The following is a 144,179-nucleotide window of genomic DNA, read 5'->3' as shown; positions in this document are numbered from 1 at the left end:
ATCACTCTGCGAAGTGCCTTGTGTGAGATAGCTTGCAGTCCCTCCTTGACTGTGTCCTCTATAGTCAACTCGGTGAAAGCTAGGACAGAAGGTAAGGTAGTGCTAGCTGGGAACTCGACTGAGGTGACAATCGGTCCTTCAATTCCTCCTTCCTGAGCTGGCTTCCCGGTGCAGGTGACATTGACAAGCTCATCAGGGACTCCTAACGTGACGAGAACTCGGCAGAGGGTCTGTGCAAAACCCCCGAGCTCACATAGGTCGAAGATAAGCTTGGCATGGTCCAGAGGTAGCGGTCCTAGAGGCGGCCAGTCGACGTTCATTGCCATCTGCATGTTTTAAGGAACAGGTGTTAGCAGGTCAATAATAGAGAAGCCTTGCATAAAAATAAATGCAGGGTCGGTATATAACCGAAAGAAGGGCTGTTCACGTCCTATTCTATCGTCCATTTCTGAGGGTTTCGTCCTAGGGTCAAGTATGGCTCTGATACCAACTGAAATGACCTGATTTCCACGAAGGGAAATCCACAGAGTCAAAGTGTAATAAGACCGTTGTAGATCATATTACCCAAATTTCCAGTCAAATACCACATCCATACAACGATAATATCAGAGTACAAATAGTGCAGAATTACATAATTTATTACATCGCCGCATTGGCGGAATCAAAAGTAGCATTCATTCAGAATAGCTTGAAGATAAGATCGCCAAACTCGAGCGTAGGCACGAACCCCTCAACCATCAAACTCCTCAGAGCTATACTCCTCAGCAGAACCTGTGTGCCAAAATTTATCTGTACGATTTGTACTGGCCACTCCCACCTTATGAGCATTGCTTTGTGGAAGTTGGATGCAAGTTGGATATATTCGAAAGGAACCTATAAGGCTGGGGTTTCCTATATATATTAGCATATCAAGTATATAATAGTATAGTCAAGTTTTAATACCATCCCCACACACATTCCACCCCATCTCCGTCCAGAGCCAGGTTTTGATCCTGGGAGCGATATACCACCATCACCATACCATCACTAGACCATTACCATACCATCGCTCAGTCGACAGGCCAACTCCCTCTCGGCACTGCCTCAAGGCCCGTAGCCCCTGGCTACGACCGACACTCTCTCACGAGGAAAGAAGAGAAGGACTCATCTCACTATCTAGTTTAAGCAAAACCCAGGAAAGGTCCATAGCCGACAAGTCGGCACATGTATCGATCGATCAACCACACACTCTGCTAAGGTTTTACATAACCACAAGATTCGCCTTCCTCGCTGACCGTCGTCAACTGGGCTGATTCCGGTCGCTTGCTAGCCTAGGATAATGCCACTCTACCCTTCAGCCCTGGTACACCCCAAGTCTAGTCTGGGGCAGCTGAAACTGTGAGTCATGAGCCGGGTCCACAAGGTCTCCATGAAGTCTCGGAAGGGTGTGGGGGAAATCCTCCGCGCCCCATACCTCCTTACACTGTCCGCTATCAACCTAGCAGTAGTGGCTGAAAGGATCAAGATGCCCAAGAGGGGGGTGAATTGGGCTAATTCTAAATTCTCTTGCAATAATCAAATCCTATGGATAGCCCAATTAACCCCTTGTGCCTAGAAAAGTGTTTCTATCAAATTAACGCACAATGGACTTGCAACCTATGTTCCAAACTTACTCTAGCATGCAATTCTAAGGATGTAAAAACAAGTATTGAATTGCTCAAAGTAAATACTCAAAGTAAATGCTCAAAGTAAATAGAGAGAGAGAGAGAGAGAAATGCGGCGATGTTTTGCCGAGGTATCGGAGAGTCACCACTCCCCACTAGTCCTCGTTGGAGCACCCACGCAAGGGTGTAGCTCCCCCTTCATCCGCGCAAGGATCAAGTGCTCTCTACGGGTTGATTCTTCGACACTCCGTCGCGGCGAATCACCCAAAGCCGCTCACAACTTGAGTTGGGTCACCCACAAGCTCCGCCGGGTGATCACTAAGCTCCCAATCACCACCAAGCCGTCTAGGTGATGGCGATCACCAAGAGTAACAAGCACGAACTCTCACTTGACCACGCGAAGCCTAATGAGAAGATGGATGCACACTTTGCTACTCTTGATTTGCTAGTGAGGCTACTCTCTTGGATTCTCAAATCACAAACACCTCACTAGGACCTTGCTCTTCTTGACACTCACAAACGTGTTTCTCAGCTGTTGGAATGAGCAAAAGTTACTTCACACACGAGTGGAGCTTCTATTTATAAGGCAGCCTAAAAAACGAACCGTTATGAGCTTCTGCGGGGTGACCGGACGCTCCGGTCGTGTTGACCGAACGCTCCGGTCAGTTCAACCCACGAACCAGCGAAACTGTGTTGACCGAATGCTGACAGGGTCCGGTCACCACTGACCGGACGCGTCCGGTTGCATGAAACCCTCACTGGATGCTTACTGGACTCGATCGGACGCTGGATACTTAGGGTCCGGTCAGCACTGACCAGACGCGTCCGGTCACACTTTCTCAAGTCTAGACCCTTACTGGAGTCGACTAGACGCAGGCCCTCAGCGTCCGGTCACATTGACCTTCTAGCGTCCGGTCACACCAGACTTGTTCTCCTTGGTCAAATGAACTGACCGGACCCTACGGCCAGCGTCCGGTCGCACCGGAGCCAGCGTCCATTCAGTATTTGACCCTCCATTCACTTCCAACTCTCGATCATTTGTGAATGAAGTTTGCTCCAAAGGATCTTAGGCATTCATAGGAGCTACCTAGAGCTAGTTTTAACAAGTGTGCACCACACCTAACTCACTAGACTCAACTAGGTCAAGCTATCCGTCCATACCCCCCTTAATAGTACGGCCAAAGGAAAAACAAAGTCCTAAACTACTCTAAGTGTCTCTCCAACTCCAATCGACACTTAGAACTAGTCGTCCTTAACCTTGTCGTCAATCCTTTGAAAAACCGAAACGATTTCCATCGTAGGGGCATGACAACCTCGATTGCCCAATCGATCTCCATTACCATGACCTAACTTAATTGCCTCTGCAAAACACACGTTAGTCATAGTAATCTTGTATTGACATTGATCACCGAAATCCAACTAGGGGCCTAGATGCTTTCAATCTCCCCCTTTTTGGTGATTGATGACAATACCACCTCGAGTATGTGAAAGAGTGAGGTTTTTGATGGGCTTAATTCATATAAGCTTTTGTCGATAAGAACAAAAGAGTTAAGCAAGCTTATATGACCCAAGCCAACTCAATGTACTCAAAGGATGTGAATTAAGCATGAGTACGATTATCAAAGCTCATTTGCATCGGAGTATAAACGCGGAAGCAAAAGCAAATGAGCATTACACAAGTGATATGACATAGATAATGCAAAGTAGAAATCACACATGTCATATTTCACAATCACGTAGATAGCACTATCACATATATATAATGGTATGCATGAAAGTAAACACACGAATGCATAAGTAATAGTGTATCACACAAATAAAACTCCAAATGTATATAATAAGCTAATACTAGATAACTAGCTCCCCCTAAATGTAGCTCCCCCTGAGACTACATACTCGAACTCCCTCTCCCCCTTTGGCGTCAAACACCAAAACCTAAGAAGTGCGTGGAGCAAGCTGGAACTAAGCGCCATCATCATCTGACCCTAAGCTCTGAACTGACTGACCCTCTGTGGCAGGAAGTGTCACTGAAGCGGTCTGGGTCTGAGCTGGGGCTGGTGCTGCCTATGAAGCTGCTAGTATGTCTGTCGTAGGATCTGACGAGGCGACAGACGAGGGGAGCCTCTGAGTAGTCATAGCGACTGGGGCTGCTGTAGATGGACCGGCGATATGCATGTGAGGCAGAGTAGGCATGCCGGTGAATTCGCTGAAGGATGCTCCAAGACTCCTGGAGACTGACGTGTCAAGCACGAATAGCGAGGAAGACTGCTCTGGTGTAAAACTGAGCTGGAGGCTGTCCCTGACCCTGAAGCCCGCTGGGCTGTATAGCTGGAGTCGTCGTGGTGGAAGCAGGCTGAGCAAGCTGGGGCGAAGTCTGTGGCTGTGGGGCCCCAAGAGCTGTCACTACGTGCTACATGAAACCCATAAGCTACTACTGCAAGAGTATCTGCTGCTGATGCATCTGCTGCTGCTGCTGCTGCATGGCCTGCTGCTGCCTCTGGAACTCGTCCTGTCGAGTCTAAAACTGGGCAAAAGTAGCAGCTGTCTCCTATGCCTGTCTATCCTGGGTCTGCTGCATCCACTCAAGAATAGCAATGAGAGCGGGGTCTGTCTGCGGAGCAGGTGGAGCAGAACTAGAGCTACCGGCCTCTGCATCGTGTCTGCGTGGAGGCATCTGAGGAATAGGCAGGTAGTCGTCGTCAGAACTGTCACTGTACTTGCTCACCTCCTGCTGTGCCTCTAGCTCCTCCTTCTCAGTGGCTGCAATCCCTCTGATGATCTCATCCTGCTGAGCAGCGGACTCTGGAACGTTGGGACAACGGCTAGGCTGTCTGGGTGCCTGAGGAGTGGTGTGTCTGATCCTCTATGACAGGTTGTAAGCTGGGAACTCTGTCGTGGCACCTGTATACTCATCCATCATACCAGGGGGCTTATCAAGCACTACTCTACGGATGAGGAATGTGATCCAGTGAGCATAGGGAAGTTGCCTGCGACCCTTGAATCCCTCAGCTATAGTATCCTCCATCTCTGAAAGAAGGAGGTCCCAGATATCAAATACTGTCTGCTGCATCAGGGCATTGAGAAGCCAGAGCTGTAAGCGAGTCAGGCCCTCCCTATATCCCAACCTAGGAAGCAGTGTCCTCCTGATGATGGCCTCTAGCACTCTCGCTGTAGGAGTCAAGTCACTGGGGTTCCTACTCGACCCCTCACCAAAGGGCTCCTTGAAGCAATGTCGCACTAAATCTGTAGGGGGCACCTGCCCTCCATGAGGACGCTTGGGAGGCTCCTGCTGTCCATAACAAACCTCATGCATCTTGACAGGCTGCTCCTGTAGCCTCAGTATCTCTCTGGCCCTGCCACTCGTCACTCTGTAGTCTTTGCCTCTGAAAGCAAAGTGAATGAATCTGTGATGTGGATCGATGAAGAGTGAAGCATAAAACTGACGAACCCAAGATGGTACATATATCCCCGTCCGTCCAATCAAATCTGTCAGTCCTGGCAAATATGATAAGTAAGGCCGAATGTGCTCTCCGGCGGCTGCCACAATAGACTCTATCCGATAGACTCTCTGAGATCTGAACACTGCCCCACTGTTGAGATAAGCATTGTAGAAATCTTCCTGCAGTGGCGTGTAGAAACCCTCAACTGCTCTCTCATCCCTCCTTGGAGGAAACCAAACCTCAAACTCTACAAATCGCAGCTACTGAACCTGTCTGGCAGTGGCGGCCCTCAAGTTAAGATGCACCATAAGAGGTGGACCCTGTGGTCTAGGTGGAGGATGTGATCCCCTCCGCTGTGTTGGCGGCCTCGGCGAGACTGGTACACGGGTCCGTCCAAAGCGGTGAAGCTGGGGTGCCGGCTCTGTCTCCTCGGCCTCCTGAGTCTGCTGTGCCTGCTCGCCCTCCTGAGTCTGCTGAACTGGCTCCTACTCTACTGACAGGCCTTCCTCAATGGCAACCCATCGTCCTGCAAACATGGCAGTCCCAGCTGGACTACCATGATGACGCTCAACCTCCTCAATCGTAGCTCTGACTGCTGGTGAAACCAGCTGATCTGCAATGACAACTCCGCTACGGGCACCACCTCTCTCGGCACGCTCTGCGGCCTCTGCAACAGCTGCTGCTCTCGCTGTCTCTACGTCGGGGTACTTCCGCTTCTTGGATGTCACCTGCTTGGTTGACTTGCCCTTAGATCCGGCTGGCTAGCGAGGCGGGGGCCTCCGATCATCATCACCTGGGCCACCACCAACGTTCTTGGTGTGAGCCATCTAAACTGACAAGATGATGAACTGCCGCTGATGAAGATCAACTGTCCAACTGCCGCTTTCGAGGCTTGGCCTCGGTCCGTACTCGCGAGCTTGGCCCCGAGTTATCTGACAACTGACACACGAAACTCAGCGACACGACACGCTGCACGATAGAATAGATGGATATACAAATAAATACAATATTTCTAATAGATGCGAAACCCTAATAGAGAAAGCAATGTAGATGCGAACTTGAATCGAATGGCTTTCTACCTGATGAACAGCGATCCGAGAAAAGATGAGATGTTAGGCAGGGGATCCTCGGAACCGAGCTAGGGTTAGGGTATTCGAAGCACTACGAGGAATTTGCTGTGGATCAGTGACAATGACGAAATTCGGGTTGCAGCGCAAAGGATGAGTAGCCTGATGAATCGGCAGAAAAAGGGCTTACTAAGGGTTAGGGCTAGATGACTCTGGCAAGAGGCAGAGCAGGGGCGTGGACAGGGCGACTCCGGCGAGCTACGGTGGTGCACGGCTGGCGAGGGGGCCGAGCGTGGTGGCGTGCATGGCCGGGGCACAGAGCTCGGCTGCGGGCTAGGCTGCAGCGGCGCGCCGTGCTAGATGGCGGCGTTGGCGCGGGCTATGCTGGCGCGGTGGCGCGCGGGAAGGCTCGGGCGGAGCTAGCTGGGCGGAGGCGCGGTGAGGCTACGGCGGCGCGATTTGGCAGTGGCTTGGGCTAGGGCACGGCGGGATGCGGCGGCGCTGGAAGCTATTTGGATTAGGTCAAAGAGAAACAAGCCCGAAAGGCACGGTTAAATGAGGATCCCGAACGCGACAGAGAAGGAAACGGAAAAGAGTCCTGAAAACATGCGAGATCCACTGACCGGACGCTCCGGTGGTAGCGACCGAACGCTACCACCCAGCGTCCGGTCGATTCCAGAGAGGTCCAAATCCTCTAGAATCGGGACCGGACGCGTCCGGTGGTCCATGACCGGACGCAGGCAGGGTCCGGTCAGTACAACTTGTGCAACCTTCAATCAACCGGACGCTGGATCCCCTCCTGACCGGACGCACAGACACAGCGTCCGGTCACTCCATCGGCAGCAGTTCACCTCCTGTGAACTGACCGAACGCTGGATAGCAGCGTCCGGTGCAACGTCCGGTGCACCTTTTCCAGCAAATCTTCAAACTTCCTTTCTCGCTGCCTGTTCCCAATCAAGTCCCAACTTGAAAAAGATCCAAATAAACACCAATTGGGACTGATGTGAGTGACCTCTGTCAAACCCTCATATTTCTCAAAATATTTTGCCTTAGGCTATAATTCTTTTTAAGAAAATAGGCAACAAGAGGGCAAATGGAACAAAACGACAAAACAACATTCATGCATATGCAATACTTGTAAGTAAATCTAGTTGCTTGTCAAGTTTGATCCAAGGTTAAGCTTCTTCACACGCTTTTCGGCGGTTATCTTAACCATGTTAGACAAGCCCTATATGCATTGCCACAAATTAAGCATGTTGTATATTACAATGAATGCAAGGGACAACACAAGCTCAATTTTTAGTGAAGTTACTAAAATCAAGTACATTGAGCTCATTCCGCAGTCTACAAAATGTAGCCTCATCTAGCGGTTTAGTGAAGATATCCGCTAATTGATCTTCGGATCTTACACCTTCTAGTGATATATCATTTTTAGCCACATGATCTCTTAGAAAGTGATGGCGGATATCTATATGCTTGGTGCGAGAGTGTTGAACCGGATTATTTGCAAGTTTTACCGCACTTTCATTGTCGCACAAAAGAGGTACTTTCTCTAGAACTACTCCATAGTCTAGCAAAGTTTGTTTCATGTATAATATTTGTGCACAACAAGCACCCGCGGCAATGTATTCCGCTTCGGCGGTGGACAAAGCCACACTATTTTGTTTCTTGGAGGACCAAGACACAAGTGATCTACCAAGCAAGTGGCACCCTCCGGATGTGCTCTTTCTATCAACTTTGCATCCGGCGTAATCCGAATCGGAATAGCCAATTAATTCAAATAAAGCTCCTTTGGGATACCAAAGGCCAATGCTTGGTGTGTGCTTAAGATACCTAAGGATTCTTTTTATGGCAATTAAATGTGTTTCCTTAGGACTAGCTTGAAATCTAGCACACATACACACACTAAACATGATGTCGGGCCTAGATGCGGTTAAATATAACAAGCTACCAATCATAGAACGGTAGAGAGTTTGATCAACCGGGTTACCTCCCTCATCTAGGTCGAGATGTCCATTTGTAGGCATTGGTGTCTTGATTGGCTTACATTCATCCATCTTGAATCTCTTGAGAAGATCTTTTGTATATTTCTCTTGAGAGATGAAGATGCCTTCTTTCATTTGCTTGACTTGAAAACCAAGAAAGAATGTAAGCTCACCAATCATTGACATCTCAAACTCCTTCGACATCAATTCACCAAATTCTTTGCATGAGTCTTCATTTGATGATCCAAAGATGATATCATCAACATATATTTGACAAATGAAGATATGCCCATCAAGCTTCTTGGTGAATAGTGTAGTGTCGACCTTCCCAATGGTGAAGCCCTTCTTAATGAGGAAGTCCCGAAGGCGCTCATACCAAGCTCTTGGGGCTTGCTTAAGCCCATATAGTGCCTTGGACAACCTATAAACATGATTAGGATATCTAGGGTCTTCAAACCCGGGAGGTTGATCAACATAGACTAGTTCATTAATAAAGTCATTTAAGAATGCACTTTTCACATCCATTTGATATAGTTTCATTTCATGATGTGATGCATATGTAAGTAGGATACAAATGGCTTCTAATCTTGCAACCGGTGCAAAAGTCTCTCCAAAATCCAAGCCTTCAACTTGAGAGAACCCCTTTGCAACTAGTCTTGCCTTGTTCCTCACAACAACACCTTGATCATCTTGCTTGTTGCGGAACACCCACTTCGTTCCAATGACTCTTGCACCTTTTGGTCGCTCTTCAAGAGTCCAAACTTCATTGCGAGTGAAGTTGTTCAACTCTTCATGCATGGCATTGATCCAATCCGGATCTTTAAGAGCTTCTTCTACCTTGGTAGGCTCATAGCAAGAGACAAAAGAGTGATGAGCAATAAATGAAGTAAGTTTTTGAGATCGAGTCATTACACCCTTTGATGGACTCCCTATGATGAGATCTTGTGGATGATCTTGTAGGAGAGGTGTATTTCTTCTATTGACCACTTGAGGAGGAGGTTGTGGAGCATCAACATCTTGTGCTTGTACCACCATTTGCTCATGGGAGATATGAGTATCTTTATTTTCTACTCTCCCATCTTTTTCACCATCTTGTGGTACATTTGATGAAGAAGGTTGGTTAATGACTTGTACATCATCTTCATCATCTTTTGGCTTGATGTCTCCCACCGGAATATTCTTCATAGCCTCCCTCAATGGTTCATCACCTACATCATCAAGATTCTCATGTGCTCCTTGGGAGCCGTTAGATTCATCAAATTCCACATCATATGTTTCTTCAACCAAGCTAGTGGCATGATTAAATACTCTATATGCTTTGGACTTCAATGAGTAACCAACAAGAAAACCTATATCACAACGTCTTTGAAACTTCCCTAGGTGTTGTCGCTTCTTGTAGATGTAGCACTTGCAACCAAACACCCTAAAGAAGGAGACGTCCGGCTTCTTCCCATTGAGCAACTCATACGGTGTCTTGACAAGGAACTTTTGAAGAAATAGGCGGTTGGATGCATAACATGCGGTGTTGATTGCTTCCGCCCATAGAGCTTTGGGGGTGTTGTACTCATCTAGCATTGTCCTTGCAAGAGTGATCAAAGTCCGGTTCTTCCTCTCAACTACACCATTTTGTTGAGGAGTATAGGTTGCGGAGACGTCATGTTTGATTCCAACTTCATCACAATAAGCTTCTATGTTTGTGTTGTCAAACTCTTTGCCATTGTCACTTCTTATCTTCTTGAGCTTCACTTCAAATTCATTTTGAGCTCTCTTGGCAAACTTCTTGAAACAAGATGCAACTTCGGATTTGTCATGAAGGAAGAACACCCATGTATACCTTGAATAGTCATCCACAATCACAAGACAATAGAGACTTCCTCCCAAACTCTTGTATGTTGTTGGTCCAAATAAATCCATGTGTAGGAGTTCTAGCACTCTTGTGGTTGACATGAAAGCTTTGGTTGGATGAGTGTTTGCAACTTACTTGCCGGCTTGACATGCACTACAAAGCTTGTCCTTCTCAAACTTCACATCCTTCAACCCTCTCACCAAATCATTCTTCATAAGCTTCTTGAGTGAGCTCATCCCAACATGAGCAAGTCTTCTATGCCATAGCCACCCAAGTGTTGTTTTGGTGAATAGGCAAGTCTTCAAGTTTGCATCTTTGGAGGTGAAGTCAACTAGATATAAGTTGTTGTATCTAAATCCATTGAATATCACTTGATTGTCATCTACCTTGGATACAACAACCTCCTTCTCGGTGAATAAGCATTGAAAGCCAAGATCACACAATTGCCCAACGGATAGCAAGTTGAAGCTCAATGATGCAACATAGAGTACATTGGAGATGGAATGATCATTTGATATTGCCACTTTGCCCAATCCTTTAACCTTGCTCTTTGAATTATCTCCAAATGTTATTTTCTCTTGTCCATCTACCTCTTCATCTAGTGAGGTGAACATACGAGGATCACCAGTCATATGTTGAGTGCAACCACTATCAATAACCCAATGACTTCCACCGGTCTTGTAGTTCACCTACACACAAGAGATTCAAGCTTTAGGGATCCAAACTTGTTGAGGGCCCTTCACCTTCTCAACAAGTGACTTAGCCACCCAAATCTTCTTAGGCCTACTCTTGTTGGGGGGTCCTAAGAACATGACTTTCATCTTTCCACTAGAATCTTTTCTAAGCATGTAGTGAGCATTGAAAGCAAAGGGTCTAGCATGCTTGGGCAAGGGTTGTGGTGGTGGAGTTTGACACTCATGAGCAAAGTGGCCTTCTTGTCCACACTCAAAACATCTCTTTGGCTTTAGCTTTGGCTTTGATTGTTGGTGTTGAGCTTGAGCTTTCTCTTCTCTACACTTGCCATATATCCAATGCCACTTCTATCCATCTTCATGACGGTATTCATGAGTAACTCACTTTGGAGATGCTTGCCTCTAGCAAACTTGCTCAATCCCACCTTGAGATGCTCTTTCTCCATCTTGAGCTTCTTGTTCTCTTCCTTGAGAATATCATTGTTCTTCTCTTCCTTGAGTTTCTTGTTTTCTTCTTTGAGCTTCTCATTCTCAAGGATCAACTCTTTGTCATGATCAAGAGTTTCTAGCACAATGGTGTTGTGACTTTTCATCTCTTCAAGATCTTTCATGAGCTTCTCATTGTCACTCTTGAGCTTGACATACTCATCATAGTCATTGCACTCAACTACTTGCTTGCCTTTGCTACTAGATCCATGCTCAATGCTCTCATCAATTAAATCATCACATGATGTTGCTATATCAATCTTGACAACATGGTTAGTAGCATCATATGGCTCATTTGGTAGAAATTCTTGAGCAATAACAAGAGTATCATGATTAATCTTAAGAGTAGTGTATTCATCTTTTAGCTTGTTGTGACTAGTGATAAGCTCATTGTGCACCTACTCAAGTTTATCATGTTTATCTTTAAGCTCTTTCTTAGAAGATTTGAGCTCCTTGAGTTTGGATGATATAGAATCATTTGTTTCTTTGAGCTCATCATTAGCCTTTTCCAATGTATCACACTTAGCTAAGAGTGAATCATTTTTAGCATCAAGTTTTTCATTTGTAGCTCTACTCTTTCTAATGATCTTAGTGTATTTTCTTAGTATTTTGACAAGATCATCATATGTAGGTGAATCATCATCGCTATCGCTATCATCATCACTAGCTTGCTCATCATCACTACTATCATCACTATTAGTTACCTTGCGTTCACCCTTGGCCATAAGGCATAGGTGTGTAGAGGATGATGGCGATGGTGGCGGTGAGGATGCAAGATCAATAGCAATGGCGGCCACCTTCTCATTGTCACTCTCATCATCGGATGATCCATTTGATGAATCAATGTCCGTGAGCCAATCACCGACAATGTAGGCCTTGCCACTCTTCTTCTTCTTGTAGAAGTCCCTCTTTTTGCCATCTCTCTTCTTGTATGGCTTGTTCTTTTTCTTTTCATCTTCATCGCTTGAATCATCTTTCTTGCCCTTGTTCTTGAACTTGTCTTTCTTGGGCTTTGTGCATTGATGAGCTAGGTGGCCAAGTTCGCCACAATTGTAGCAATCCATCTCGGAGATTGGCTTTCTTCTTGAGCTAGTGAAGAACTTCTTCTTCTTGCCGTCAAACTTGATGCCACTCTTGTTTAGCTTCTTTAGCATCTTGGCGGTCTTCTTCACCATGAGAGCAAGACTTTCTTCATCATCTTCATCACTTGAGCTCTCATACTCAAGTCTTGCCTTGCCCTTATCTTGGCTAGCTTTGAATGCTAAGTCTTTCTCTTTCTTCTTTGTAGAGGATGAGCCATCTTGTGGTGTGATGTGCATATACATCTCATGAGCATTGATCTTTCCCAAGATTTGTGTCGGTGTAGCGGCGGAAAGATCACCTTGATGTAGCACGGTCACAATGTGCCCATATTTGTCAATGGGGAGGACACTCAAGATCTTTCTCACAACGTCGGATGGTGACATTTGAGTAAGTCCAAGCCCATTGACTTCCTCTACAAGAACATTTAAACGAGAATACATTTCATTAGCACTTTCTTTGGGAAGCATCTCAAAAGAATTTAGCTTTTTAATCACAAGATGATAGCGTTCCTCACGCTCACTCTTGGTTCCCTCATGGAGCGCACAAACGTCCGACCATAGTGCATGGGCGTCTTTGTGGTTCCTTACACGATTGAACACATCTTTGCAAAGGCCTCTAAAGATGGTGTTGCGAGCCTTTACATTCCATTTTTCATAGTTTACTTCATCGCCTTGAAGTTGTGCGGCATTCTTAGGTGTTGGAAACCCTTGAGAGGCGGCTCTAAGAATTCCAACATCTAGAGCTTCTAGGTATGCCTCCATGCGAATTTTCCAATATGGAAAATCATCCCCCTCGAAGATAGGAGGAGGTCCATCCCCGTGAGACATCTTGCTCTAAGCGGTTAAGCTTAAAAACGTGAGCACGAGGCTCTGATACCAATTGAAAGGATCAAGATGCCCAAGAGGGGGGGGGGGTGAATTGGGCTAATTCTAAATTCTCTTGCAATAATCAAATCCTATGGATAGCCCAATTAACCCCTTGTGCCTAGAAAAGTGTTTCTATCAAATTAACGCACAACGAACTTGCAACCTATGTTCCAAACTTACTCTAGCATGCAATTCTAAGGATGTAAAAACAAGTATTGAATTGCTCAAAGTAAATACTCAAAGTAAATGCTCAAAGTAAATAGAGAGAGAGAGAGAAACACGGCGATGTTTTGCCGAGGTATCGGAGAGTCGCCACTCCCCACTAGTCCTTGTTGGAGCACCCGCGCAAGGGTGTAGCTCCCCCTTGATCCGCGCAAGGATCAAGTGCTCTCTATGGGTTGATTCTTCGACACTCCGTCGTGGCGAATCACCCAAAGCCGCTCACAACTTGAGTTGGGTCACCCACAAGCTCCGCCGGGTGATCACCAAGCTCCCAATCACCACCAAGCCGTCTAGGTGATGGCGATCACCAAGAGTAACAAGCACGAACTCTCACTTGACAACACGAAGCCTAATGAGAAGATAGATGCACACTTTGCTACTCTTGATTTGCTAGTGAGGCTACTCTCTTGGATTCTCAAATCACAAACACCTCACTAGGACCTTGCTCTTCTTGACACTCACAAACGTGTTTCTCAGCTGTTGGAATGAGCAAAAGTTACTTCACACACGAGTGGAGCTTCTATTTATAAGGCAGCCTGAAAAATGAACCGTTATGAGCTTCTGTGGGGTGACCGGACGCTCCGGTCGTGTTGACCGGACGCTCCGGTCAGTTCAACCCGCAAACCAGCGAAACTGTGTTGACCGGACGCTGACAGGGTCCGGTCACCACTGACCGGACACGTCCGGTCGCATGAAACCCTCACTGGATGCTTACTGGACTCGACCGGACGCTGGATACTCAGGGTCCGGTCAGCACTGACCAGACGCGTCCGGTCACACTTTCTCAAGTCTGGACCTTTACTGGAGTCGACCGGACACTGGCCCTCAGCGTCCGGTCACATTGACCTTCCAGCGTCCGGTCACACCAGACTTGTTCTCCTTGGTCAAATGAACTGACCGGACCCTGCGGCCAGCGTCCGGTCGCACCGGAGCCAGCGTCCGGTCAGTATTTGACCCTCCATTCACTTCCAACTCTCGATCATTTGTGAATGAAGTTTGCTCCAAAGGATCTTAGGCATTCATAGGAACTACCTAGAGCTAGTTTTAACAAGTATGCACCACACCTAACTCACTAGACTCAACTAGGTCAAGCTACCCGTCCATACCCCCCTTAATAGTACGGCCAAAGGAAAAACAAAGTCCTAAACTACTCTAAGTGTCTCTCCAACTCCAATCAACACTTAGAACTAGTCGTCCTTAACCTTGTCGTCAATCCTTTGAAAAACCGAAACAATTTCCATCGTAGGGGCATGACAACCTCGATTGCCCAATCGATCTCCATTACCATGACCTAACTTAATTGCCTCTGCAAAACACACGTTAGTCATAGTAATCTTGTATTGACATTGATCACCGAAATCCAACTAGGGGCCTAGATGCTTTCAGTGGCAATATCCTACCAAGTAGTCCAGCCATCCTGCACCATATAGGGCGAGTGGTACGTAAGGCTTCTCGGTGAATCTGAGTACTAGTAAGTCCTTAGGAATGACCAAGCCAGAATGTCTCCATCAGGGTTTCCATTTATCGTGCCACCACAGCACCTCCATCCCGGGCTCCTTCCATCATAGGTTCACACCTAGGACCACCTCATATACCATTTACCCACCACAGGTATCCATTCCAGGGGTACCCAGGTAGCACCCCATGGCAAGACTTGCCCCAGGCTCGTCGTATACTCCAACTTGGTCGACACAACCCTCACCCTCCACACACCCAAGTCACACACGCAGCACTCTCCCCATAGTCCAGATAACACCAGTTTCCACCACGCATTAATATAGTATAAGCGTAGTAGAAGTATAAGCAATGAAATATAGCAGTAAGCGTGTGTCTAGCCTAATAGCAGGGTATGCAGGGGTAAGGTTGCGTCAAGGTAAAGGCCATCAAGTAAGCATACTACCATGCAAGTCCTATCATAGTATGATTATAATTGTAAAGTAAAGCAATAGCAGTTCTACATTAGCCATGCGTAATAGGTGCTACGAGATTGGGTGGGATATGGCACCTTCAGTGTAGTCGTCTCCGTTCTCCTCACGGTACTCACGATCCTCGTCCGTCTGGTTCTCCTCCGAGTCTGCATACGTTCGAATTATAGTCGCGTTAGCGACGTCTATAGAATAGCACAAGAAGCAATAAAAATTCAAAAGAGCCAAATGCACTCCAACATGGGTTCATTGCGTAAAGCTCGATTTTAGATGAATTTTGGTCCTGGTCTCGTATTTTTCTGAGGTCGTATGAATTAATTTATGAATTTCTGAAGTTTAAATCATCTTTGAGAATGGAAAAGGCTGAATTAATCCTAGGCTGACACGTGTCACGCTGTGACTGGTCCACGTGGCATGCTGCCATCAGCATGACATCAGCATGACGTCATCGGCTCGACTCTGAGCTGACAAGTGGGGTCCTGCTGATGTCATCTTGACGTCAGCATGACGTCATCATCGTCATTATTTCCGACAGGTGGGGCCAGAGGCTCTTGGGTCACTGCCTTGTGGGTCCGGTCAAAGTCAACGTCAAGTCAACGGGGAGTCAACGGTCAATGGGTCATAGTCACTGACGTGTGGGGCCAGAGCTGCTGACGTCAGCAGCTGACGTCACCGTGACATCATCATGACGTCACCTCGGCTGTGTTGTTTACTGACAGGTGGGACCCGCGTGACGTTGTCATGACGTCAGCATGTCGTCACTTACTGTCAAGTGGGTCCAGAGTTTCTGTGTCGCTGACATGTGGGGCCAGGTCAACCGTCAACGTTGACCGGTCAACGGTCAACCAGGTTGGGTCTCGACTGGGCTTTGGTGGGCCTGGACGGGGCTGGATTTGGGCCAGGCCGGCCCGGACATGTGGCATGCTGTGGCACTGCCACGTCGTAGCCAAGGGCCTCCACTGGGCTTCGTCCACCGTTCGGCCCACACCGCGTGGCTCACGGTGAACTCGTGTTCACGGTCCATGGACCGTTGGCTAGGTCTTCGGTGGACCGAGTCCACCCTTCTTCCCTCTGGCCTGGTCTATGTGCACCGGGTGTAGGCGCGTGCGGCCGGTGGGGGGAGTCCTCTGCTTCCATCCCCGGCGTGCTCCCATCGGTGGTGTGCTCACCGACGAGCTCCTACGGCGGTGCTGGCGTCCAATTAAGGTGGGGAAAAGCTTCGTCAGGTCTCCGCGAATACGGTGGTGGGGTCAAGGTGGCAACCAGGGCTTCCCAGGGCATTGGCCACGGTGGTCGGCGGCTTGGTCATGGCGGTGCTCGCTGGTGGGGCAGCTCGGGGCTGTTCCAGGGGTCCTGGTGCCCCGTTCCCTTTTCAGACGGCTAGCGGGCGACAGGGTAAAGTGTCGACGATGACCAAGGGGCGTGGCGGAGTCCGCGCGCGGTGGTGGTGCACGGCGGAGCTCCGGCCGGTGATCTGGTGCTCGTGGCCAAGGCGCTGCGGCCAGCTAACGGGGTCTCGGTCTACGCGGCTACCCTCCGGTCATCACGGTGGTGCTACGGCTACATCCTAGTCCAGCGAGGCGGCTGGGTGCGCAAGTGGTGGCCGCGCCATGACGGCGGCGTCGTGAGCGCGGCGTGCGCGTGCTCTGCTACGGCGTCCAAGAGCTAGGAGGAGGTCTCAGCCAAAAGACTCACCGAGCGGTGCTGGCGGCGTTCGGTGGTGGTGCGGTGGCGAGGCGCGTTGTCAGGGTAGGCGCTTGGGGCGGCGCTCCGGCTTCGGTGATCGGCGTCTCCGAGCTCACTACTCGCCTCTCCTCCTCCGAATTCCTTCTCGGCCCTCTTCTCTCGGTGCAGTGCTGTTGGGCCACCGAGCGGCGGCGTCGTGGGCTGAGGAACCCCAAGGGCGCTCTAGCGTCGCTTTATAGCCTCGGTGCCCGAGCTCCATCCATGGCGGACGGGGCGGACGGCTGGCGATGCGTCGAGGGCATCGAACGGTATCGCGGGCGCGGGTGGTTGGCGCGGAGGTTGCGTGGGCGCGGCGCCAAGGGGACAGGGCCAGGTGATTCGCGTGACCCCGGGCCCGCGCCTGTCATTTTGGTCGGGACTCGGTCGGAGGCGGTGCCGGCGTGGGATGACACTGTGCCGGGGAGTGGCTGACGGGTGGGGTCCGGTGGCAGCGGCAGCAGGCGAAGCAGGAAGGCGCGCGGGCGTGAGCAGCGCGCTGGGCTGGCTTGCTGGGCTGGTCGCGCGAGTTGAGCCGGCCTGCGCACGAAGCAGGGCTGCTTGCGGGGCCGGGTGTTGCTGCGTGCTAGCGGGCCGAGCAGGCCGAGCCAGCTGCGGGTCTTCTCCCTTTCTTTCCTTTTTCTGTTTTTATTTTTCTTCTCCTTTGTTTAAATTCAAATTTGATTTTGGAATTTGAATTCAAAATTGGTGTACCTTATTCATTAGAGTTTTAGATATGAGGCCCACAACATTCTTTTATATATATTAGGAACTTATTTAGCTATTTTGTATAACAAAAATAGGTGTAGTCTTGTTACACAAAAATAGAAATAGTTTTCTCTTTAAGCATTTATTCTTTGGTTTGATGAATAATTACTTTATGGTTTATTTCTTTAAAGGAGTTGTTAGGCATTACATAAAACAAATGGAAATCCAAATCACCATTTGAGTTAACAATGTATGCTATATTTTATTTGTCAGTATTTGAATAAACATAATTAACAAATGACATGCCATGCTCATGAAATTGTCTAGTTGGGTTACTTCTAATGTAACACCTAGGGTTGGCTCCTACATATATCACTCAACATTGCATAGGGTAACAATAAAATTTTTGTAGTTGTGATTTTTGGTGCGTGGATTTTTGGGTTGTTACACTCGACGTACGGCGGCACGCTGGTCGCCCATTAGTCGTCGTTACCGCAGGGATGCGCAGAAGCGGAGGGAGCGCAGAGAGAGGTCCGCACCAGCAGGCGACACAGGTGCTGCACGGGTTGAGGCCGAAGACTTTAGCGGCGGAGACGCCCGGCAGCCCTGTACTCGGCACCGGCGCCGAAGGCGAGCGTCGCCTGGGTGAGGCGCATGCGTGGCTAGTTGGATCGAGGATTCTGCTTTTTTATTTTTATTTTATTTTATCGGTCTTTATTACAGATGAAAAGAGGAACGGGACTCCGAGAGGGAGCTGGAAACTTCTGGTATCTCTACATGGGGAAAAAATTGGAAAAAGAAGGGAGGGCTCCGTACAGGCATGAACAGGGTAACAGTGACGGTGCGTGCCGTACATCTACGCGTGTATTAATCTTTATTGATTAGCAATTCCACAACGGGCTCTAAAGTGGCAACATGATGGAGTCGAGGAAGTCCTGCAAGTCAGTGTTGCCCACGCTGCCCAATCCCACTTTTACACGACAATCGACACAAGTCTGCCACGAGTAGCATGGGGTTTGGACCTGTCTCCATCACAGACTTCAAGATGAAGGGCCGTTCATGCTTGGCTCACACCACCCTAAGTGTTGAACCGTATATATGACCTCCAAATGCAGGGTATGCACGGCAAGACATTCGTATGACCAAACTTGAGCGTGCCCTCCAACGACCAACTGTCAGCTGAAGTTGGGGAAGATGACCTAGCCGACTTGGAGGTAGAAGCAGGTTGGAACATGGGTCCCCCACCGTGATCAGGCTCCAGAGATGTCCTGCAACCACAGGCCTCGCTAATAGAAAACATCATCATCCTTGGCCCGAGTCCAGAACGAGAATGATGGTCCACCGACCCCTTGAATGGAGCCTCGACACTGTCGGACGAGTCATCGCTGAACGTTGGCGACACTAGCAGGCTGGTGAAGCTACAGGGTGGGTAGAAATGCGCGACAGAGGGGAAGACGGAAAAGGGGGACTTGCTAAAGGCCATGGAGGAGGCCTTGGTGGACGTCGGGGCCATCGTGGTGGCCAAAAAGGAGGTTGCTCCTAGGAGAAGAGTGACGCCCTGAGGGGCGTAAGAGTGACTGAGAAAGGAAGGTGGACAACCGTGCCTGAGTGGCGATGACTGTGGGACGGGTCGTCGGGCCTGGTCAGGAGGCGACGAGTGTTGAAACACGGAGTTCATGGTGCGACGGGCTGAGCCCAACACATCAACATGTATATCTGGTAGAGGAGGTTGTAGATTTGAATCTGGCAAGGGCGAATTGGTCGGGGATGAAGAGGATATGAAGGGTTCATCGCTGGGGTGAGTGGGGAATGAGATAAGTAGGTAGAGTGGTTCCTTGTTCCTAATATATTACAAAGGGATACTTAGAGCTTGTTTGATCTAGGTTCTTGAAGCTCGGGTTCCTCCTACAATAGCAGTTATAGAACACTATTCACATGCGTTTTTCTCTCTCTCCTCATGAACTGAACTATGAGCCCGAAGAGTATAGCTTCTTGTGGCTCTGGCTCCTCCTACAATAGTACTGTAGCAGCACTATTCACATGCATTTTTCTCTCCCCTCACAAAATGAATTGAGAGCTTGAAAAAACCATGTTTTGTGGCTCCTCCGGCTCTGGCTCCTCTGGTATTGTAGTACGGAGCCAGAGTCGGAGAAAGCCCTGCCAAACATGGCCTTAACTGCCATGTGTTGCATGCTTGCTACCTCGTCGGACATATGGGTAAGGAGGGGTCGCTAGGGACACTAAATCAATTGATGGTACATATGAACATCATGATTTGATTCGAGCAATCTTACATGTGGAGCAGAGCAAGACTAGAAGTCGTGGAATGGAGGCGACGTCGGTTGAGGTATAAAAGCAATCTTTGGGAAGAATATGGGGACCATGCCACTGACGCTGCGCCCCCCTCTTGGACGCTTGCCAACGAGGACAGTCACTATTAAAAAAATTTGGGAGATAGGCCCCTAGGATTAACAGGGTTAGCAAACACAAATCTATGTGTCTCTTAAAATATCCAACGTATTTTGCAGGCGAACAAACCATTTTTGGAGGCACCAAATAAAAGATTATTTCCATAAATCAATTATAGAGGCATGCCTCATAAGTGGTCCGCCTTCTAGTCCATTAAAAACCCTAATACAGAGTCGCCTTAAGCACTTAGCCAACTTCAGCCGTCTCACTTCGTCTTGCACCCTTACTTACCCTGCGCGATGCCTTCCACACTTCCTCTCTCTCCTCCGTCTTCCACCCTCCCTTCCTCTCCCTCCGTCTTTCACACTCCCTCTGTCTCCCTATCGCCACCCCATTCACTGATGCAACAGCCGACGTGAGGCCCCGCACCTCCCCGTCGTCTCTCTCAGTGGCGGTGGATCTCGTGCACCGCACAAGGGATGAGGAGGAGGTTGTGGGCCATGGACATGGCAGTGGCAAATGTCGCTCTCGGTGCGACAGCAATGGATATCCTCTCTGTGTGGCGAGCAGATCCGGCTGCATCGGCGGCGGCCGCCGTCGCCGTATGACGTGGCGGGTAGATGTGGAGGAGCCCCGTCTCCTCCTCTCCTTATGGCGGCCATATCCAAGGTCTCCTCTTCTCTCTTCAGTCTCTCCCTCCACTACTCGATTGAAAAGGTCCTAAATGGCTAGAGGGGGAGGTGAATAGCCTAATAAAGTTTCGACAAAATCACTAGAGCAAATATGTTAGTAAAATAAAAGGCACAAAGTGAGTTTTGCTATAGCTCTACAAAGTGTCGCAAGCCACCTACCAAATACTAGTTGCTATGATCTCTATGTCACTCGAGCTAGGTTGCTACTTCTACCTCTAGTGTGAGCTAGCAAGAAAATTAACTAAAGATAATTACTACTAACTAGCTCTAACAAACAACTACTACCACTACACAAGTAAAGTAAGGAAAGTAATGCACAAAGGGAGTAGAGTGATATACCGAATCCGGCAAGAGTCCGATGAGAATACCAAAAGACAAATCAATCAAGAATACCAATTTGATGACACAATGATTTATCCTGAGGTTCACTTGCTTGCCGGCAAGCTAGTCCCCGTTGTGACGGCCGATTTACTTGGTGGCTCACGCGCTAATAGGCACCACGCCTAGCCCAACACTTGGGCGCCATAAGAACCAACACAAATGAGGGCACTCAACGTCACGAAGAATTTACTAGAGTACCTTTTCGCAAACATCTGTGGGACTAAGGTCAAGAACCCCTCACAAATCACCGAAGATGGCCACGAACAATCACCAACACGTGCCAATCCTCCACCGCTGCTCCAAGCCATCTAGGTGGCAGCAACCACCAAGAGTAACAAGCAAACCCGCAGCTCACATGATCACTAGTGCCACTAGGTGCTCAAACTCTAAGCAAACGCACTAAGATCACTCCCAATCTCACTTTGGATGAACAAATCACAAGCTAGATGAGTGGGAGGCGTGGGAGTATGCTCACAAGGTGTATCAATCAGTTAGAGAGCCAAGAGAGTGAGCAAGAGCTGGCCAAGGCCTATTTATATAGCCCCAAAGCTAAAATAGCCGTTGGCCCCTCATCCCACTTTCCACGTCCACATTGGACGCTAACTCGGGGGCATCGGACGCTACGCGCCAGTGTCTGATGCACCGCACGAAGACACGTGTACTAGACGTTTGAAGATAGTCATTGGCGCCCAACGGCTAGCTCTGTGCGCGCCCTAATCGCCAGCGTCTGATGCGATCCCAAGAGCATCCAGAGAGCTCCCAGACACATCGGACACGTCCGAGGACCCCCATCAGACGCTAACTATTGTCCGATGCTCTTTGACTCGCCTAGTCAGCATATGAACAGTGTTGTCACCGCGACCGAAGCATGTCTCCGTTATCGTCCGATGCCTTCGCATAGAGTCCGAAGAATTATTCCCAGAGACAGAGAGCAGCCAAAGTACATCGGACGCAAACACTTAGTGTCCGATGCCTTTCACCGTAGTGTCCGATGCCTCTGTCGCAGCTGCCTTGCACCTAGGGTTAGCCACCGGATGATAACACTTATCGTCCGATGCCTGCGTCTTCAGCGTCTGATGCAGGCAGAGCTCCTCCTTATCTTCTCTTCTTCATCCCTTGTGCAAAAGTGTTAACTCCAACAAGTTTCCAATACTTGTGCACGTGAATTAGCATTTTTCAAACAAGTTTTCAAGGGATGTTAGCACTCACTAGGTCCTAATGCACATGCATGGAGTTAAATCACCTAGTGGCACTTAGATAACCGCATTAGCCATGAGATCACCCCTCTTAATAGTACGACTATCTATCATAAATCCAATCACGCACTCTATTGTTTTTCCTTAGGTCCTTAGGTCTTATACCTTTGCCTTGACCACTTTTGTTTTTCTCTTTCTTCTTTTCCAAGTTGGAGCACTTGATCACCATCATCTAGGCCATCGCCTTCACTTGAGTGCCATCTAACTCCATCACTTTGGACTCGGACCACCCTACCTTAACTACACACTTAAGCATAGGGTTAGTCCAATGGGTTTCATCAATTAGCCAAAACCAAACTAGGGCTTTCATCGATCTCGTCTTCCTAATCGTGGCACCATGGTGTTTGCAGTGAGATTGGGTCGAGGAAGGAGGAGGACGTGAGGAAGGGGACACACCATGGCTGACAACGGCATGTGGGTTTGCAGCGCGGAGGGGGCGGCGCGGAGCTGTTTTTTCCTCGATTTCCAGAGGTGGGCACACATCCCACCTCTGTTTGCTCTTGTTTTCAGAGGCAGGCAAACACCCCACCTCTAGAAACGAAATATGTCGGTCTTTATTAAGCATTACTGTAGTAGTGAATGGAGATGGGGTGGCCACGAGGTGGTCACTTCACTGCACGCAAACAGTGTCACTCGAGGACCATGGGTAGTGGTCACTTTGGTGCACGCAAATGGTGTCTCTCGAAGATCGGAGAGAGGCAAGCTACACAACCAAACAGGCCAAGGCCCTAGTAAAAGTCAACGTAGTAAGTAGAAATCTGTTAGAGCAGGTACAATAATGGGCTTATAGCCAAGTTAATGCTGATGTGGAGGAGAGAAGAGAGAAGAGCGATGAGAGCTTGGCTCTCATGCAAGCAACAAGCGGGGCACGAATGCATATGCAGTGGTGGACCCAAATAGCAAGTGTTGTGAGGAGGAATAGGAAAGAAAAACTTTTTTATAGACAAATAGGAGATAACTATTGTATACTTGGCTCTTATAACTCGGCTTATAGCCAAGCACTTAGCTATTATTGATCTTGCTCTTAAAAAAAGGGCGTACGCAGTGCAGATAGCTCCCGCTCTGTGCGGGGTCTGGGAAGGGTGTCAGTGGTAAGCCTTACTCTCGCCTGTGCAATGCGAGGAGACCACGACTCGAACCCGGGACCTTCCGGTCACAGGAGGTAAGACTCTACCGCTTGCACCAGGCCCGCCCTTCGTTGATCTTGCTCTTAATGGAGGAAAAATGATACTCCTCTCTCAATAATGGCCTCGGTATAAATGAAAAGTCCAGATGGAGAACGTGGGAAGACAAATAATATAATGGATGGGTGGCTTTTATTATTAATCAGATGATAATTAATCTTTTTTTTTGCTATTAGATGATAATTAATCGGAAAGGAGGCAGATGGACGTATTCCATGCATGCATGCGGTCCATGCGGAGGGGGAGATATGAAGTTATGAACAGGCGCCCGGCGTACGTGGAGGGGAAACGATCGATGCAATGCAAATTGATGCATGCATGGCAGCATGGGGCCGTCCGGCGGTCCGACCGAAACGCCTGCCACGAGCCCACGACCCCTCGGCTTCCGCTTGGCTTTCCCGCCTCTTCCACTTCCACCACTTCAAGTACATATACTGCTAGCTCCTCGATCGATCTTCCGTCCAAATCCCTTCCACACCAACCTGCGTCGCTCTACTTACGCTCTCTAATTAACAGCCAGGAGCCAGCCATGGCGCTGCCGCCGGCGCCCTTCGCCTGCGGTAACCCATGTTCTACAAAAAATCCTAGCCGCCCCTCGCCGCGCCCCTCTTGCCTGCGGTAAGCTAACTAATCAACCAGCTTTGCCCTCGCTCCCCTGCAGGTCCCGGCGGCGCGCTGCAGCGGCGGCTCCTCCTCCAAGCGGCGGCCGATGGCAACCTCGATCTGCGTCTTCAAGAGTACGTCGTACGTCGTCTTCGCGCGCGGGCCGGCCGCGTGTCTTCTTTTAATTTTGAGCTACGTGCTCTGCAGGGATCGCGAGCGCGCTTGACGGCGGGAAGGGCCGGATAAGGGAGGCGGTGGAGGCCGTCAGGGACGAGCTCGGCGACGGAGCGCTACACGTCGCCGCCATGCACGGGAGGACACGGCTGTGTGCCTACCTACTCGAGGAGTTTCACATGGACGTCAACGCTGCTGCCGTGTCAGGTGCTACTCTACTCTACACGATCTAAACATGCTATTGTTATTTCAAAGCTTTAGATTTATATTTCATTTGTTTAATGGCATGTTGTGATAGATAAAACTCACTGTGTATTTCTATTGTTTATTATGAAAAGATTTGATTTAGTAAACTTTATTTATTTGGATGATTTCGTAGGTCAAACACCTCTCAGTTATGCAGTTTGTTCTGACGATAATGTAGATGCTGTGAGGTTTCTTCTTGATCATGATGCCGATCCAAATAAGCCTGTGGATCATGGGTGTAACTCACTACATATCGCAGCTGCAAAAGGTCCCTTTGCATTCATACATCGTCCCGTTTTTCTTATGTTTCATGTGTGGTTACTTATTATTTGATAACTTTGTATTCTACCACGGGTTGTATATAAGTTATGTTGTTTCCAATTCCTTCCTTTACCAAAATGTGAATTGTTTAATTACCATCTCTAAATCAATCTGAGATAATAATATTGGTCTGCTCATTATATCAAATCCAGCTAGATAGGTTTTATGTATAGATTCAAAAGATCGAAAGACTTTTTCATAGCTTTGTGGTAGTATGCAAAAGGTCACAAGGTAAAAATAACTCGCATCCTTTAAAGCCTTGGGGATCAGCTAATATTGACTTGTTTAGTGAATGCTTGAAATTGTAGCTTTACTCATAACATTTCAACTCGAATTCAAACCCGGAAAGGATCTAATTTGCATCCTTTTTAGGGAAAGAGAATTAAACACTGGTTGTGACACTATGACAGTTGGGTTCAATTCAAAATTTGGAATGTGCACACCATCATAGTTGATTTCCTTAATTAATATAAGACATTCTTTCAATGTTTGGGTCCATATAGGCAGGAATCAAAAGCTTAAACATCACTGTCTTCTTTATTCGATCTAATATGCAATTCGAGGTTACATAATCCACATGAAAATCATGACAGTTTGTTGCAATACCGCTAATAATTAAAATAATCTACTCAAACAAGTGTTCAATATGTTTCTATTACTAATCATATCTTTATCTAAAAAATCACTAATCATATAGATTGCAATCATTTGTTTTATTCAATGAGAGTGTATGGTATTACTGTTTCCCAGTTGATGTGTTGTGCTACATATGGATATGTCTAGATCTAATTAATATTGGATTCAGTAGCATTTGAAACACATTATTGATGCTCTAATATGCATGTTTGGTTATATATGATTTGACGTGACAAACTCTACTGTTTAAACCTAATTCTTTTATATTTATAATACAGGAGTATGTGTAATTGTAGAACTCTTGCTCTCAAAAGGAGCTGATGTTAATTCTGTGTCCTACTGCGGGACACCATTGCATGTTGCTGCAATGGAAAATAAGGGTGCTGTTATGAAGATTTTACTGGACTACAATGCAGATGTAAGGTTTATGACGTAAACATTAATTTCTTGTTTTCACATGCTGATACAGTTAACCAAGTCCCATGTCTTCAACCACTAAATTATTTTCATCCTGTTCATGAAACAAAGGTTAGTAACATTTTATGAGCAATTTACTAGTACCATGAATCTAGTACTCTCTCCATTTCGATCACAATGCTTGTCTGCTCCACATGGCTAGGCGGTACATATTGAGTAAACATTAATGGGATTGTTTGAAACTTGTACTTCTTGGATAGATCAATAGCACATCTATCTTAGGTAAGTTAAACAAATGAGCATAGTATACAAAAAGGATCAAGCTTGTAAGCTTCTCAACTCACAGCTGCTGCTTGTAGTTTATCACTCACAACACACTAGACACACACAATTGTTTGGCATTGCAAAGGATTCAGCCTTTCTGCTTATGTTGTCTATTATTTATAACTGAGTGTTTAGAAAGGAAAAGCCATGACCAAGTAACTAACAGCCGGCTTAGAAGGTCCCTAGTTCACGACTAAGCAACTGACTCACTGACCATGCATCAACCACCTGGAAACCTTGACGACTCTACAGGAGACTAGGACAACACCAACTTGAACTGAAAAATTGAAAACTGACTCTGAGCATAGGACTCGTCAGTAGCTACTGAACAAGAAGGGAGTACTCCCATCATGCCTTATTGATTTGAGGGTTTGCAGAACCAAACTGGCAGGGTTTCTTTTAGTTGTTCCCTCCACAGCACATAATGAACTGTTCTTTGATTTCTGTATGATATTTGCCTAATTTCATACCATTCTTTTATTCTGTTTTGGGATTTTGGTTTTTGACCACCAGTGATGACTGTTCACCATAGTGACGCTTTGGCAATGTACGCTAAAAGATGTTAGATAAGTTTCACACCATATTCGATTCGCACGAAATACTAATATTTGTACTTTTTGACAGTGCAACAAAGAATTGTACACCATTTTTACTCCTTTGTTAACTGCCCTCTGTGCTCGCTCATTGAGCTGTGTCAAGCTTCTGATTAAGGTAATAATCATTTTTCTTACACCTATTTGAATTTACGCTCTCTTTTTGAAGGAAACACTAATGTCCACCAAGCATCTGATTAAAGGTAATAAACGCTTGCATTGGTTCGAGGTATCTGTGATATTTTCTGTATCAGGCTGGTGCTGATGTGACAAAAGGCGCTTGTAAGTTTACCCCCTTAATATTTGCTGCAAATGAGGGCTTAACAGATTTTTACGAGTGTTTACTGGAGGCTGGTGCTGATCCCAATGTTCCTGATGATGTAAGTTTTAGTTTTTATTTTCCAGTTTTACTTATTAGATTCCATGGAGACATGTGCATGGATCTTGGGCTTGTTCTATATAGTATTGAGCTGGCTTTAGGGTTATTTTTTTGTCTTTTATATTTGTTATTTGCACTAGACTTGGTTATGCAAAATGATAGAAAATTAGCTATTACAATAAACAATAACATAAAGGGAATACATGTTTATATGTGTTACTCTTCAGTTACAGTTCACCAGGAATTGACTTTAGTTCAGTGAATTGTGGCATTATTATCTTCAATTTGGATCAGATGTTAAATGCACCTACAGCTACTACTACCTTTTTTTTACTCTACTATCCTAGCAAAGCTGACATATTTAAGGGTTCTTCTACATGCTTGAACTCTAATATCAATGTCTCCATTTTCCATAGCAGCTTTTGGTAGATGTTCATATTATTATGCCTATTTGCACTGCTCTGCAAGTAAACATAGCTTTGTGTCATTTGCAACAGTCTGGACACCTGCCAATAGAAATTGCAGCGTTTGAAAATAGACGGAAAGATGTTGAGATCCTTTTGCCCGTAACAGCTCGTATCCCATCTGTGCATGACTGGAGTGTTGATGGGGTACTTGCATATGTCAAATCAATACCAACAGATCAGGTACAGGCTAAACCTTGTTTGTCACATTAAAGATTATGCTATCATGATCAAATTCTTCACAAGAGGGTTTCCTATTCTGCAAATTCTTTGATAAATTACCCTAAGTTGAGAGAATATATTTCAAATTTGTGACTCATGTTGCCATCAGTTGTATTTGTGAAATACACTGCAATTGTTTCCGAAATAACAAGTAACTGAACTCATCAATAGTTAATATTCTATAGCATAAATGGGATGATGGTCCATTTTTAGCGTATTTTTTATCTCAATATATTTATCATATTTATTCAATTTTTTATGTCTTCATTTTGGACAATTGATAAGTTGTGATCTGGTCACTGTCTCCTTGAAACTCAAACCTGTCAGCTTTCAGTATACTATTTATGTCCTCTCTTTTTTTCAGGATGACCCAGTGTACAAAATGAATCTGGCCGATTTGAAGTTAGAAGGAAACAAGGCATACAAGAAAAAAGATTATTCTACCGCAGTAAAATTCTACTCCGTGGTATATGTTGCACCCTGCTCGTCTATCTCCACTCCTTGGAACATTAACTCAGTCTTGTGACTAGCACCAGTTTGAAACTATATATACTAAAAATTCAAAATGGGGAATGGACAACTGTGCCAATTTTTGTAGTACTGTCATTAGGAAAAAGTACAGCCATGCATGTTTAAGTGGTGGAATTAGCATATATTTATGTGGTAATTGTTGGTTTGATATGGTATAGGCTATAATGAACGCCGATTCTGGTCATGCGACATTGTTTTCGAATAGGAGCCTTTGCTTTATTAAAATGGGTGAAGGAGAGAAGGCTTTGGTTGATGCTGATGCTTGTAGGGTTATGCAGCCTTATTGGCCAAAAGCTTGCTACCGGCAAGGCGCTGCTCATATGCTCTTGAACGTGAGTTAAGCGTTTGTACTTATGGCGCTTATGTTGCTGTAGCAAATCCATTTCTCTGATGACACGGCAAATTAAACACTGTTCAGGACTATGAAAAGGCTTGTGATGCGTTTCTTGATGGTCTGAAGTTGGACCCCGCTAATGCTGAATTGGAGAACGCACTTCGGTGCCTATCCCATGCTCTTTATCGTTTGTTCTGATGATGATCTTAGGTTGTCACAAATCAAACCTTACCCTTACTGCTTTTATTAACCCCCCCCCCCCCCCCCCCCCCCCCCTCTGCATGTCGTAGTTATATAGTCTCATCCTCATCTATAGTTTCATATTGGAACACACGCACATAGATTTATATCGGTTAGGTTAATTAAATTCATATCATCATATGGATGGTGGCTCATTATTTAGTTGGATTTGAGTTAGATGATTGAATAATCCACATGCGTATTGCTAATTAAGTCAGCCCACTTTGTGTGACACTATTGTGATTATTGACCTAGTTTGATTATGCAGAGAGTCTTTGAACTCCTCGACGATATCTCGTGGCAAAACAAAGCTCTCGGAATAAATGTCCATTGCCCAAAAGAATATTATGAAGACTAGGTCTGCCTGCTTTGCACTGGGGTCCGGCTTACTATGCAGTTACCAGATATATTTCTTCACATTAGCTATCAGTTACGTTCCGAACATTTTACCAAGTTTCTTCTTTTACGAAGTATTCTGGGTGGCAACATATATATGTTTGCAAATACTGATTGTTGGATGTTTTAAGTTGGGAATACTGTTTTAAGACTTGAGGGGTATCTGTTTTTGTATGGTGTTTGGTTCCATAGATATCAATGGATGTGACATGGACATCCATGGATGAGTGTTGTTTGGTTGGATGCATAAACTAGACATGGATATGTAGAACATAAAATATTCTCATAAGATCCTAGATACCGTGGCCACCAAAAAATTGGGGGACAAGCGCATCCACCGTTGCATGGCATGGGTCTTGCTCACGTGGCAGCAACAATCAATGGTTGCATGCAACCGTGAAATGATTTTATCTCCTAAACCATTTATCTAATTTGTGACACGATTATATCATTATACCTGTTTTAATTAAATCTACAAAAAATAAGATCTCACATGGTTATGTTTTGACAATAAATAAATAAATGACAAGTGAGTCCCGTATGATATAATTAGCATGGCTATCCTCGTCTATCCAACCAAACAGAAAAATGACTCGCACTGTCTTGCCCCGTCCAACAGATATCCATCCAACCAAACAGAAAAATGGCTCGCCCCATCCATCCAACCAAACACGCACTAGTAGAGAACAGACATTTGATCCTCGACCAAAATGGGCTCTAGTCCCGGCATTTTTTGCGCCCGGGACTAGAGAGACCTTTAGTCCCGGTTGGAGCCACCAACCGGGACTAAAGGTCCCTGCCCAACGGCTACTACGCCACACAGAGGTGGCAGGGACCTTTAGTCCCGGTTGGAACCACCAACCGGGACTAAAGGTAGACTTTTACTCCCGGTTGGTGTCTCCAACCGGGAGTAAAGGTCTACTCCCGGGCCGTGGCTGCGTCGGGGGTAAAGAATTACCATACCCAGTTGCTCCTTCTCCAATATCAGTAGTGACAACATTTGCTGATTTCTTTTCCTGCTTGAACTTGCGCTCAGGACACTCACTTGCCCAGTGCTGTTCACTGCCACAAACAAAGCAGCCTCCATCTCTCTTGTTGTTGTTCTTCTTTTTAAACTGTGCTGTTTGAACAGGCTTAGTTGTGTTCTCTTGCTTGTTCTGGTTTTTCTTCTTTTTATACTTGCGGAATCCAGAGTTTCTCTTCTGTACCACATTAGCAGTAGAGATCTCAACACTCTTTCCATTGTCTTTTGCTCTCGCTCTCTGCTCAACATCAAGAGTACCAATGAGCTCTTCAACATTGAACTCCTGTCTCTTATGTTTGAGTGAGGTAGCAAAGTCCTTCCAAGAAGGTGGTAACTTGGCGATTATACCGCCAGCCACAAACTTGTCAGGTAAGACACATGGAAAGAGCTCAAGTTCCTTAGCTAGTGCCTGAATCTCATGAGCCTGTTCCACTACAGATCGGTTCTCAACCATCTTGTAGTCATACAGCTACTCCATGAGGTACAGCTCGCTACCAGCATTGGTAACTCCAAACTTTCCCACAAGTGCATCCCATAGCTCTTTCCCTGTAGGAAGGATGATATAGCTTTTCTAGAATTTTAGATCAAGTGCGCTAATCACTGCACCTCGAAAGAGGTTGTCATCAGCCTTAAATTAGCCTCATCCTCAGGAGGCAAGTTCGCAGGTTTGCCCTCAGAGACATGATAACATGACATTGCAGTGAGCCACAATTCCATCTTAGCTATCCAGATCAAGAAGTTTTTAGCATAAAAAAGGATCAGGCTTTAACACAGCAGCAAAACCTCTGACAGAAAAATGCCTAAAATTAGGTTTTTGGATTGTTAGAATAATAGGCAATTTCCATGTTATTTTAATTCCATAATTTAACAGCATGATGATGACATATAAAAAAATATTAATCATTGAAATCATGATATCGATTATATCCATGGTGAAAATACATGCTAGATCATGTATCATGTGAAACATATGAAGATCAAAAACATGTGAACTTGATTCATGAATCATAACAGAGAGAAACTGGCATGATATACATCTCATATTTGCAACAAGCATAAGGCTACATATGAAGTAACATGACTGTAAAAAGAAAACACATACGCAGAGCATATATTTGGCAGAAACAGACATACGACATCTTATAAAATGGCAAGACTAGACATATGAAACAAACTGATGGCAACATATGGAACAACACATATGAATTGCTGAAACATGTAGAAAGTAAAACAGAGAGAAGATGAAACGATCATACCCTCCCGTCCGCAATTCCGAAGTTCCAGCATTCGACATGCTGTAGGAGAAGAAAATGTTTCCTCGAGGAAGGAGACGCCGGCGATCGGGAAGAAGACGACGTTCGGAGACGGAGACTCTTGGGCAGTCGCGTAGACGCTCCCCAAAAACCTAATTGCCGATCCCCCGAGCAAGGTCCCGAACGACAAGGGCTTCGGAGGCAACTGCCCTCTCGCTTCTCCGTGCGCGCAGAGTTACGAGATGAGGAAAGCCATCGAGCAACTGAATTGTGTTTCCGGAATGTGTTCTCTCTTTAACTGGAGTTGGAAGACTAGCAGGGGAAGCCGAGAGGCCTCGGAGGCATGCGCCGGGAAGACAGAAAGACCCCCCCGGGAGATCAGGAGTCAGGCCGGCTTGGAGTTGAAAACTCCCGTGGTTAGTGGGTGCTAAAAAGTTAACACGCCACGCCACGCCCGGCCCGGCCGGCGGCGGCGCGCGCGCGTGGCACGCCTTTGTCCGTTTCTCAACTTCTCAAATTAGACGGATCAATTCCAATCATTTAAGTTGAGTCAACGTCTTTTTAACTTCCAATCCGGTACAAATAATAATACCCACAATTACAAGCCATAGCGTTATTGATTTATTAGATATATAAATGGGCCTAGCCCATAATAAATCCAACACAAACATATAGGAAAAAGAATGTAAGAAAAGAACGCAGTTCGGCTATTTGATTTGAGGCACATGGTAAAAGCCCTGTTAACATAATTCGATGAATAGACTGTTCTGTCAATACCTCCATGCACTTTTTAGATGCAATCGTACTTCTGAATAAGTGAGTGGTATAATTTCTACTGAGCGAAAAGCAAAAACAGAATAAAACTTTTGAATGACATTGGTGTTGAACTACTAAGAGTTTTACCCTCTTTGTTGTGCATGGAAGTGGCGATAGGTAGATTTGTTAAATATCTTCCTAGTACAGACTATGCTGAGGTTAGCTCGTTCGGCTGCTCCACTTTTGATTTCGGCTGGTCTGCTACTGCTACCGTGCTTGAATCAGCCCATATCAGCCTGATTTCTGCTGGTCTGCTCCTACTGCTACAGTGCTCGAATCAGCCCATATCAGCCTGATTGACTGGTTGTAGACTGCCTTTTGTGCTCGCATGCAGAAAGCACCTTCGATACAAGAACAGCCATAAGCTAGAAACGGGGAATGCCAAACTTGTCATTGATTTTCTCTGTTTATAATTTGGCAACTAGCAAACTACTGTCCACAATAAACTACGTAGAACACGTCAATAAGCAAAGAGCTACATCAAGAAAAACGAAAATCCAGGACATATTCATGGACACCACTGTCAACTATGGAGTTGACACATCTGAAAGGTCAGGCCATTTCTCATCACAATGCAACAGAGGAAGATGTAAAATCCATCAATTTTGATGCCAAAAAAAAAAGTAAAATACCAGGCGGTAGCCTGATTGAGCTAGGGACCTCTGTAAACTCACACGCATGCATGGTCGATGATTTTTGGACAAAAAATAAAATCGAAGTTGGTAGTAGGCATAACACACTTGTAAATTCAGTAATCAGATGAGGGCCTATTAGAAACAGTTCAATAGCATAGGTGCATCGGTTAGGGTTTGGGTGGCCAGCTTTCGCGCAGCAGAAGGGGTGGGCATACCTGGTGGGCGTTCGTCGCCAAAGAAGGTCCTGTCGAGAGGGCACCCGGCGTACGGCGGCACGCTGGTCGCCCATTAGTCGTCGTTACCGCAGGGATGCGCAGAAGCGGAGTGAGCGCAGAGAGAGGTCCGCACCAGCAGGCGCGGGTTGGGGCCGAAGACGGCAGCGGCGGAGACGCCCGGCAGCCCTGTACGCGGCACCGGCGCCGAAGGCGAGCGTCGCCTGGGTGAGGCGCATGCGTGGCGAGTTGGATGGAGGATTCTGTTTTTTTTTTATTATTACAGAAGAAAAGAGGAACGGGACTCCGAGAGGGAGCTGGAAACTTCTGGTATCTCTACATGGGCAGGCATGAACAGGGGTAACAGTGACGGTGCGTGCCGTACATCTACGCGTGTAGTAGGCGGTGTTTGGTAGTCGCTGTGCCATCGATCAGATATATATACATGGAGTATTAAATATAGACTAATTACGAAACTAATTGTATAGTTTACGACTAATTTGCGAGATGAATCTTTTAAACCTAATTAATTCATGATTTGATAATGGTGCTACAGTAAACATGTGCTAATGACGGATTAATTAGGCTTAAAAAATTCGTCTCATGAAGTACTGACAGATTATGTAATTTACTTTTTTATTGATATCCGAACACCCTATACAACATTCTTCCGACACATTTTCTAAATTTTAGTCACCCAAACACTACCTTGATCTTTATTGATTAGCAATTCCACAGCGGCTCTAAAGTGGCAACATGATGGAGCCGAGGAAGTCCTGCAAGTCAGTGTCGCCCACGCTGCCCAATCCCACTTTTACACGACAATCGACACAAGTCTGCCACGAGTAGCATGGGGTTTGGACCTGTCTCCATCACAGACTTCAAGATGAAGGACGGTACTGTCCGTTCATGCTTGGCTCACACCACCCTAAGTGTTGAAACGTATGACCTCCAAACGCAGGGTATGCACGTCAAGACATTCGTATGACCAAACTTGAGCGTGCCCTCCAACGACCAACTTTGGCACCAACTGTCAGCTGAAGTTGGGGAAGATGACCTAGCCGACTTGGAGGTAGAAGCAGGTTGGAACATCGGTCCCCCACCGTGATCAGGCTCCAGAGATATCCTGCAACCACAGGCCTCGCTAATAGAAAACATCATCATCCTTGGCCCGAGTCCAGAACGAGAATGATGGTCCACCGACCCCTTGAATGGAGCCTCGACACTGTCGGACGAGTCATCGCTGAACGTTGGCGACACTAGGAGGCTGGTGAAGCTACAGGGTGGGTAGAAATGCGCGACAGAGTGGAAGACGAAAAAGGGGGACTTGCTAAAGGCCATGGAGGAGGCCTTGGTGGACGTCGGGGCCATCGTGGCGGCCAAAAAGGAGGTTGCTCCTAGGAGAAGAGCGACGCCCCAAGAGAGGGGCGTAAGAGTGACTGGGAAAGGGAGGTGGACAACCGTTCCTGAGTGGCGGTGACTATGGGACGGGTTGTCGGGCCTGGTCAGGAGGCGACGAGTGTTGAAACACGGAGTTCATGGCACGACAGGCTGAGCCCAACACATCGACATGTAGATCTGGTAGAGGAGGTTGTAGATTTGAATCTGGCAAGGACGAATTGGTCGGGGATGAAGCGGATCTGAAGGGTTCATCGCTGGGGTGAGTGGGGAATGAGATAAGTAGGTAGAGTGGTTCCTTGTTCCTAATATATTACAAAGGGATACTTAGAGCTTGTTTGATCTAGGTTCTTGAGGCTCGGGCTCCTCCTACAATAGCAGTTGTAGCAACACTATTCACATGCGTTTTTCTCTCTCTCCTCATGAACTGAACTGTGAGCCCGAAGAGTATAGCTTCTTGTGGCTCTGGCTCCATCTAGAACAGGGCTGTAGCAGAACTATTCACATGCATTTTTCTCTCCCCTCACAAAATGAATTGAGAGCTCGAAAAAACCATGTTTTGTGGCTCCTCCGGCTCTGGCTCCTCTGGTATTGTAGTATGGAGCTAGAGTCGGAGAAAGCCCTGCCAAACATGGCCTTAACTGCCATGTGTTGCATGCTTGCTACCTCGTCGGACATATGGGTAAGGAGGGGTCGCTAGGGACACTAAATCAATTGATGGTACATATGAACATCATGATTTGATTCGAGCAATCTTACATGTGGAGCAGAGCAAGACTAGAAGCCGTGGAATGGAGGCGACGTCGGTTGAGGTATAAAAGCAATCTTTGGGAAGAATATGGGGAACATGCCGCTGACGCTGCACCCCCCTCTTGGACGCTTGCCAACGAGGACAGTCACTATTAAAAAAAATTGGGAGATAGGCCCCTAGGATTAACAGGGTTAGCAAACACAAATCTATGTGTCTCTTAAAATATCCAATGTATTTTGCAAGCGAACAAACCATTTTTGGAGGCACCAAATAAAAGATTATTTCCATAAATCAATTATAGAGGTAGGCCTCATAAGAGGTCCGCCTTCTGGCCCATTAAAAACCCTAATATAGAGTCGCATTAAGCACTTAGCCAACTTCAGCCGTCTCACTCCGTCTTACACCCTTACTTACCCTGCGCGATGCCTTCCACACTTCCTCTCTCTCCTCCGTCTTCCACCCTCCCTTCCTCTCCCTCCGTCTTTCACACTCCCTCTGTCTCCCTATCGCCACCCCATTCACTGATGCAACAGCCGACGTGAGGCCCCGCACCTCCCCGTCGTCTCTCTCAGCGGCGGTGGATCTCGTGCACCGCACAAGGGATGAGGAGGAGGTTGCGGGCCATGGACATGGCAGTGGCAAATGTGGCTCTCGGTGCGACAGCAATGGATATCCTCTCCGTGTGGCGAGCAGATCCGGCTGCATCAGCGGCGGCCGCCGCCGCCGTATGACATGGCGGGTAGATGTGGACAAGCCCCGTCTCCTCCTCTCCTTATGGCGGCCATATCCAGGGTCTCCTCTTCTCTCTTCGGTCTCTCCCTCCACTACTCGATTGAAAAGGTCCTAAATGGCTAGAGGGGGAGGTGAATAGCCTAATAAAGTTTCGACAAAATCACTAGAGCAAATATGTTAGTAAAATAAAAGGCACAAAGTGAGTTTTTCTCTAGCTCTACAAAGTGTCGCATGCCACCTACCAAATACTAGTTGCTATGATCTCTATGTCACTCGAGCTAGGTTGCTACTTCTACCTCTAGTGTGAGCTAGCAAGAAAATTAACTACAGATAATTACTACTAACTAGCTCTAACAAACAACTACTACCACTACACAAGTAAAGTAAGGAAAGTAATGCACAAAGGGAGTAGAGTGATATACCGAATCTGGCAAGAGTCCGATGAGAATACCAAAAGACAAATCAATCAAGAATACCAATTTGATGACACAATGATTTATCCTGAGGTTCACTTGCTTGCCGGCAAGCTAGTCCCCGTTGTGACGGCCGGTTCACTTGGTGGCTCACGCGCTAATAGGCACCACGCCTAGCCCAACACTTGGGCGCCGTAAGAACCAACACAAATGAGGGCACTCAACATCACGAAGAATTTACTAGAGTACCTTTTCGCAGACTTCCGCGGGACTAAGGTCAAGAACCCCTCACAAATCACTGAAGATGGCCACGAACAATCACCAACACGTGCCAATCCTCCACCGCTGCTCCAAGCCATCTAGGTGGCAGCAACCACCAAGAGTAACAAGCAAACCCGCAACTCACACGATCACTAGTGCCACTAGGTGCTCAAACTCTAAGCAAACGCACTAAGATCACTCCCAATCTCACTTTGGATGAACAAATCACAAGCTAGATGAGTGGGAGGCGTGGGAGTATGCTCACAAGGTGTATCAATCAGTTAGAGAGCCAAGAGAGTGAACAAGAGCTGGCCAAGGCCTATTTATACAGCCCCCAAAGCTAAAATAGCCGTTGGCCCCTCATCCCACTTTCCGCGTCCACATTGGACGCTAACTCGGGGGCATCGGACGCTACGCACCAGCTTCTGATGCACCGCACGAAGACACGTGTACTAGATGTTTGAAGATAGTCGTTGGCGCCCAACGGCTAGCTCTCTACGCGCCCTAATCGCCAGCATCTGATGCATCATTGGACGCAACTGTCCGCATCGTCCGATGCGATCCCAAGAGCATCCAGAGAGCTCCCAGACACATCGGACACGTCCAAGGACCCCCATCAGACGCTAACTATTGTCCGATGCTCTTTGACCCGCCTGGTCAGCATATGAATTGTGTTGTCACCGCGACCGAAGCATGTCTCCGTTATCGTCCGATGCCTTCGCATAGAGTCCGAGGAATTATTCCCAGAGACAGAGAGCAGCCAAAGTACATCGGACGCAAACACTTAGTGTCCGATGCCTCTGTCGCAGCTGCCTTGCACCCAGGGTTTGCCACCGGACGATAACACTTATCGTCCGATGCCTGCGTCTTCAGCGTCCGATGTAGGCAGAGCTCCTTCTTATCTTCTCTTCTTCATCCCTTGTGCAAAAGTGTTAACTCCAACAGGTTTCCAATACTTGTGCATGTGAATTAGCATTTTTCAAACAAGTTTTCAAGGGATGTTAGCACTCACTAGGTCCTAATGCACATGCATGGAGTTAAATCACCTAGTGGCACTTAGATAACCGCATTAGCCATGAGATCACCCCTCTTAATAGTACGACTATCTATCATAAATCCAATCACGCACTCTATTGTTTTTCCTTAGGTAAGCTACACAACCAAACATGAAAAGGCCCTAGTAAAAGTCAACATAGTAAGTAGAAATCTGTTAGAGCAGGTACAATAATAGGCTTATAGCCAAGTTAATGCTGATATGGAGGAGAGAAGAGAGGAGCGATGAGAGCTTGGCTCTCATGCAAGCAACAAGTGGGGCACGAATGCATATGCAGTGGTGGACTCAAATAGCAAGTGTTGTGAGGAGGAATATGAAAAAAAACTTTTTTACAGACAAATATGAGATAACTATTGTATAACTTGGCTTATAGGCAAACACTTAGCTATTATTGATCTTGCTCTTAAAAAAGGGTGTACCCAGTGCAGATAGCTCCCGCTCTGTGCGGGATCTGGGGAAGGGTGTCAGTGGTAAGCCTTACTCTCGCCTGTGCAATGCGAGGAGACCGTGACTTGAATCCGGGACCTTCCGGTCACAGGAGGTAAGACTCTACCGCTTGCACCAGGCCCGCCCTTCATTGATCTTGCTCTTAATGGAGGAAAAATGATACTCCTCTCTCAATAATGGCCTCGGTATAAATGAAAAGTCCAGATAAAAAACGTGGGAAGACAAATAATATAATGGATGGGTGGCTTTTATTATTAATCAGATGATAATTAATCTTTTTTTGCTATTAGATGATAATTAATCGGAAAGGAGGCAGATGGACGTATTCCATATGCATGCATGCGGTCCATGCGGAGGGGGAGATATGAAGTTATGAACAGGCGCCCGGCGTACGTGGAGGGGAAACGATCGATGCAATGCAAATTGATGCACGCATGGCAGCATGGGGCCGTCCGGCCGAAACGCCTGCCACGAGCCCACGACCCCTCGGCTTCCGCTTGGCTTTCCGGCCTCTTCCACTTCCACCACTTCAAGTACATATACTGCTAGCTCCTCGATCGATCTTCCGCTCCAAATCCCTTCCACACCAACCTGCGTCGCTCTACTTACGCTCTCTAATTAACAGCCAGGAGCCAGCCATGGCGCTGCCGCCGGCGCCCTTCGCCTGCGGTAACCCATGTTCTACAAAAAATCCTAGCCGCCCCTCGCCGCCCCTCTTGCCTGCGGTAAGCTAACTAATCAACCTGCTTTCCCCTCGCTCCCCTGCAGGTCCCGGGGGCGCGCTGCAGCGGCGGCTCCTCCTCCAGGCGGCGGCCGATGGCAACCTCTGCGTCTTCAAGAGTACGTCGTACGTCGTCTTCGCGCGCTGCCGGCCGCGTGTCTTCTTTTAATTTTGAGCTACGTGCTCTGCAGGGATCGCGAGCGCGCTTGACGGCGGGAAGGGCCGGATAAGGGAGGCGGTGGAGGCCGTCAGGGACGAGCTCGGCGACGGAGCGCTACACGTCGCGCCGCCGTGCACGGGAGGACACGGCTGTGTGCCTACCTACTCGAGGAGCTTCACATGGACGTCAACGCTGCTGCCGTGTCAGGTGCTATTGTTATTGCAAAGCTTTAGATATTTATATTTCATTTGTTTAATGCACTACTAGAGAACGGACTTTAGAACGATGTCCCAATTTGGCATTAGCCTCGGCATTTTTTGCCTCCGGGACTAAAGGCCTTTAGTCCCGGTTGGTGTCTCCAACCGAGACTAAAGGTCCTTGCCCAACGGCTAAATCGGGACTAAAAATCCTCCAACCTTTAGTCCCGGTTGGTAATACCAACCCAGACTAAAGGTAGACCCTTTAGTCCCGGTTGGTAACACCAACCCACCAACCGGGACTAAAGGTCCCCGGATGGGTTAGTTCAAAAGGAAAGCATCACATCCATTGTTAGATGTGTTGTGTAGGTGGGGTGGTAAGCTACACGCGAGGCAGTGCATGTGGTTCACAGGGCGCAGCAGTGGGAGGCATTAATTTTTTTTAAAGCTGGGAGGATCTTTAGTCCCGGTTGTGGCAAACCGGGACTAAAGAACAACACCTTTAGCCCCGGATTGCTAGTCCCGGTTGGGAAACCGGGAGTACAGCTAGTTCCCAACCGGGACTAGATCTCATTTCTGTAGTAGTGATGATATGTTGTGATAGATAAAACTCACTTGTATTTCTATTGTTTATTATGAAAAGATTTGATTTAGTAAACTTTATTTATTTGGATGATTTCGTAGGTCAAACACCTCTCAGTTATGCAGTTTGTTCTGACGATAATGTAGATGCTGTGAGGTATCTTCTTGATCATGATGCCGATCCAAATAAGCCTGTGGATCATGGGTGTAACTCACTACATATCGCAGCTGCAAAAGGTCCCTTTGCATTCATACATCGTCCCGTTTTTCTTATGTTTCATGTGTGGTTACTTATTATTTGATAACTTTGTATTCTACCACGGGTTGTATATAAGTTATGTTGTTTCCAATTCCTTCCTTTACCAAAATGTGAATTGTTTACCATCTCTAAATCAATCTGAGATAATAATATTGGTCTGCTCATTATATCAAATCCAGCTAGATAGGTTTTATGTATAGATTCAAAAGATTGAAAGACTTTTTCATAGCTTTGTGGTAGTATGCAAAAGGTCACAAGGTAAAAATAACTCACATCCTTTAAAGCCTTGGGGATCAGCTAATATTGACTTGTTTAGTGAATGCTTGAAATTGTAGCTTTACTCATAACATTTCAACTCGAATTCAAACCCGGAAAGGATCTAATTTGCATCCTTTTTAGGGAAAGAGAATTAAACACTGGTTGTGACACTATGACAGTTGGGTTCAATTCAAAATTTGGAATGTGCACACCATCATAGTTGATTTCCTTAATTAACATAAGACATCTTTCAATGTTTGGGTCCATATAGGCAGGAATTAAGCTTAAACATCATTGTCTTCTTTATTCGATCTAATATGTAATTCGAGGTTACATAATCCACATGAAAATCATGACAGTTTGTTGCAATACCGCTAATAATTAAAATAATCTACTCAAACAAGTGTTCAATATGTTTATATTATTAATCATATCTTTATCTAAAAAATCACTAATCATATAGATTGCAATCATTTGTTTTATTCAATGAGAGTGTATGGTATTACTGTTTCCCAGTTGATGTGTTGTGCTACATATGGATATGTCTAGATCTAATTAATATTGGATTCAGTAGCATTTGAAACACATTATTGATGCTCTAATATGCATGTTTGGTTATATATGATTTGACGTGACAAACTCTACTGTTTAAACCTAATTCTTTTATATTTATAATACAGGAGTATGTGTAATTGTAGAACTCTTGCTCTCTAAAGGAGCTGATGTTAATTCTGTGTCCTACTGCGGGACACCATTGCATGTTGCTGCAATGGAAAATAAGGGTGCTGTTATGAAGATTTTACTGGACTACAATGCAGATGTAAGGTTTATGACGTAAACATTAATTTCTTGTTTTCACATGCTGATACAGTTAACCAAGTCCCATGTCTTCAACCACTAAATTATTTTCATCCTGTTCATGAAACAAAGGTTAGTAACATTTTATGAGCAATTTACTAGTACCATGAATCTAGTACTCCCTCCGTTTCGATCACAATGCTTGTCTGCTCCACATGGCTAGGCGGTACATATTGAGTAAACATTAATGGGATTGTTTGAAACTTGTAGGATAGATCAATATCACATCTATCTTAGGTAAGTTAAACAAATGAGCATAGTATACAAAAATGATCAAGCTTGTAAGCTTCTCAACTCACAGCTGCTGCTTGTAGTTTATCACTCACAACACACTAGACACACACAATCACTGGTAGAGAACAGAGCTTTACTCCCGGTGGGGAACCCCGTCTAGTCCCGGTTCCCCACCCGGGAGCAAGCATCCGGGACTAAAGGGGGGTCCTTTAGTCCCAGGTCAGGAACCAGGACTAAAGGAGGACCTTTAGTCCCGGTTCGTATTACCAACCGGGACTAAAGGTGCCTCCTGACATGCCACGATGGCCGGCACCTTTAGTCCCGGTTGGTAATACGAACCGGGACTAAAGGTTTTATTCCTTTTTTCTTTTCTTTTCAAAATAGGTTTTCGAAGTCGTATTGTACGCTGCTAATTATACATTTATACGCGTGTATAGTATGTTTCGGTTCAAGCACAATGAACGTATTAAATCACACAATTCAAGCATAGAAAAAAAATATATATATATATGCATGCATGCATCATTATATATATTTACATGCATGCATGCATATGTGTATTTTACATTATATTATTTCATGTGCATATATTACAAAAAGATTGCATTACAGTTGTTGTGATATAACAAGTTTCCTCTCATCCTCTAGCTTGGCTTCCATGGCAGTGTTGGGTCGAAGTAGAACTCGCCCTTGGAATCGATGACCTGCTCATTAAAAAATCCGGCTATAGACTCTTGAATTGCTTTGATTTGGGCTTGCCGTATGACCTTTTCCTCCGACCATCGAGTCTACATGTTTGAATTAAAGGAAAATAAATTAATATATGTACATATATATATATAAAGACATAGTAACACAATCAATAATAATAATTAAATGAATATATAGTGTATTTTTAACGTACTTTGAGTCTCTCTGTAGGAGTTCTTTGGGAGACCACCTTGATAAACTTGCAAACATAGTAACCACAGTAGTTTCCCCTGTTTCTGCCTCAGACACCACTTTACGAGAAAAAGATTTATCATCTAATCTGGTGATCCGGTGAAAGCTATATGTTTAATTAATAAAGATGATGCGATTCAGGGGACTTACTTTTCAAAGGGATTACATTCAGTGGCGCTTTGCATTTTTCCATGTGTTGCTTCTCAATAAAGGTTTTCCAAACACTGCCCAATAAAAGATTTGCCACGTCATCAGATATAGTTAATCATCATGTTTGTGTGTATATATAGTTGCTAGAGATCCCGAAATTACCTCTGGATAATATCTATCATATCTTGGTAGTCTTGTTGTAGGTTTTCTCATCGAGTCATAGATTATCAAGTGACTTTTCACCAGATCGATGTCCATCAATATCCAGTGATTGCTGCATGTGTTTATAGGATATAACGCATAACACTCATTAATTAACTAGAATCAACATATGAGCCATTAAGGATGATCGACATTATTAACACTCACTTGAAGTTATAGGGAAAGAGTATATCCTTCTTGTGGCGTTGGTTCACTAAGAAGTTCATGAGGTTACTCTCTGACTCAGACTTCCAATTAGTCTTTGGAGTAATTGGGTCTTTGAATACTATATGGGGATCAACAAAACCAATTTCATTGCAGCCTTCCTTTCTGAGCTCTAGTCATTGTAAATCTACATATATATAGTACTTGTTAGGATAATTTATATGCATATACACACATATGATGAGTTTAATAATAGATCGAAAGAATTATTACTTACAGGCAATAGCAGCTAATGATAACTTTGTCCAGAGAGGTTCAGGATGGCATAGTTGATGAAATTCTGCAAAGTCAACATACATAACATCATCGCCACGGAACCAATGTTCGTCTCTAATTCTGACATCCAACGCAGAAGTCTCCACCGGTAGACGCCTGCATGTACCACTTGTTTAGCAGGTACATTTGCGTCCCCAGATCAGATAAGGCTTGAGGGTTGTATAGACTCTGGCCTAGTACAAATTTTTTCTTCCAAATATCAACCTCCGCCGCACTCTCAATGTTTCCATCACCAAACATCTGGTAAAGGTCGAGACCAGTCTCATCAATAAATTCACCAAGGTGATCCAAATCGACATCCGGAGGTATGTTTGCCTGATGCATTAATCCTAAATTCGAACCATATTCATTACCAACAACTAGCGGGGGGACTGATTGGTGCGCTTGTTGTCCGAGTTGGGCAACTCCTTTCCCTGCCCGCTTCTTTTTCTGTGCCACCTCAATTGACTTGGTGAGAGTGCGGTCATAGTCCGATAACGTTGATTTGGACGGCTTACGAGATTCCCGCTGTTGTTGCTGGTAAGAAGCCACCCTTTTTCTTAGAATATCTAGAGCTACGAAGAAGTACGGTTTCTTCGGGTTTCTCCTTGCTTCTTGATTCTTTTTAAGTTTGTCATAGAATCTAGACATATCTTTTTTATATGCATCAGTTCCTTCTTCCTTCTCTTCAGATATTATTTTGGGAATAGCCCTTGGTTTCACGGTGGCTTTCTTTGCAGGCGGGGACTGGTTCTTCATTTGAGGGGCTGGCCTCTTGCTAGGCTTCTTGGTAGGCGGGGGCGGGGGAGGCGTTGGAGACCTCCTTGGAGGTGTTGGCAGCGGCGTTGGAGACCTCCTTGGAGGTGGCGGCTGCGGCGTTGGAGACCTCCTTGGAGATGGTGTGGATGCAGCCTCGCCTTCCAACACAATGTCATCGTACAGAGCACTATGATGATCTGGCGATTGAACAATTGGATTTAGGTTGGGGGAGGATCTGCTACAAAAAAAGGAATGACATATTATTATGAGCAGATTGTTAATTATTTAAGCCAATACAAATTAATGATGTAGTGTTTTCATCCGCACGTACCTATGGTGAGGTAGTTCAGGAGGAGGTGGAGCCGACATCCCTGGAATGATGATGTAGCGCTTGCGCCATAGAATGAATGTCTTCTCCGCTTCTCCTAGAGTCTTCTCGCCATCACCTCCAGGAATGTCAAGAGGCAAATCACTAAAACCTTTTTTAGCTTTATCTACCGAGATGGTAGCATATCCTTCTTGGATTATATTCCCATGAATCCTTGGTGTCTTGGTTCGGTCGATAGGATTAACAAGACCGATAGCCACCTTGATTGTGGAATTCCCCTTCGGAATGTGTAGCTCACACTGTTGTACAAGGTTCAGTGACGTCATCCACAGGGAAGCGTAGTCCTGTGTCCCCTTTGATTTGGTATCTCCGTGGAAGCGCAGCTGCTTTTCAACTGAATAGATTGGCTAATGTTGATTCCTGGCTCTGATGCCTGCTTGCTTGCACTCACTGCTATTTGCACTTGCCTTCTGATTTCCTCCTGCATTCTCGCTTCAAGGTTTTTTTCCCGCTCCTGTGCTTCACGCACCGCTTCCTCCAACCTCTAGAGCCGCTGTGCCTCTTCTTCCTTCTTTCTCTGGTGGCTTCTGTAGGAAGGTCTGTCCTGAGGGAATCCATGCTCCCACGAGACACTTCCTTTGCCTCTAGTTCGGCCACCATGTTCAATAGTCCCGATGGCGTATGTCAGCTCATCCTTCTCTCTGTTGGGCCTGAACGCACCACTAGCAGTAGCTCTCTGAGCATAAAACAATCTTTCTGCTGCTTCTTGCAGTCTTGCGCCATAAACGCACTTCCCTGTCTCCTAGTCTAGTGTTCCCCCATGAGCGAAAAACCAATTCTTTGCACGTTCTCCCCACTCGAGTGATTCTGGTCTGATACCCTTGGCAAGAAGGTCTGCTTCCATTTTGTTCCACTTCTTAATGGCAGTCGGGTAGCCACCTGATCCCAAGTTATGGTGGTATGTCTTCTGTTGGGCATTACGTTGGTTCTTTATCACCCGACTCACACCCTCTTCCGAAGTCTTGTACTGTACAAACTCATCCCAATAGGGCCTCTGCTTTGAGATCGGGCCTGGGACAGTAAAATCTGGTGCTATGTTCTTCTTGACATACGTCGTGTATAGGTGTTTCTTCCAAGTCTGAAACTGGGTGGCCATCTTCTTCATTGCCCAATCCCTAACTCGCTCCTTCAATTCATCACCATCTATTATATCATCATAACCATCTGTTTGGAGCGTGAAATGTACCAAGACATCTTTCCAAATTAACGTCTTGTCACGATCGGAGACAAAACTGATATGAGGAGCATTGGTCTTCTTCTTCCATTCACGGGTACTAATCGGGAGCCGGTCCCGTACAAGGTAACCACAGTGGTGCACAAATTTCATTTTATTCGGCCCCCCCGGTTCTCCTGTATCCACATTGAACTCCGAGATGATGAAGCGGCCCTCCAATGGCTTTTTGGGACCTCGAACATTTTTACTCTTCGTTGTAGTTGTTGATGTCGATCCAGAGGGCTACAAAACATAAACATTATTTTTAATGTCATGAGCACACATAAGACATATGATAATATATATAGCTAATAATAAAAAATATATACTTGGCCAATATGTTGTTGCTCATTTTGTTCAAGAGCTAAGTACTGACTCCCGTCATCTGCATCCTCTTGCACGTTATTTTTAGCACCATCATCGCCGGCAACTTGAGTGCCAGTGTTGATCAAATTCATCATCAACTCCTCCTCATCCATGTTTCTCGGGTCGGCCATCTAGCTTCAAAAAACAAAACCAATATATAGTACGTCAAATCTTTGCTTACATGCGTAAAATCTACGAACAATATGCATTATTAAATCTTGCCCCTCGGTCACGGACGTAATTCGCCACACTAGGGCGAACTGCGTCGGTACTAGGGCGAATTAGGGCTATACATAAACGGCCGAGGGCGAATTGCAGTCGGTGACTAGGGCGAACCACGTCGGTGACATCAATAGCGTGATTCGCCCTAGGTGTGATTGTTTAGTGTTAACGATAACGATAATACGAATGTTGATCGACTAGGCCGCGAGAGAGGGCGGTGTGACAAGAGTGGCGGTGCTCCACTCCGCCGTATATATGTCTGTACACATGGGTGAACGAGGGCGGCGGTGCTCCGCCGTATACATAGAAACGCATGGGCGAACGAGGGCGGCGGTGCTCCGCGACGTATATATACATGCATATGAATACAAATGACGTATATATACGTGTCGGCGCGGTGGCCGGTGTGCTGACGACGACGATGTGAGGCGGGCCGGCGCGCTGATGACGACGACGTGAGGCGGGCCGGGGCGGTGTCGGTGCGTGATGTTGTGATCCTATGTACCATGTGAACCATGTAGTCATTCATCATATGAGAAAATTCTATGCTGATAATGTAAGTATAAGTCATTATGAAATGTAAGTATATGTGTCTTATTGCTAATATAACCATTACTATTTCCGAAATGATAAGAATTTATCTTCTTTTTGGACTTTTCTTTCTTGTGGCCCAAATTGTCTGTAGCCATGCATGCAAGTCCAACCAAAACTGCTTACATCATCACATGTGATATTTTTTATAAACTAAAAAACGCTTAGTTTACAAACTGGGTATCCAAATTGAGTTCCTATTTGACCATTATATATCCTACAACAAATCCTTCAAAAAAAAGACCCTACATGAATATATTTGGATAAAATTTCGTTAACAAACATTGATCTATGAAGATAGAAAAAATTCTTGTATTGAGCAAAGGCAATGTTCTAGATTCATGAAACAATGTTCTACTTTCAAAAGAGAAATGTTTTCAGTTCAGGAGAACAAATTTCTACGTTTCAGATCTATTCGGTATCACAGCAAAATATAACATTTTTTGAAGTTTTCCGGCCACCGTCTGAGAATGTACAGAGAGACGAACTGATCACCTCGAGCTCGGCAGTGGAGGGCCTCGGACGCGCGTGGAGGAGGGCGCGGTGGAGGGCCATGGGCGCGCGCGGAGGAGGGGCACGGGCGCGCGCGGAGGAGGGGCACGGGCGCGCGCGGTGGAGGCCGCACGAGGAAGAAGAGGGCGGCGGTGTCACGGAAGGCGAACGGACGGCGGCGCGAGGAAGAAGAGGGCGGCGGTGTTCGACGAGGAAGAAGACGAGCGGATCGATCTGCGCCAGGCGCTGGCGGTTATATACCAGAGAGAATTACTCTCGGTGCCAGCCACCAGCCGGGAGTAAAGGGTCTTTACTCCCGGTGCGAGTTACCAACCGGGAGTAAAGGTACCTTTACTCCCGGTGCGTGTTACCAACCGGGAGTAAAGGTATACCTTTACTCCCGGTTGGTAACACGCACCAGGAGTAAAGGGTTTTTTTTGGCGGGCCACGAAACTGCAGCCCACCTTTACTCCCGGGTGGGCTTCCCACCCGGGAGTAAAGGTGGCCTGCAGTTTCGTTTCCCGCCTGTTTTAAGCAATAGTCTTGTTAAATACAATAGAAATGCAATAGTTTTTGTTAAATACATAGTAAATTAAATAAAAGGCATAAAATTATTTTGTTAAAAATATGGATTTTCTTTTTCTTTATTGCACATAGGAAAAATCTATAACCTAACTTTTTTTATTTTTTGTTACAATTATAAAACATAATGTAACTAATATTTATTATTTCGTTAATGCAAAAATGTAGTGTTTAATTAAAATTATTAAAACTATTGGTTTTGGACAGGAAATTTGTTTTCACATCATTTTAACGTTAATATTTTAATTTTTCATCACTCAATATCCTAATTTACCTTTTTGAGAGAGAAATCCCACCAAATCAAACATTGATTTAATTTGAAACATGACATAATAAACATCTGAATTCACAATTATTACATAATATCTCAAACACACACTACATTAAATCACTATATCATCAAGTGGGCACAGCAGTGAACTTCTTCTTTACGTATGTCCCTTGGTTATGATCGCGTCGTAACCATGGAGTGTCCTCATCATTTACCAAGATGCTAGGGTCTTTGTTCACTTTGAATGGCGGAATTCGGTCATCCTTTTCATAATCTTCTGACATGTCCGACTTGTCCTCAATTCCCACGATGACTCTTTTCCCTGAAAGAACTATGTGGCGCTTTGGCTCTTTGGTTGAGTCATTATCGTTTTTCCCTCTTTTTGGTTTGGTAGACATATCATTGACATAGAACACCTGATTCACATCCTTGGCAAGGACGAATGGTTCGTCTTTGTACCCAATATTACTAAGGTCTACTGTTGTCATTCCATACTCGTTGTCTACTGTTACCCCGCCTCCAGGTCACCTTGACCCATTGGCACTTGAACAATGGGATCTTCAAAGTAGGTGCATATTCTAGTTCCCATATTTCATCTATGCGTCCATAATATGTCTGCTTATTCCCATTCGGGTCTGTGGCATCTATGCGGACACCACTGTTTTGGTTGGTACTCCTTTTATCTTAGGCTACTGTGTAGAATATGTTCCCATTTATCTCGTACCCTTTGTATGTGACGATATGCCATGATGGTTGCATAGCCAATAAATACAGTTGCTCATGGATGCTCTCATCACCTTGACATTTTTTTCGCAACCAACCGCCGAAAGTTTCCATGTGCTTACGCGTAATCCAAGCTTCAGTCTTCCCTGAAACTCGGATCGTAAGAGATCCTTGTGTGTCTCAATATACGGATCTACCAAAGAGGAGTTCTGTAGAACTGTGTAGTGCGCTTTATTGAAATAATCATCATCCGTACCAATATATGTTTTCCTCCCTAGTGTCCCCTTTCCGCTTAGTCTCCCCTCATGTCTCGATTCAGGAACACCAATCGAGTCAAGGTCAGGAATAAAGTCAACACAGAACTCAATGACCTCTTCTGTTCCATAGCCCTTGGCGATGCTTCCTTCTGGGCGAGCACGGTTGTGAACATATTTCTTCAGGACTCCCATGAATCTCTCTAAGGGGAACATGTTGTGTAGGAACACAGGACCGAGAGTGAAAATCTCCTTGACTAGGTGAACTAGGAGGTGTGTCATAATATCAAAGAAGGAAGGAGGGAACACCAACTCAAAGCTGACGAGACATTGAACCACATCATTCTGTAGTTTAGCTAGATCAGTTGGATCAATTGCCTTCTGAGAAATTGCATTGAGGAATGCACATAGCTTCACGGTGGCTAGACGTACATTTGGAGGTAGAATTCCTCTTAATGCAACTGGAAGTAATTGCGTCATGAGAACGTGACAGTCATGGGACTTTAAGTTACAGAATTTCTTCTCTGGCACATTTATAATACCCTTTATATTCGAGGAGAATCCAGATGGTACCTTGATGTTGTTTAAGCATTCAAACATGATTTCCTTCTCCTCTTTGCTTAGAGTGTAGCTAGCAGGACATAAGTAATGGCGTCCATCATCTGTCTTCTCTGGATGCAGGTTGTCTCTTTCTCTCAAACAACGCAGGTCCTGTCGTGCTTCAAATGTGTCCTTAGGCTTTCCATACACACCCATAAAGCCTAGCAGGTTCACACAAAGATTCTTCGTCAGGTGCATCACGTCGATCGAGCTGCGGACCTCTAGGACTTGCCAATAGGGTAGGTCCCAAAATATGGACTTCTTCTTCCACATGGGTGCGTGACCGTTAGCGTCGTTCGGAACAGGTTGGCTTCCATGTCCTTTTCCAAAGACTGACTTTCACATCATTGACCATATCGAGTACATCCTCACCGGTTCGGTTGCGAGGCTTGGTCAGGTGGTCTGCCTTCCCTTTAAAATGCTTGCCTTTCTTTCTTACGGGGTGATTTGCAGGAAGAAATCGACGATGGCCAAGGTACATGACCTTTCGACATTTTTTCAAGAATACACCTCTAATATCACCGAAGCAGTGTGTGCATGCATTATATCCCTTGTTTGACTGTCCTGAAAGATTACTTAGAGCAGGCCAATCATTGATTGTTACGAACAACAATGCTCGCAGATCAAAGTGTTCCTGTTTGTACTCATCCCACACACGTACACCTTCTTTATTCCACAAAATGAGAAGTTCGTCAATAAGTGGTCTCAGGTACACATCGATGTCATTGCCAGGTTGCTTCGGGCCTTGGATGAGCACAGGCATCATAATGAACTTCCGCTTCATGCATAACCAAGGAGGAATATTGTAGATACTTAGAGTAACAGGCCAAGTGCTATGACTACTGTTCTGCTCTCCAAAAGGATTGATACCATCTGTACTTAAAGCAAACCTTAAGTTTCTTGCGTCATTTGCAAACTCCGGGAATTCTCTGTCGATTGCTCTCCACTGGGACCCATCAGCAGGGTGTCTCAACATATTGTCTACCTTACGGTCTTCTTTGTGCCATCGCAACAATTTTGCATGTTCTTTGTTTCTGAACAGACGTTTCAAGCGTGGTATTATAGGAGCATACCACATAACCTTGGCAGGGATTTTCTTCCGCGGACGTTCGCCCTCAACATCACCAGGGTCATCTCGCCTGATCTTATACCGCGACGCATGGCATACCGGGCATGCATCCAATTTCTCGTACTCTTTGCCACGGTACAGGATGCAGTCATTAGGACATGCATGTATCTTCTCTATTTCTAGCCCCATAGGACAGACAACTTGTTTTGCTTCGTAGGTAGTGGCGGGCAATTCATTGTCCTTCGGAAGCATCTTCTTTTGGATTTTTAGTAACTCTCCAAATCCCTTGTCAGATACACCATTCTTTGCCTTCCATTGCAGCAATTCTAGTGTGGTTCCCAACTTTTTCTGCCCTGCATCACAAGTTGGGTACAACAATTTCTTGTGATCTTCTAGCATCCGCTCGAACTTGATCTTCTCCTTTTCACTTTCACATTCTCTTTGTGCGTCACGAATGACCTGAGAAAGATCATCAGCCGGCTCATCTTCTGCGGCTACCTCTTCTTCAGCTTCTCCCATTGCAGTATCATTGAAGCACGCACCATCGGGAATAATATCATTGTCGTCCCATTGTTCTTCTTCACCTTCTTCCATTACAACACCGGTTTCTCCGTGCTTTGTCCAACAAATATAGTTTGGCATGAAACCCGACTTGAACAAGTGTGAATGAAGAGTCCTTGAGCAAGGATATTCCACCGTATTCTTACATATGGCACATGGGCAGCACATGAAACCGTCGCGTTTGTTTGCCTCGGCCGCACGTAACAAAGAATGCACGCCGTCAATGAACTCTTGGGAGCGGCGATCAGCATTATACATCCAATGACGGCTCATCTGCATTACATGACATAAATACCATATTAAAACCTAGATCATAATTAATTATTTATACAACATGCGTGCCACCACAAAAGATACAAATTTATGAAAGCATCGCTACAATGTAGACAATCCCAACTACCACTAAAAGAACTAAAGCTAAAATACATTTCAGGAGCACAAGGATTTCGCGACCAATCTCAACTAAAACAGACAGATCCCCCGATTGTGCAACATCTTTGGGCTTCTTCGGCTGGATCACTGCCTCATTAGCCGCCGTATCTGCCTGTTGTGCAAGATATTTTTGCACGAGTTCAACATACTCTTCCTCCCAGTAGAAGCCTGAACATCGTCCACTGCCATCCCACTGAAATTAAAACAAAAAATTAGAACTTTAATCACAACCATCATGAAAATAGGTATAAACTAACCATAATCATTAAATACGATAAAATAACTCACATTGCGATCCGGACACTTGTAGAAGATACGATCCTTGTTGGGACCCTCCTTCTTCACTCGGTACTCCATCACAATCTTCGTCTCATCACGACACTTGCCGCATGGAATGAGAGGGAGGCCCGGCCTAAGTCGCTTTGGAAACCCATGAGAGGCCGAGGACCCGGAAGCAGTTGCCATCTACTCTCTATACTCATTTTTTAATACACTATAAATTTCTCCTTTTATAAACAAATAAAATTAAGAAACTATAAAATTATCTAGATCTCTATACTCATTTTTTAATACATTATAGCTCAAAAACATGTTTTAATAAATAACCATCCTGTACTAGTTGACCTTGCTTACGTGATCATCTCGGCGAGCATTTCTCCACCGGACGGCACCGTACTTGGTCAAGGAAGAGCTCCGATTCTACGAGGAAGGGAACACGGTCTTCCACGACCGTTGTCGCTCTCCCTCGTAGAATCAAAGCTCCTCCTTGATATCCGTTACCGCTCGGCAGAGAACATGCTCGCCGAGATGAACACGGTCCGCAAGTTCAACTAGTACGGATTTTCTATAATTTTCTAACTATTTTCTAAGTTTATATTTATATATACTACGTTTAGGTACGGTGATTGACAGACTACTGCGACGATATCGGGACATGTGAATAAATAACCATCCGTACTAGTTGACCTTGCTTACGTGATCATCTCGGCGAGCATTTCTCCACCGGACGGCACCGTACTTGGTCAAGGAAGAGCTCCGATTCTACGAGGAAGGGAACACGGTCTTCCACGACCGTTGTCGCTCTCCCTCGTAGAATCAAAGCTCCTCCTTGACGTCCGTTACCGCTCGGCAGAGAACATGCTCGCCGAGATGAACACGGTCCGCAAGTTCAACTAGTACGGATTTTCTATAATTTTCTAACTATTTTCTAAGTTTATATTTATATATATACTACGTTTGGGTACGGTGATTGACAGACTACTGCGATGATATCGGGACATGTGAATAAATAATCATCCGTACTAGTTGAACTTGCTTACGTGATCATCTCGGCGAGCATTTCTCCACCGGACGGCACCGTACTTGGCCACGGAAGAGCTCCGATTCTACGAGGAAGGGAACACGGTCTTCCACGACCGTTGCCGCTCTCCCTCGTAGAATCAAAGCTCCTCCTTGACGTCCGTTACCGCTCGGCAGAGAACATGCTCGCCGAGCTGAACACGGTCCTCAAGTTCAACTAGTACGGATTTGCTATAATTTTCTAACTATTTTCTAAGTTTATATTTATATATACTTTAACCTTCTTTCATGTAAATATGCAAGCTTGAAGTGATTTTGAGCTCAAATTGCTTACAAATGAAAAAAACCACAATAAAGAACCATATATATATAGTGAACAAAATGGCATAAGACAATGGTGAAAAATGAGAGTATGAGATTGGTAACCTTTACAACTGAAGAATCGACGGAGGAATCGAAGAAATCGACGGAGGAATCGAAGAATGGATGGAGGAACAATGGAGGGAGGGAGGAAGCAAGAACACTAGTGCAGTGAGCTTCAAAATGTGCTGAGCTCGGGCTCGGGGAGGAAGAAGGAGACGGCCGATATATAAAGGGAGAACATTTAGTCCCGGTTGGTGGCTCCAACCGGGACTAAAGGTAACTTTCCAACCCCGGGCGCAGCCACGGCCCGGGAGTAGACCTTTACTCCCGGTTGGATCCACCAACCGGGAGTAAAAGTATACCTTTAGTCCCGAGTTGGTGGCTCCAACCGGGACTAAAGGTCCCTGCCACCTCTGTCTGGCGCAGTAGCCGTTGGGCAGGGACCTTTAGTCCCGGTTGGAGCCACCAACCGGGACTAAAGGTATTTCTAGTCCCGGGGGCAAAAAATTCCGGGACTAGAGCCCATTTTGACCGAGGATCAAAGGTCTGTTCTCTACTAGTGAATTGTTTGGCATTGCAAAGGATTCAGCCTTTCTGCTTATGTTGTCTATTATTTATAACTGAGTGTTTAGAAAGGAAAAGCCATGACCAAGTAACTAACAGCCGGCTTAGCAGGTCCCTAGTTCACGACTAAGCAACTGACTCACTGACCATGCATCAACCACCTGGAAACCTTGACGATTCTACAGGAGACTAGGACAACACCAACTTGAACTGAAAAATTGAAAACTGACTCTGAGCATAGGACTCGTCAGTAGGGATGAAAACGGATCGGATACGGACGGATATCATCGATATTACATTTGTTTTCATATTTCTGTCCGGATTCGGATTCGAATACGGATAGTGTCAACTATGTCGGATAGGATACGATTGGATATCGACATCGTAAATATGCGATTTGAGTATTCGGATACGGATATGGTATCGGATGTTGGATATCCGGACTCGGATACGGACAGATCTCAACCCCTCTAAACGGATTCAGTTTCGAATACGGTTGGAAAATATCCGTACCATTTTCATCCCTGCTCGTCAGTAGCTACTGAACATGAAGGGAGTACTCCCATCATGCCTTATTGATTTGAGGGTTTGCAGAACCAAACTGGCAGGGTTTCTTTTAGTTGTTCCCTCCACAGCACATAATGAACTGTTCTTTGATTTCTGTATGATATTTGCCTAATTTCATACCATTCTTTTATTCTGTTTTGGGATTTTGGTTTTTGACCACCAGTGATGACTGTTCACCATAGTGACGCTTTGGCAATGTACGCTAAAAGATGTTAGATAAGTTTCACACCATATTCGATTCGCACGAAATACTAATATTTGTACTTTTTGACAGTGCAACAAAGAATTGTACACCATTTTTACTCCTTTGTTAACTGCCCTCTGTGCTCGCTCATTGAGCTGTGTCAAGCTTCTGATTAAGGTAATAATCATTTTCTTACACCTATTTGAATTTACGTTCTCTTTTTGAAGGAAACACTAATGTCCACCAAGCATCTGATTAAAGGTAATAAACGCTTGCATTGGTTCGAGGTATCTGTGATATTTTTTGTATCAGGCTGGTGCTGATGTGACAAAAGGCGCTTGTAAGTTTACCCCCTTAATATTTGCTGCAAATGAGGGCTTAACAGATTTTTACGAGTGTTTACTGGAGGCTGGTGCTGATCCCAATGTTCCTGATGATGTAAGTTTTAGTTTTTATTTTCCAGTTTTACTTATTAGATTCCATGGAGCCATGTGCATGGATCTTGGGCTTGTTCTATATAGTATTGAGCTGGCTTTAGGGTTATTTTTTTGTCTTTTATATTTGTTATTTGCACTAGACTTGGTTATGCAAAATGATAGAAAATTAGCTATTACAATAAACAATAACATAAAGGGAATACATGTTTATATGTGTTACTCTTCAGTTACAGTTCACCAGGAATTGACTTTAGTTCAGTGAATTGTGGCATTATTATCTTCAATTTGGATCAGATGTTAAATGCACCTACAGCTACTACTACCTTTTTTTTACTCTACTATCCTAGCAAAGCTGACATATTTAAGGGTTCTTCTACATGCTTGAACTCTAATATCAATGTCTCCATTTTCCATAGCAGCTTTTGGTAGATGTTCATATTATTATGCCTATTTGCACTGCTCTGCAAGTAAACATAGCTTTGTGTCATTTGCAACAGTCTGGACACCTGCCAATAGAAATTGCAGCGTTTGAAAATAGACGGAAAGATGTTGAGATCCTTTTGCCCGTAACAGCTCGTATCCCATCTGTGCATGACTGGAGTGTTGATGGGGTACTTGCATATGTCAAATCAATACCAACAGATCAGGTACAGGCTAAACCTTGTTTGTCACATTAAAGATTATGCTATCATGATCAAATTCTTCACAAGAGGGTTTCCTATTCTGCAAATTCTTTGATAAATTACCCTAAGTTGAGAGAATATATTTCAAATTTGTGACTCATGTTGCCATCAGTTGTATTTGTGAAATACACTGCAATTGTTTCCGAAATAACAAGTAACTGAACTCATCAATAGTTAATATTCTATAGCATAAATGGGATGATGGTCCATTTTTAGCGTATTTTTTATCTCAATATATTTATCATATTTATTCAATTTTTTATGTCTTCATTTTGGACAATTGATAAGTTGTGATCTGGTCACTGTCTCCTTGAAACTCAAACCTGTCAGCTTTCAGTATACTATTTATGTCCTCTCTTTTTTCAGGATGACCCAGTGTACAAAATGAATCTGGCCGATTTGAAGTTAGAAGGAAACAAGGCATACAAGAAAAAAGATTATTCTACCGCAGTAAAATTCTACTCCGTGGTATATGTTGCACCCTGCTCGTCTATCTCCACTCCTTGGAACATTAACTCAGTCTTGTGACTAGCACCAGTTTGAAACTATATATACTAAAAATTCAAAATGGGGAATGGACAACTGTGCCAATTTTTGTAGTACTGTCATTAGGAAAAAGTACAGCCATGCATGTTTAAGTGGTGGAATTAGCATATATTTATGTGGTAATTGTTGGTTTGATATGGTATAGGCTATAATGAACGCCGATTCTGGTCATGCGACATTGTTTTCGAATAGGAGCCTTTGCTTTATTAAAATGGGTGAAGGAGAGAAGGCTTTGGTTGATGCTGATGCTTGTAGGGTTATGCAGCCTTATTGGCCAAAAGCTTGCTACCGGCAAGGCGCTGCTCATATGCTCTTGAACGTGAGTTAAGCGTTTGTACTTATGGCGCTTATGTTGCTGTAGCAAATCCATTTCTCTGATGACACGGCAAATTAAACACTGTTCAGGACTATGAAAAGGCTTGTGATGCGTTTCTTGATGGTCTGAAGTTGGACCCCGCTAATGCTGAATTGGAGAACGCACTTCGGTGCCTATCCCATGCTCTTTATCGTTTGTTCTGATGATGATCTTAGGTTGTCACAAATCAAACCTTACCCTTACTGCTTTTATTAACCCCCCCCCCCCCCCCCCCCCCCCCCCTCTGCATGTCGTAGTTATATAGTCTCATCCTCATCTATAGTTTCATATTGGAACACACGCACATAGATTTATATCGGTTAGGTTAATTAAATTCATATCATCATATGGATGGTGGCTCATTATTTAGTTGGATTTGAGTTAGATGATTGAATAATCCACATGCGTATTGCTAATTAAGTCAGCCCACTTTGTGTGACACTATTGTGATTATTGACCTAGTTTAATTATGCAGAGAGTCTTTGAACTCCTCGACGATATCTCGTGGCAAAACAAAGCTCTCGGAATAAATGTCCATTGCCCAAAAGAATATTATGAAGACTAGGTCTGCCTGCTTTGCACTGGGGTCCGGCTTACTATGCAGTTACCAGATATATTTCTTCACATTAGCTATCAGTTACGTTCCGAACATTTTACCAAGTTTCTTCTTTTACGAAGTATTCTGGGTGGCAACATATATATGTTTGCAAATACTGATTGTTGGATGTTTTAAGTTGGGAATACTGTTTTAAGACTTGAGGGGTATCTGTTTTTGTATGGTGTTTGGTTCCATAAATATCCATGGATGTGACATGGACATCCATAGACATCCAGAGTGTTGTTTGGTTGGATGCATAAACTAAACATGGATATCCAGAACATGGAATATTCTCACAAGATCCTAGATACCGTGGCCACCAAAAAATTGGGGGACAAGCGCATCCACCGTTGCATGGCATGGGTCTTGCTCACGTGGCAGCAACAATCAATGGTTGCATGCAACCGTGAAATGATTTTATCTCCTAAACCATTTATCTAATTTGTGACACGATTACATCATTATATCTGTTTTAATTAAATCTACAAAAAATAAGATCTCACATGGTTATGTTTTAACAATAAATAAATAAATGACAAGTGAGTCCCGTATGATATAATTAGCGCTATCCTCGTCCATCCAACCAAACAGAAAAATGACTAGCACTGTCTCGCCCCGTCCGACAGATATTCATCCAACCAAACAGAAAAATGGCTTGCCTCATCCATCCAACCAAACACGCTACATGGATAACCATATCCAGAAATCCATGGATACAAATGTCTCATCCAACCTTCCTCGAACCAAACGTACCCTAAGGCATGCGGTCGCTTTTGATGCTGTATAAAATATTAGCAGATGAATTGGCCACTCGATCGATCAAGACGTACCTAACTCCTGTAAAATGAGCTAGGTCTTACGGAGGGACACGCTAATTGAAGCTCGGCTTGGGAACGGCAGAACATGCGCATGTAGATGGCGCGTTTTAGCGACAACACAATATGAAACTGTCCCGAGTGCTGTTATATATATAGGACTAGCTGGGCAAGATAACACGCATGACTCTGCTGTCGGTGTTTGCCTAGAAGGGAAGTAGGGAACAGACGCAAAGCTCATGTATGCCACGTGTAGTCTGTCTAATAACTACTAGCAAACAGCGTAATTAAATTACTATGATTGTCCGTAGAGACACTACAGGAGAGGCAAAATTCCCCGAGCATAGCAGGCAGGCTTCTCCGAGTGTCAAAAATTGGACACTTGGCAAAGCCAATCTTCCCCGAGTGTTGCACTCGGGGAAGAATAGCACTCGGGGAAGAGAGGCTTTGCCGAGTGCCGCAGAGTACATAGCACTCGGTAAAGAGCGGCACTCGGCAAAGGCCCTCTTCCCCGAGTGCAACACTCAGGGAAGAGCGGCACTCGGCAAAGAAAAATGTTACTTGACGGCCCAGCCCGCCCACGCCGTTAAAACTAAAAAAATTGCTTTGCCGAGTGTCGCACCCTGGCACTCGGCAAAGAGGCTGGCTTCCCCGAGTGCCCTGTTATGGCACTCGGCAAATGGCCTCTTTGCCGAGTGCCAGGGAAGGCACTCGGGGAAGAATTTTTTTTTTGTTTTTTTGCCCCATTTTTTTTGTGAGGCCTTCTCACATTATTTAAAACTCCTTGTTCAAATTTGGGATAATTTTGACTCTTTTTTGGTATATTTCGTTAATTTTTTTTTCGTTGAATTTTTTTGCATACTTCAAATTTGAACTGCAGGTGCATGAAATAATGGAATGTGGTGATTCAAAAAATGATATTCATGATATTTGGTGTATGTTGAGGCCGTATCCAGGAACTCACATGAAATGTCGAGCATCTTGTTGACGTAACATGACGAGGTACTTGCGGGAAAAGTGTATTTAAATCATATAAAATCTGAACAAAGTCCGAAAATCACAAAACTTGTCGGGGCGTCATGTTATCGCATGTAGATGCTATGATAAAAAATTGAGAAGGTTTCGAGCAAGTTGTGACGTCGGATGCCTAAAACCCAGACATCTACCTAGACTTTTCTTGCTTTTGATAATAACCTGACCGGCCATATCTATATTATTTGGCCCTTTCAGAAACTGAAGCTCAGCTAAAAAAAACTCACTCTGTTTCCCTCTCATTGATCTTGAAAGTGGTGAGAAATGGATCGTGATGATGTGGCTGGCTTTTATTAGTGGAGGTTAATTGCAAACATATATTCCTGACCTCGATCTGAGACTTCTAATTAACCCATTACAGTACGCAGCGGGATCTGTTCTTTTCATCTTTGGTATTAATATGTTTCTTGATTCGAATGGGCAGGGCCTACCTAAACCTTGGATCTAGTGGTATTAATATTAACTCCTTGAACGATCCTTGACATTGGAGCATGTACAGATCAGCGAGCAGTAGAGTATAAAGGTACTTCCATTGGCACACTACTACCACATGCCATGCATGTTGTGCATGCTCTCTATTAATTTGTCAAGTTAGCACGACATATAGCTTGTATAGACAGCGAATCGATCGATATTTACTTGCAGGTGTCCGAACTCCTGAGCTGACCCGGCCCGGTTGATGAATGGCAGGTGATTCAGCTAATTAATTCATTGTGATATGTGAAGAAAATAAAGCCAAATCAACTCTTCCGCTGAGGGTGGAGCTGAGGCCACCGACTAGCCAAATCTGGTCTGCTTCAGCTCAGCTCTGCTCTTGATCCCAGGGCTTCCTTTCTTGGCATATGGTCCGTCCACCGACAACAACCACATAGGCGTCGGTCCTACCTGGGGCGTGTGCTCAGCTCAGCTCGATAGATAAGGTAGCAGCGAACAAATTTGCTAATTATAGCATTGTAATTAATTTTTGGGATTGTGTGACCATGATCAAATTACAACTGCGTGATGGAATCCGTGTGCTTAATTCTATCTTGGTCTATGAAATAGGGTGTGTGCTCGTGCTTAATTACTCGATCTAGCTTCTATTAGTACTCGCAAGTCAGGTTTTCCAAGTCTTCTATGTGCATGACACTAGAAACAAGAGACGACGAGTGGTTCTCCCTGGGAAGAAGCAGGTTGTCGGAGTTGAAAATCAAGTAGAGGAGGAAGAGTTCAATTATCAATCTAATGAAATCCCTCCTTTCGATACTTCCATCCTTCCTAAGATTTCGACAAGCGAACTAACACCATACCTAAGAGATGGTCATAAGGAGGATGACCCCATGGCAAAAAGACGCCAAAAGTGCTAGGAAACAAATTTGGCATAAAAGGCCACATATATATGCACAATTTTAGTGAAACTGCTAGGAAACAAATCATATACATGCATGCTTTTCTAGGTGTGCAAAGGTGTCACAAAAATAATCGTGATGCATATGACATGAATATCACACAACAAATAAATGAAGGCATACACCATCACAAGTGATATGATATTAGATAAGCAAACTAACATTAACATGTCCTTACAACCATTAAGTACCAACTAAAAATCACACATAGTTCATCACAATATATAGTCATACAAGCCCAAAATATAGATAGAAGTCAACAAGAGATATAGATCATGATACAAGTCCAAGGTCCATACATAAATAGCATATAGATAAATGAGGCAAACATATATTTTCTCCCCCTCTGGCGTCAAGCACCAAAAAGAAAGATGTCATTGAAGAACACGTGCGCCTCACTCGTCGTGGTTGACACCGTCATCCTCCTGGGTCTCAGCGGGCTGCTGTCCACCGGAAGTAGAAGGGTTGACACCGTCATCCACCTGGGTCTCACTGGGCTGCTGTCCACCAGAAGTAGAAGGGTTGACACCGTCATCCTCCTAGGTCTCACCGGGCTGCTGTCCACCGGAAGTAGAAGGATAGGAGGCGGAGTAGAGAACGTCGAAGGCAGGGCCAAAGAAGTGACCAGCTATACCATAGGTGGCGGAAGCCCATCCAGAGGACGAGCGGCCACCAACACCCTATTGAACATGGGACGAGGCCTGTGGCTGCTCATCGGTGTCAAACTGTGTCTGCTGTGGCTGCACAAAAGACTGTTGAAACAACGGATTCCACCATTCGGGCTGCTGAGGTGCTAGAGGTAGAGGACGAACTGGGGACAAAGTCACACCTACGTGCTCGGCAATCATCTTGAATGGACCTCAGCGCGGTGAAGCTCCTCCTGGACAAACCTGTGGTGCTCTCTGTTGGCCTCATAGATGGCCATGGACATCCCAAACACAGAGCGCATACCCTACAAGAGAAGACCTTGGACGTCTTCAGGATAAGCTGCAGCTATGGCACAGGAGGAAGGCAAAGGCACAGACTGAGGCTGAGGTTGACTGGGCTTGCGGCCTCTCCTCTTTGCTGTCTCACTAATTCTCACAGGTCGGTAGGGCTCATGGCTCACTTCTTTGATGAACTCCTTCTGAGTGACTACCTCAATCATCTTCATGATATAGGGAGCATGAGTACATGACTTCTTAGGATCCCAAGATGTCAACTGAATCTGCCTATAAATGAAGCCAAAAGCACTAAAATCCTCCTCATTACCCTCCTAAAAAGCTTTCAAGAAGGGACCCATAGAAGATAAAATCACTGAAGCACCACCAATCTTGGGAACCAAAGTTTGCCGGACCAACAAATTAAAATAGCGATAAACCTTTCTCATGTTGTTGACGGTGTAGAAGTCATCGGCAGTAGCATCCTCATTGTAAGCAAAAGAGAGATCAATGTCACGGTGAGGGTTGCAATTAAGCCGATGTTTGTCTATGTCATCAAACTCAAATCCAAGAATTTTGCCAAAGCGAGCATAAGAGACATAATAGGGCTGACCTTCAATGGAGAAATGCATATAACCATAATGATCAGCTGTGGCCTTCTCATACCAAACAGTAGCAAAGAACTGTGCAATGACCTCATTGCTCCACGGATACTGCATGGTCATGAGATTCTTGAAATTACGCCTTTCCAACATTTCAAGAGCTCTAGTCATCTCAGGATCACCCAATTTGACACAATGATCCCAATCAATGTACTTCTGTAAAACCACTAGCTGACTCTTGGAAAGGATCACTGAATCATAGTAGTCCAGCTGAAAGACAGTCCCAAAGCGAGGATCACGAAAATCAGCATCTCGAGATTCAGATGGACATTCAAACCTTTTGCCAAAGACCTCTCCTTGGTTGCTAAAATAGTCCTTAGGACGAGGTGGATGAACGTCATCCATAAAATGCCGATCGCCCGGATGGGTGAACAATTGCTCAGTCACAGGAACCAACTCGACATCCACATTGGGCAAGTACAAGTCATCCGCTGCTTTGCGGAAGGAGTTCTTGCCACATCCTGCTGACACCTTGCGCTTGTTGCGTGGAGGCTTAGCAGTGGGCTGCTTCGCTCTCTTGGGGTGAGGCAGAGAAGCATCTCCATTACCCGACTCATCTTCAGGGTGAACCACCTTCTTGCGACCCATCCTGCAGTAGATAAAGCAAGAACAAGTATGAGATATGGCGCAAGATAAAGCTATTAATGGAGGACATGGACCAGTGGCGGAGGAAGGAAAAAGATTTAGGTGTGGTGAAATTGATAACATTGATATCAAAGATTATTTCTCAGTATATTGGTTTATACACATATCAGAAATCATGATCGTCATCTACTATATAAGTAAAAATATTTCGAATAATTAGAAAGATACAAGTAAAGTCAATATACTAATAAAGCATCCCAAGTAATGAAATATTGTGCAAATCCGAGTAACTGAACTCTGAATTCTGAAACTCACCAAGACACTGATGCTAAACTTTCAGATGCATGTTCCTGATTAATATCTGTCGTTCCTAATAATTTTCCTTCTTTTATTTGTATGTAAAAAGAAGGGCTCCCTATGTGTGGGATGTGAGATACTACTGAGTCAATCGAATGGACTATGACTAGTCCTGGGTTCATTCAAGGAGTTAGTAGTTTACTTAGGAGCCCAAATATTACTGATCTGCTAGGACATAAAGTCAAAATTAAAGCAAATAAATCCTCCAAAGCTAGACCTCGTCAGGCACCAAAACAAAATGCTGGCAAGTAATCATTTATAACTTCATTTTGACTTGAGGATTTTCGGATAACACCAATTACCTCATGAAATAGTGCCAGTCAGTTACAATCGGTGCTCACAGATTTTTTGATTCCAAACCAAATCACATAGGAATGCACTATAGATCAACCAAGCCAGCAAGACATAGATCATATACATACAGATCAGACAATACTGACATGGAATCAGTGGTGGACCCAGAAATTGAGAGCAGGGTATGCCCATGGCAAGAAAATATTTGGATGAACAATACAAAACATTCAGATGAGCTTAGATAAAAGATACATATAGTTCAAACTAAATTTGTTCCATAACAAATTGAGATTACAAAATATCGGAAGAAAATTACAATTAAATTTTAACTCTTCGATCCCTCATTGCTTGATAGCAACCGATGATGTCATGATCTTTGACTTGCAAAATTACAAAGGGAGGGATTTGATTTCTAATCACCTCTGCTCTGAGTTGAAGCAAAGAACTCCAATCGGCCAATCGGGTGGGGCACTGGGGCGGCGTGGCCGCGCGGGGAATGAGGTGTGGCTTGGCCTAGCCACGACGCCACGTAGGGCGCGCCGGCGACGTGAGTGTCCGCGCGGGCGGCAGGGGAGGCGTGGGCGGGGTGGCAGGTGGCCTGGCACCGCACATGGGCGGCGGACGAGGGAAGCCCCGGCGGCGCGTGGCGAACCCTAGCGGCGCGCAGGTGGGCGGGAGGGAGCGAGCGAGCGAAAAGAAACCCCCTGCGCGGAGGAAATTATAACGGTCGTTTCGGGGCCTCGTCTAAGGCCAACGCTCATCTACTCATCCGGCCACACTCACACCCACACTCACACACTCACACCCACACTCACACTCACACTCACACTCTCACGCTCCCGGCCACCTTGCCCGCGCCGCTGCCGCCACCGGTCCCCGCCCCCCCCGCCTCAGCCCCTCCCGGCCCCCGCCCCGGCCGAGCCCAGCCCACCCCGCCAAGCACCGCCGTCGTCCCCGCGTCGTCCCCGCGCCGCCCGAGCTCGGCCCCGCCCCTCCTGGTGACTATGAGGATGCGACATTCGCTGAAAGACCTACAGAGGATGAGCAGGAGGATGAGGAGGAGGAGCCAGAGCCAAGCGCTAAGGCGTTCTTGGCCATGTTGGATTCGGCACAGAAGTTCCTACATGAGAAGACAACGGTTTCTCAACTGGATGCCATTGGGCGCCTACTGGGGTTGAAGTCCCAGCACAACATGACTCGAGCCTGCTTCGATGCTATGATGGCAATTATTGGGGATCTGCTTTTGGAGGGTCATCATCTGCCGAGCAGCTTGTACGAGTCAACGAGACTCCTTTGGGCACTGAAGATGCCGTATGAGCAGATACATTGTTGTCTGAAGGGGTGCGTCCTATTTAGGAAAGAACACAAGGATGCAAAGTACTGTCCAAAGTGTAAATCCTCTAGGTATGTGGAGGTAGACAAAGGTGATGGCAAGAAGGAGCAGAATGAGGGCATCCCCATGAAAGTCCTACGACACCTTCCGATCATACCGAGGCTCCAATGGCTATTCATGTCCGAGGAGTCCGTGAAACAGATGACATGGCACAAGAATGGCATTCGATACAATCCTGACAAGATGGTACATCCAGTAGATGGTGAAGCATGGAAAAGATTTAATGGCAACCATCGTGGCAAAGATGAAGAGGCCCGTAATGTACATGTTGCACTGGCAATGAATGGGTTCAATCCTTATGGAATTATGTCGGCCCCATACACTTGTTGGCCCGTGTTCGCTATCCCCCTCGATCTCCCCCTTAGGGCCCTACTTCAACGGCAAAACATATTCTTGACGTTGATAATTCCTGGACACTCGGGAAGCAAAATGGGTGTGTACATGGAGCCTATTTATGATGAATTGATCAAGGCTTGGAATGAAGGCGTATGGACTTACGACCGAGCTACAAAGAAGAACTTTAGAATGTATGTTTGGTACCAGTACTCCATGCATGACTTCCTGGCGTATGGGATATTCGCCGGCTGGTGTGTCCATAGGAAGTTTCCATGCCCGGTATGCAAGGTAGCTCTACAGTTTATTTGGTTGAAGAAGGGTGGCAAGTTCTCGTCGTTCGACAAGCATCGACAGTTCCTCTCTCTTGACCATGCATTCAGAGAAGACACCAAGAACTTCACGAAAGGTGTCACGGTGACCGACCCTGCACCTCAGAAGATGACTAGTGCCCAGGTTCATGCTCAGATAGATGCTCTCGTGGTCCCGACGCAGAAAGATAATCCAAAGAAGGGTAAAAGAAAGAAAGGCAATCCAAAGAAAGATAATCCAAACAAAGATCGCTTTGTGGGCTATGGTGTGGAACATATGTGGACTCATAAGTCGAGATTGGAGAGGCTTCCCTATTTTGATGACCTTCGCCTTCCACATAACATAGATGTAATGCACACTGAGAAGAATGTCGCTGAAGCACTTTGGGCAACACTCATGGACATTCTTGACAAGACAAAGGACAACCCTAAGGCCAGAGTAAACATGGCAACACTATGCGATAGACCAAAGCTACAGATGATGCCTCCAAGAGACGACAAACCATGGAAAAGGCCTAAGGCTGATTACGTCTTGGAAAAGAAGCACATGACGGAAGTGATAGAATGGATGCAGACATTAAGTTTCCTTGATGGGTTTGCAGCGAATCTGAGAAGGGGAGCGAACCCAGATACTAGCCGAGTCTTAGGGATGAAGAGTCATGACTTCCACATATGGATTGAGCGTCTTCTTCCGTCGATGGTTCGAGGCTACATCCCTGAGCATGTCTGGAAGGTGCTGGCAGAGTTGAGCTTTTTCTTCCACCAACTTTGTGCTAAGGAGATATCTCTGAGAGTGGTTGAGGAGTTGGAAAAAATGGCACCCGAGTTGCTCTATAAGTTGGAGAAGATCTTTCCACCTGGCTTTTTCTTGTTGATGCAGCATTTGATTTTACACCTCCTGAACGAGGTACGAATGGGGGGGCCCGTGCAGAACCGTTGGTGCTATCCAATCGAGAGATGTCTAAAGACTGTTCGCTAGAAATGTGGAAACAAAGGCAGGATTAAGGCTTCCATAGCAGAGGCATTCATTCGTGAGGAGGTGTCAAACTTCACAACATCATACTATAGTGAGAACCTCCCTAGCGTGCATAATCCACCCCCTCGTTACAACGAGGACGAAAATGAATCGACCCTCAGCCTATTCAAAGGGCAACACGGGAGATCAAGTGGAGCGTCCAAAAAGTTCTTGACCAATGAAGAGTGGTGCAAGATCATGCTCTACGTGTTGACGAACCTTGAGGAAGTCGGCAAGTATCAGGGGTAAGTTCTCAACGAACTTGTTACATACTCCGTAAATTTTCTGCATCCAACAACCTTGTTGCTTGTCGTTGCAGGGAATTTTTTTATCAATACTGGCATCATCCAAGGCCACCTTCTGACCATGAACAAGAGACCCTTCGTCAACATGGTTCGCCTGATTTCATTACATGGTTCCAAAGAAAGGTACCTTCTGACCAACTTAGCTCGTTCTAAGTTTGGCATTCCTAGTTGCCTAATTTCATTTCTATCCTGCTTGATCTTGCAGTGCCAAAGTGATTTGTCTATAAGTGTTGAATTATGACAAGTGGCCAAAGGCTTTGACTATAAGGTCTCGTCATTTAACGCTTATGACATGAATGGATATCGCTTTCACACAACAGGCTACGAGAAGAGTCGGCCCAATGCAAGGATCACGAATACCAGAATATTTACGCCCGGAGTCGTTACGCCCGACGCTGATCAGGAGGACTATTATGGCACAATTGAAGAAATATACGAGCTCGAATACCATGGTGAAAAAGCACCTAAGCCTATCATATTCAAATGCCAGTGGTTTAAACCTGCAGTACAGAGAAAGTCCCCTAAACTTGGGATAGTCGAAACTAGACAGGATTCCTTCTATGAAGGAGATGATGTCTATATTGTGGCTCAACAAGCTAGGCAAGTTTATTATTGTCCATATGCTTGCAAAACCGACCCACGTCTTCAGGGTTGGTATATTGTGCACAAGGTATCACCACATGGTAAATTACCTCGCCCAAACGATGATGATTACAACTTGAACCCACCCACACATGACGGGGAGTTCTATCAACAAGACGAGGCGCTACCAGGGATGCTTGAGATAGACTTAACCGAAGAGATTGAAATGGAAGTAGACGAGGAATGGGTTGTTGACGAGGAAGCTGCAGATGAGGTGCATGATCCGAGAGACTTGAAAATGCTTGACGGACTACAACTAGGCAATGAAAGCGATGAGGATGAGGCTTTTGATGATTTCGTGGCTCTTGATAGTGATGACGATACCTATCATCCAGATAATCCCGATCATGAAGAATATTAGAAATACATGTAATACTATGTTATTTTGTAATTACATTTTCTTTATTTTGCATCCCTTGCTAAGTACTTCTCGTTTATCTGGACTAATACTGGTTTATTCTTTTTAATTGTAGGTGATGGGGCCCACTAGGAGGAGCTATCACTCGACTTACTCGAGACCGAGGGGCACGTCAACGGCTGAGGAGACAGAGACGTCGTAGAGGCAGAGCGGGCCGAGGGGCAGGCCTAGGCGGGAGCCGTCGACTGACCACGAGTGTGGCTCCTTGCGCTCTTCTAGGGACGACGACGTCTGTCTGCCCACGGTGGGCGAGGACGCCGTTCCGTAGATGTACGACGACGCCATTCCACACGCGTTCGAGGTGGGGGTTCCGCACATGTCCGAAGAGGGGGCAGGGGGTTCGGCTTCCTCTACAGCCTTGAAACCCTATAAGCGAGGTCCCAGCCAGCTCCCGAAGTGACCGATTCCTATTGACCACCGCCCACTGATTGCACCTGAGGGGGATAGGTAAGTAACTTCATATGTTCTTCATTTGATAGGTTGAAAAATCATAATAAGAGCTAATAATAACTATTGTTAACCACTTGTGCAGGAACTGGATGCTTGTGGAGGAGGGGGCCGAGGCTCGCAATGTCAATGGGATCCTGGAACTTCTGTGCAGGGAACACTTCCCTGGCCTGGTGTGGACGTCAGAGGATGAGGACCCAGAGATACCCTCGTTCGACCAGTACGCCCTCTTCCCCGCCGATGGGCACACAAACTTGAGGTGATTACGGAGTTGTGGGTAAGCCTTTCTCGCTCTATGGCCCTCAATTCATTGCATTCATTTGACATTCTTGAAATAAAATAATGGATACCTCGTGTCTTTATGCAGGACTTCTTCAGATGCCAGCCGGGATGGGAGGAAAGGGCGTATTAGGTGGCTTACGCTTCCTGTAAAAGGCATGTCTTGGACTTGTATCATGAGTCCCGCCTCTAGGCGCACATTGACTACAACGCCACCTACCGTAATAGAAGAATCAACAGAACTCAGGCAAGAAGAGAGACAGGGATTCAGACAAGGGAGCAGTACCTACAGGTAAATAGAAAACATCTCCTATTGATCTCTTTTTAGATTAACTATGCCTAATTTGATCTTCTGATGGCTTGTAGGTGATTCCGAGCTGGTGCGCCACCTTTCCCGATTGCTGGGCTGCTATAGTGGACAAATAGTTGGATGCGGACTGGCAGAAGGTGCACCAAGAGAAAAGCGAGCACCGTATGATGATGCCAGGTGTACCTCACCATCAGGGCAGTGCCAGCCTCAGCAAATACAAAAAGGCATATGTAAGTCTCCACCATTTGTCTAATCTAGCCGCGCTCAATTCTGCATGATTCCTAACCACATGTTATTGTCTTTCTCGCAGGAGGCGGCCCATGGTGGCCAGCCAATTGGCCAACTCACGGCGTATGCTCTGGCCCACATGGGCCCGGCAAAGTCCAACATCGAGTACAACCCGGATGCGGGCCCAGAGGCATACACCAACTCTAGCGTCCACACCTGCCCCAGTTCATACATGGAGGCGTCAAGGTTAGTCCCCGGGCCGGACTACGATCCGAGGACCGGGGAGTGCCTTGATCCTGAGCGAGTGATGAGGACTGGGCAAGGCAAGAAGCATGGGCAGTTCTACATTGGCGACGGCATCCTCGACATGGGCTCTACTCCGCTTAACCGCCTACGAGCAGCGAGCACGAGCTCTAGCGTGCCCATAAGCCAACGACCGACAGCGGTGGCGGCACTCCAGGTAAGTATTCCAGTTTCATTCGTCGTTCTTTGACTTTTACGTTCCTTAGCTCTGCATTATTGAAACATTAGGGTCAAATGTTGCAGGCCGAGGTGCAGCAACTTCGGGCCCAGCAGGAGGCCCAGCTGGCTGAGCGAGAGGCTAAGCGGGCCGAGCGGGAGGCCGAGCGTCAGAGGATACAAGCTTTGGAGGCCCAGCAAGAAGGTTTGCTCAAGTTCGTGCAACAACTTGGGCAGCAACAAGGTTGGGAGATCCCAGCACAGCTGCTTGCACCACCATCACCACCACATCATCGAGAGTCTACTCCAGTGAGTATGAGTACGGATGTTTTACTTTCTTTGCTCATGCTTAATGTCAAACCTAGTGATGGCCTTTGTGCCGGATTTGTTGATGTGTCGACCTTCGTGTCGAAAATGTGGTTGTCGGCCTTCGTGCCGACGTTTTTCTTGCAGGTTTTGGAAACCTTCCCGTGCAGGGGAGGTGCTGCCGATATTTTCAACTTTTCTTTAAACTCCTGACATTTTTATCTTGTCACTCACATGCAATCTCTTCTCTTTTTTGCAGCATCAATCGGGGGCAGCGTCGAACCATGTTAGAGGGTCGCCGGCATCGCACGTCGGGCCATCCCCACCTAGACACTCGCCAGGATCGCACCCTGGGGCGTCCCAACCCTCATAGTCGCCGTGAGCTGCCTGCGGAGTCGTTTTTATGTATTGAACTTGTGAACTTGGAATAGTGTGTACTTTTGAACGTGTGGTTTGTAATATATTGTGGATTTCGGACAAATTTGGTCGTTTGTGATATATAAATGTGGTTTGTGATATATTGTTGTTGATTTGTGGTTTGTGATATATATATGCTTTGTTGTTTACATGGAAAAGAAAAAAACAAAAAAAAGAATTTTTAGAGGTGGCTTCCCCGAGTGCCTGAGCTGCGGCACTCGGCAAAGAGGGTTTTTTTTTAAAAAAAAACAAATTTCTTTGCCGAGTGCCTGAGCTGCGGCACTCGGCAAAGATTATTTAAAAAAAATTCAAAAATCTTCCCCGAGTGTTGCAGTCGGGGAAGAAAAAAAAACAGCGTCGGCCGTCGGCCAACGGCGTCAAATCTTTCCCGAGTGCCAGCCCGGCACTCGGCAAAGCCTTCCCGAGTCCACGATTTTTGGCACTCGGGAAAGACGTCTTTGCCGGATGAGGATTAGCCGGAGGGTCTTCCCCGAGTGTTGCTGTAGTGAGACTAGGATATATATAACCTGAAAATGTGTATGTCGCCTCCACAAACAAACCTGTTGCTTTCCAATTCCCATCCCATACAAAGATGGTTGCCCAACACATCGTCGAACCCAGTCCTTGGTATATACATAGGGTTTCTCCCTCCCTCCCATGGTCCAAATCCAATCACCACCGCTGATGCCTCTCTTCTCTCCCGCGGTCGCCTCCTCTTCTCTTTTCGCGCTCGAGTCCTAGGTGGCGGCGCATGTCTCCTAGGTGGGCCTCTGAGGGAGATGCTCGCGCCGGGCCCTCCCTCCTCTGGCGGACACGCTCGAGCCCACCCATCCTCCGGCGGCCACACTCAAGTAGATCTCGAGCGGCACGACAGATCAGCAAGGAGGCAGGTGGCGGGGCGTGCTCGAGCTTGCCCCTTCTCCGGCAGCGGTGCTCGAGCTTGCCCCTTCTCTGGAGGACACGCTCTAGCGGTTCTGTGAGGAGGAGGCGGGGCGAGGGCGCTCCACGCTGGTGGATCTGAGGACGAGGCGGCGACGGTGGATCTCAGGAGGAGGCAGCGGTGCAGGATGGCGGCGATGGTGGATCTGAGGCGGCGACGCACATGGTTCCTAGGAGGCGGCGGCGCGTGCGGATCGAGCGGGCTCGGCCAGCGAGCTCTAGTAACGGGCTCCGTCAGCAGGTCTATTTTTCTTGGTTAACGGAGGCGGGCCTGTTGCCGTGATTTTCAGTGACGAAATGACAGAGGCGGGCCTGTCTCTGTTAAATGCTTTTGTCCGTCTCCAAAAATGGTTTTGGTAGTAGTTAAAGTGAATACAATTGAAGGTTTGTGCCCATTAGTCACAAGTGACTTTGAGTTGCAGTGTGAGGATAGCTACGCATGAGGCCTGAGGCCGTGGGTTTTTCACGCGGAAAATCATGTGACTTATGACTTGCGATGTCATGCACGTGTGACTGCCTTGTGGGGCCTCCCTGATAAAAAAGATTTTTTTATTATTTTTTGCCTGATTTATGATTTTTGAAAAATAATTTGTAGAGGTGGCTCGTATTTTCAACCGCCTCTATAAATTCAATTTGTAGAGATGGCTGTTGTTAGTCGCCTCTACAAATATTATTTCTAAAGAAGCATCTAGAGCTGCTTCTGAAAAGCCTCTCCTTTGTAGTGTTATCTACTTGGATTTGAATTCTTGATTTGACACTAGTGCTCATATTTTTTAGGCTAAATTGTGTTATCGTTCGGTGATAGCCGACGTGCTCATTGATTATGAGACATATGGGGCAATTTCATTAACTTTGACATTTACCTGCTCAGTCTCTTGAAGACGTAAAGTTTTGTGTGCGTGCGTATGTACGTGCGTTTATATAGAATGAGTGCATGTACATGTTTATGGACGTCTATGTATGTACGGCCTAATTCGCAAAAAGGGAAAAAAATTACTGAGGATGACACAGTAATCCTGAACTAGCATGTGCGAGAGCTAGTGCAGTAGTTTCTCTTTACTCAATCGGCGAGTCCGTCCATCGTTTTCACGTGGGTGAACTTTTGCTCTCTTTTCTAGCCTAGTACTAAACGGATGAGCTTGTACAGGAAAGTGAGTGCACTTTTGATGCTTAACATTGTCCTCATACATGTCCTGTGCTCTGTGCCTCTGTGCAAGGAAGGAGACATTAACTCGTGGCCTTCACCATTTCAAAAAAAAAAAAATGAAAATGTGGCCTTTTTCTTGTACTCACAGTTTCTCTGTACGCCCATCCGTATTGTACCTCCGATGTGGTGTACAGTTTTGCACTTTTTCTAAGTATGTGGGCCAAATTTGATAATTTCTCTTGAGAAAATTGAAGTTGTACTGTGATGTGGACGGAATGAATTAGCTCGAAAGAAAGCTGCTTGCATTGTTCGTCAACTTTATTTGAGTGCGTACGCTGTGCGTGCCAAGCCAGCTCGATCTGTTCACATTTTCACAAGATACATATGTGTACACCTACAACAAAACAAACGTGTCAACACAAGGACCACGTACATACGAATCACACAGTTGGTGGTCTGTTCACGTTCTCAAAGTTCGTTACACAGATGGTTCATGCAGTGAAGTGAAGTGAAGAGATAATAACAATGCACAGTTTCCCTTGCCTGCTGATGTGTATCCAAAGTCCTGCAACGTGCGTCATGCCATGCGTTGTAGGAGGAAATATTCCAGATGACAATGCCTCCTGATTATTATGCACTGACCAAGGTCGAGACGTTGACGGACAGATAATCTCTCTCTCTCTCTCTCTCTCTCTCTCTCTGTGTGTGTGTGTGTGTGTGTGTGGATGTGTGTCTTGTGGCTGAAAAGTAGATAACACCAGGTAGGATCCGGTATGACTATGCATCCTCATGCAAATCCTGCAGGCTCCCGATGAAGGTGCTGGCATGGTTCGTGTGGAGGAGCTTCAGCCAAAGCTCACTGTAGAGCTCCGGTCCACCCTCGCTAAGGCACATAGCGGATTATTATACAGGAATAGACAAGTGCATTAGGGTGCATTAAGGCACATAGCGGATTGAGAGCAGCGTTGGGCGAAGCTACTGTGCGGGCGATGGGAGCTGAGGATAGAGAAAAGAAAAAGGAAAATTGCCACCAGCAGAACAGTCATAAAGGCTCAAAATTCAGAGTTTGTTGCTGGAGTCGGACCAGTTATTTGAGGGCTAAAATAATAAGGGAAGCCCTAAATCCTAGACTTGGTTCCTAATTTGAGGGCTATTGTTAGGGTTGCTCTCACTAGTAGAGAAACGACTTTTGATCCACTTCGAAATTTGGCTGTAGTCCTGGTATTTTTCGCGCCCGGGACTAGAGAAACCTTTAGTTCTGGTTGGTAGCTCCAACCAGGACTAAAGGTCCTTGCCCAACGGCTACTGCGCCAGGCTTTTGCTGGAGGGGACCTTTAGTCCCGGTTGGATCTACCAACCAGGACTAAAGGTTTACTTTTACTCCCGGTTTGCCCCTCCAACCGGGAGTAAAAGTCTACTCCCGGCTGGAGGATCCGTCTGGGACTAGAAAGGGACCTTTAGTCCCGGTTTATGTCTACAACCGGGACTAAAGGTCCCCTCCTATATACCCCTTGTTTCTCTCCGAGCCCGAGTCACTTCGAGCTCAGTGTTCTTGCTTCATCGCCGGCCTCTCTTCTTCCTCATCACCGGTGATCACAAGATTTCTTCCATTCCTCCATCGATTCTTCGGTTCTAAAGGTTACCAACTTTATACTCTCATGTTTCATCAGTAGCTTATTTCATTTTGTGGACTAGATATATGTGGTTTGTTTTATGGTAGATTTTTTTTATTTGTAAGCCATTTAAGCTCAAAATCACTTTAAAGTTTGCATATTTGGATGAAGGAAGGTTAAAGTAGTTATTCAAAACTAGTATTGAGCTTTCATTTCAAGCATGCATAGCACACTTCGTGCTTTAGAGATATAGAGAATTTTAGAGTTTTTTTAATTTTATTTGTTTATAAAATGAGAAATTTGTATTATATTAAAAATGAGTAAAGAGAGTAGATGGCAACTGCTTCTGGGGCCTCGGCCTCTCATCGGGTTACAAAGCGATTGAGGCCAGACCTCCCTCTCATTGCATGTGGCAAGTGTGTGGAGAAGATTGTGATGGAGTACCGGGTGAGGAAGGAGTGTCCCAACAAGGGCCGTATCTTCTACAAGTGTCCGGATCGCAATGTGAGTTATTTTGTCGCATTTGATGATTATGGTTAATTTATACTTATTTTCATGATGATTGTGATTAAAGTTCTAATTTTTTATTTTAATTTCAGTAGGATGGCACTGGATGTTCAGGCTGGTACTGGGAGGAAGAGTATGTTGAACACGTGCAAAACTCTCTTGCACAGGCGGCTACGGCGGCTGATGAGGCAGTGATCCTGCGGAAGAAGCCCATAGATGTTGAACAAACGTATGATTTGTCTCTTTTAGTTGGGATTGGTCGCGAAATCCTTATGCTACTGAAGTGCATTTTAGCTTTAGTTTTTTAGTGGTAGTTGGGATTGTCTACATTGTAGCGAGACTTTCATAAATTAATACCTTGTGTGGTGGCATGCATGTCGTATAATTAACTAATTATATTTTAGGTTTTAATATGGTATGTATGTCATGTAATGCAGATGAGACGGCATTGGATGTACAATGCTGATCGCCGCTCCCAAGAGTTCATTGAGGGCGTGTATTCTTTCTTACGTATGGCCGAGGCAAACAAACGCGATGGTTTCATGTGCTGCCCATGTGCCATATGTAAGAATTTGAAGGAATATGCTAGCTCAAGGAGTCTTCATTCACACTTGTTGAAGTCGGGTTTCATGCCAAACTATATTTGTTGGACGAAGCACGGAGAAACTGGGGTTGTAATGGAAGAAGGTGAAGAAGAACAATGGGACGATGATGACATTATTGCTGAATATGGGGCCTTCAATGATACTGCAATGGGGGAAGCTGAAGAAGAGGTAGGAGCAGAAGATGAGCCCGCTAATGATCTTGGGCAGTCCATTCATGACGCACAAAGAGAATGCGAAAGTGAAAAGGAGAAGATCAAGTTCGAGCGCATGCTAGAGGATCACAAGAAATTGCTATACCCAACTAGTGATGCGGGGCAGAAAAAGTTGGGTACAACACTGGAATTGCTGCAATAGAAGGCAAAGAATGGTGTATCTGACAAGGGATTTGGGGAGTTACTGAAAATCTAAAAGAAGATGCTTCCGAAGGATAACGAATTGCCCGCCACTACGTACGAAGCAAAACAAGTAGTCTGCCCTTTGGGATTAGAAATCCAGAAGATACATGCATATCCTAATGACTGCATCCTCTACCGTGGCGAGGAGTACGAGAAGTTAGATGCATGCCTGGTATATCATGCATCGCGGTTATTTATTAAAACATGTTTTTGAGCTATAATTTGATGGATATTTGATAACTTTAGACCTACAAATGTCATCTACAAATGTTATTATCCTCGGCAACCTAATCGCCCGTGAGCTCACCGATATCGAGCAGGTCACTTATAATTATTTTTTCCATGAAATGAAATACTTAGAAATCATGCCTTTTATTTTTTAGAATTAGTTTTTCCATGAAATGAAAAACTTAGAAAATAGTTAGAAAATTGTAGAAAATCCGTACTAGTTGAACTTGTGGACTGTGTTCATCTCGGCGAGCATGTTCTCTGCCGAGCGGTAACGGACGTCAAGGAGGAGCTTTGATTCTACGAGGGAGAGCGGCAACGGTCGTGGAAGACCGTGTTCCCTTCCTCGTAGAATCGGAGCTCTTCCTTGGCCAAGTACGGTGCTGTCCGGTGGAGAAATGCTCACCGAGATGATCACGTAAGCAAGGTCAACTAGTACGGATGGTTATTTGTTGAAACATATTTTTGAGCTATAATTTGATGGATATTTGATAACTTTAGACCTACAAATGTCATCTACAAATGTTACTATCCTCGGCAACCTAAACACCCGCGAGCTCACCGATATCGAGCAGGTCACTTAGAATTATTTTTTCCATAAAATGAAATACTTAGAAATCATGCCTTTTATTTTTTAGAATTAATTTTTCCATGAAATGAAAAACTTAGAAAATAGTTAGAAAATTATAGAAAATCCATATTAGTTGAATTTGCAGACCGTGTTCATCTCGACGAGCATGTTCTCTGCCGAGTGGTAACGGACGTCAAGGAGGAGCTTTGATTCTACGAGGGAGAGCGGCAACGGTCGTGGAAGACCGTGTTCCCTTCCTCGTAGAATCGGAGCTCTTCCTTGGCCATATATGGCGCCGTCCCGTGGAGAAATGCTCGCCGAGATGATCACGTAAGCAAGGTCAACTAGTACGGATGGTTATTTATTGAAACATGTTTTATTTTTTATAGATATATCTAGTGGAGTAAAAGCTAGATGGCTGCCCCGAGAGACAACATGGATAAAGAAATGATGAATATTATCAACACCGGCACTCAATTTGCCGATGGTGACCAGCAGGATGTAGATGACGGGAGTCAATACCTGGCTTTTGAAGATAACCAAGAAAATATTGTGCAAGAAAATACTGGTGAGGTATATATATTTATATATATATATATTTGAATATTGTATATATATATTTGAATGTCTATCATCTATTATGTGTACATATGATATTTATTTATTCTTTTTTTATACGTAGCCCTCTGGATTGACGACCACAATGGCGAAAAGCAAAAATATTCGAGGCCCGAAAAAGCCATTGGAGGGGCGCTACATAATATCGGAATTCAATATCGAGACAGGCGAACCACTTGGTCCACATGCAAGGAAATTCGTGCAACACTGTGGGTACCTTGTAAGAGACAAACTTCCGATCAGTGCCCGTGAATGGAAGCAAAAGATCAACGAGCCTCATGTTAGTTTTGTCTCTGATCTTGATTAGAATTTAATTTGGGATGATATCCTTCAACATTTCATGTTGCAAGCGGATGATTATGATGATATCAACGATGATGAATTGAAGGAGCTAGTTCGAAAGTGGGCTATGAAGAAGATGGCCACACAATTCTAGACTTGGAAGAAATCCCTATACACAAAATACGTTAAGAAGAACCTAACGCCCAATTTCAATACTAGGGGCCCGCTCGTGAAGTTAAGGCCCTACTGGAATCATTTTGTACAGTACAAGATATCGGAAGAGGGTGAGGAACGGGTGAAAATGAACCAAGAGAATGCCCGACAGAAGGTATACCACCATGGCATGGGATCTGTTGGCTACGCACCGCCATTCCCAAGTGGGAAAAAATAGAAGCGGACATTCTTGCTAAGGGTATCACACCAGAATCACTCAATTGGCCCAAACACGCGAAGAATTAGTTTTTTGCTCATGGGGGGAGACTGGACCTAGAGACCGGGAAGCTGGTTCATGGCCCAAAACTCGAAAGAGCAACACAAAGATTATCTTATGCTCTACAAGCTAAAGCTATTGGTGCGTTCAGGCCCAATAGAGAGAAGGATGAACTGACGTATGTCATCGGGACTGCTGAACACAGTGGCCGAATGAGGTTTAGGACGGAACATTTCTTGGGAGCATGGTTTCCCTAATGACAGAGATACCTACAGAAGCCGGCAGAGAAGGAAGGATGAGGAAGCAGCGCGGATCAGCAGGTTCGAAGAATATGTTCATGAGTCACGGGAGGCGTTGCTTCAAGCACAAGAGCACGAAAAAAACATGCAAGCTAGAATGCAAGACGAAATCATAAAGCAAGTGCAAATAGCAATGAGTGCCCAAAGGCAGGCATCAGATCCAGGAATCAACATTAATATTAGCCCCCTGATCAGTTGAAAAGCAGCTGCGCTTCAATGGAGTTGCCAAATCAAGATGACGCAATGCTACGTTTCCCTGTGGATGATATCACTGCACCGTTTACATCATGTGAGCTACATATTCCAAAAGAGAATGCCACAATCATGGTGGCTCTCGGTGTTTTTTCTCCTCCAGATCCTACCAAGACACCAAGAATACATGGGGCAATAATACCACCTGGATATGTTAGCGTCTCAGTGGATAGAGTTAACAAATGTTTTAGTGATCTGGCTCTTGACATTCCAGGAGGTGATGGGGAGAAGACTCTAGGAGAAGTAGAAAAGACATTCATACTATAGCGCAAGCGCTACATCATTATTCTCGGGGTCTCTAGTCCACCGTCTCTTCCTCAATTGCCAGACAATAGGTGCGGACAAAAGTGAACGAAAATTTTTTCACTAATTTTCTATTGACATGCATGATTAAAAATAACAATTTTTTATACCTAATTATTCTTTTTTGTACTCACACAGCAGGGTCTCCACCAACCTAAGTCCAATTATCCAATCTCCAGATCATCATAGTGCTCCGGGAAATTAGGTGGCAACGCCGCCACCGCTGCCACCTCCAAGGAGGTCTCCAACGCCTCCAAAGAGGTCTTCAACGGCTTCCCCGCCTCCCTTGTTGACTAAAAAGAAGCCAACTCCTAAGAGGTCCACTGCGCAAACGAAGCCGTTGACCCACTAGCCGATAAAGAAGAAAGCCTCATCTAATCCAATTATTCCCCAAAAACTGTCTTACGAGAAAAGTGAAAAAGAATTAAATGCCGCAGTACAAAAAGATGTGGACAGTTTCTTCGAAAAAGTGAAAAAGCAACGAGAAGCGAGGGAGAACCCGAAGAAACCGTACTTCTACCTACCTCCAGATCTTCTAAGAAAGAAGATGGACCAGAAAAAGCGGGAATCTCAAAAGACCCTACCAAAATCGGACTATGACTGCTCTCTCACCAAGTCATTTGAGGCGGCGTAGAAAAAGACTAGACCAGGGAAAGGTGTTGCACAACTCGGACAACAATCGTAACAATCAGTCCCCCCTCTTGTCGTTTGTAATGAATATAGTTCAAACTTAGACTTAGACGTTGATTTTGAGGAGCTGGCTCGGTTTTATGAGGAAACTGGTTTGGACCTTGCCCAAGTGCTCGCTAAAGGACCATCTGCTCCGAAAGTGGATCCTTGAAAGAAATTTGAACATGGAAAGAGTCTATACAACCCTGAGACCTTAGGTGAACTGGGTACGCAAATGGACCTACTAAACAAGTGGTACATGGCGGCGTGTGAATGGGGAGAGGCCTTTGTTCCTGTCAGAGTTAGAAACCAACATTACTTCCGTAGCGATGACGTTATATATATCGAGTTTGTAGAATTACACCAACTATGCTACCTGGACTCTCTCGACAAAAGTCTCATTAGCTGCTATTGTCTGTAAGTGTGATTATTTTCTACTATTAAAGTGTATATATATAAAGCTACATGTATATATATAAATTATATATCCTCACACTATATTTTTATATATGCAGATATAGATGACAGAACTCAAAAAGAGAAAGGATAATGATGTTGGTTTCGTTGATCCAAATGTCGTATTCAAACACCCTAATCCCCCGCCTCAATGGAAAGCTGAACTCGAGAAAAATCTCATGAGGTTCTTAGTGAACCAACAAAACAAGAACATACTCTTCCCCTACAACTTCAAGTAAGTGTTAAATAATTAATGTCAATAATATGGACATTTGTTCAATTATTTGCTTACTAGCTAAGCTATCTCCCATATATATATATATGTTGACTCTAGTTAATGTCGATCATATTTGTGTATAAAAACATATGCAGCAATCACTGGATATTGATGGTCATCAATATGGTCAATAGTCGGTTGAGCATCTTAAACTCGTTAAGAAAAAAGCAAACAGAGTACCAAGACATGATAGATATTATCCAAAGGTAATTTGGTCTCTCTAGCAAATATATATACCCCGATCTCTTAACTACAACAATTATTAAAGGCTAAATTTATTTTTTATTTTATTGGGCGCGGTGTTTGGAAAAGTTTCATTAAGGAACACCACATGAAACATTGCAAAGCGCCACTGGATGTAATCGCACATAAAGTAAGTACTAGCTACATTTTTATATATATAATTCAATTAACACCATGCATGCTTTCAATTCACCGGATCTTTTTTCTTGTAAAAGTGGGTTCTGAGGCAAGAACAGGGGAACAACTACTACGGATACTATGTTTGCGAGTTCATCATGGCGTACGCAAAAAGAACTCCTGAAGAGATCCTCAAAGTACGTTATATAAATATATTCATATATTCACAATTTCTTTTGTTGCTCATATATATAAGTAATCACGTGACCAACACATATATATATTAATACTTTTCCTTTAACTTTTATTGAAGACTCTATGGTTGAAGGAAAAAGTCATACGACATGACCAACTAAAAGCAATTCAAGAGACCAAAGCAGGATTTCTTAATAACCAGGTCCTCAACCCCGCCGGCGAGTTCTACAATGGCATCAACGAAACATGGAAGCCAAACCAGATAGAGTGAATTTGTTATGCCAAGGATATGATAGAATATACAATGCAAGCTTTATTTGTAATATATATATATATATATATATATATATATATATATATATATATATATATATATATATATATATATATATATATATATACACACACACACACATATTATATGTACATAAAATAACGTACAATATATGTATATGCATGTAATATATACGTTAGTTTCATACTTTAGTTTGTACAAAATGTTCGAACATTATAAATGTGTAGAATACGTATATTACTAGAATGCGTATTCGAAAACCAAAACGAATCATCAATTGAAAATAGAAATAAAAAAAAGAAAAAAAGAAAATCTTTAGTCCCGGTTGGTAATACGAACCGGGACTAAAGGGCCGCCCCACGTGGCCAGGCCGGGAGACCTCTTTAGTCCCGGTTGGTCTTACCAACCGGGACTAAACGAGAAGCCGGGACTAAACGAGGGGCCCTTTAGTCCCGGATTCATGCTCCCGGTTGGGAAACCGGGACTGAAGGGGTTTCCCAACTAGGAGTAAAGCCCGTTTCTGTACTAGTGTCTTATTATTAGTTTAACGGATGTAATTCACTTTGTTTGGACAAACTTTTGACAAGAATTTTTTTATTAATACTATTTGTTTTAAATTATAAGACGTTGTACATAGCTTTTGGTATGTACCAAGATATATGTTATGTCAAGATATCCCTAAATAAATTAATTTCTAGAACCCCGTTTATACAGGAATAGACAAGTGCATTAGGGTGCGTTTGGAACAAAAAGATTTTTGAAGGAAAATAGTTGGAATCTAAAAACAAAGGAAATGAAGTTAACTGATCGTTTGGAACATAGGAAGTTTTACTGTAGTCAGATGCTGATTTCACAAAATAAAAAATATATTGGGTCTCTGGTTTTCGAAAGATCCGACTTTGATTTATAATAAGGAGAGATTAGCAAACAACTGGTACATGCACGAGTGGCACGACCAGCCGCAGCCTAGGCACCAAATTTGCTGTTTGGAACAAGGGAATCACTCAACCCTTTCCTCTGGAATCCTTTAGCCAGATGCTCATTTCACAGGAAAACAAAAATCCACTGCTACCTCTGGTTTTGTCTCCGCCGCGGAAGTCCGAGGCAGCAGCCAACAACGTTGGATGCTGATTGGCTTTGCTTGGCACTTTGGCAAGGCTGATTGAAGAGGACCCACGTACAACTACCAAATTAGTTCTAATTTATCCTCGTTAATGTTTTTTTTTTATTCCTACGTTCCAAACACCTCTTCTTATATTTTTCTATATTTTTCTGTTCCTCTGTTTTGCCACTTTATTCCTATCTTTTTCCTCCGTTTTCTCCCATTCCTCTGTTTTGCATTCCTTCGTTCCAAACAGGCCCTCAAAGTTCGATATACAGATGGTCCATGTGGTGAAGTGAAGTGAAGAGATAACAACAATGCACAGTTCCCTTGCCTGCTGATGTGCATCCAAAGTCCTGCAACGTGCGTCATGCCATGCGTTGTAGGAGGAAATATTCCAGATGACAATGCCTCCTGATTATTATGCACTGACCAAGGTCGAGACGTTGACGGACAGATAATCTCTCTCTCTCTCTCTCTCTCTCTCTGTGTGTGTGTGTGTGGATGTGTGTCTTGAGTTGTTCACCATGAAATGCATGCATACAATAACCAGCACCACACCAGATAAGAAGTATCGGACGTAAGTCATGTAATTTTTACTCTCTCCATTCTAAATTATACTTGAACATATTTTAGGTTTGCTAGCTAAGTCAAACCTCTTCGATTTTGACCACGTGTATACAGAAACACACCAACATCAATGTTAACATCAAGAACATCATGTTCGTTTCATTAAATCCTCTATGAATTGTGTTTTGATTGATTGAAGATTTAGTTGAACTTATAGATGGTAATATATTTTTCTGAGAACTTGTGTTAAAATTAGAGAAGAGTTTGATTATGAGAAAATCAAAGTGAGCTATAATTTGGAATAGAGTATATATGTAAGAGATTTTACCGATTTCGTCATGGCCTTGGAAGACGTAGGCTGGTACACGTTACATCATGGACAAGTAGGACAGACAGACATAGGGTTGTCACATACTACATGGCAGTTTAGTCACGCATATTAAGCTAGCTGCCGGTGGGATGACTGATCATGCCGCATGGAATTCGTGCGTGAAACGATAATATAGGTTAGACGAATCCATTTGCCAATGAAATATACGACGAAGATGCATGACTTTGAGTAACGCTAAACCATCGTTTTCAGGCGCTGCACTTTTGCACTTTTCCAGACGAAATGGGAGAAGTTTTCCAGGAATTTTTGTTCACTTTTGCTGCACTAATAGTAATAGATGTAGTTCTAGATCCAAATTTGATCGCCATTCAAAATTTAACTAATAGACCATTAAAATCAAGGCATGGGTGCTAAATAATTGAAGAATCTTGTTCCCTAACTAAATGTATCCTAGAAACTCCAAATATTTGCTTCCTCTACAGATCGCTTGGACAAACCAGGATTCCAGTTCAGCTTATTCCTCCTTCCATTGAGCCGGATGCAGGTTCTGACAACCACTCCAAAGTGCGACCAAACCCCAGACCTTGCGAGAGCAGGGACACTCTCTAAAAATAGGTGTTGCGCTGTCTCGACATTCCTTTCACACAAAGCACAAAAATAGTTACTTTTCCATTCCCGAATCGGAGCTGTAGACGCGCCGATGTCCACAATTTTTCTTGGAGGGGCCAGAGGAAGAATTTGCATCTCAGAGGTGCCCATACTTTCCAGATCAGTTTTGGGAAGTTTGATCGAGTTAATTTGCCCTTCGAATTGGATGTTGTAAGCTGATTTGACCGTGTACTTGCCTGAGCTTTCCGAAGTCCAAACAATCATATCTTCTTCCGTATCATTGAATTCTAATCAAAGTTTTAAATCTCCGGCTATAGCTTAGCCGGAGATAGCTGCTCCACAAGGAAAAAGCTAAGATATGCAATTTTTTGCGCTATGGAATGAAAACAGCTATTAGCTGGAGATATCTGGAGATAGCCGCTACAAATGGACTCAATTTAGCGGCAGGCCGATTTTTTCGCCGGCCCAGCAGGAGCCCCCACTGGCCCACCCCCACCATAAGTCCATAACCCAGCGCCACCCTAGCTCCCTCTCTCTCTCTCTCTCGGTCTTCTGCGGCGCAGAAAAGGAGGCGGCGCTTCGATGGCGTCGTCTGCGCTTCGTCGGCGGCGGCGGCGGCGGAGAGAGGGCCCCAAGCGGCGCGGCCCCCTGTCCAACTCCAAGGTGCCACCCCCAAGCGCCGCAACGAGTCGAAGCTTCAAGCGGCGTGGCCAGGCGGAGATCCAAGTGGCAGCGGTGACGGCGAGGGGCCCAAGCGACGGCGCCGGCGGCGAGAGGGCCCAAGCGGCGCGGCCCTCTGTGCAACTCCAAGGTGCCCCCCCCCCCCAAGCGGCACAGCGAGCCGGAGCTTCAAGCGGCGCGGCCAGGCGGAGATCCAAGCGACGGCGGCGACGGCAAGGGGGCCCCAAGCCGCGTGGCCAGCCGGAGATCCTCTTCCCCAACCCTAAGTAGCTTCCTCTTCAATTCATCTTCAGTTCTTCGGTTCATCTTCAGTGGCAGCGGCTTCATCTTCAATTTTCTTTCTTTTTTTTTGCAAAAACAGCTAAATGTCATAGCTGCAGCTATCTTCCGCTATAGCTACGCTTAACTGTTGGGAAGGCCAGCAGCTAAGAGGCGTAGCCGGCGATTTAAAACATTGATTCTAATTGAGCTGACTGTATTGCTCTCCAAAGCTTGAAGTACTAACCCAGCAGCTCTGGGGTGAGGTCGTGAGCAATGTCACCAATCCATCTTCCACCTAGTATCGCATCTCGTACTAATCAATTTTTTCGTCTAATGTGGCTGAAAAGTAGATCGAGGGCGTATAATTGCCGAGGCCTGGCCGTTCTAGTGGCAGCGGTGAATAAAGCAATATCCACTGTGTCTGATGGTAGTTCAGTGTGACGTTCCGGGCTGGTCCATGTGAAGAACCAAAGCCATCTTAGGCGCAAGGCTCGGCTGAATCTCTCTAAATCCAGTACTCCCAGCCCCCCAAAATCCAAAGGCCTGCCAACAAGTGTCCACGCTACTTTGCACTTCCCTCCCGAAACCTCACTATCTCCTGCCCAGTGGAAACGGTGGAAACGGCGTCCCATTGGTTTCCTTTCCTTTGGGTATGCCCGATGAAGAAGACAGGAAAGAAGGGAGCGTACCACACAGGCTGTTAGCTTGTCAGTGACTCAAACTTTCCAGCTAACACAGGTGAAGCTACATGCTACTATTACTTTTTTTTCCCTTTGGTACCCACCAAAGAGTCCTATAATTCTAATGGGAATGTCTATGCAACAACCGAGTGTGACCAGCCTCGAATTTCCCCCCTGTTACTATTCATCATCCTCCTCTCTCCGGTTGCTGTTCATCTTCCTTCTTGGCACAAATCATAAGTAACAATTTTTTTCTATGAAAGGACAAAGACAAAATTTAGTAGGCGGCGCCGGAGTTGGGGAAGAAGAAGCTCGCCGGAGTTGAGGAAGATGCCGGATGTGCGCGGGCGTGGCCGCGTGGGCAGCGCAGGCATGGGCTTGACGGCGCGGCCACGGTCGGGTGCGAGCAGCCCATCACGCGGCCACCCTGGGTGCTAAAACACCAGGTTGTTGTATAGCTTTTCTGATTCTAATTCCTGTGTTCCAAACACCTTCTATATGTTTTGTGCAATTTTCCTATCCTCTGTTTTGTCATCTCATCTACATCCTATTCTTGTGTTTTTTTCTTTTCTTGTGTTTTCAATTCTTGGGTTCGAACAAGCCCCATAGTCACTGCACACACACACTGACACACCTATCAGTAGTCATGAACCGCATGGCTTTATTAATATAATAATGCACTCTTTTTATTTCCTTTTGCACAAGCTATTACTAGCATTCCAGTCTCCCCGAGGTCTGTAGGATATACCTCTTGCATGTAGGGATGGCAATCTTACCCGCGGGTTTCGTACCCGAGGGCACGGGCATCAAAACTTACCCGCGGGTATATGGGTCGGGTACCTGCGAAGATGTGGGTAGGGTGCGGGTGGTAACAAATTTACCCGCGGGTACCCCGTAATTTGATAATTTATATGAATATATGTCATATGCATATCATGTCAACTAACTCATTTACCATGTAATTTGTAACATATGCATAACACGTTGAACTATACTGATGATATTTTTATGCATGGATAAATAAAGTGACTATGTGAGCTATCAACTTGTTATACTTTAGTTCTAATGTAAATTGTTTTGTGTTATTCGTGTGAGCATGAATGATCGAATTATGAATCTATGTTGTACTATGTCTTGTGAGATACTGTATATTGTCCTAATAAACTCCATATAAGTGAGATTGACATATTTGCGTGCCGTTTGTCTATGAATTTATTATTTCATACTACTATGATTTTATTATTTGATCTCTCTTGAATATACCCGACGGGTACTCGATACACACTGGGTACTCGATACACACTGGGTACCCGCCGGGCGTGGGTGCGGGTATGAAATCTTACCCGCGGGTATTCTCGGGGGCGGGTAAAAATTAGGGTCGCGGGTATGATCACGCGCGGGTAAATGCTGTACCCACACCATACCGAACCCGCTGCCCACTACTGGAAACCGGCACTTTGCCGAGTGTCTGCGGCACTCGGCAAAGCCTGAAATACACTCGGCAAAGGCTTTGCCGAGTGCCACACTCGGCAAAGGCTTTGCCGAGTGCCGCACTCGGCAAAGGGCACTCGACAAAGAATTAATCGGCAAAGAAGCCTTTGCCGAGTGCTTTTTGTCGGGCACTCGGCAAAGCCTTTGCCGAGTGCCGGAAAAGCACTCGGCAAAGATTTACACTCGGCAAAATGAAAATGCGAAAAAAACCCAAAAATAATAGCAAATTTTTTTTTCGGGGAAGGCCGCCACCGGCCAGCGCCCGTCCGTCCAGCGCCACCGGCCATCGAAGTCGCTGCATTTTTTGCGCAAGATTCGCTGCTAACGCGGCCGGTGGGATTCGAACTCACGACCTCTCCCTCGCGTGTCTGCTGCTCTATCACTGCACTACACTGTCACTTGTGTCTAAATTCCGTTATTATCCTCATATATTATACTAAGCCAAGAGTAAATTGCTTGTTTGAGGCCCTAAACGAATTCAAATCAAAAAGTGGTCAACTGTAAAGTTTCATAACTTTTCGAGATCTACAATTTTCATTTAGGAAGTTTTTCCATGTAAGGTCGTTTGAAAAATTCGAATTTTAAATTTGAGAGATTCAAACTTAGTTTTGCATGATAAGATGATTTCAAATCAAAAAGTTGTCAAATACATAGTTTCATAACTTTTGGAGAAATTTTCGTTTAGGAAGTTTTTCCATCCGAGGTCTTTTGAAAAATTCAAATTTTAAAATTTTCAAATTCAAACGCCGTTTTCGCGTGACAAGATGATTTCAAATCAAAATGTTGCCAACTACAAAATTTTATAACTTCTCAAGATCTACAAAGTTTATTTTGGTCATTTGTTCATCCGACATAGTGGTAGTAACATTATTCACAAATCTTATATATCCCTCTTCTACTTTCATGAAACTAATGAGACATATGAGAGAGTTGTAGATTTTATGAACAACGTTATTGTCGTTTTGTCAAATGAAGAAATGACCAAAATAAACTTTGTAGATCTTGAGAAGTTATGCAACTTTGTAGTTGAAAAGTTTTTCATTTGAATTCATTTCGGGCCTAAAAAATTGCTTTGAAAAAATAATTTGCCGAGGGCAAAAAAAATACACACGGCAAAATGCCTCTTTGCCGAGTGCCTTTTTTCTGGCACTTGGCAAAGATGTATTTTGCCGAGTGCCAAAAAATAGCACTCGGCAAAATGCCTCTTTGCCGAGTGCCAAAAAAAGGCAGTCGGCAAAGACGTATTTTGCCGAGTGCCAAAAAAAAATGGCACTCGGCAAAATACATCTTTGCCGAGTGCCAGAAAAAGGCACTCGGCAAAGACACATTTTGCCGAGTGCCGAAAAATGGCACTCGGCAAAATACATCTTTGCCGAGTGCAAAAAAAAAAGCACTCGGCAAATCCATCTTTGTCGAGTGCAAAAAAAAAACACTCGACAAATATACTCGGCAAAGCTTCCGGCACTCGGCAAAGTGCCAGTTTCTAGTAGTGGCCATCCCCGCCTGCATGCATCTAATCAAGTAATCATGCACGCATGGTCGGAAGCTAAGAGCATCTTCATCATATTTCATATTTTTCTCTTCTATAACCGGTTATAAAAGATCTCTTAAAAATAATTTTAGAATATAAAAACATTTATTCCAGATTGACAAATAAAACCTCATTCTAATTTAGGAGAGGAAAAGGTCTCCCTTTTTTAGAGAGATGGTGGTAGATTTAAGAGAGCTCCTAAAGAATATAGGGATAGGAGATGTGATCGGAGATCTATTGCGGCTGTTACATTTCCTATTTAAGAGATAGAGCAGAGTATAAAAAATCTGATGGAGATGATATGGTGGAACGGAGAGGGGAGAATATTAGGCTGGCAGCAAATAAAAATGCAGAAAGTTTTGTGGAAAAGTTCTCCCATTTCAGCTAGAAAAGTGCAAAAGTTCATCGCCTGAGAATGATGGTTCAGCTAGCTTATTGCATTACTGTTACGCATATCATCCGATCCTTGTATATACACTACGCCAGAACACGTAATTATTATCGGGTCGGAACACCTATCACTGCCAGAATTGCTAAGGATAATTCACAGTGAATGGGTGGTCTATCATTGCGAATTTGTCGATCGGGCTGTGATAATACGCTATCATTGTTGTGTCAGAACATCTCTCATGAGTATCATTGTCGTGTTGAAACATAAACCAACAGTGATATCATGAGCATCACTGCTGAGTTATTCTCACTACATAGAAAACGATTTTTAGTAGCGGTTCGATTTTTTTTTAGGGGCGGCTGGTGATGGAGCCGCCCCTACAGTGGTGTGATCGGGTGCCCAGACACCAGCCGCCCCTACAAATGGAATAGCAGGGGCGGCTGGTGATACGAGCCGCCCCTACAAATGGGGTCTGATTTTTAGGGGCGGCTCGATCACCAGCCGCCCCTGGAAATGCTATTTGTAGGGGCGGCTGGTGATTGAGCCGCCCCTAAAAATGGCCCCGTATTTATAGCTCCGATTTGTAGGGGGCGGCTCAATCACCAACCGCTCCTACAAATGGCCCCCATATAAAATAGAAGCAGCACATTCTTCCTCCTCGGGTCACTCACTCCAACCCGTGAAAGAAAGGTGGGAAGGCCTTGGGCACCTCCCAAAAATTGCTCTACTAAGGGGGGAAGGTTTTGGTCTTAAATCCTTTGGTGGAGAGGTTGTAGAAGGTAAGAAAATGCTATTCCACACTTTTTTTTGAAGTTTTAATGGTTGGTTAGTGAGTAATTAGAGTTTTGTTTTTCTCTCTCTTCTATGGTGCTTGAGCTATTTATGAGCAAATTAGACCCAACTTTTAAATGTACTAGGGTAAATTAGGGAGGGGACCAAGATCATACCCTTATTTGGTCCATGTTTCTTGATTTTAGTGAACCATTAGTTAGTTTTATGGATGTTTCATGTGCATGTCGATCTAGATCTAGGGTTTGGTTTTTTTATTAATTTTGTTTTTGTAAATTTATGTTTGATAAAATTAGACTAGGGTTTGTATGAAAGATATTGGGTAAAGTATTGTCGGGGACCTAATACCAGGGTACCCCAGAAGGTGGAACCGATAACCACCGAACGTGAAAAACTTCTGGATGCATAAGGGCGCCATGTCATCCCTTGTTCGAGCGACAGGAGTTCGGTTCCGCCTCGCCCGAGGGCCGAGGGATAAACTCCGTCTCGCCCGATGCCTTTAGGGCGGGCTCGGTCTCGCCCGAGGGCCGAGGGATAAACTCCGTCTCGCCCGACGCCTTGAGGGCAGGCTCGGTCTCGCCCGAGGGCTGAGGGATGAATTCCGTCTCGCCCGATCCCGGAGGGGCGGGGTCAGCCTCACCCGACGCCTTTGTGGGATAACCCTGCCTCGCCCAAAGGCTCAAGGCTAATCTCCGTCTCACCCGACGCCTATAGGGCGGGCTCGGTCTCGCCCGAAGGCTAAGGGATGGATTCCGCCTCGCCCGATCCCGGAGGGATGGGGTTTAGTCTCGCCCAAGAGATAGGGATTGGTCTCCGTCTCACCCGACGGCCCGGAACGAGCCTCGCCCTGATCGATATCTATCCCTCATAATGATGGGTACAGGACGAGACAAGACGTTCGGGTCAACCATGGCTCCAACGGCCATACCCTGCGCCCCAGCAGGAAAAGGACTGCCAGGGAATGACAAGACTGATGCTTTAGACCCTTCCGGGCGCCGCAGAGCCCAAAAAGTATTACAGGTGCGTGCACCTCACCCTGTAGAGTTGTAGGCGCCGCCTTCAGCTCTGGGACACGGAACCCAACGAAGATATACGACAACCGCTACGCTCCAGGAAAGGATTTGCTATCTCCACGAACGACGGATATTCCGTCACCACGCTGTGGACCCGAGGGAGCGGCGCCCGCTTCCCGACCCCTCAGGTCCTCCCAGTCAGAAGGCCTTGGCCACGGCGCTACACCGGACCCTGACCCTGAATTCTCCCAACAAGGAATCATGGGAACCAGAAGGCGTGCGGAGCAAGGCTGGAGGAGGCTCATAAGTCAAAACCACTGTACTATAGCCCATACCCTGCGCAGGGCAACATTCTGTGACTAACCTGACATCCTACAGAGACATCGACAACATTGTAAGCACTTATCTTCCTTCGCACTCATCAGAATGGAGGACCTGACCAGGTAGACGTGAGCCACAAGACTAAATAGAGTACGCATCCTGGAGCTCTCACCCTTGTAAAGCCAGCCCCTTCATCTATAAAAGGGGATGCGCTTCCTCCATCAAGGGGGACGGGAAAAAAGAGGACCGAACAATAGAACACACTCATACACACATTCAAGCGGCTATGAAGCTCTTGGCCACCTTTCAATCCTTCCAAGAGAGACTTGGGACCAGTCCCTCTCTCGATAGTTTGTACCCTTTACTACAGACCGTTCACGGTGCTAATAACACAAGCAGCAGCAAACTGGACGTAGGGACGTTCCGCCCGAACCAGTATAAATCTTGTGTCCTTCAATGCACCATCCGAGCCTAACGCGCATTACTATAAATATACTTGCCGGTGCTTGTACGAAACACCGACAGTTGGCGCGCCAGGTAGGGGCTTGCGCGTTCCAAATCAGGTCTCGGATGGCCACCCACGCAATCACCTAGGCCCTGGGCGCACACGTGCATTTGGGCAACCTAGATTTCATCGTCACGCTAGGAGGAGAGCTGGCGCTGACTCACTCAGTCGCCCCATCTCCCCCTTCCATGAACCTCAGCCGTCTCAGGCTTGAGGCCCCGCCGGGCAACTCGCGGGGAGTCCCGTCACCCAAGGAGGCCTCTCACAACGCCACCCTGTGTCCGGAAGGGTCCGTACAGAGCGCTCCGACAGCGTTTCCGTTCGGTCTCCGCAACGCTGCGGCGACCGCTGGCCGCCTTCTGGCGCTACGTTTGGTTCAATCACCCACGGACATCGAGTTCGTGGGGGCGATTGAGCAGGATACGGAGACCCTCTACGAACTCCTCAACGAGGAGCCAGTATCGCTCTCCAGCTCGGATTCCAGTAGGGGGAGCCACCACCCTTCTCGGGAGTGCTTCATGACGCAGACCCCCGAAGGTCACATCGAAAGCGCCTCCAGGGAAGGGGTCACCCCTACAAACAACCCTGACAGCGGATCCAGAGAAGAGATGATAGCCCCATCCCGCCTAAGGATAGAGCAGTTGAGGGCCCGGCAGCAAGAGATCGATGAGGCCGAGCAAGGGCTCATCCGGGAATACGCGGACATCAATCGCGAGATTGAACGCCACAAAGACGGGGGGCGCGCGTGCGCCACAGCCCGCACCGTACATCAAAGGATCCTCATCGACGATGGGGCCTTTCCTCACTTTGCCCGAGCCAGCCAGAACATCACCGCAGCAACCGCCTTGTTGCATGGCCTTCCGGAGGCCGCAACGTCCGAGGATCGACGCGCTTATCGGGAGATTCGCACGTTGCTCGAGCGTGCAGCAGCGCAGCAGGCAGAAAGTTCGTTGTCTCGACGACGCGAACCCGACACCAGCCAGCGCGCGCCCTCAGTGCGCCCCACCAAGGACGCCTCCGTACACCAAACACCGCCAGCCAGCGGGCATCCCTCCACCGTCCCAGTACATCAACGCCTCGGCCGTGGCCGCGACGTACGCAGCATCATCGACGCCCGGAGACGTGCCCACGACGACGATGGAGAAGCAGCGCGCCGCGGCTATCATCCCCGATGTTGTGGGCGCTACGACAGCAACGAGGACCGAAGCCCGAGCCCCATCCTACCAGGCCCTCAGGCCTTTGGCCGGCACATCCTCAACGCTGCATTCCCCCTAAGGTATCGACCGCCTACGAACATTCCTAAATATTCTGGCGAAACAAATCCCAGGCTTTGGCTCGAAGACTATCGGCTTGCATGTCAGGCCAGTGGTGCGAGTGATGATAACTTCATTATTCGCAATCTCCCGCTGTTCTTGGCCGACTCGGCACGAGCATGGCTGGAGCACCTACCGTCCAATGCTATTCAGAGTTGGGCGGATCTGACTGAGATCTTCGTGGGTAATTTCCAGGGCACGTACAAACGCCCTAGAAACCCATGGGACCTCAAGAACTACCGTCAGAAGGCCGATGAAACCCTCTGCGGGTACATCCGGTGCTTCTACCGACAGTGCAATGAGCTCCCGAACATCGCCGACGCCGACGTGATAGGATCCTTTCTGTCCGGGATGACCTGCGAATCCCTGGTCCACAAGCTAGGACGCAGGGGCCCGTGAACTACCAAGGAACTCTTGGACATCGCCACCAGTCACGCCTCTGGAGAGGAGGCGGTCAGAGCCATCTTTGATCGCTCCGACGGAAAGACAAGGCGGGACGAGGACGCCAGCGAAGGCGCCTCCAACCGTCCCGCCAAAGGGAAAAATAAGAAGCAACGGCGCGACAACTCACTCGTGGCCGCTGGCGACCGCAAAGGTGGCCGGAAGCCCGCGGAGGGCACTCCGAACCACTTCGAGAAAATGCTCGAGGGGCCATGCCCAAACCACGCCTTCCCGGCCAAGCACCTATACAAGGAATGCGGCCTTATGCGCAAATACTTGGCCGGGGGCCTGAACAAGGGGGAGCAGGGGAAGGAGCCTGTTCCCACCACTGATGACACAGAGGAGAAGGACGACACCTTCCCAACTCCGACCGGTGCCCTCATGATCTTTGGAGGATCAACGGCCTACGACTCCAGGCGCCGCCAGAAGGTCGCACATCGTGAGGTTTATACCGCTGGACCGGCCACACCAGCCTTTCTCCGGTGGTCGGAATCCGCCATAACCTTCGACCGGACCGACCATCCGGATGTCATCCCACACCCGGGAAGGTACCCGCTTGTCATCGACCCGATCGTCGGTCCAAAGCGGCTCACCAAGGTACTGATGGATGGGGGCAGCGGCCTCAACATCATGTACGCCAAGACGCTCGACGAGATGGGCGTCGACCGAACGCACCTCCGTCCCGTCCGAGCACCTTTCCATGGCGTCGTGCCTGGAAGGCAAGCCGTGCCACTAGGGCAGATTGACCTGCCCGTCACTTTTGGGGATCGATCCAATTACCGGACTGAGACCCTCACCTTCGATGTAGTGGGGTTCCTAGGGACTTTCCACGCCATTTTGGGGCGACCATGTTACGCGAAGTTCATGGCCGTACCCAATTACACGTACCTGAAGCTGAAGATGCCGGCCCCCGTGGGGTCATCACCATCGGCACCTCCTTCCAGCGCGCTTACGAGTGCGAGGTCGAATGCTGCGGACACGCATCCGCGGTCATCGCATCCGAAGAGCTCGCCACCCTCAGGGAGGAGGTCATTGAAGGGACACCCGACGCAAAGAAGTCGTCCAGATCGTTCGAATCGGCAGAGGGCTCCAGGGACGTCCTCTTGGATCCCAGTAGCTCCGAGGGCAAAAAAGTCCGAATCGGGACCGCGCTCTCCTCCGCATAGGAAAGCGCGCTCGTCAACTTCCTCCGCGCCAACAAGGACATCTTTGCGTGGAAACCCTCGGATATGCCGGGCATCCCGAGGGAGGTCACCGAGCATACTCTCCAAATCCTCCTGGGCTCCAAGCCGGTGAAACAACGCCTGCGCCGCTTCAACGAGGAGAAACGCAGGGCCATCGGCGAGGAGATAACCAAACTACTGGCCGTAGGATTCATTAAGGAAGTATACCACCCAGAGTGGTTAGCAAATCCTATTCTTGTCCGAAAAAAGAGCGGGAAATGGAGAATGTGTGTTGATTATACTGGCCTCAACAAAGCGTGTCCAAAGGATCCGTTTCCTTTGCCACGAATAGACCAAATAGTCGATTCCACCTCGGGGTGCGAAACCCTCTGCTTCCTTGACACGTACTCAGGCTACCATCAAATCGTGATGAAAGAGTCCGACCAGCTCGCGACATCTTTTATCACGCCCTTCGGATCATTTTGCTACATTTCAATGCCGTTCGGTCTGAAGAACACTGGGGCAACGTACCAGCGCTGTATGCTTAGTTGCTTCGGAGACCTCATCGGGCGAACCGTTGAGGCATATGTCGACGACATCGTAGTCAAATCCAAGCGGGCTGACCACCTTGTCGCCGACCTTGAACGCACCTTTGCGAAACTCCGGGCGAACGGCATCAAGCTCAATCCCGAAAAATGTGTTTTCGGGGTCCCGAGGGGCATGCTGCTCGGCTTCATCGTCTCCGAGCGTGGCATCGAAGCCAACCCAGAGAAGATATCAGCCATCACGAGGATGGGCCCGATCCAAAACATAAAGGGGGTTCAGCGGATCACAGGGTACCTTGCCACCCTCAGCCGATTCATTTCATGCCTCAGCGAATGAGGACTCCCCCTTTATCGACTCCTGAAGAAAACTGACCGCTTCGAGTGGACAGCCGAGGCCCAGGAGGCGCTTGACATGGTTAAACGATTTTTAACTCAGCCGCCGGTCCTAGTTCCTCCATGCGACGGAGAATCTCTCCTACTATATATATCGGCCACCACCCAAGTGGTTAGCTCCGCCTTAATAGTAGAGCGAGAGGAAGAAGGGCACGCCTTCAAGGTGCAGCGCCCTGTATATTTCATCAGCGAGGTGCTATCCGACTCCAAAACCCGCTACTCCCAGATCCAGAAACTCCTCTACACCGTCCTCATCACGAAAAGGAAGCTATGTCACTACTTCGAGTCACACCCCGTGACAGTGGTGATGTCATTCCCCCTCGGCGAGGTCGTTCGTAGCCATGACGCTACGGGAAGAACCACAAAGTGGGCACTCGAACTAATGGATCAGGGCATTTCTTATGTCCCCCGAACGGCGATCAAATCTCAGGCACTAGCTGACTTCATCGCGGAATGGACCGAGGTCCAGATGCCACCGGCAGCCGTTGATCAAGAATACTGGATAATGTACTTCAACGGATCGCTGATGAAGAAAGGCGCCGGAGCAGGACTAGTCTTCGTATCCCCCCTCGGGGTCCACATGAGGTACATGGTTCGGCTTCATTTTCCCTCATCAAACAATACTGCAGAATACGAAGCGCTCATCAACGGCCTACGAATCGCCATCGAGCTGGGCATCCGACGCCTCGACGTCAGGGGCGACTCTCAGCTGGTCGTCAACTAGGTCATGAAAGAGTCAGGCTGCCACGATACCAAGATGGAGGCGTACTGTCAAGAGGTCCGATGTCTGGAGGACAAATTCGACGGCCTCGAACTCAATCATATCCCCAGGCGCCTCAACGAAGCGGCCGACACGCTCGCAAAAGCAGCATCCAGCCGAGAGCCAGTTCCAAAAGGCGTCTTTACCAGTGATCAACACAAACCCTCGGTACGCTACGCGGGGTCGGAACAAGCTGACGATGGCCCTTCTAGTCTGACCCCCAAGGCCGATCCGCCAGCTGCTCCGCCCGACCCCGAGGTCATGGAGCTTGAAGAGGACCCAGCAGTGGAGTCCGATCCTCCCAATGACTGGAGAACGCTTTACCTCGACTATCTCCTCCACGATGTACTACCGACTGACAAGACAGAAGCCCGACGGCTCGCACGACGCGCCAAATCCTTTGTTCTTGTAGAGGGCAAACTCTACAAACGAAGTCACATCGGAATTCTGCAACTTTGTATCCCTGGCGAACAGGGAAAACTTCTACTAAGCGACATCCACGGTGGAGCATGTGGTCACCATGCCGCACCAAGAACCTTGGTTGGGAAGGCATTCCGACAGGGTTTCTATTGGCCCACCGCAGTAGCCGATGCCGAGCAGATGGTACGCACCTCCGAAGGGTGCCAATACTACGCTCGACAAACACACCTCCTGGCCCAGGCTCTCCAGATGATCCCCATCATGTGGCCCTTCGCGGTCTGGGGGCTTGACCTGGTTGGGCCACTTAAAAAGGCGCCCGGGGGCTTTACCCACCTGCTTGTCACCATAGACAAGTTTACAAAATGGATTGAAGCTCGGCCAATATCCACAATCAAATCTGAGCAAGCTGTGCTGTTCTTTCTTGACATCATCCATCGCTTTGGAGTACCGAACTCCATCATTACAGACAACGGCACGCAGTTCACCGGTAGGAAATTCGTTCGCTTCTGTGATGAACAACACATCTGAATCGATTGGGCAGCCGTCGCACACCCCCGGACGAACGGGCAGGTCGAGCGCGCAAACGGCATGATTCTTCAAGGCCTCAAACCCAGAATTTTCAACCGGTTGAACAAGTTCGGCGCGCGTTGGCTCGCTGAGCTCCCGGCTGTGCTCTGGAGCCTAAGGACGACTCCTAGCCGGGCCACCGGCTACACACCCTTCTTCATGATCTACGGTTCCGAGGCCGTTCTCTCGACGGACCTCGACTATGGAGCACCAAGAATCAGAGCATATGACGAACAGGGAGCCGAGGCATCTCACCAAGACGCCATGGACCAGCTGGATGAGGCCCGTGACATCGCCCTCCTCCGTTCAGCTAAGTACCAACAAGCGTTACGGCGGTACCACAGCCGACGGGTGCGGGGTCGAGCCTTCAACGTCGGAGACCTCGTCCTCCGTCTTGTGCAGAGCAACAAGGATCGCCACAAACTCTCCCCGCCCTGGGAAGGGCCCTACATTGTCGCGGAAATACTTCGCCCAGGCGCCTACCGGTTGAAAACCATTAAAGGCGAGGTCTTCACCAACGCCTGGAACATTGAGCAGCTACGTTGTTTTTATCCTTAAAATAAGCTTACACTTTTCCTTATCAGTTTTTGTCTTAACAGAACCCCGATCCTTAGTGACTTCCGACCCCTGCAAATCGCGAGGGGTCAGACCTCACTCGGGGGCTGGCATGTGATCGTAACATATGTCATGTGTAATACAAGTATTACGCTTGCAAAAAATTCCTGTGTTATACTTACAAACATTCTCTAAGTTTTCCATTCGCCTCATAAACGAGTCTCGAGGGCTAAGATCTTGGGAACCAATTTTGAATACAACTGGTAGGACTGCGTGACACCCACGCCCCAGCGGCTGCAACCTCTTTGCTCACCAGTTCAATCAGAATTAGTTCGCCCACGTTCCTAGCTTCCTATGACTTAGACCATGAGAAGAGTTGGAAAGCGCTAAAATTGTTCCTACAGAAGGGAGAAAAAAAATGACTTGCCATAAGCAAAGGATGTAATTTTGTTCATTTTTTGCACAAATTCACCACTTACAAAGTGATGTCATCACAAAAAGGAACAATATACTCAGAGGACTGTTTACTCGGGGGCTTTCCCACAACGTTATTTCATTACAGTCTTGGCTCAGCTCTACCACAAGTGCTACTGCGGTCACCGCGCCACGCTCTCCATCGGTGACATCCGGGGCGTGTACACGGGCCAGCTCATCTACTGCGGTCGCCATGCCACGCTCTCCATCAGCGACATCTTCGCTGGATCCTCGAAGGCGCCACCATCTACGACGCCTCCGCCGGAGCGTCCGGGGACTACTCCATCATCGTCAGCCGCAACCCCGGCAGCGACGCCACCGCCATGGCGTCTAGGGACTACGCCATCATCCCCAGCCATAACCCTGACAATGGCGTATGGGCAGGAAACGCCTCCCGCCAAGGGAGGAGCACAGCGAACGACGGCGCAGTCAACGACGTACGACGCCCACCGACGCCTTTTTTCCTTCAGCAGCAGCGACTCCTCAGCAAGGGCCGCGCACACCATCTCATCTACGTTGGATAACCTCCGGCTCGACATCACGCACCAGACTCACGAGCAAGTTTGTAAGTTCTCTATCTCTCTCTGGCATTACTCTTCCTCACTCAGGAACTGCCGCGACGCACGGACGCATTCGGTGGAAAGGAAGAAGAAGGAGAGATAGTGGCTCGGAGGCAGAAGGGGAGGTGGGATGAGAACTCCTCTCCCCCTCCCTATTTAAAGAGGAGGCGCTATAACTAAGGAAAGACGAAAGGTTGGACGAAAAACCCTCTCCCTTCCCCTTTTTTAAATACGCAATCAATGCTGATTGATATCTGAGGGGACGCGCCGGAACTGACGGGATGAACCCCGGTCTACGAGGCGTCCCTCTTTGGTCAAACTGAACACTGCCTGGGTATGGCCCGCCACTGACCCGCTCCGGACGCGGCGATTAAGGCACCCACATAGGCGGACAACTTTTCGCCTCCCCATGCAGGACCACGGACGACCCGATGACGGGACCTTTCAGATCTCCTGGGTCAGCCGTTCGGCCCAGAAGACACGACGAGCGAACGACCAAAGAAAGATAAGCCTCTCAGCTTTCTCCCTTTATACGTTAAAATTCGTTCGCAAGTTTTCGACCCCGTCTGACAGCGGGGACGCGAACATCACTCGGGGGCTGCCGAGGATGACTACCAGTCTAGACTTCCTCTTCACCTGACCCATTCGTACGCTTGAAACTAAGGATGCGAAATACGGGCATAAAACTTTGAGTAAAAACGGGACGAACTAGCAGACCCTACGCCTCGGTAGCTATGGTGCTTCTTTTCGCCAGTAAAAACATGCTCAAATGCCTCTCGCATCTTCGACTTCAACGTCTGCCTTCTCAGGAAGGGTTTGGAGGGACCCGCCTACAGAATCTCTCCCAAAGGAGAAGCTGTCAGGTTCCCTAAGATAATTAAACGGCTCGGATCGCCATTGAGACACGAAAAACAAAGAATCGCAATTCTTATGCAGGTTACTTCAACCTCGTCACAAACGTCAGGGCCCGAACCCATCTGGTAGGAGCTTTTTCGCCACTCACACCACCAAGGTAACGTTGCCGACCCCGCCTTTATTTCGATTAAATTTTGCATTCAAAACATTACATATGCAAAACATTGCATCCCAACGATTCGTGTCGCACCACGAAACGGCTGTCGCCTCATTCGATATAGGCAACCACAGGCCGAGGTTCGAAGGTCGGCCCGCGAAGGGCTTGAGGCTGCCTCACGCCAAACAGAGCTAGGGAGAGATAACCGAGACAAGCCCCAGCGGCCCTGCCTGACCCCGCTCAAAAGCGAACAGGGATGTCTCGACCTTCTCTCGTTCGATTCTAACCCCGAGCCAAACCCACAGAATCTCCAACAAGGAGAGGCCATCGGGCCCCCTGAGCTTATCGAACGACTCAGGCATCTACCGGGAGGCGGGTTAAGAAGTTGTGGAGTGCCACCAGAGGGCTCTGCCGACCCCATCAGCAAATGATGGACCCGGATTCCACACGAACGTACCCGTTAGTGAGCTCGTTGAGCGCGACACTCGAGCCGTCGAGGCAAGTGTCGTTCACTCAGCCCCTCCGATTGCGAAAACCGAGGATGGGGTAACACGCAAATAATGGCCGACCCCTATTAGACCCTGACAAGGCTCAGGGGCTCGGGCCAAACAATACAGGGACACAGGTTCAAAAGCCCCACCTTGCCGAGCCCATAGAGTCCCCAGTTGGGATTTTTGTTGGAAGACAGGGCGGGGAATATTGCGATGACATCCATTGTCACCAAAACCACGATTCCGATCTCCAGTAACACCCGACCCCAGCAAGTGCGGGGGTCGGACCTTACTCGGGGGCTGTTAAGGTACGGCTACCTCCTTTCCTTCCTTCGGAACAATCTCCTCGCATTATAATCAGCGGCATAATTCAGGGGAACATATTGGTAAGATCGTAAAAAATCAAATCGCAAAAAATCAAACAAAACGAAATTAAGACGCAAAAGCATGAAAGGCGTCCAGACTCGAAAAGTACCGACACTTGTCCACATATTACATATAAATTGTTCTCAAAATTGTTCGATTAATTACTCCCGCGGAGGAAGAACCATCTCTTTCAGATTGTCTGCCAGGTTCTTCGCAAGGGGAGCGACCATCTTCTCCATTTCCTCCAGTTCTTCATCCTCGTAGGTGGACGGAAAGCCTTCGCTCATCACCTTCAGGTTTATTTCCTTCTCGTAATGGGCGTGGGCGACGGTGAAGGCTTGGGTAATCCCGGCGTGGAAGGCACTCTCCTCAAGTTGGCCCACCCGAGCCATGATACCTCCGACATGAGCCGCGAGCGGGCTGGTCTCCACCAGCTCCGTCACATTCAGGGCGTTAAGGACCACCCCGACCGCAGCTTGTAGAAGATTGTGCTCATCGCTCTCAACCTGAAGGGCCCTTCGCGTATACGCAGCCTCTTTCTCCAGCTTGGTGGAGACATTCTCAGCACTCAACCTTCCTTTCACCGCGTCACCAAGCTCCGCCCGGAGAGAGCGGACCACCTCGACGTCCTCGTCCACCTTCTGCTGGAGGGCCGTGGCCCTACTCTCGGCCTTCCGCCGGAGGTCACGCTCCATCTCCAGCTCCTTCAGGACTTCGCCGGCCTTCTCATTGGCCGCGGCATTCCTCTGTAGCAGCTTGTCTCGCTCTTTTTGGAGTCTGGCAATCTCCTCTCCATCTAGCTTAGACCTCGCCGATAGGTCCTCGAACATCCCATGTGCCTCCTCCGCATCCTGACGCGCCTGGGCCTCCCGCTCCTAGACGGTAGCAAGCTGGGCGGCCATGTCTGCTCGCAGCCGGGCCTCCTCGGAGAGGCGATCCCACTCCGCCTTCTGCTCACGGAGGAATTGGGATTTATTCTGGCTACGAGCAACAAGAACCTGAGGAGGAAGAAGACTGATATCAGAAATGCGAAAACACAAAAACATACAAAGAAAGAAGAAAGCCCAGAAAGTACCTGAGTGGTAGGGATAACGATCTCACGGAGGGCTCCTCTGGCCTGGTCCAGGGCGTTCAGCATGGTCGAGATCCCGATGTCAAGACCCTCCCGCTCCATGCTCTCGGAATGATCATCGAGCGAGAAAAGAGCCGACGTCGGGTCCTGAGCGGCCAACCACTGGAGCGGCGGCTCCCCCCCGCGCAGGGGAGCGGCTTCCTCCCGACAAAGGGGCTGGAGGCGGCTCCCTCCTGACCCTGTGCGGCACCACTGCCGCACTCGAGGACCCTCCGGCTGGACCCTCCTCCGTCTGGGCGCCTGGCGGCGCAGATTGCACCACGCCCTCGGGTGCCACCACGACCACGCCCGGCTGATCCTGGCTTGGCGCAGTCACGATCACCTTCACCGGCGGTATGCGGTCCTCGGCCGGCTGTTCCACGCCCGCCACGGAAGAGACCGCTCGCTCAGTAACCTCCGCAGGCGTGGAAGCCACCATGGACGTCGTCGGTTCGGCCAACGCGGCCTCGACATCATCACCACTCCTGCCCGAAACAGGGGTGACTCCAGGCGACGCCGTCTGTCCCGCTTGAAGGGCGAGACTCTTCTTGGGCGCCAGCCCCAGGGGGTGACCCGTCCGCAAGAACCTACACAAAGGTAATAACCGTTAAGTCAAAATAAAAATGGAAAAAGGATGAAAACAGAGGAGTCGAGAGCTTACGTTGACGTCCTCGGCCGGCGGAAGCGTTTTGGGGATGGATCCCCAGACCCCTGCCCTGACTCGTCCAGGCGGGACTGTTTCATGCCTGCCCCCTGCTCCGGGGCAGGGGGGTTCGTCTCGTCGGGCGCGGCGCCAGAGTCGCTCCCCTCCATCGTCTCGTCAGGCGCGGCACCGGAGCCGTCCTCCTCCATCGTCTCACGGGGCGCAGCACCGGAGCTGCTCCCCTCCATCGTCGCCTCGGGGTTGGCGGTGGCAGGCCCGCCCTCCCCTATCCACCGGTCCTCGGGCGGCACGCCGTGCGAAGTGGTGGACTCACCGGCCTCCACTGACCTCATCGATCTACTTCCCTCCGCGTGGAAAGGGAAGGGCCCCTACACGGATGGGTGGCCACTCATCAGCGTGTCCTCGTCCTCCAGGACGCCCCAATCCACGTCGACGGCTACCTCGTCGTCGTCATCATCATCATCGTCATCGTCGTCATCCTCACTGCTCACGTCCTCTCCCCGATCCCGTGCCTCCTACTTCAGTCGTTTCGCCTTTTTCATCTCTTCCCTTGCTTTCTTGTCCCGCTCGGCCGCGAGTCGATTTGCCGCCGCCATGACCTTGTCCTTCGGCAGTAGAACTGGGCTATCCTTAAAGACCAGCACCCTCGGCTGGTCCCAACGTCATAAAGCAAGTGTTAAGAGAAAAATGAAAAAAGAAAAAAGAAAAGAGCATGGGAGAGGAGGGCTTACGAATTCAAAGAACCCAGGCTCCGGCCGCATTGGGGGGTGTCCGGGCACCGGATACATAATGTCAAGGACTCTGCCCGCAGAATCCTTCGTCGGCTCCGTCGCCTCCTTGATGCGCTGTGCCACTTCCGAGTAAGGGAGCGCCTCATCAACAAGCACCGTCCCCTCGTACGATATCCCGGGCATCATCCGATGCAGGGGAAGCACACGCGCCATCAGGGGTGCCACCCTCCTAGCATGGTAGGCACCGATGATCCCTGTCCCCTTTACACCCCGGCCCTTCAGCGCTTGGAGGGCGGAAACAAGGTCGGTGATGTGTTTCTTGTCTTTGGACTGGACGCCCCAGCCCCACGACTTCGGAGCTTCCACAATAAGACGCCCAGTATACTTCGGTAGGATGGCACTTGCATCATCCCTAACATAAAACAACTGCGAGTGCCATCCCTTGTTGGATGTCGCCAGACGCATGTATGGGTAACCCTTCGACCGGGTATGGCGCAGATGAATACTGGCACATCCCATCGGCGCGTTCACTTCTTTCCCCCCAATCTTCCTCTTCGACAGACTAATGCTAAAGAAATACCGCCACAGATCAAAACGGGGATCGATCCCCAGGAAACCCTTGCACAGGGCAACAAACGCTGCCATATGCTGAATCCCATTGGGAGTTAGATGCTACAGCTCTACCTCATAGTAATCTAATAGCCCCCGGAGGAATCTATGCACGGGTACCCCGAATCCCCGCTCATGGAAGATGGCAAAAGAGACGACATACCCTTCAGGCGGCACCGGCTCACCCTCGTCGCCAGGAAGCAACCACTCCTGGACGGCGGACAGTGGGCAAAGAAGGCCACGGCGGACGAGGCCCTCCAGACGCTGGGAGGTGATGCTTGATCTGCCCCACAACTCCATTAAAGCAGTAGGGGGGAAGGGCAGGCGCGAGCTTGATGGCGGCTGGAACACGAACGCAGGCCGGTCGACGGTGGCGATGCGGGCGCGAGAGGCTGGAAAGATTGGCGGCGGATGTTTCAGAGTGCAAAGGAAGGGGAGCGAAATACGGAACCCTGGGGGCGAACCCCGCGGTTTTATAAGGGGTGACGGACGCGAGAAGGGCAACCGTCCGCCTCGATCTCTGGGCCTACCACGCGTGCCACCGCGTCACGTCACGGGACACGCACCCGCAGTCCCTATCCTCTCACCCCAAAAATCTCGGTGGATGGTTCGCCTTCCCCAAGCGAATCCAGACTCTCTACCCACTGGGGAAACGCAAGCCACAAAGGCCGGTTCTTTTTTCTTTGGCCCACCTAGGGCCCAGAAACTCGCCGGCCGGCCCAACTAAGAAGGAATCCACGAACGATTCGCAATCAAGGGCAGAAGCACCAGTTAGGACAGCCCCGAATTAGTTCCCAGCAAACGGGACGCCATGACCCACTCGGAAAAACATCCAGTTGATAAAAAAACTAAGTCCTTCAGCCTTACCCGCGAAGGGGCCGATACAACCCCCCGGGCGACTCTACTCGAGTCACCCGGGGGCTCGGGGGCTACACCCATCGGGTGCGCTCGCGCGCACCCTCCGACAAATTAGCTTCGACGAAATCAAAAACACCCTCCAGGCGGTTCTACTCGAATCACCTAGAGTCTCGGGGGCTACTATCGGGGACCTAATACCAAGGTACCCCAGAAGGTGGAACCGATAACCACCGAACGTGAAAAACTTCTGGACGCATAAGGGCGCCATGTCATCCCATGTTCGAGCGACAGGAGCTCGGTTCCGCCTCGCCCGACACCTTTGGGACAGGCTCGGTCTCGCCCGAGGGCCGAGGGATAAACTCTGTCTCGCCCGACGCCTTTAGGGCGGGCTCGGTCTCGCCCGAGGGCCGAGGGATAAACTCCGTCTCGCCCGACGCCTTGAGGGCAGGCTCGGTCTCGCCCGAGGGCTGAGGGATGAATTCCGTCTCGCCCGATCCCGGAGGGGCGGGGTCAGCCTCACCCGACGCCTTTGTGGGATAACCCTGCCTCGCCCAAAGGCTCAAGGCTAATCTCCGTCTCGCCCGACGCCTATAGGGCGGGCTCGGTCTCGCCCGAAAGCTAAGGGATGGATTCCGCCTCGCCCGATCCCGGAGGGATGGGGTTTAGTCTCGCCCAAGAGATAGGGATTGGTCTCCGTCTCACCCGACGGCCCGGAACGAGCCTCGCCCTGATCGATATCTATCCCTCATAATGATGGGTACAGGACGAGACAAGACGTTCGGGTCAACCATGGCTCCAACGGCCATACCCTGCGCCCCGGCAGGAAAAGGACTGCCAGGGAACGACAAGACTGATGCTTTAGACCCTTCCGGGCGCCGCAGAGCCCAAAAAGTATTACAGGTGCGTGCACCTCACCCTGTAGAGTTGTAGGCGCCGCCTTCAGCTCTGGGACACGGAACCCAACGAAGATATACGACAACCGCTACGCTCCAGGAAAGGATTTGCTATCTCCACGAACGACGGATATTCCGTCACCATGCTGTGGACCCGAGGGAGCGGCGCCCGCTTCCCGACCCCTCAGGTCCTCCCAGTCAGAAGGCCTTGGCCACGGCGCTACACCGGACCCCGACCCCGAATTCTCCCAACAAGGAATCATGGGAACCAGAAGGCGTGCGGAGCAAGGCTGGAGGAGGCTCATAAGTCAAAACCACTATACTACAGCCCATACCCTGCGCAGGGCAACATTCTGTGACTAACCTGACATCCTACAGAGACATCGACAACATTGTAAGCACTTATCTTCCTTCGTACTCATCAGAATGGAGGACCTGACCAGGTAGACGTGAGCCACAAGACTAAATAGAGTACGCATCCTAGAGCTCTCACCCTTGTAAAGCCAGCCCCTTCATCTATAAAAGGGGATGCGCTTCCTCCATCAAGGGGGACGGGAAAAAAGAGGACCGAACAATAGAACGCACTCATACACATATTCAAGCGGCTACGAAGCTCTTGGCCACCTTTCAATCCTTCCAAGAGAGACTTGGGACCAGTCCCTCTCTCGATAGTTTGTACCCCTTACTACAGACCGTTCACGGTGCTAATAACACAAGCAACAGCAAACTGGACGTAGGGACGTTCCGCCCGAACCAGTATAAATCTTGTGTCCTTCAGCGCACCATCCGAGCCTAACGCGCATTACTATAAATTTACTTATCGGTGCTTGTACGAAACACCGACAAGTATAATTATTGCTAATTGTTGTCTTTGAAATTATTTATTGTAATCAATAAATATGTATTTTAATTATTTATGGATAAATGGGCCATTAATTAATTTTCCTCTACCATGGTGTGTTTGTATGCTTCATGTAATTATATTAGATTTATATTCATATATATCTGAGGTATATACAATTATTCTCAAATAATTATTACTTTGATTCATTTTTATATATATCTGAATAAGTAGTCCTTTAATGTTTGTTTTGTTGTTGTTGTAAAAGATGGAGTATAGGAACTCTTGGATGTATGGTTCGTTAAGGTTCAAGGCAGGTTTCCGTGAAGAGGTGGATAAATTTATTGAAGCCGCAATGAAGCATGCAACGACATTGAAAGAGAATAAGGATACAATTATTTGCCCCTGTAAAGATTGCAAAAACCGTATGGCATGGACAGATGTGACTATCATCAGATCACATTTGATTATAGGACTACACAGTGTGGATTCATCATGGTGAAACGGTTATTGTTAACAATGAGGATGAGGAGAAATACGACGACGAAAAAATAGAATCCCTGTCCCAATATTCAGCAGAGCTTGATGCACGAATGGATTTCGAGTTTGGCAATGAACAAGGTGGTGATGCTGGTGGTTGGGATGGTAACGACGAAGGTGGTGCCAATAATGATGGTGGAGCACGTGTCGGAGTTGAAGATGATTTAGATGACATGATTCGAACCCTTGGACCAGAGATTTTACTAAATAGCCCGAAAGGTTCAGAAAATTTGGAAAGAGTGACAAAAGCATCGAAGGAGACTATGTATGGTGTTGAAAAGGGTTGTCTGACACGTTGGACATTGCTACGTTTTGTGCTTGAGCTGCTCATCCTGAAGGCTAAGTACGGCTGGTCAGACTATAGTTTCAATGATCTATTGCATCTCCTGTCATGGGTGCTGCCACAAAGACTTCATATCGATTCTCAAGACGTATACATATCGACAATCCTCATTAGCTTATATGTTTGTATACATACTTGTAACGTTCACTTTTGGATACTAACAAGTTGTATTTGCTAAAATAATTCGAACAGGGCATTTAGGTTCTATGTCAATAATCATCATGGAAGGCATGATCCAGCAAGGAAGGAAAAGCTGGCTATAAAAACACTATGTGCGGTAAGTGTAACTTACTTCTTCACTACTCCGTTACATGGCTGTCAAAAGCATTACTTAACATTTTCATATGCAAAACACACAGTGCCCTAAGCAGAAGCCTGGGAGTGTACATTGTGGATACTATATATGTTCTAAGATGGGTAACACCGGTGACTACAGGAGACACCCCTTAAGGGTAAGTTTGAACATCTTCACCCGTAGTATAAAAACTTCGTAAATGGTATGAAATACTAAACCGAAACTTGTTTTCTTGTAGTGGAGAGAAGAGAAAGGAATGAAAAGAGACCCATACAAGGATGACCAACTCTTAGAGCTCATCGGCGACCTTTGCAACTTCATATTGGACCAGATTGTACACGTCAGAGGCGCCTACCATGACCGAGAGTCTGAGTTAGGTACAAATCCTCAGTACCAATACATTCGTGAGACTGAAAGGCTAGCTCTAGGACGTTGATAACAATGTGTATGGAATTTGTATATTTAATGATGGATTGTATATATTCATGTGGATTGGACTTGTAATTGTAGTTTATAGAATACTCTTATGCTTGTAGTCGCGGTTGCGGGGTGTTCGGCAACGCGAACGCGGTTCGGAACGTTGGTCGCGGGGCGTTCAGCAACGCGAACGCAGTTCGGAACGTTGGTTGTGGGACGTTCGGCAAAGTGATTTTGAATTGAAAATTTGATTTTTTTTGCGGGAAAACGTACTGTAGGGGAGGTTCTAGATTGAACCGCCCCTACAAATACCTGTTTGTAGGGGCGGCTGGTACTACAGCCGCCCCTACAAATCGATTTGTAGGGGCGGCTGGTAATAAGAGCCGCCCCTACAAATAGATTTGTAGGGGCGGCTGGAAACACCAGCCGCTCCTACAAATGCATGATTTGTAGAGACCCTTGCGTAGGGACGGCTGGGCAAACCGCCCCTACAAATGGTCTACAACCGGCCCTAAAAATGCTTTTTGACGTAGTGTCTCCGAATCACTAGTGACACTCATGACACCACTGTCGGTTCATGCTTTAACACAGCAATGATACTCATCAGAGCACTGCAGGATCGGTGCCACACCCGACAGGTTCAATTTTTATACACCCTCAACTCTTCAAACCGTACGATTTATCTCCCTAAGAAGTTTTGAAAGCAGTTTTGATTGACCTGATGCCAAATCAGTCATCCTACATGACACCACATGAGCAATGAGGGAGCTAAACCAGGCTTTTGTGATAGTTTAGAGAGGATAATTAGACTTTATAAAAAAATATAAAAATAATCTTCTCAAAATTATCCAAATATCTGTCTAGATTAAATAAATATTAAAAATATAATTTAATATTAAAAATCATAGAAATTTTGTTTTAACTCAGGAAAATATGAAACCAGTTTTATATTTCCCCCAAAATCATGCTCCACGTTATTTTCTCTTGTACAGAATTATTTGAATCTTATATGGTCTCGAAAAATTAAAAACTACTAAAAAAATAATTTTGCAAGACACTGCTCAAACATTAACGTAGGCGGTCACAAAATGCAACCGTCTTCTAAAATACCTGAGGATTTTCGGAGACGATCATTTTATTTATGGAGGCAATCACAATTGCCCATCTCGCAAAATGGATTTATGGAGGTGGACGTTTTATTTACGCATGTGGTCAGATTTTGACCGCCTCCTAAAATTAATTTACGGAAGAGGCTTGCCTCCGAAAATGGAGGTCATTTCCGCAGGCGGACCTCTTAAAAGACCCGCCTCCTAAAATACCCCTGAGGCCCAACCAAAGCCCAAATCAAACCTTCTACCGGGCTTTATATAAATACAGGGAGTTATGGTTTCTTCCCCGATCTCACATTCTCTGTCCCTTAGCTCTCTCTCTTCTCTCTCCGTCGGCGGCAAAGGTGGCGCAAACGGGCCTCCTCTTGCTCCTCTGGCGGCGTGTGGGCCTCCTTCTCCAATGGCGGCGCGCGGGCCTCCTCCGGCGGTGCGCGGGCCTCCTTTTGCTCCTCCAGCGGCGGCCTCGATCTAGATCTGCACAAATGGCGGTGGGGCGTGAGGCCTCCTACTCCGACGGTGGCGCGCGCGGCCCCTACTCCGGCGGTGGGGCGCGGGGCTCCTCCTCCTGCTGTGCACGGGGCCCCTCCTCTGGCGACGTGCGATCTTCTCCTCCTCTGGCGGCCTCTAGATCTACTCTAGTGGCGGCGCGTGCAACCCCACCTCCGGTGGCGGATCCGGCTTGGAGCACCTACTGCTCGCGCAGATCTGAGAGCGGGCTCAGCAGCAGCGGCGTGGTTCGGAAGCGGCTCGGCGGCGGCGTTCCCAGTAGCGGGCTCGGCGTTGGGCCTGTGCCTTTTTTTTAAACCTATTTTCGCACACAGGCATTGTGCCCGCCTCGAGAAAAGCCTATTTTTCAAGACGGCCACTGCGACCACCTCGGAAAAAGCTGATTAACGCAGTCCATTTCATCCAGGCCGACGTGTTGCTTGCCTAGGAAAACCAGAAACGGCCGCCTGTAGAAAAGCTCTGTGTAGTAGTGAAAATTAGGCCAAATATGAAATGCAGGATACAGACAAGATAAATCCGTAGCGTAGATCACCGTGGAAACTACAAAAAAAAACATTTCCTCAGCAGCAATATCTTGATTAACCATCGAGACATGCACGAGAAATTCCAAATATAAAACATATAATTAGAACTTTGATTACGCATTAGCAACATGCATGTATCATGTGGTTTAATAACTTTATAGTAGCGCATTGTCTTCTTTAGGAGACATCACAACGACAACGTGTGCAAACTCATTGGACAATCACCAACAGTCCGCATGCGACTTCTCAGACTTACCAACCGACTTCTATGACCGCTTCCTCGTTCGTTGTCACTGTCGTAGGTTTATGCATATACCGGGAGCACATGATCAAGGCAGTTTAGACGGGCTCATGATGCCGGAGTTCATGCGTTTCCTAAAATCATGCTCTAGATTATGGTTCCTAGCTCAGGAAAATATAGAACATGATTCAGTTAAAAAATTTGTATGAATTTTCTAATATTAAATCAGATTTTGATATCTTTGAATGCATATTTATTATAGAAAGAATATTTGGATTTCTTTAAAAATAGTTCTATAAATTTTTTATAGTCTAATTGACCTCTCTAAACTATTGTGGAAGTCCGATTTGTCTCTCTCGTGGCCGAGGTGGCACCATGTAAGATGACTGACGTGATGCGACGTCAGCCAAAACAATTTTAGGAACCACCTGGGAAGGTAAATTGGACCGTTTCAAGAGTTAGAGTGCAGAAATTTGGTTTTCTATTTGAGCGAGGTAAGTCTAACTGACCTCTGTAAACTACCACGAAAGATCATCTACTCATGACCTCTATAACTGACCTCTAACTGATCTTCTTCGTGACCGGCGTGGCACAACGTCAGTCAAAACCACTTTCAGAACTGCACGCGCAAGGTAAATCGAACGTTTTCAAGAGTTAGAAGAGTCTAAAAATCTGATTTTCTAATTAATGGAGCTCAGATGAAGTTTTTTGAAAGGGAAAGGGCATTACATGCACAGGGCCACACATGGGCCCGCAGGAGCACTGTACGCGTGCGTTGCTCTGTGTTGACCTGATGAGCCCAGGGGCCTGGACCAGGGGTAACGTGCGAATGCGATCCCTGCGTCCTGTTCTGCCGCTATGTTCGCTTTCGGACACACTGATTTTCTCTCACAGTAAACCAGTACCAGAACTTGTAGAAACCAACAGGGAACAGACCGCTTGTCTCGTCGGCCCACCACAGCGACAACGATCCTATATAAATTGCCATCTCCTCTTCTACCTCTGCAATCCGGTCGGCAAGCCAATCACTGGACCCCAAGCTCCGCCACACACAAGCACGCAGAGGCCTCTAGATCTGTGTCCAGGGAGGTACCCTACGTCCCTACCCTACCAGGCCAGGCTACCACAAGATCGAGCCGGGGGACAAGAAAAATGCCCAAGACGAAGGTGCACCCCAACGCCGCCGCCGACCCAGTCCCGGTCAGCACCAGCGGCGCGTGCACAGGCAGCGCGGCGGCGCCCGACGAGGCGGAGCCTCCCACGGTGCTGACGGTGTGGCGCAAGTCGCTGCTCTTCAACTGCGACGGCTTCACCGTCTACGACGCCAGCGGCGACCTGGCCTTTCGCGTCGACTCCTACGACGCCTCCGGCCGCCGGCGCGCCGAGGTCGTGCTCATGGACGCCACGGGAACCCCGCTCCTGACCGTCCGCCGCAAGAGGAGGCTCGGCATGATGGCGGAGCGCTGGGTGATCTACGACGGCGACGCCGCCTCGGATGCCGAGGCGGAGCGCAGCAACAGCAAGCCGCTCCTCTCCGTGCGCCGCCACAGAAGGGCGTCGTCGAAGGAGAAGGCGCTGGCCTACGTGACGCCCCTTGTGCCAGCCTCCTCCTCGTCAGGCCGCCGCACCACCGCCGAGGCCGAGGCATCGTACGTGGTGGAGGGCTCGTACGGGCTGCGCGCCTGCGCCGTGCGGGACACGCACGGGGACGCCGTGGTGGCCGAGGTCCGCCGGAAGGAGGCCGTGGTGGGGGACGACGTGTTCCGCCTGGTGGCGGACCCACGCCTCGGCGCGACGCTTGCCATGGGCCTCGTCATCGCCCTCGATGAGATGTTCGCCGGTGGCCGGTCCGCGCGGTCGTCGTCCCTGCTGCGCAGCAGGACATGGTCGGTGTAGCCGGCACCCGGCAACTGCAACGTTAACGTCGCAGCCATGGCCCATGGGTTGGGAGTGGGATGGGACCCAACATGCATGTAGAGACAACACAACATCGATCCCTGCGGCGGAGATCGTCCAATCCAACAAACTGAAGTAGCAGCGGCCGCCGCCGGCGTCGTCTTCGTCCAGGATTTTGCTCAAGGATGGATGCTGTTTTCAGTTGAGCTTCCTTCAGTTTGTTCACTCAACTCACTTTTAAATTCACAATTGACAGTAATTATAACGAACAAACACTACGGACTCCAACAGTTGGAACTTGGAAGCTCTATGCCTTTGTACTGTATACCCAAAACAGTCTAGCTAGTACTACTGAAACGCGCCATCTAGTTCTACACTTCTATATTTCATCATGTGCCTGAATTTTTTTTCGTTGATTTGTAATTTTGCCGTGTTTGGCTGTAGAGAAAAGTTGTGAAAATATCTCTTGTGAGTTGTCTTTTCAATTGTATTAGTTCGTTGCATAAGATTATTATTTCTAAAAAGTCAAATGTAGCAACTCGCTGAGTAGAGATTGAAACTGTAACGACTAGCGAGCAAATACATACGGAGTATACACAGTGTTCTTCATTGCATCGTCTCGATCTGTCAGTCTGGCCCAGGGGCCAATCATAGAGCCACATTCTAATCGCCTCTGTTTTGGCTCCAAGAAATTTATAAAAAAATAAAGAATGAAAATGGCAATGAGGAATGCATGCGAATTTGTGTATGTATGGATGAACTCCGCGTTGTATTTTCCGCTGTGTTTATTTGTCTCATGCTGCTTGCTTTATTTGCGAGGCCGGTTTTAGAAAGATGATGCATACACGCTGCTCCCTCCATTTCAAAATGTAAGTTGTTCTCGTTTTTATATATATATATATATATATATATATATATATATATATATATATATATATATATGGAGAGGCTATTCAGTAGCTGGCTACAAAATAAGTTATTCTGTAGCCACCTCCATTTACTATAATTTTATATACTAATTTACCATAATATAAATACATATTTACGATAGTTGGGTTACTATAACACATGGGGATATTTACCATAACGTTATATTAAACCACTTAGTAAGGAGTTACTATAATCTCGTAAATTAACATAGTAATTATCGTAACTCAAAGTGGCTACGGAATAAGTTATTTTGTAGCCAGCTATAGAGTAGTTGTTCTATATATATATATATATATATATATATATATATATATATATATATATATATATATATATATATATATATATATATATATATATATATATAACCTTGAGTTACTATAATTACTATGTTAATTTATGAGATTATAGTAACTCCTTACTAAGTGGTTTACTATAACGTTATGGTAAATATCCCTATGTGTTATAGTAACCCAACTATAGTAAATATATATTGACATTATCGTAAATTAGTATATAAAATTATGGTAAATGGAGGTGGCTACAGAATAACTTATTCTGTAGCTGGCTACTGAATAGCCTCTCCATATATATATATATATATATATATATATATATATATATATATATATATATAGGTTTTACTAATATAAATATGGATACATAAGAAATATTTATATTAGGAAAAGCTGTGTATATAGAAAAACCAGAACGACACAATTTGGGAGTGGGGAGTAGACAGGATCAGTGGCGGAGCCAGGATTTATACTCGAGGGGGGGGGGGGGGGGGGGGCGTCAGGAATTATACTTAGGGGGGGCCGGCTCGGTCTTTTTCATTGCGATAATTTTATTATCTAGTTGTGTTTTGTATGATTATATTATCTAGAAGATATTAATAGGTATATATGACAAGAATTTTATATAATCTCCCTCTTAATATAAATAAAAAATATTAAGTCATACTACTAATTTTTTGTTGTTGTGAAACATTGGGGGGGGGGGGGGCATGGCCCCTGCCAGCCCCACCTTGGCTCTGCCAGTGGACAGGATTGGACCCATGTTATTTACATGACACTATATGTAGTAGGCAGTTTATTTCATCTTAGTAGACAATGATCATGCCGAATGGAATATAATGTTAGGTTAGCCGTGTTCATCACAGTAAAGCTGAATTGAAGTAGTTTTTCGTTGCTCAGCCGTTTCTCCATCTATCACTTTCAGGCGGTGAACTTTTGCGCTTCTTTTTCATGACGAAATGGTTGAAGTTGCACATTTCGTCCATTTGTGCACTTTTCTTGCCTAATAACATTAATTAAATTGCATGTCTGAGGCCAGTCTCTAGGAGTTTCATAGAAGTTTCATCTACATTAAATAGATTGCCATATAGGCATTTTTGATGATATGATAGTGTATTTAAGAAGAGATAGAAGAAATGAGTTTCATCTAGACGAAACTTTCTTGGCTTGTGATTACCAACTCTCTGAGTCATGAAATTAAATGCCTATGAAACTATGGAATAAAACTTTGCATTGAAAGTGTGTGTTTTATCCAAGTTTCATTTCATTCTACTATGACATGATAGTCTTGAAAATATCGCCATGAAACTATCCACCGAGACTGTCATGCATGCATTGTGTGAAAGCCTGCTGCAAGGAGACGTTAACTTGTGGCCCTCTCTTTTATTTGTAGCCACAGTTTCTCTATACGTCAATCCATATTGTACCTCTGGTGGTGTATCCTTTTTTTTTTTTTTTGCATTTTTTATCTACTAGTAAACATGTTCGTGCGTTGCAACGGAACTATAATTTATTATGCTGTCGACAACACGACCATCGGCATATTCGCTGGTTGGTTTCTGGGCTAGTTTGAGCTGGCTGGTGCTGATTTGTTGTGAGAGGAAAACACTGTTGACTGATTGGTTTGGGCTGACTGAAACCAACAAGCGAACAGGCTATTGCAAGGCAGCTTGAACCGGCGGCACGACGACCATGGTTGCACACGCACGCGGTGTCACCAACTATGGCCAGGCAGTCTGAGCGAACGGTGCGGCGGCCACCATGTTTACCTGGCCAACAATGCGAGGTTGCACGGTGGGGCAGCACAACGCCAGGGAGTTACTTTCTCCGTTCCTAAATAATTGTCGTTTTCATTTCTCGAGGAGCTAGTCAAATACTTTTAACTTTGATCAAATACATATAAGAAAATGTTAATATTTGTAGTACATGATTAGTATTACTAGATAGATCATTGAATCTATTTTCATAATTAATTTATTTGGAGATATAAATGTTGCTAATATTTTTTATAAACATAGTTAAACTTTAGAAAGTTTGACTGACACGAGTACCATAGCGACACTTATTTAGAGACGGAGGGAGTACTCTATTACTCTCATAAATTAGTATAGTAGTTATGATAACTCAAATGATCAAAGAATAAATTATTTTGTGGCCAGTTACAAAACAGACTTAGGGACAGATTAGAGTATATAACATACAATATACGTTAGACATCTTTGAATTACATCGCCAAGTTTGATTTTTTTATTGCCTCAACCTTTGAGTACACGCGGTAGCATGTGACATTTGATTTAAACAAATAATTATCACCATTAATGGAAGCAAAGTAGCCGGCTGGCCTCGGGTGGCTGCGGGGACGCTGGCCTCGTGGGGTGAGCTCGCCGGCCGCGAGGACGCCGTTCCGTGCTGGAAGCGCCGCCTCTCTCCGCCCAACGCTGCTGCCCTGCTTCAGCGCCCAGTGGGGGCGCTGTGGGGCGACGACGAGGCACGGATGGCTCAGGGCAGTCCCAATAGTAATTTCTATAACATAGGATACCGTACCTAAAAAAATACTGCTTTTCAACTCATGGTTTTTATGAGTAATAATTATTTTCTCTTTCTCTCTCTCAACTCTATCTTCTTTTTCCAATGGGAGTGCGACACGACCTCCCTAGAAACTGATGGTTTCTCCCTAATGGTGATTTCATGGTTTCTTGGTGCATTGGGTTAAGAGTAGACCTGATTTTTTCATGAAGAAATCATTTCTATGATTTTTGCTCTCTTTCTTCATTAATTACGTTGCCATGTCAGCATTTTGCCTACGTGGCAAATCATTTAATGAGGATAGAAACCATCATCAATGCACCATTGGGACTACCCTCAGATAGTTAATTTTTATTGCTTTGGGCGTTGACGAAGGCGAAGCGGCCGGCAGTGCGGCACAAGCATCTCGCCGACAAATCTTGCCCTGAGCCCACGATATGATCGAATTTTTTTGTTGGTTTTTTGGTGCAATCACGTAATTTATGTTGTTTGTTTTTCTGGATTTTTCTATTTCTATTTGGATTCGACTTCGACAGAATTACTTGCCTGAGATATGCGTATCCAAGTTGGTTTTGTTCGTTGTTTTACCAAATTCTCCTTCCTTTCCTTTTAGTCCGAAAAAAAAAGAATCCATGAAAAAAAAGGACCCAGGACTTGAAAACGAAAAAAACGTAAACACGTAACCGGTAACCGAGTCGATGTCTTAGTTGGACAAAAATTTAGAGGTGGCAGAAATTTTGACTCTTTATTATTAGGTATAATATTTTTCTCGATCATGCAAAATGTTTACGTGTCTCTATATTAAGGCAAAGAAAAGGTTTAATACAACACGCCTTAGCGACGTCCTAGAGAACAGAAGAATTGTATATGGACGCTCAGATCCAACATAGTATACTGAATCTATGGTGTTATATTGGACACTGGTCAACCCGAAATGAGGCGCCGGCTAGGAGGTCTATGCCCGGGTAGCTGAGCAGCGGCGGCGCCGCTTGCGCACACCCACGTCGCCGTCCGGTTGGAATAACTCACGAAGTGCCTTTATATTACTAGGGTCACTGCCACCGCTATAGATTTCTTCGTACACCTTCATGGCTGACGTGGACGGAGACTGAAACAACCCCGATTTCCGCGAAGGGAAATCCACAGAGTCGAAGTGTAATAAGACCGTGGTAGATCATATTACCCAAATTTCAGTCGAATATCACATCCATACAACGATATAATCAGGGTACAATAGTGCGGAATTACATAAATTATTACATCGCCGCATTGGCGAAATCAAAAGTAGCATTCATTCAGAACAGCTTGAAGATAAGATCGCCAAAACTCGAGCGTAGGCATGAACCCCTCATCCATCAAACTCCTCGGAGCTATACTCCTCAGCAGAACCTGTGTGCCAAAATTTATCAGTACGATTTGTACTGGCCACTCCCAACCCTATGAGCATTGCTTTGTGGAATTTGGATACAAGTTGGATATAATCAAAGGAACCTATAAGGCTGTGGTTTCCTATGCATTTAGCATATCAGGTATATAATAACAGTTGGTCAAGTTTTAACACCATTTTCTCACACATCCCATCCCATTCCCATTCCAGAGCCAGGTTACGTCCCTGGGATCGACATACCACCATCTCCACACCATCACCATACCATAACCATACCATCGCTCAGTCGATAGGCCAACTCCCTCTCGGCACTGTCTCAAGGCCCGTAGCCCCTGGCTACGTCCGAACACTCACTCCCAGGGGGAGAAAAGAAGGACTCATCTCTCTATCTAGTTTAAGTGAAACCCAGGAAAGGTCCATAGCCGACAAGTCAGCACATGTATCGATCGATCAACCATACACTCTGTAGAGGTTTTACATAACCACAAGATCCGCCTTCCTCGCTGACCGTCGTCAACTGGGCTGATACCGGCCGCTTGCTAGCCTAGGATAATGCCACTCTACCATTCAGCCCTGGTACACCCCAAGTCTAGTCTGGGGTGGCTGAAACTGTGAGTCATGAGCCGGGTCCACAAGGTCTCTATGAAGTCTTGGAAGGGTGTGGGGGAAAAACCTCCACGCCCCGTACCTCCTTACACTGTCCACTATTCAACCTAGCAGTAGTGGCAATATCCTACCAAGTAGTCTGGCCGTTCCGCACCATATAGGGCGAGTGGTACGTAAGGCTTCCCGGTGAATCTGAGTACTAGTAAGTCCTTAGGGATGACCAAGCCAGAATGTCTCCATCAGGGTTTCCATTTACCATGCCACCACAGCACCTCCATCCTGGGCTCCTCCCATCACAGGTTTACACCCAGGACCACCTCATATACTATTTACCCACCACAGGTATCCATTTCCAAAGGTGCCCAGGTAGCATCCCATGGCAAGACTTGCCCTAGGCTCATCGTATACTTCAACTTGGTCGACACAACCCTCACCCTCCACACACCCAAGTCACACACGCAACACTCTCCCCATAGTCCAGATAACACCAGTTTTCCACCACGCATGTAGTATAAGCGTAGTAGAAGTATAAGTAATGAAATATATAGCAGTAAGCGTGTGTCTAACCTAATAGCAGAGTATGCAGGGGTAAGGTTGCGTCAAGGTAAAGGCCATCAAGAAAGCATACTACCATGCAAGTCCTATCACAGTGTGATTACAACTATAAAGTAAAGCAATAGCGGTTCTATATTAGCCATGCGTAATAGGTGCTATGAGATTGGGTGGGATGTGGCACCTTTAGTGTAGTCATCTCCGTACTCCTCACGGTACTCACGATCCTCATCTGTCTGATTCTCTTCTGAGTCTGCAAACGATCACATTATAGTCATGTTAGCGACGTCTATAGAATAGCACAAAGAAGCAATGAAAATTCAAAAGAGCCAAATGCACTCAAACATAGGTTCATTGCGTAGAGCTCGATTTTAGATGAGTTTTGGTCCTAGTTTCGTATTTTTCTGAGGTCGTATGAATTAGTTATGAATTTTTGAAGATTAAATTTATTTTTGAAAATGGAAAAGGCTGAATTAATCATGGGCTAACACGTGTCTCGCAGCGACTGGTCCACGTGGCATGCTGACGTCAGCATGATGTCATCATCTCGATTCCGTGTTAACAGGTGGGGTCCAGCTGACGTCAGCATGACGTGTGGGTCCAGAGTGTCCGTGTCACTGACATGTGGAGCCAGGTCAACGGTCAATGTTGATCGGTCAATGGTCAACATGGGCCGGGTCTCAAACGGGCTCTAGTGGGCTCGGGTTGGGCCGGTCTGGGCCAGGCTGGGCCAGACACGTGGCAAACTGTGGTGCTGCCACGTCGTGGTCGTGGGCCTTTACTAGGCTTCGTTTCCAGGCTGTGGGCATGAGCGTGCCTCACGGTGGACCCATGTTCACGGTCCATAGACCTAAGGCAGGGTCCATGGTGGACCGAGTTCACCGTCTTTTCCCTCGGCTCGGCTCACATGCACCGAGTGCAGGGTTGCGCTGCTCACTCGCCCCTCCTTTGTTTCTTCCACGACCATGCTCCTGCCGGCGGCGTGCTCACTAGTGAGCCTCCGTGGCGGTGTTGGTGTGCAATTGACGCGGGTGGAAGCTCTGCCGAGCCTTAGGGTCTTCATTGGTGGGGTTACCACGGCGTGCAGGGTCCCGTGGTGTGCCGGCCACGGCAGCAGCCTTTCGGGCACGACGGCGGCGCTGGTGAGGTGGCTACGGCCATGGTGAAGTGCCCAGATGGGGCGTGTAAGCTTCTACAGCTCCACGGGGACACGGCGTGGGCGTCCAGGGCTCAAGGCGAGGCTTCGTGCTTCCAGGTGGCCGGTAGGGGCTCCCCGACAGCCACGGCAACATGGTGACGACGGCAAGGCGCACGGTGAACTACGGGGCTCTAGCGGGGTGGTCACGGCGTGGCCGCAGGTGTTTCCCATGGCCCCAGCGAATAGGGCAGGTGAGTCAGGGAGGCACCAGGCGCTCCCAGCGGTACTGGCCACGGTGGTCGGTGACTCTGGCCGGTGGTCTGGTGCTCAAGGGTGGTCGGGTACTCGGGCTGATGGTCTGGTGCTCGGACCGGTGGTCTGGTGCTCGGAGGTGGTCGGGTGCGCCATTGGTGGCCATGCGACGACGGTGGTGTTGCGAGCGAGTGCTCTGCTTCGGCGTCCATGGGGCTTGGAGGGTCTACAGCGTCCAAGGGCTCGGAGGTGGTCGGGGTGTGCATGTGAGTGTTCTGTGCTTGTGTGCCTAGAGACCGAAGATGGCCTTGGCCTACGCGCTCATGGTATGGAGCGCTATGGCCGGAGTACCAAGGTCCGGCGGCGAGCAGGGGAAGAACTGGGGGCTCACCGTAGGTGTTGTGGAAGAGGGGATGGCGGTGCAGTGATGAGTTGCGGCCATGTAGCTCCGGAAGCAGTGCCGTGCAGTGCCGACCCGTGACCGTGATGATGGCGATGGCGTCACCCTTCGCTCCGGCGACTTCGGCAGCACGCGGGGGCTCCGATCCTCCTCTCACGATCTCCTTCTTGGCCCTCTACTCTCTGTGTGGTGCGGCTGCTGGGCCACCAAGCGGCGGTGGAGGCTGAGGGAGAGGCTAAGGCATCGGGCGTGAGCGGCGTGCGGGCTGGCTTTATAGCTGAGCACCATGCCTCCCATGGCGGCTGGCATCGTGCGGTGGAGGCTTGTGCACCGCATCGGACGGTGATGTGGGGTTGCATGGGCACAGCGCAAGGGGGATAGGGTCATGTCCCGGGCGTGACCCCCTGGCCCACCCCTGGCACCGCTGTCAGGCGCCGGTCACGTAGGTGGTTGAGGCGTGGGTGAGGAAGATGACACTATAGACGGGGGTGGCTGACATGCGGGTCCAGCGGGCAGTGGCTATGAGCGAGGCAGATGGGTGCGCGGGCATGGGCGACGCGCTGGGCTGGCTCGTGGCCGCGCGCGTGCTGGGAAGATGGGAAAGGTTGGCAGGCCGGTTGGATTGGCTGGCTGGCGCGGGCCGAGCAGGCCGAGGCGGCTTGCGAGGCCTACATCCTTTCTCTTCTTATTCTATTTTGTTTTTTTTTTCATTTCTTCTCTTTTGTTTGAATTCAAATTTGGTTCTAGAACTTGAATTCCAAATTGGTGCACCTAATTTATTAGAGTTTTAGGAAATTTTATTTAGCTATTTTGTATAACAAAAATTAGGTGTAGTTTTGTTATACAAAAATAGAAATAATTCTCTTTTTACTCTTTTATTCCTTGCTTTGATTAATTAGTTGCTTCATGGTTTATTACTTCAAAGGAGTTGATAAGCATAACATAGAGCAAATAGAATTCCAGATCATAATTTGATTTAGCAATGTATGCAATACTTTATTTGTTATCATTTAAATAAACACAATTAACTAATGGCATGCCATGCTTATGGGTTAACTTGGGTTGGGGTTAGACCTAATGCATCTCTTAGGTTGGGTTTCTACACATGACACTCATCAACACATGGGAGTTTTAAGAAAAATTTTGTAGTTGATATTTTTGGTGTGTGGATTTTTGGGTTGTTACAGTCCTACCCCCTTAACAGAATCTCGTCCTCGAGATTAAAGCGTAACATACTCTTTGAAGAGGTAAGGATATCGTAGCCGGAGGTCAGACTCCTTCTCCCATGTTGCTTCTCTCTCTGTGTGATTGCTCCATTGGATCTTGAACATAGGAATAGTCTTGCTTCGGGTCTCTTTGGTATCTCTGCCTAGAATTCTGATAGGATGTTCTTTATACTCGAGTGTATCTTGAATGTCAAGTGTATCTATTGGAATTACTTCATCGGGCACTCTCAAACACTTGCGTAGCTGTGAGACATGGAATACGGGATGTACACCCATCAATTCCTCGGGTTGCTCAAGTTTGTAGGCGAGCTTTCCAATCCTCTTGCAAATCTTGTATGGGCCAACAAATCTAGGGGCAAGCTTTCCTTTCACATGGAATCTGACAGTTCCACATAGCAAGGATACCTTGAGATAGATGAAGTCTCCCACATTGAACTCAAGTTCTCTTCTCCTTTTGTTAGCATAACTCTTGTATCGACTTTGAGCAATTCTCAAATTCTCCTTTACTTGCGCAACTCCTTCTTCTGCATCCTGAATCTTAGCTGAGTCAAAGAACGATCTTTCACCCGGTTGAGACCACATCAAAGGTGTCTTACAAGGTCTACCATACAGAGCTTCAAATGGCGACATCTTGATACTGGCTTGGTAGCTGTTGTTGTAAGAGAACTCTGCATAGGGTAGGCATTTCTCCCAATCAGAGCCATAATTTAGTACACTAGCGCGAAGCATGTCTTCTAAGATTTGATTTACTTGTTCAATCTGTCCATCTATCTGTGGGTGATAAGCGGTACTGAAATCAAGTTTGGTTCCCATGGACTTGTGTAGAGCTTCCCAAAATCGGGACACAAACTGAGGACCACGATCAGATACATTACTGGAGGGAGCTCCATGCAGTCTGAGAATATGCTCAATATATAGATCTGCTAATTTTTCTGCATTGGTCTTGGTCTTCGCTGGTACAAAGTGAGCAATCTTGGTCAAACGGTCAATAATCACCCAGATGGAATCATTGCCTTTCTGTGATCGGGGCAATCCAACTATGAAATCCATAGATATGATTTCCCATTTCCACTCAGGAACGTCAAGAGGCTTTAGCAAACCTGCAGGCCTTTGATGTTCAACCTTGACTCTATTGTAGGTGTCACAACGTGCCACATGTCCTGTAATGTCTATCTTCATGCCTTTCCACCAAAAGTGTTTCTTCAAGTCTTGATACATTTTCGAACCTCTAGGGTGAATACAGTACTTGGAATTGTGAGCTTCTGACAGAATTTCCTCTCATAGTACTGGGTCAGATGGAACACAGATTCTGTCCTTGAACCAAATGGTCCCTTGTTCATCTTCATGGTGGTTGGTCTTGTAGCCTAGTTTCATCAGACCACAGAGATATTCAATCTCCTCACAATTTTTCTGAGCTTGACGAATGTGATCTGTGAGATCATACTATATGCGGAGCTCATTCAGCAGGCCATGCGGTAGTATCTCAAGTTGGAAATCATCAATCTCTTCCTTGAGCTCAGGTGGTACGAATTCAGTGATCAAAGTGTGATAGTAACTCTTACGGCTGAGGGCATCTGTGACTACATTAGCTTTTCCTGGATGATAGTGAATTTCTAGGTCGTAGTCCTTGATCAACTCTAGCCATCGGCATTGCCTCATATTTAGATCTTCCTGAATGAAAAAGTACTTCAAGCTCTTGTGATCAGTGTAGATATCACACTTGTTGCCTATCAAGTAGTGCCTCTAGATCTTTAAAGCATGCACAACTGCTGCTAACTCGAGATCATGAGTAGGGTAATGGTTCTTGTGTTCTTTCAACTGTCGAGACGCATATGCTATCACTCTCCCATCTTGCATCAGTACACAACCAAGTCCTTGACGGGATGCATCACAATAGACCACAAAATCCTTGTTGATATCAGACAATGCTAGCACAGGAGTTGTGGTAAGCTTCTGTTTCAATTCCTGGAAGCTTTGTTCGCACTCGGGCGTCCATTCAAACTCCTTGGTCTTCTTCAGAAGATTGGTCATAGGACGGGCTATCTTAGAGAAGTTTTCGATGAATCGGCAATAATATCCAGCCAATCCCAAGAAACTTCTGACTTCTGTCACATTACGGGGTTGTTCCCATTCTTTCACAGCTTCAATTTTAGCTGGGTCAACTGCAACACCTTCAGTTGATAGTACATGGCCTAGGAAGGCAACTTCCTGTAGCCAAAACTCACATTTACTGAACTTTGCGTAGAGCTGATGTTGGGCTAGTTTCTCAAGTACCATTCTCAGATGATGTTCATGTTCTTCAGCGGTGGATGAATAGACAAGGATGTCATCAATGAATACCACCACGAACTTATCCTGTTCATCTATGAAAACCTTATTCATCATATTCATGAAGTATGCGGGAGCATTCGTGGGTCCAAAGGACACCACGGTGAACTCAAACTGCCCATACCTAGTCACAAAAGCTGTCTTCGGGATGTCACTCTCTCGAATCTTCATCTAATGATAGCCAGATCTGAGATCAATCTTGGAGAAATACTTGGCACCTCTGAGCTGATCAAGCAAATCATCGATCCTTGGTAGGGGGTACTTATTCTTGATGGTGACTGCGTTCAAGTTCCGGTAATCAATGCACATTCTCATTGAGCCATCCTTCTTCTTAATAAACAGAACAGGGGATCCCCAGGGTGAAGCACTAGGTCTGATATATCCCTTCGAGTTGAGCTCATCAAGCTGTTTCTTGAGCTCAGCCAGTTCATCAACTGACATGCGATAGGGTCTCTTGGCAATGGGCCCTATTCCCGGCAAAAGATCAATGATGAACTCTATAGGGAATACATTAGGATAGTCTCTGACCATAGGCACATCATGAACTATCTTCTCCTCTCTCTGTGATACTGAACTGGCTTTAAGGGCACACAAGATAGAGGTGGACTTTTCGGACTGGGGTTCACATCTAATGACTTGGCCTGATGGGTGGGTCACTTGGACATATCTAGGTGAACATGATATGATACCTCGGTGAATGGTTAGCCAATCCATGCCTAAGATGACATCTAGGTTAGTAGAAGGTAACAGGGTTAGGTCGGCTTTAAAGGTAAGACCCTCAATGGTAAGACTCACTCCCTTACAGATGTGCGTGCATTTTAGGTCTCCTAAAGGTGAGCTGGTGATGATAGGCTTTTCATGTGGGGTTACGGGCAGGTCATGCTCTCGTGCAAACTTGGATGATATGTAAGAACAAGTTGCTCCAGAGTCAAATAGAACTGATGTAGTATTGCCATTAACTAAAAACATACCGTACACCACGTCAGGGGCAGCTTGTGCTTCTTCGGCATCCAGATGGTTGAGACGACCATGGGTAGCAGATCCCTTGAACTGAGATTTCTAAGCAGCTGAGTTATGTGGGCACTCAGTGGCCTTGTGACCTGGTTGGCCACAAGCAAAGCAGGTGAAAGGCGTACCCCCTGTAGGGGTTGGCGCTGGTGCCTTCCAGTTTCTAGTGCTTGGTGTAGGGCGGTTCTGCGCTGGGCGTTCATTCGCTGAGTGGGGCCGGTTGAAACGGTCCTAAGTGTTGCGGTCTTGAACATAGCAGTCCTGAGTGTAACGATCCTGAGCAGGGCAGGAGTATTTGGCGGCGTAGCCTCCACTACCCCTACTCGATCTAGGGTTGTCATCCCTATTATGGCTAGAACGTTCCCTGGATGGTGCATCACTGCAGAACCTCTTGCGATCACGACCACAGAGAGACTCCTTAGGCTTACGCTTCCTCTCCTTGTACTCTTCTCTAGCTTCAGCACGATCTTTCTCAATCTAGATGCAGCGATCCACCAGAGCACGCAACGTGTTACTCTCAATACCGCCAAACTTCAGCTTGATGTGCGGGTTAAGTCCCTTGCGGTAATAGTACAACTTCTCCTTCTCAGAGTTCACAACATAGGAAGGTGCATAGCGTAGAAGGTTGGTGAAACAAGTAGTGTACTCAGTCACCCTGTCCTTTCCCATCTTGATGTTGCGGAACTCCTTAGCTTTGGCCTTCATGACACCCTTGGGAATGTGATACTCAGTGAAGGCTTCGACGAACTCATCCCACAAGATGTTAGCAGGGTCTTCATGGGAATCACTATAACTATCCCACCAGGTGCGTGCTGCACCTGTGAGCTGGTGTGTGGCAGCTCCAATACACTCCTCATCGGTGAAAGTGGTGAGGTCAAGCTTCTTCTCAATCTCCTTGAGCCAGTCATCGGCTACAAGCGGGTCAGGGTCGGTGCCATCATAGGTAGGTGGCCTTAGCTTCAGAAATCCTTCTAGCTTCCTTTGGAAATCATTCTACTGACCTCCCTAGTGACGGTTTGCTCCTTCAATAAGAGCTGCAAGAAGCTAGGTCTGTTGTGCCATCACTTCTGCCAGGTTCGGTGGTGGTGGTGGTGGAATGTTCTCCTCAGGCGGCGGAGTATTCTCCAGGTGGAAGGGTATCCCTCCATGTCCATGGCCATGACCATGGCCACGGTTGTTGCCACCACGTCCCCCATTTGGTTCAACTGGTTCAGGGGTGGGCGCACGTCCATGATTCATTAGGCAATTAGATCGACGGTTCGGCATCTACAATACGGATCATAGAGAATTTAGTGTTTGTGCCATAAGTGCTCATAATTCAATATGATTACATGGTTTTGATGATTTAAAGAAAAACATTTATACTATCCAACACTCATTACAAAGAAGCAATAAGATCCATAAGATGCAATAAGATCCAAAACATTCATTACATGGGTTTTATTACATAGCATCATCTCCAGTAGCTACACTTGAAGACGTGCAAGAATCGTACTATGCATAATATCTCATAATACATCTCATAAGGGGTACATCATGGGGTACAACTTACGGAAGCTACTGACATGACTCATGACCACGTAGGGTCATCCTACTCTAACTCGTACACCGTAGCTGGGATACGACTGTTATCGATCTTGATCTCCTCGTCAGACTTGTGAAGGCGGGACACATACTTTAGGGCCTCAGTGAGCTCCTCAGTAGGCTTGGCTCTAGGTAGGGTAGGGTAGGCATCTAGGTTGAGGCGAGTCGGGGCTAACTCAAACTCCTCTACCCTAGGATTCGTCCTGCTGCGAACCTCCTTGGGTAGCTGTTCCCACATACCCTTCATCTCCCTGAGGTGCTTCCTGTCAGACTTCTGCCAAGCCTGTCGAGTCCTCTCACACTTGTCCTGTAGGTACTCGTTCTGCCTGAGTGCCTCGATCAGGTGATCCTGGTTGCGAACGGCCTTCTTCCTGAACTCCTCTAGATCTTGAGCCATGGTCTTCTTCTGAGACTGGATCTTTAGCATATCAATCCCCTTGGATCTCTCTCTATCTCCTCTGTAGTTGAACTCGGCCTTCTTGTCATCCAACTCTCTCTGCAACTCCAAGACCTTGCTGTTGAGGTAGCAGTTACTGTTGCTTAGGTCGGCTACTTTGTCCTGTAAGTCAGCGACCTTGGCTCTGTGGATTTCTTCACGACAGTTGAGCTCGTCCTGTAGCTTGGCAACTGTCTCGAGTAGACTAGCTCGCTCCTGTGCTCCCTATGAGTCTCGCTCCTGGTGCTCCCATAGAAGGGCCTGGTACTGACGTCTCCTCTGCTCCAGCTAGGTCATGTACCTATCCTGCTCTAATAGGTGAATAGCTGAGACACGAAGGCATCTATCCTCCTCGGCAAGGATAACTCTACCTACTGTGAAACTCTGCTCACTGGGGGTAAGGCTGAGGTCGAGGGCCTGGGGAAGTAGACGGAACTATGTTGTCTTTAGGTGCTTGTAGTGGTCCCTCATCACTCTGCGAAGTGCCTTGTGTGAGATAGCTTGCAGTCCCTCCTCGATCGTGTCCTCTATAGTCAACTCGGTGAAAGCTGGGACAGAAGGTATGGTAATGCTAGCTGGAAACTCGACTGAGGTGATAATCGGTCCTTCGATTCCTCCTTCCTGAGCTGGCTTCCCACTGTAGGTGACCTTAACAAGCTCGTCGGGGATACCTAATGTGACGAGAACTTGGCAGAGGGTCTATGCAAAACCCCCGAGCTCACGTAGGTCGAAGGTAAGCTTGGCATGATCCAGAGATAGCGGTCCTAGAGGCGGCCAGTCGACGTTCGTTGCCATCTGCATGTTTTAAGGAATAGGTGTTAGCAGGTCAATAATAGATAAGCCTTGCATAAAAGTAAATGCAGGGTCGGTATATAACTGAAAGAAGGGTTGTCCACGTCCTATTCTATCGTCCATTTCTAAGAGTTTCATCCTATGGTCAAGTATGGCTCTGATACCACCTGAAACAACCCCAATTTCCATGAAGGGAAATCCACAGAGTCAAAGTGTAATAAGACCGTGGTAGATCATATTACCCAAATTCCAGTCAAATATCACATCCATACAACGATATAATCAGAGTACAATAGTGTGGAATTACATAAATTATTACATCGCCGCATTGGCGGAATCAAAAGTAGCATTCATTCAGAACAGCTTGAAGATAAGATCGCCAAAACTCGAGCGTAGGCACGAACCCCTCATCCGTCAAACTCCTCGGAGCTATACTCCTCAGCAGAACCTGTGTGCCAAAATTTATCAGTACGATTTGTACTGGCTACTCCCAACCCTATGAGCATTGCTTTGTGGAATTTGGATGCAAGTTGAATATAATCAAAGGAACCTATAAGGCTACGGTTTCCTATGCATTTAGCATATCAGGTATATAATAATAGTTGGTCAAGTTTTAACACCATTCTCTCACACATCCCATCCCATTCCCATTCTAGAGCCAGGTTACGTTCCTGGGATCGACATACCACCATCTCCACACCATCACCATACCATAATCATACCATCGCTCTGTCGATAGGCCAACTCCCTCTCGGCACTGTCTCAAGGCCCGTAGCCCCTGGCTACGTTCGAACACTCACTCCCAGGGGGAGAAAAGGACTCATCTCTCTATCTAGTTTAAGCGAAACCCAGGAAAGGTCCATAGCCGACAAGTCGGCACATGTATCGATCGATCAACCATACACTCTGCAGAGGTTTTACATAACCACAAGATCCGCCTTCCTCGCTGACCGTCGTCAACTGGGCTGATACCGGCCGCTTGCTAGCCTAGGATAATGCCACTCTACCATTCAGCCCTGGTACACCCCAAGTCTAGTCTGGGGTGGTTGAAACTATGAGTCATGAGCTGGGTCCACAAGGTCTCCATGAAGTCTCGGAAGGGTGTGGGGGAAAAACCTCCGTGCCCCGTACCTCCTTACACTGTCCGCTATTCAACCTAGCAGTAGTGGCAATATCCTACCAAGTAGTCTGGCCGTCCCGCACCATATAGGGCGAGTGGTACGTAAGGCTTTCCGGTGAATCTGAGTACTAGTAAGTCCTTAGGGATGACCAAGCCAGAATGTCTCCATCAGGGTTTCCATTTACCGTGCCACCATAGCACCTCCATCCTGGGCTTCTCCCATCACAGGTTCACACCTAGGACCACCTCATATACCATTTACCCACCACAGGTATCCATTTCCAGGGGTGCCTAGGTAGCATCCCATGGCAAGACTTGCCCTAGGCTCGTCGTATACTCCAACTTGGTCGACACAATCCTCACCCTCCACACACCCAAGTCACACACGCAGCACTCTCCCCATAGTCCAGATAACACCAGTTTTCCACCACACATGTAGTATAAGCGTAGTAGAAGTATAAGTAATGAAATATGTAGCAGTAAGCGTGTGTCTAGCCTAATAGCAGGGTATGCTGGGGTAAGGTTGCGTCAAGGTAAAGGCCATCAAGAAAGCATACTATCATGCAAGTCCTATCACAGTGTGATTACAACTATAAAGTAAAGCAATAGCGGTTCTATATTAGCCATGCGTAATAGGTGCTATGAGATTGAGTGAGATGTGGCACCTTCAGTGTAGTCGTCTCCGTACTCCTCATGGTACTCACGATCCTCGTCTGTCTGATTCTCCTCCGAGTCTGCAAACGATCGTATTATAGTCGCGTTAGCGACGTCTATAGAATAGCACAAAGAAGCAATGAAAATTCAAAAGAGCCAAATGCACTCAAACATGGGTTCATTGCGTAGAGCTCTATTTTAGATGAGTTTTGGTCCTAGTTTCGTATTTTTCTGAGGTTGTATGAATTAGTTATGAATTTCCGAAGATTAAATCTATTTCTGAAAATGGAAAAGGCTGAATTAATCCTGGGCTGACACGTGTCTCGCAGCGACTGGTCCACGTCGTCAGCATGACGTCATCATCTCGGTTCCGTGTTGACAGGTGGGGTCCAGCTGATGTCAGCATGACATCAGCGCCTGACGTGTGGGTCCAGAGTGTCCTTGTCACTGATATGTGGGGCAAACTGTGGTGCTGCCACGTCGTGGTCGTGGGCCTTTACTAGGCTTGGTTTCTAGGCTGTGGGCATGAGCGTGGCTCACGGTGGACCCATGTTCACGGTCCATAGACCTAAGGCAGGGTCCATGGTGGACCTAGTTCACCGTCTTTTCCCTCGGCTCGGCTCACATGCACCGAGTGTAGGGTTGCGCTGCTCACTCGCCCCTCCTCTGTTTCTTCCACGGCCATGCTCCCATTGGCGGCGGGCTCGCTGGTGAGCCTCCATGGCGGCGCTGGTGTGCAACTGACGTGGGTGGAAGCTCCGCCGAGCCTCGGCGTCTTCATTGGTGGGGTTACCACGACGTGCAGGGTCCCGTGGTGTGCCGGCCACGGCAGCAGCCTTCCGGGCATGACGGCGGCGCTGGTGAGGTGGCTACGGCCACGGTGAAGCGCCCAGATGGGGCGTGTAAGCTTCTACGGCTCCACGAGGATGCGGCGTGGGCGTCCAGGGCTCAAGGTGGGGCTTCGTGCTTCCAGGTGGCTGGTAGGGGCTCCTTGGCGGCCACGGCGACATGGTGACGACGGCGAGGCACACGGTGAACTACGGGGCTCCAACGGGGTGGTCACGGCGTGGCCGCGGGTGTTTCCCGTGGCCCCAGCGAATAGGGCGGGCGAGTTAGGGAGGCGCCAGGCGCTCCTAGCGATACTGGCCATGGTGGTCAGTGACTCTGGCCGGTGGTCTGGTGCTCGGGGGTGGTCGGGTGCTCGGGCCAGTGGTCTGGTGCTCGGACCGGTGGTCTGGTGCTCGGACCGGTGGTCTGGTGCTAGGAGGTGGTCCGGTGCGCCAGCGGTGGCCATGCCACGACGGCGGCCTTGCGAGCGTGGCGAGCGAGTGCTCTGCTTCGGCATCCATGGGGCTTGGAGGGTCTACAACATCCAAGGGCTCGGTGGTGGTCGGGCTGTGCGTGTGAGTGTGCTGTGCTTGTGTGCCTAGAGACCGGAGATGGCCTTGGCCTACGCGCTCACGATATGGAGCGCCATGGCCAGAGTAGCAAGGTTCGGCGGCAAGCAGGGGAAAAACCGGGGGCTCACCGTAGGTGTTGTGGAAGAGGGGATGACGGTGCAGTGACGAGTTGCGGCCGTGTCGCTCTGGAAGCAGTGCCGTGCAGTGCCGACTCGTGACCGTGATGATGGCGATGGCGTCACCCTCGGCTCTAGCGACTTCGGCAGCGCGCGGGGGCTCCGATCCTCCTCTCATGATCTCCTTCTCAGCCCTCTACTCTCGGTGCGGTGCGGCTGCTGGGCCACCAAGCGGCGGCGGAGGCTGAGGGAGAGGCTAAGACGCCAGGCGTGAGCGGCGTGTGGGCTGGCTTTATAGCCGAGCACCATGCCTCCCATGGCAGCTGGCATCGTGCGGTGGTGGCTTGTGCACCGCATCGGACGGTGATGCAGGGTTGCGTGGGCGCGGCGCAAGGGGGATAGGGTCATGTCCCGGGCGTGACCCCTTGGCCCGCCCCTACCACCGCTGTTGGGTGCCGGTCGCGTAGGCGGTTGAGGCGTGGGTGAGGAAGACAACACTGTAGATGGGGGTGGCTGACATGCGGGGTCCAGCGGGCAGTGGCTGCGAGCGAGGCAGACGGGTGCGCGGGCGTGGGCGACGCGCTGGGCTGGCTCGTGGGCCACGCGCGTGCTAGGAAGATGGGAAAGGTTGGCAGGCCGGTTGGGTTGGCTGGCTGGCGCGGGCCGAGCAGGCCGAGGCGGCTTGCGAGGCCTACATCCTTTCTCTTCTTATTCTATTTTGTTTTTTTTTCATTTCTTCTCTTTTGTTTGAATTCGATTTTGGTTCTAGAACTTGAATTCCAAATTGGTGCACCTAATTTATTGGAGTTTTAGGAGATTTTATTTAGCTATTTTGTATAACAAAAATTAGGTGTAGTTTTGTTATACAAAAATAGAAATAATTCTCTTTTTACTCTTTTATTCCTTGCTTTGATTAATTAGTTGCTTCATGGTTTATTACTTCAAAGGAGTTGATAAGCATAACATAGAGAAAATAGAATTCCAGATCATAATTTGATTTAGCAATGTATGCAATACTTTATTTGTTATCATTTAAATAAACACAATTAACTAATGACATGCCATGCTTATGGGTTAACTTGGGTTGGGGTTAGACCTAATGCATATCTTAGGTTGGGTTTCTACACATGACACTCATCAACACATTGGAGTTTTAAGAAAAATTTTTTAGTTGGTATTTTTGGTGTGTGGATTTTTGGGTTGTTACAGAGACGACATCCCGCTAGTTAGTCCCAGACGCTTCAAGACAAGTTGCTCATCTCGCTTAGACGTCGGGATATGCGACAGGTTCTGCGCTGCTATCCACTTGCTCCTCTTGGGGAGCGCGGGCAGTGCACATCCGCCGTGGGCTGTGTCATCTTTGGGCAGCTCCTGGAGAGGTGGACGCCTCGCCTTTGTGACTCGCTCGATGAAGCACTTGAGGCGTCCATCGACGGAGGTCGTCTGAGGAGATGCAGTGCGATTGACGGTGTCCGTGGCATCCACGACCATCGCGTCTCCCGGGGTGGCAGCCCTAACCAGTGCTTGGTCAAGGCATGCCTCGGCATCCACAAAGCCGGGATGTCCCCCCTGTGGTGGCGTGACCAAAGGTGGCCCATGCACATGCCACGATAGAGGCGAGTCCGTCATCAACTGTTTGGTCTTCGCTGGAGAACAAGTGTCCACTAACGATGCGTCAACTTCCTAAGAGGCGGCCGTCAGAGCAGTCAAGCACCCAAGCGCTGGTGCTCCTACTGGGGGGCTCACGATGGGCAAGGTGGTGAGCTCCTCCAGCATTGGGTCGACCCACGCAGGGGCCCCGATCATGCGCACCGCTCCAACGCCAGCGGATCTAGCTTGGTAGCAGGGAAGCAGCGTGCAACAGCAGTGGTAGCGGTTGTGGCATTGTCGTCCTAGTCAGCCAGAGCACCCAAGCTGATGTCCATAGCTGCCTTACTCTGGCGTCGCCACCGGTGTCATCGGGTTCCACTGGCGCCCTCCGCGCCACCCTGCACGGCCCCATCCGAGCCGCCGCGGGGAGCATGCTGGGAGGCCGGTGGGTTGCCGCCACGAGCGGGGTGCCACGGTCCGTCGCCACCCTTCGCCGTAGATTCCGTAGCATGCCTAAGCCACTTGCAGTCCCTGGTGAGGTGGCAGAAGCTGTGGTAGCACAGGCAACGCCATGGTAACCGGCAAGTCGCTACCCGATGCGAGTAGGAAAGATAATTGAAGCATCTGTTGTGAAGCTCCATGGGTACCTTCTGGGTCTACAGAGGTTGCTTTGTGTCACGGAGAGGGTGAGCCGAGGCGGTTGCAGGTCTCGTCTCCTATAGGAGGAGGATCTCCCGCCACCCATCGACGTTGGGGGCGGACATCCGTCCACGGCGAGCGAGGCATTGGTGGGCCGAGATGCGGCCATCCACTGGCTGAGCATGTAGGCCACACACCAGCTGTGGGCGTGGCTGGTTGCATTGCCCCCGCCTTCACCCATGACCCTGTCGGCCCGCCTCTACTTCTCCATAGCCCACGACCATGGTTGAACGAGTCTGGGTGCGCAGCGGGGATGCAGCGATCGGCTTCATCGAGCGCCGAGCGGCGTCGAAGTACCTGGCGAGTTAGTCATCGTCAAATTCCTTGCCATCATCGTCCACCCACCGGTGGTGCTTCGTGCGCCCTCCCGCGAGGTCACCTGGGTAGAACAGGGTCACGTATGAAGAGAGGGTGGGTGAGCTGGGGGCGCCAACAGCGGAGGTAGCCTCCCGGCCATAGCGCAGAGACATAGGTGGTGGCGGCGGCGGCCGTGCGTCGTGCTCCACTGCACCGCATCCCGTGCGAGGGAGAGGAGGGGAGAGGGCGGATGAGCTCAGAGTAGAGCCACCCTTGGCAGACCTCCGGGCAGGGGTCACCTACCCCAACCAGATCTGGATGAACCCGGAAGGTGTCTAGTGAATCAGGGCTAGTGGAGCAGCAGGAAGCCATGTCTTTGCCAGCTACCATAGCAACATGTCCCAAGATGGAGCACCCGGAGACTGGCCCAAAGGAAGAAGGCCCAGGAAGCCCAACCCGCGAGTAGTCGGTGAACAATGGGCTTGATCGGTGCGACGCTTGCAGGCGCGATTGAGGCTGAGCCTCTGTAATGATATAGCGACCGGTGTGAGAAGGGAAAACATCATCTGAATTGTAAACTCTGAACCGTTCCTAAACTAAGAACTCATCTATTGCTACCTCTGGTTCCTCCTTCTTCTTCCTCCTCCGGTTCTACTTCCCAGCTCTTCCCATCCCCAGCTTCTGTCGCTCACAAGTGGTATCAGAGACACCGATTCTCGGCCACAGTCGGGTTCGGTGCACTCCATCCATCGATTGCTCGCGCTTCATTGGATTTGGTTGGTCTAACCCTAAATCGGAGCTGTGAGCTGCAGTTCCCTTTGGGGATTCCATAATTCCAGTCCCAAAGTCGCAATTGGTGGTGTGTTCTACCGATCTGGATCCTGCCCTCATTCCCACCCACGACCACTACACCCGTCTTCAACGTCACCATGGTACCATGGGTCCCGACCAGAAGGCCCTGCTGGCCGAGCTCAACAAGCGTTTCACCGCCTAGGACAAGCGCTTCGATGGACTAGAGCGGAAGCTCGATTCCACAGCGGCGTCTTCTTCCACCCGTCTGGTTGCCTTGGAGTCTACAGCCAAGGTGTTCGACGAATGGCGCCTGGGGGTCGACGGCATCATCGACGACCTTCGACTCAAAGTCACCAAGCTCGCAACTCTCAAGCTTGAAGTGGGGAAGATCTCCAAGTACATGGAACGCTCCATGGTGGACGGGCCATCAGCAACTCCCGGGGTGATAGCGACTGTGCCCGCCACCAAGTCTGCTTCGGCTCCTGCATCGCCCTGCGCCTCGCTCTATGACGCCAAGCCCATCGTCACTCCGCACTTCAGATCTGCCGGCTTCAGCGACATTCTGGCTGCCCCGCGCCCATCTGTGGGATATGCAGCCCCTCGGCCCAGCGGGCACCGCGTTGACATCATGAACCAGGAGGGTGCATTTGGAGTGGTTACCACTCTAATTCCACCTCCCGGCAAGGGTATGTTTCCTTGCCCTCCTTTTTCCCTACATCCCTTACCAAGTCCTCCTCCCTGCCCCTTGCCACCTCATCCACCTCAGCCACACCCAGGGGGTTCATATGAGTCTAGCCATCAGGGGGGTTTTGGGGGCGGCCATACTAGCAAGCTGCCTAAGTTTGATTTCCCAAAGTTCGAGGGGGATCATCCCAAGCTGTGGATCAAGCAAGCCATTCAATATTTTGAACTCTATCATGTTGAGTCCGTGGTTTGGGTGCAAGTGGCCACTATGCACTTTCATGGTGCAGCCAAACATTGGCTCTCATCTATTGAGGATTAGCTTGCGACAATCCCTTGGTCTGAATTTTGTTCTCAATTACTTTTGCGCTTTGCCAGGGATGAGCACGAGCTCTTGTTATGTCGCTTGTTCCAAATTCGGCAAACCGGCCCTGTCAATGAATACATCCATCAGTTTGTTGCTCTAGTAGATGATCTGAAAGCCTATACCAAACATCCAGACCCCCTTTACTATACCCAATGTTTTCTGGATGGCTTGCGTGATGATATCAAAGATGTTCTTCTTGTTCAACGTCCTTCTACTTTGGATACTTCTTGTGTTCTTGCTCAATTATAGGAAGAAGCGTTGGGACTCAACAAGAGGCCAGTTTGGCATTTGGACATCTCACCTGCATATAAGCCGGCCTGGCCTAGCGGCCTGGCACTGCCTCAACCGCTGCCGAAGCTTGCTGATGGTGACAATAAGTGGTTGCCCCAAGCTCTGCCATCCTTGGCGGAGGACAAATTCAAAGCATTACGCGCCTCGCGCCGTGCCTAGGGTCTGTGCTTCCGGTGTGGCGCCAAGTGGAGCCGTGAACACAAGTGTTCCGACATGGTGCAGTTACATCTGGTGCAAGAATTGATGGACTTATTTCTGGAGTCTAATGCAGGCGAGTTTTCTGAGGATTCACCCCCGGCAGATCAGATCATGATGCACCTCTCGGTGGCAGCGGCAGTGGGCTCAGCTTCCCCCAAGACATTCAGCTTGACTGGCCACATCCAAGGTCACCCTCTGTCTATTTTGGTGGATTCCAGTTCATCTCATACCTTTTTGAACTCTGCCTTGGCTTAGTTGCTCAACGGCATCCAGAATCTTCCGTCTCCAGTTCAGGTGCAGGTCGCTAATGGGGCCATTTTACAATGCACATCCTTCTTGCCTAGTGCTCATTGGTCAGTGCAGGGCTGTTCCTTTCTCACTGATCTTAAGCTGTTGCCTCTTTCATCTTATGATATGATTTTGGGTCTCGATTGGCTGGCCAGTTTTAGCCCGATGCAAGTTCACTGGGCTCAAAAATGGATATCCATTCCTTACGAGGGAGCTACAGCTATATTGATTGGAGATTCTGTAGACCTTCCAGTGGGCTCTGTCATTCAGCTCTGTCTGGTACAACATCATGAGTCTTCCCAGTCAGCTTCAACATTGCATCCGGTTGTGTTCGCATTGTTGGATGAATATGCTCATCTCTTTGAGCCAGTTTTAGGATTGCCTCCCAGCCGGCACTGTGACCACTCCATTCCTCTAATCTATGGGGCTCCTCCAGTCTTTGTGCGGCCTTATCGGTATGCCCCTGTTCTGAAAATAGAAATTGAGAGGCAAGTTAAGGACATGCTTCAGTAGGGCATTATTCAGAAGAGCACCAGTTATTTTGCCTCTCCGGTTATCTTAGTCAAGAAAAAGGATCAGTCCTGGAGGTTTTGCATCAATTACCATCAGCTCAATGCAATAACAGTCAAAGGCAAATATCCTATTCCTGCCATCGAGGAATTACTGGATGAGTTGTCCGACGCAGCCTATTTCACCACATTGGATTTATAGTCCGGCTTTCACCAAATCCGCATGAAATCGGGGGACGAATTCAAAACTGCCTTCCAAAAACACTTTGGTCAGTTTGAATTTTAGGTTATGTCCTTCGGCCTCACCGGAGCCTCGGGGACCTTCCAAGATGCCATGAATACAACTCTTGCTCCTTGTCTCCAACAGTTTGTCTTGGTCTTCTTTGACGATATCCTGGTCTATAGCCGAACCTAGGAGGAGCACCTCGTGCATGTACGCACTATGTTTGAGTTGCTGTCTAAGGATCAATGAAAGCTGAAAATGTCCAAATGCTCCTTCACTCAGACCAAGCTTTCTTATCTCGGTCATGTAATCAGTCAGGCCGGTGTGGGTACGGACCCATCCAAGATTGAGTCTATTTCCTCTTGGCCAACTCCTAGTTCCGTCAAAGAACTTCGTTCCTTCCTGGGGCTTGCTGGCTATTACCACCATTTTGTTCGCCACTTTGGCATCATTTCAAAACCCCTGACCAATCTCCTAAAGAAGCACCCTTGTTCATTTCGACTCCTGATCACGACTCTGCCTTCCAGACCTTAAAAACTACCCTTTGTCAAGCTCTAGTGCTGGCTCTTCCCAATTTTGCTAAACCTTTCTCCATTGAAACAGATGCATTGGAGTTGGGTGTCGGTGCTGTTCTCATGCAGGATGGTCACCCCCTGGCATTCCTTAGTAAAGCTTTGGGCTCCAAGTCCCGTGGCCTATCAACATATGAAAAATAATTCATGGCCATCTTGCTGGCTGTACAACTGTGGCGCCCTTACTTGCAGTTTTAGGAGTTTGTGATTCTTACTGATCAGAAGAGCCTGACCCAGCTCACTGATCAGCGGCTGCATACTCACCGGCAACAACGGGTTTTCTCCAAACTGCTTGGCCTCCAATACCGCATTGTCTACCGCTCAGGCTCGGACAACAGGGCAGTGGATGCACTATCTCGCCACCCCACTCCTCCAGCTGTGTGTGCATCCGTCTCTTCTTTGGTACCCTCCTGGATTTCGGTAGTGCTGGCCAGTTATCGACATGATTCTTTTGCTACTTCCTTGCTCACCAAGTTTTCGGTGGACTCAACGGCTATACCTCATTATTCTCTGTAGTCGGGCTTACTCCGTTACAAGGGCCACATATGGATTGGCGATGACCCGGCATTCCAACAACAACTTATCTTCTAGTTCCACTCTAGTTCCTAGGGCGGTCATTCTGGCATTCTAGTCACATACATGAGGATCAAGCAGTGTTTTGCATGGCGAGGTATGAAAACTGCAGTGAAGCATTTTGTGCAGTCTTGTGCCATCTGTCAGCAGTCCAAGTATGATAGAACCAGATCGCCAGGTCTCTTGCAGCCCTTGCCAGTTCCTGATTCGGCGTGGCAAGTGATATCGATGGATTTTATCGAGGGACTACCTTTATCTCAATCCTTCAACTGTGTGTTGGTAATAGTGGATCTACTAACAAAGTATGGCCATTTCATTCCCCTCTGTCACCCTTTCACCGCTGTCACAGTTGCTAACTCCTTCCAGCATGTGTATCGATTACATGGCCTTCCGAGCTCTATCATTTCGGATCATGACCGTATCTTTACAAGTCATTTTTGGTCAGAGCTGTTCAAGCTGGCTGACGTCTCCCTTTGCCGCAGCACAGCTTGTCACCCCTAATCAGATGGTCAGACCGAGCGACTTAACCAGTGCTTGGAAACTTATTTGTCGTGCTTTGTCCATGCCTGCCCCAACAAATGGAGCTAGTGGCTGCCCTCTGCGGAATTTTGGTATAATTCCTGTCACCATTCGGCCATCGGTCGCTCACCCTTTGAGGCGCTCTATGGTTATCCTCCACGTTTCCTGGCTCTTGACGTTTCTGCTGGCTCGCATTCGGAAGTCATTGGATGGACTTCTGACCTTCAGTGGATGGACCAGCTTCTTCAACACCACCTCAACCGGGCCAAGCAACGGATGAAGAAACAATCTGATTAACACCGATCTGAGCGTAGTTTTGAAGAAGGTGATCTCGTCTACCTCAAGTTGCAGCCGTACGTCCAAACTTCTCTGGCTCCACGTTCTCATCAGAAGCTTGCTTTCCGCTTCTTCGGACCATTCCGGATTCTGGCGTGAATCAGCTCAGTGGCTTATAAGCTAGACTTGCCTGCTCACTCGACGATTCATCCGGTCTTTCATGTTTCACAACTGAAGAAGGTTGTTGGTGCCAATCATCAGGTACTCCCCACTCTACCATCTGACTTTGCCATCCACTTGGCTCCAGAACAGGTTCTGCAGACGCGTATGGTCGTTCGTGGGTCTTTGACTATACCTCAGGTACTTGTCAAGTGGAACAACTTGCTGTCGGCATTGGCTACCTAGGAAGATTTTGAAGCTGTTCGCCAGGAGTATCCCCGCTCCACTGCTTGGGGGCAAGCAGTATTCCAAGGGGGAGGGGATGTCAGCTACCGTAGAAACACGGCCCAAGATGGAGCACCCGGAGACCGGCCTAGAGGAAGAAGGCCCAGGAAGCCCAACCTACGAGTAGTCGGCGAACAATGGGCTTGATCGGTGCGGCGCTTGCAGGCGCGATTGAGGCCGAGCCTCTGTAATGATATAGCGACCGGTGTGAGAAGGGAAAACATCATCTGAATTGTAAACTCTGAACCATTCCTGAACTAAGAACTCGTCTGTTGCTGCCTCTGGTTCCTCCTTCTTCCTCCTCTGGTTCTACTTCCCAGCACTTCCCATCCCCAGCTTCCGTCGCTCACAGTCTTCCCCTGCCCCGGCTGTCACCGTCGCCGGCAGGCGAGCCCCAGGCCTAGCCCCGACGACCGGCGGGGCCATCCTGCACTCCAGCCCTGGCTCCCACGGCAGGTGGCCGCCAGGGGCGGCATCGGCCCAAGCACCGCAGGTCCTGGCATGGGGCGCGTGCAGGGGGAAGGAGGCGGGGGAGGGGAGGGGGAGGTGCTTGCCACTGTCAGAGCGACAGCCTTCGCCGGCGGCAGCCGCGGTGGTGACAGCGACGGGGATTGATGTCGAGATGCCGCGTCTGGTTCGCTGGAGGTGGCTCACGGTAGGGAGGTGGGAGGGGGAAGGGGAGGGGGAGGCAGGTGCCAAAGCGGGGAGGCAGCCGGTGCCGGCGGCGGCGGCGAGGTGGGGCCCGCCAGGGGCTAGGGTTAGGGAGGAGTCGCCCTCACCATAGCGCTCTCGCTGTTTGAACCCGGCTTAGGTATAATATAACATAATATAATATAAAGTATGTAGGCGAAATTTGGTAATCCTTGTTGAGAAAAAAGTTGTGATGCTGACGTAGCTCGAAAGCAGCTGCTTTGCCCGTCAACTTTGAGTGCGTTGTGTAAGTGCAATAGTAGACTGTTTGGAGCCTAGCTAGGAAGATACAGTGTTTAGTTATCAATACAAAAATGTGTTGCATGAGATAGAAATTAATAATATACAAAATTTTCACCCATGTTTTTATTTGAGTAAAATGCACCCTGGGTACTTAAACTATTGGGGCATTACCATCTAGGTACTCGAACTGAAAAAGCTACCACCTGGGTACTTAAACTATGGGGGCATTACCGTCTGGGTACTCGAACTAAAAAACCTCCCACTTGGGTACTTAAACTATTGGGCCATAACATCTGGGTACCGTCGCCGCCGCTGCAGAGTGACCAGGAGCGCGGGAAAGTGAATTTTGATTCTTTTTCTTTTTCTAAAAATGGATGAATAGTGCTAGAATTTGTTATTTTTGTAAAAAAAACAATTAGAGCTCCAAACATTCTAAAAATTTTTGTGTAGCCTCTATATGATGTACTCTACCTAGGAAAAATATGTAACTTGGAAAATGAATAGTTTTTGTATGTTTAAAAATTACCTCTTTTAATTAATAAATGAACTTCCATAAATTTTATAATTAAAATAAATAAATGTCAAAAAGAGGCGGCCTAACCTATGCTCGCCTGCTCGCTCGCACATAGTTAGGCCGCCTCTTTTTGACATTTATTTATTTTAATTATAAAATTTATGGAAGTTCATTTATTAATTAAAAGAGGTAATTTTTAAACATACAAAAACTATTCATTTTCTAAGTTTCATATTTTTTCTAGGTAGAGTACATCATATAGAGGCTACACAAAAATTTTTAGAATGTTTGGAGCTCTAATTATTTTTTTACAAAAATAACAAATTCCAGCACTATTCATCCATTTTCAGAAAAAGAAAAAGAATCAAAATTCATTTTCCCGCGCTCCTGGTCACTCTGCAGCGGCGGCGACGGTACCCAGATGTTATGGCCCAATAGTTTAAGTACCCAAGTGGGAGGTTTTTTAGTTCGAGTACCCAGATGGTAATGCCCTATAGTTTAAGTACCCAGGTGGTAGCTTTTTCAGTTCGAGTACCTAAATGATAATGTCCCAATAGTTTAAGTACCCAGGGTGCATTTTACTCTTTTTATTTTATACAAGCCCACTTCCTTATTTTATCCTATTATATATTTGTTTGTCTTCGGTAAATAAGTTGCATTAATAACATTATTAGTAGGGTAAGTGCTTGCATTCCAAAATGAGCCGCCAAGAAGACAATATAATACCGGCAACGAACAAGCACGCGTACGGTACGGAATTGTATCTCCAGAGAGTCCAGTTATTCGAGTAGGGCATAAATCTACAACAAACGAATCACACGCACCCATAGTTTCTCTGGGCGTCCATCCCGGCCTGCCCATCTATATTGTACCTCCAGTGGTGTGCTTTTACACTTTTTCTAGGTATATAGGCGAAATTTGATGACTTGTCGTAAGAAAAAGCTGTGATGATGAACGAAGGTCGTCGATAGCGAGCGAAGAGCTGGTTGAATGCGTACGTTGCGCCAAGTCAGCTCTGTTCACAAGGTACGTGGACATCCAAGACAAACGTGTCCAAGGACCATGCACGTATTCGAACTGTTCACCTACAGTGAAGTGAAGAGAGAACAGCGCAAAGTTATCCGTGCATCCAAGAAAATCATGCCATGCGTAGTAGCAGTAGTAAGAGGAAACGTATGATTCAGATAAGCATATGCATGCCTCCTGATAATGGCACTGCAGATGGAGGAAGAGACGGCGACGGGAACGAAGATAATGACAAATAATTTGTGTATGTGCCTGGCAGAAAAAAAGGTAATGATGCTAATTACGACAGGTACCTGTCATGTCACACGCATGACAGTTTAGTCGCGCAACTAATATAATTATTAATCAAGCTGCCCGTGCGATGACGACGACTAGTCCCTGCCGAATGGAATGTGTGCGTGAACGATTAGGTTAGCTGAATCCACTGATTATAGCAAAGAAATACGAGGAAATATATATGCTGGGCCATCATTTTCTTGGCGATGAACTTTTGCACTTTTCTAGCCGAAATGGGAGAACTTTTCCAGGAAATTTGTGCACTTTTGCCGCCTAATGTTCTCCCCTCCGTCCCATCGTCCCGAAGAGCTCGCCGGCGCCACTGCATGGTCCGAAGCTCGCGGGCAGCTGCCTTTCCGTTGTCAACTTCAATTCCCGTGCGTTCGCAAGGTACGTGCACAGCAGCTAAAACCAAACGTGGTCAGTGCAGGAGCACCACACGGAGAATTTGACAGCATGCTCACGTTCCGGAAGGTGGCAAGCGACAATATCTAGACCGAGCTCTCTTTGGCAACTAATTAATACATGCAAAATATATTATAGGTAGCTATTGGATAGATGTCTTGGTTGGATACTTGGATGGCCACAAGTCAACACCGATCAGCGCATGAATAACGCATGTCAACGCAACAGCTTCTTGTATATCAAGCATGCATATACCACTACCACAGCAGCGGTAGTACTGTCGTCCGTCCTTTTCAATATATTGATTGATTGTCTCTGCTGATGACTGGATGCATGCGAAGAAGGGTGCTTGCACTTTTAAGAATACTTTTTGTGCACTTTTTTCCTGATTGGAAAGAGTGATTTATACGTTAAAACCCTTCTGATTGGAACGAAAACGAGATTGTACGCAGATGACATTTGTGTTCTCCCTTCCCTTCCGCTGTGTCGCCCATGCATGCCACATCCAAAGTTAAACGTGGTCATCGGTACGACCAAGACACAATAAGCTACAACATGGATCACGCAAAGAAAAAAAAACCCAGAGAAATTATTGTCAAAAGTCAACGTCCGCTGCCTCCACCATGGATGCGTGTCATGGATCAGCCTGCCATGGGCGACACACACATCATGTTGTTGAAGCCGCCTCTATCACGATAGAGAGGGACAGAGTGAGGGGAGGCATATAGAGGCGGCCATCGGTAGAAGACACCGATCTAGAAGGAGACTAGGGTGAGATAGGGAAGGCAAATGCAATGAGTGTCGTTGAGAGCTGTTGCCACCACTAGATCTAAGGTGGTGGCAAAAGAGGAGGAGCGCTGGTGGGGCCGGGGACTCCGTGATGGCATGACGATGTATACAAAACTACCTATATTATGAAAAATAGACATGGCTCCCATTTCATCTGGAAATGTGCAAAAGTGCAACGCCTGTGAATGATGGTTCCTTGCTCAAAGTCATGCATCATCCTCGTATATTTGTTTGGCAAATGGAATCATCTAACCTATATACTAATCGTTTCACCCACAATTCCAATTGTCATGATTAATCATCGCACGGGCAGCTAGATTAATTTACTTGACTAAATTGCCATTGTATTGTATGTGACAACCCACTGTCGTCTGTCCTACTTAATTCTCCATTATGTAACGCGTACCAGCCTACGTCCTCCTCCAAGGCACTGAAATCGGCACAATCTCCCTTATATGTATCCTCCATTCTAAATTATAGTTCACTCTATGTGGAGGATATACCCCCGGGTACCACAAGATGGTACATGGGCCGCACCATCCGAGGTGGCCCGGCCCGTAAGATCAAGGCGTACACATCAAGATTACAAGTTGTACTAGATATTGTAATAGTACCAAATTGGATACTTTACTTGTAACCTTGTCTCTTCGGAGTATATAAGGAGAGACAAGGGTCCCCTAGAGGACAGGTTAATCTATATACATCTCAATACAATACACCAAAGACACAGGACGTAGGGTATTACGTCGACCAGACGGCCCAAACCTGTCTAAATCGTTGTCTCTGCGCCTTGTGTCACCATCTGGTTCCTGATTACACGCACCGTCTACCGACAATCTACCACCATGGGCACCCCCTCGGTGGACTGCCGACCATATTTCATCGACAGTGGCGCGCCAGGTAGGGGTCCCCTTTAGGGGTTGTGCGTGCTGATCTTCCGATGAATCAGATGGCGATTTTCTTCATCAACGTCATCCGTGGCGACTCAGCTGATCGCGGCGACTCGTCGTCTGAGCAACGTGGTCGGCCGCGGCGGCGTGCACCAGGCGCGCCACCCTGCTCCTCATCATTGATCTGCACCTGGGCCACGAACCGATCTACTACTGCAAGTATTCTTCACCCGCGTGAAGACCAGTACGGCCCACAAGAAGTATGGCGACGGTCGTCACTCGTCAACAGATCCAATCGGCTAGGAGTCTTACTGCATGGTTGCATGCAAAATGCCTCGGCCTCCGTAGCCTCCGAACTTGC

General features: G+C 47.3%; 4 protein-coding genes and 1 pseudogene across 4 annotated transcripts; 4 read left to right on the top strand and 1 right to left on the bottom strand.

Annotated features, from left to right (window-relative positions):
- The first annotated feature begins 24,136 nt into the window (after positions 1–24,136).
- Positions 24,137–29,414, top strand: LOC136503057 (uncharacterized). The gene is made up of 12 exons (XM_066498257.1): positions 24,137–24,167; positions 24,269–24,334; positions 24,418–24,591; positions 24,764–24,898; positions 25,866–26,005; positions 26,953–27,039; positions 27,176–27,301; positions 27,798–27,947; positions 28,351–28,449; positions 28,676–28,849; positions 28,936–29,015; positions 29,360–29,414. Exons 1-12 carry the CDS (start codon positions 24,137–24,139, stop codon positions 29,412–29,414), a joined length of 1,317 nt encoding a protein of 438 aa, XP_066354354.1.
- A 9,441-nt stretch (positions 29,415–38,855) lies between these two features.
- Positions 38,856–57,576, top strand: LOC136505382 (uncharacterized). The gene is given in 14 exon segments (XM_066500531.1): positions 38,856–38,878; positions 38,880–38,901; positions 39,290–39,323; positions 39,396–39,487; positions 39,490–39,571; positions 40,246–40,380; positions 41,341–41,480; positions 55,116–55,202; positions 55,338–55,463; positions 55,960–56,109; positions 56,512–56,613; positions 56,837–57,010; positions 57,097–57,176; positions 57,522–57,576. Coding segments are annotated over 14 exon segments (1,302 nt in total).
- Positions 57,577–61,418: 3,842 nt separating this feature from the next.
- Positions 61,419–63,049, bottom strand: LOC136503055 (uncharacterized; annotated as a pseudogene).
- Positions 63,050–69,314: 6,265 nt separating this feature from the next.
- LOC136502753 (uncharacterized) lies at positions 69,315–70,654 on the top strand. Its single transcript, XM_066498005.1, has 4 exons — positions 69,315–69,380; positions 69,461–69,838; positions 69,925–70,146; positions 70,403–70,654. Exons 1-4 carry the CDS (start codon positions 69,315–69,317, stop codon positions 70,514–70,516), a joined length of 780 nt encoding a protein of 259 aa, XP_066354102.1. The 3' UTR covers positions 70,517–70,654.
- A 40,501-nt stretch (positions 70,655–111,155) lies between these two features.
- Positions 111,156–112,009, top strand: LOC136506132 (protein LURP-one-related 8-like). Its single transcript, XM_066501249.1, has one exon. The coding sequence runs from the start codon at positions 111,172–111,174 to the stop codon at positions 111,913–111,915; it is 744 nt and encodes a 247-aa protein (XP_066357346.1). The 5' UTR covers positions 111,156–111,171; the 3' UTR covers positions 111,916–112,009.
- The last annotated feature ends 32,170 nt before the right edge of the window (positions 112,010–144,179 follow it).

The sequence above is a fragment of the Miscanthus floridulus genome, chromosome 14 (genome assembly GCF_019320115.1).
Source record: "Miscanthus floridulus cultivar M001 chromosome 14, ASM1932011v1, whole genome shotgun sequence".
Classification (NCBI taxonomy): domain Eukaryota; kingdom Viridiplantae; phylum Streptophyta; class Magnoliopsida; order Poales; family Poaceae; genus Miscanthus; species Miscanthus floridulus.
Note: the sequence above shows the minus strand (reverse complement) of the source record. Positions and strands in the feature narration are given on the sequence as shown.

Coding starts and splice junctions, on each gene's coding strand:
- LOC136503057 (XM_066498257.1), top strand. CDS start 24,137: ATGGCGCTGCCGCCGGCGCCCTTCGCCTGCG. Junction 24,335..24,417: donor CGATGGCAACCTCGATCTGC/GTCTTCAAGAGT, acceptor CGTGCTCTGCAG/GGATCGCGAGCGCGCTTGAC. Junction 27,948..28,350: donor AATCAATACCAACAGATCAG/GTACAGGCTAAA, acceptor TCTTTTTTTCAG/GATGACCCAGTGTACAAAAT.
- LOC136502753 (XM_066498005.1), top strand. CDS start 69,315: ATGATGATGCCAGGTGTACCTCACCATCAGGGCAGTGCCAGCCTCAGC. Junction 69,381..69,460: donor GCAAATACAAAAAGGCATAT/GTAAGTCTCCAC, acceptor TCTTTCTCGCAG/GAGGCGGCCCATGGTGGCCA. Junction 69,839..69,924: donor CAGCGGTGGCGGCACTCCAG/GTAAGTATTCCA, acceptor CAAATGTTGCAG/GCCGAGGTGCAGCAACTTCG.
- LOC136506132 (XM_066501249.1), top strand. CDS start 111,172: ATGCCCAAGACGAAGGTGCACCCCAACGCCGCCGCCGACCCAGTCCCG.